Source organism: Lissotriton vulgaris, chromosome 1_2, assembly GCF_964263255.1.
Source record: "Lissotriton vulgaris chromosome 1_2, aLisVul1.2, whole genome shotgun sequence".
Classification (NCBI taxonomy): Eukaryota; Metazoa; Chordata; class Amphibia; order Caudata; family Salamandridae; genus Lissotriton; species Lissotriton vulgaris.
Window position 1 is genome coordinate 153,120,969 of NC_141686.1, and position 144,179 is coordinate 153,265,147.

Genomic DNA, 144,179 nt, shown 5'->3' on the forward strand with positions numbered 1-144,179 from the left:
ACAATGAAGGGCTACGAGCAAGATATTCCATGTTTTTGCTGGAGTCACAAATAAAGCTTTTGTCTCCATAACTGGTTGTATATAATTTGAGGGAATGTAGAAGGTGTTGCTCGTTTCATCTGTGACTCTTCGGGGATTTGTGCCAACAAAATGTTTTTAGATTGTTGAATACACTATGGTCATAGCCTTGAAAATAGTTCTGGCGTGAACTTGAGGCTAGTGGAGGGCTTTCCGGCTCCTGATACTTGATCAGAGTATTACATACTGCTGGTAAGAAGCAGTTTGTACCAACACTAGAGTTTAGTAGTTGCCAAGAGGATTGTGTTACCTTAGTCTATTCTTGTTTGATTAGTGACAATAGCAACTTGAATTTTGAAGTGAGGTTCAATAAATGGATATATCTGCGGTAAAATTTTCTAATGCTAGAAGCATAATTGCAAACTTTATTCAGAGGTATGGGAAGCAGAGAAGGGCAGGTGGCATGCATGGGACATCAACAGGGTTCAAACACATTAATTTTAGGGGAGGTCAGGAGAACACCACTTTGTCTGGATTGAGTTTCTGAGAGGCATATTGGGCCCGATTCACAGAATGAACTTAAGACTCAATCCTAAACTTACTACTATTTTGGTATTCACAGAATGCACTTACTACTTTTGGCATTCACAGAATGAACTTACTACTTTTGGTATTCACAAAAGTTAGGATTTTTTCTTAAGTCTGTCTTAAGTCTGTCTGAAGTTTGTCTTAAGACAAACTTAATACAAAATCCTAACTTCTGTGAATAACAAAAGTAGTAAGTTCATTCTGTGAATGCCAAAAGTAGTAAGTGCATTCTGTGAATGTCAAAATAGTAGTAAGTTTAGGATTGAGTCTTTAGTTCATTCTGTGAATCGGGCCGTTATCAAGGGCAGTATTGCCGCTTTAACAGCACTTTTTGCTGCTAAAGCGGCAATATTTTTATTTGTTTGCATGTTCTAGAAACAAGTCTATTATTTTTTGGGGTTTGTGTATATCAGTTATTGGTAATTGTTTGACATTTGAAATATATAAAGATAGACATTGTTATTTTTACATGTTTTAGAATTGTACAATTATTAATTTTTAGTTTTGAGACGTGGCAATTATTGGGGGATTGAGTGAATTTAAAAAAAAATCAAATTATATTTTACTTTACATTAATTGACATCTATTAATTAGTTTTATTGTTTGAATATAAATTATCTAATGAATAATTTCTTTTTAAATTTATGAAATTAAGTAAATATGGGTGATTTGAAGGAAACCATCTTACATTTTTATTATGGACTTTGTAGTATATTGGGGAAATTGATGGCTTGTTTGTACTTAATGAATTATTAAATTATAACATAGTTAATTAAACAGCAAACAAAGTAATATTTCAAAATTGTAAGCAAAGTTTTTGGCTTAGAAAAAATAGAATAATATTTTTTTAGGTTTGCATTATTGGCCTTTGGTAGTATGAAGTAGCAAAAGGAAAACTAAAACCATCTTGCCCTCAACCCCTTGAAAACATTAAAAAGTAGACACGCAGTGCACAAAGTAATAAATGATTGAGGTTCTCTTATATAACCAATAGAGAAAACGTATCAAAAACACCAAAAATGTAAATAATTGATTTAGGTACATATAGAAACAGTGGTTGTAAAATCCTGATATAACTATTGATGTGCATAGTAGCACTCATAGAAGCGACAATTAGGGTGCAGAGATTATGGGTATTCTGCAATGGAAGGACGCTGGTCATTTGCATCCATGCTTCAACCAGGGTGAATGTGGAATGAACACTGTGGATGTGCTGCAGCATTTCTAATGCAGAGGGGAAATAACCAATTTTCTAAACTACAGAGTCCCACTGTCTCTGACACAGCACCTAGGCTAGATGTGGTCAGCCTCGACTTCTGCACCAATAACATTTATAAGGTGGTGTATCTGAACTGAAGCCATTCATTCTGAACCACAGAAGCTAGTTTAACCATAAAAGTAGGTTAAATTCGTAATACCAGAAATATTATGAAGGACATAAACATGTTTTACTGAATCTTGAACTACATCAGAGTGTTAGCTATTGCCAAGATGTTGTGTTTTTGTATTTTCTTTGTTTGTTGAGCGACATCCATGTGTTTATAATGGCCACGATTAAGCGATCCACCGATGAGGCTGAAGGCAGTGCAAGTTTTGGGTGGTCCAAAAGGTGTTCAGAAAACATGGCCATCCAATCCTTGGCCTCTCTCTAGAGCACACACACACATCCATTGACGAAGCCAATGGTCCTGGCTTGTTTAAGATGTATGTCATGTATTATGTTGTCTGGATGCAATAACAGAAAGCTCAAATACCGGTCAGGTAACACACTATGGTAATCACAAATGTAGGTTATGTGGTTAAGCCACGCCTATAACTACATAGGCTATGTCCCTTTAAGAGATTCACCCACCCCCCTTTTTTCATCCCACTTGAAGCCCTGGTTGCACTTGTTATTGTAGAGCAGGACATTAGAAGTATGAGCCTCCTTCACAGTGTGCAGGTGATCATGCACCCACCTCAGCATTCATCTATTATTATTATTATTATTATTTTTATTATTATTATTATTATTATTATTATTATTATTATTATTATTATTATTATTATTATTATTAACAGATTTATACAGCGCATAGCTGCCCCAGCAACGGGCATACACTAGTGTGCAGGGCCTCAGACCTTTCACAACTTTTTCATGAAATATTTAAAAAGCCAGATAATCAAGAACAGCCAAATCTCTCAGACAAAATGTGTGTTCGCTTTTATGTGCAGTTTATATAATTCCTTGAACCCATTCCTTACATACAGAGGATGTGGACACCGTCCTTCACCCCTCCAGCTGCTGGTCAGGATGGAGGCTTACCACAGTGGAACCCATACTCCCTGGGTCTGATGGTGGCTGAGAGGAGACCATATGTGTTGCAATCTGTATTGGAAATTCAGCATCCAGACACAAATGTAGTCAGGTCATGATGGGTGCCATCTTTGCACCGCCACTCGAGGACAGAGTTGGAGGTTTGCCATGACCTCTGATGGATGAGAATCCATTTCTAGGTCAGGTTCTCCCCTGTACATGGTAGGAATAAATGTTGTTTTAGATTTGGTGCATAAATCACCTTCAACTTTCTTCTAGACTAGCCCAATGAACTACTAGAACAACCAGTACATACATTTGTTTAGGATTGTACTAGGCTCACAAAGAAATTGCACAAATGCACTGTAACTAACCTCCCAAAAATATTAAGAGCCATGGATACTGATTTTTGTCTCCCACCTAACCCGATTTCCTCCTCTCCATATTGGAATAAAGTTCCAGCACTGAAGACAGTGCGACAAGAGGACTACAGTGCAGCCCACCCACCATGACTCTTTAGAGCACTTGTACTGATCTGTCTCAACAGGATGAAATGCTGACGTGGCATATCCTGATTTTAGACTGGCAAATCTTCTTAAATGTATGCAGATCTCTGCACCTAGTATGTTGACAATAATTAAACTAATTATGGGCCCGATAAGGATGGCAGACGGACCAGCGTCTGTCCGCCACCCCTGAGGTGGAAGGACCGTCCACAGGGGCTGCGGCGTTCTCTCCCTCGGAATTAGGATGTCACATCCCCTATATTTAACATTGAGGCGGATGCTGCTTCAAGCAGCACCCACCGCAAGGTTAAATGTGCATGTTTTCCTTTGCATGCACGAAGCGGCAGGCACCGCGTGGTGCCTGCCGCTTCGTGCATGCAAAGGAAGGGGGGTACCACAGGTTCCCCCCCATGTGCACCCCCACCCCCCAACACCCCTGGGGGCCCGCAACGGGCCCCCATACTCAAAATCCACATGCTTTTCTACTGCGGAAAACCCGCCGTGGAAGAGCATGTCTCCGCCGGCATCCTAATATGGCTGGCGGTGTCTCATATTAGAGCTTTTCCGCCGCGGTCGGAAGGCGACCGCGGTGGAAAAGCGGCGGACGGTAAAATGACCCCCCAGCCATCCTAATCTGGCGGGGGGGGGCTTTTCTGTGTCTGCCGCAGTGAATCCGCATCCTCCGGGCCGGCGGTGGCATAATCGGGCCCTATGTTTTGCTGTCATTGTGTCGGTGTTCATTGTAGACTGGAGAGGAAATAAAGGTGAGAAAGGAGGACAAGGAAATCAAGGAAGATGCAAGAGGAAATTATGAATGAACAAAAAAGGAGAGAGGTGACAAAAAGGAAGGCAGTGAAGAAATGTGAGGTACTTTGGAAGACATGGAAGGTAGGAAAACATAAGAGGAACAAACGAGGTAGGAAGGTGATTATTAGACCTGGAATCCTATGCATGGCTTTCCCCAGTATTTTTGCCTCTGCCTCCTGTATTTGTGCTGTGTGCTAAATTTGGTTTATGCTGGTCTAGCTGCTTTGGGCACGTTGCCTCTGTTGATCAGTGCCAAAGTGCAAGTGCTCCCTCCATAAATTGGGAATATGAGTTGGTGTTTCCATGATTGGCTTGTTTGACTTACTACTAAGTCCTAGTACAGTGTGCTGAGTGTGCTGAGTGTGCCCAGGGCCTGTAGTTCAAATGCTGACAGTGGGCCTGTAGCACTGATTGTGCCACCCAAACAAGCAGCCTTGCAAACGGTTATCAGACCTGTGGTTGCAGTGTTTGCGTGCAATCTCTACTGCCATGTCGACCTAGCAAGTGCACCCACTTGCCAGGCCCTAACCTTTCCTTTTCTTACATGTGAGTCACCCCTAAGGTAGCCTTAAGGTACCCCTGTGGGCAGGGTGTAGGGTATGTGAAAGGTAGGACATGTCCTGATGTGCGTAACATGTCCTGTAGTGAACTACAGCGAATTTAGTTCTTCACTATTGAAAGGCTATCTGTCGCATAGGATAGAATGGGAGTTTCTATCTAACATCTTATAAATATAACTTCCCATTGGGACCAGATAGGATGGTAAAGTTTAGTATGCCTGAACTCAGAATATAAAGATGCATCTTTTTTTTAGGATGATTTTTATATTCTGCATTTGAAAATGCCACTTTTAGAAAGTAGGTATTTTCTTGCTTAGCCATGCTGTGTGCCTCTGCTGGTTTGTGGATTGACTGTCTTGCTTTGGAATGACATTGGCTGGGGATGTGCATTCACTGTAGACTGCCATTGGGGGTGGTTTAGGTGTGTTCTGCCTTTCCTGGATGAATCAGGGCTGGGTTGAATTGACCTGGGAAGCATTTAGAGTAGGGGAAGGAGATTTCCTTTCACCTGAATGGGCCTGGTCTACCTTACGCAATGCAGTGTCCTCCTCCTGACGGGAAGCTGAACCAGAAGGTACCGGGACACAACGAGCTCCAAATACCTGCAGCATCTGGAACTGCCTGGACCTACAGCTGGACCTGCCTGGCCCCTGCCTGACCCTTTCTTGAGTCCTGCTGGCCTCTTTACAGTGAGTTCCTGATCCCCAAGACGTACGCCCAAAGTCATACCCCCAAAGTTGTAGACCCTTGGCTGGCATCAGTTTGAGCTCCTCCAAAGAAGAACAGGTGAAACCCTGAAGTCAGGCTCTTCACTACTGCAAACGTGTCCATTTGCAATGATCTGGTGAGACCTGCTCGTTGCACTACAGCGACCACCAGCAATGTCTGGCAATCCAAGAACTACACTATCCACTATAGCACAGCCTATGGTGATTGTCAATGCCAAGATGTAGCAACAATTGTCCATGAAGCTCAGCTAGCTCTATGTGCTACAGTGTTGACAGCCTGTGATGCTCGGCCTGTTCTTTGCACTACATCGATGACCATCAAAGGTGCTCTTAATGCTCCGCTTAGCCTCCTCCACTGCTAACGGAACTCTTCGCATCGGACTCAGAAGGTAGGTCTTCAATTTTACTATCCTGGTCCCTGTAATGCAGGGCTGGGTTTGACGGATGAGGTTTCCAACATGGCTGCCGCAACATGCCACAAAACAAGGGGCAACATGCGTTAATGGAAACCCCATCCACGTAATGACAGAGAGGCCAGAACTTAAAGGGTGGCCCAGAGGTGAGGGTGGCAAGATGGAGTCGGAAAGGAAGAGGCACGAGAAAGTGAAGAGCTACCAGAAAACAGAGAAAGCCTGGGGAAGATGTGGGGCAGTGCGGCAAGAGGATCAATGAAACAATATCGATGTAAAAAATATCGAGTTACAAAAATATCGAGGTAAAAATATAGAATACCAAAATATCGACCTCCTATCTCCAAACAGGTAAGTACAAAAATATTGAATCAAAAATATCGATGTAGAAAATATAGTTAGTCAAAATATCGAATTTTTTTAAAAATGCTTCAAATTAATTAAAAATAATTAAATAATAAATATAATTAACTTAAACATACTTAAACTACTTAAATCACCTTAAAATTAATAATTAATTAATAATAATGTAAAAAAATGTTTTACAAATTAATTTGTAAATGCATATATATATATATATATATATATATATATAAACATATTATTAATACAATATTTACAATATTTTTACTGTAGGATAGCGGAAAGTGTAAAATTTACTATAACCACTCCATTAAATGCAACAGTAGAGAAAGCGTTGGATAGCGTAGGAGTTAAAATTACCATTCCCACTCCAGGGAGTGCAACAGTAGGGAAAGTGTTGGATAGCGGAGGGGTAAAAATTACTATTCCCACTCGACAGAGTGCAACAGTAGGGAAAGCATTGGATAGCGTAGGGGTAAAAATTACTATTCCCACTCCAAAGAGTGCAACAGTAGGGAAAGCATTGGATAGCGTAGCAGTAAAAATTACTATTCCCACTCCAGAAAGTGCAACAGTAGGGAAAGCGATGGATAGCGGGAGGGTTAAAATTACTATTCCCACTCCAGAGAGTGCAACAGTAGGAAAATAGTTGGATAGCGTAGGGGTAAAAATTTACTATTCCCACTCCAGAGAGCGCAACAGTATAAAAAGCGTTGGATAGCGTAGGGGTAAAAATTACTATTCCCACTCCAAGGGGTGCAACAGTAGGCAAAGCGTTGGATAGCGGGAGTGTTAAAATTACTATTCCCACTCCAGAGAGTGCAACAGTAGGGAAAGCATTGGATAGCGTAGGGGTAAAAATTACTATTCCCACTCCAAAGAGTACAACAGTAGGGAAAGCATTGGATTGCGTAGGGGTAGAAATTACTATTCCCACTCCAGAGAGTGCAACAGTAGGGAAAGCGTTGGATAGCGTAGGGGTAAAACATTACTATTCCCACTCCAGTGAGTGCAACAGTAGGGAAAGTGTTGGATAGTGTAGGGGTAAAAATTACTATTCCCACTCCAAAGAGTGCAACAGTAGGGAAAGTTTTGGATAGCGTAGGGGTAAAAATTACTATTCCTACTCCAGAAAGTGCAACAGTAGGGAAAGTGTTGGATAGCGGGAGGGTTAAAATTACTATTCCCACTCCAGAGAGTGCAACAGTATGGAAAGTGTTGGATAGCGTAGGAGTAAAAATTACTATTCCCACTCCAGTGAGTGCAACTTTAGAGAAAGCATTGGATAGCGTAGGGGTAAAAACAACTATTCCCACTCCAAAGAGTGCAACAGTAGGGAAAGCGTTGGATAGCATAGGGGTAAAAATTACTATTTCCACTCCAATGAGTGCAACAGTAGAGAAAGCATTGGATAGCGGGAGATTTCAAATTACTATTCCAACTCCAGAGAGTGCAACAGTAGGGAAAACGTTGGATAGCGTAGGGGTAACAATTACTATCCCACTCCAAAGAGCCCAACAGTATAGAAAGCGTTCGGTAGCGTATGGGTAAAAATTACTATTCCCACTCCAGAGATTGCAACAGTAGGGAAAGTGTTGGATAGCGTAGGGGTAAAAATTACTATTCCCACTCCAATGAGTGCAACAGTAGGGAAAGCGTTGGATAGCGTAGGGGTAAAAATTACTATTGCCACTCCAAGACGTGCAACAGTAGGCAAAGCGTTGGATAGCGGGAGTGTTAAAATTACTATTCCCACTCCAGAGAGTACAACAGTAGGGAAAGCATTGGATAGCGTGGGGGTAAAAATTACTATTCCCACTCCAGAAAGTGCAACATTAGGGAAAGCGTTGGATAGCGGGAGGGTTACAATTACTATTCCCACTCCAGAGAGTGTAACAGCAGGGAAAGCGTTGGATAGCTTAGGGGTAAAAATTACTATTCCCACTCCAATGAGTGCAACAGTAGGGAAAGCATTGGATAGCGGGAGATTTAAAATTACTATTCCCACTCCAAAGAGTCCAACAGTAGGGAAACCGTTGGACAGCGTAGGGGTAAACATTACTATTCACACTCCAGAGAGTGCAACAGTAGAGAAAGCACATACTTCATATATGAATAAAAATAAATTAAATATTAATAGCAAATACAAATTAATTAACAATAATTAACAATTTTATATAACAAAATAATTAATCAATTAAAAATACCCAAAACATAATTACAAATAATTACCTATTAATACTAATTATTTACCAATTAACAATTAATTAATTAACAATTCAAAATGTATTAATAATTACAACAAAACAAAACCAAAAAATATATAAGAATATTTATGTATTCACAATTAAATTACTTCCCACCATATTCCCCTATAAACCCACAACCCACTACAGAAAATACATTTATAAAATTAATATATTAACAATTAAACTATTAATTAAAAATAATTATCAATTATGTTTTAATGAATTACCAATTAAAAATGTATATATCAATTAATTCCAAATAAATGCCAAAGAATAAATTTAAAAATGTAATTAATTATAATTAATTTACTTCCCACCCTACTCCCCTATAAACCCACAACCCGCTACAAAAAATACATTAATACAATTTACATAATTATCAATTAATCAATTAATTAAAATGAATTATCAATCATATTTTAATTAATTACCAATTAAAAATTTAAATATCAATTAATTCAAAATAAATACCAATAAATACATTAAAACATTTAAATAATTAAATGTAAATTACTTCCCACCCTATTCCCCTATAAACCCACAACCCACTACAGAAAATACATTAATAAAATTAACATAATTATCAATTAATCAATTATTTAAAATAATTAACAATTACATTTTAATTAATTACCAATTAATAATCAATTAACTAGTAATTCTAAACAAATACCAATAAATAAATTAACATATTTAATTAATTATAATTAAATTACTTCCCACCCTATTCCCCTAAAAACCCACAACGAGCTACAGAAAATACATTAATAAAATTAACACAATTATCAATTAATCAATTAATTAAAATAATTACCAATTATATTTTAATTAATTACCAATTAATCATCAATTAACTATTAATTCTAAATAAATAAAAATAAATTCATTAACATATTTAATTTATTATAATTAAATTACTTCCCACACTATTCCCCTATAAACCCACAACCCGCTACAGAATTATATTACGCAAAACTTAAATACCATAAAATTAATTAATTATAATAATTTATAAAACAAATATACACTTTCACACATATACTAAAATAAAATATACTTAAAAAAATGTATATTAACTTACTTACCTCAAATTCAATATTTTTGTTGTCTATATTCTGTCATTCTATATTTTTGTTGTCTATATTCTGTCATTCTATATTTTTGTTTTCTATATTCTGTCATTTCTTTATTTTTGCTGTCTATATTCTGTCCATTTGATATTTTGTCTATTCTATATTTTTTTATTCGATATTTATCTATTCTATTCGATATTTTTGTAGTCTACATTCTGTCCATTCGATATTGTGTCCATTCTATATTTTAAACTCGATATTTTTGTAAATCGATATTAAAAACTCGATATTTTGCCTGTATACCGCGGCAAGACTGTAGGCCCGGACAACATAAACGGAGGAAGCGAGCCAAGGAGGGCTGGCCTGCTAAGCAAGTGAGGGAGAAGGCAGAGAGCCAACCGAAGGCTCCACAGGTTCAGAACGTCCGCGGGTGGAAGGCGATGTGTTGGTTCCACTTGCTATGGCTCAAGAGCAGAGCCATGGCCCAAGGCAAGTTTAAGGGTTTTCACTGAGAAAGAGTGCAGGGGTGTTGTGTTAGCACCTAACTAGCCTTTACAAACCGGCACAACCACTGGCACAGGGATTAGGTTTTCATAACAGCACAAATACCTGGACAGATTGTGACAGTAAAATTCACTGGGTAAAGGGTTGTAATTGTACGGTTATTGGACTGACTCTCAGAACCTATTTTTTTTTTCTCCAGAGGATGACTACAAATTCAAAGAAAGGGACCACCTGAGAGACAATACCACAAGAAGAGTGTGAATACCTCCGCCATCAGCTAATTGAATGGACACACCGGATAAAAAAAACTGTACTACATAATGCCTACAATAAAAAAACCTTGGGCCTGATTCACAGAATGAACTTGAGACTCAATCGTAAACTTACTACTATTTTGGTATTCACAGAATGCACTTACTACTTTTGGCATTCACAGAATGAACTTACTACTTTTGGTATTCACAGAAGTTAGGATTTTGTCTTGTCTGTCTTAAATCTGTCTTAAGTCTGTCTTAAGTTTGTCTTAAGTTTGTCTTAGGACAAACTTAAGACAAAATCCTAACTTCTGTGAATACCAAAAGTAGTACATTCATTCTGTGAATGCCAAAAGTAGTAAGTGCATTCTGTGAATACCCAAATAGTAGTAAGTTTAGGATTGAGTCTTAAGTTCATTCTGTGAATTGGGCCCCTTCTTCCTACCCTTGGCTGTGTGCGTGTCTGACACCCTTTATCTGATCTGCACTCCATTGAGGTCAGTCTGAACTTATGATGTTCCCCTAGTCTTGAGTGACTAGATGACTAGCAATGACACATTGTTGTTTTAGGTTAGATTTGTTATCAAAACTTTGAAATTCCCTTTCTCTGGTTCTACTGATTTTATTATTTTGGTGTAATATTATTTACCATCTATGCTATTTTTCTAAATTGATTTATTATTTTTCTTTGTGTGCCAAGCTGCCGGAGGGCTGAGCACAGGTTAATTCTGTGACTTTTGTCATTCACCCTGACAGAGATTGTGGTTTTTGCTTGGGTGGGGGTACCAATAGCCCATTACACCATGAGTTGTTTAATGACTGTTCAAATTGGAGACTACACCATCATTACACCATGAGTTGTTTAATGACTGTTCAAATTGGAGACCTGAAAAATCATGATGGAATTCCTTTGTTGCTTTCTGTGTGACCACCCGTGGTTTATTTGTAAATACATTTTTTATTGTACATATTTATGTCTTTTGAGCACTGCACCATCTGCACTATTGTTCAGTTACTGTTGCTATATTGTGATTTATGATTACATAACTTTTTTCCATAAAGAGAGGCTCTTGCATACATTTGGTTGTTTTGTGGTGCTGTATGGCGGCAAAACTTTGGAACTCGCTCCCGGCTCTTATTAGAGCTACCCTGAATCATCTGGCATTTCGAAAAGCCTTAAAGACCTGGCTCTTCCCTACTTCTGCTCTCTATCACTCTGTTGCACTTTTGGGCTCTTGTCTCAGGTCTCTGGTTGCGCTGGGACGCCTCGTCACTGAGGCAGCCATGCGCATTACAAATCCGAAATAAATAATTAGTAAGTAAGTAATATTTATTGCATATGGTTAATTAAAAACTTTACAAAATTGATACAGAATAGTATACGAACTAGCCTTGGTTAAAATGCATTTGCGCTCTTTAAAAAACAAGTTCCTTTTTTTTTTTTTTTTTAAACAGTGTTACGTCATCTGCGGCCTAAGCCTCTCCTGACATGTCAGTCCTTCGTATTTTCTGGATTAGGATACTCGCCTTCTGTAAGAATTTGGAGGCCCTACAGGCCGTTTGCAACTGGAAACTGTTCAGTGCTAACATAACGGCAGGCCTGCATGTTCTGATTTGATGGAAACGGAATATGTGTAATAGATAGTAACGTCTCAGACTAGCCAATGATGGACAAATGCACAGGATGTGAATCAGTGTTTCTTCAAAACGGCCACATAGTCTGCATAGCGATGTTGGCCATGTTTGCTTCCATGCTGGGGTCTGATCCTTTGTGATGTAAGTGCCCAGACGTATGCTTAGAAGCATTTGTTGTGTGGACGGTGTTATATAATTGACTAGGTATGGTTGTGGGGCACTTCTCTCATACGTGGCTAGCACCGTCCAGCCATGTTTTTTCTTTGCGAGGGCAGCTTTGTCGACAGTCCTGGATTTTTGTTTTGCTATACTGTTGACTTTTTTTTGAAGGCCGTGAAGAGGAGGTTTGTGTTCCATGCCTCTCGCATATTGAGTTGAGTTAGTGAGTCTTCCAAGGATGTTCTCCATACGTTTTTTGCATTTGTTCTGTTATTAATTTCGCCCCAGCAATGGCCCATCAGCGTGTCCTCATTTGCTGCCCTTAATTTCCAGCACATTTTTAGTATCCCGGCTTGCCTAACTTGATGCTGGTTTGAAAGCCCAAATTCCAGGCGTATTTGCGCTTGTTATACAAACCTTGGTATGTAAAAGATGTATTTGAACAGATTTGACTGTTGTAAGTTCAAGAAGTTTGCATCTTTGCCTCTGAATAGCTCCGAACTGTACGTAAGGGAAGGTAGAAACTTTGCCTCAATCACTTTCAAAAGGTACAGGTTGGATGGGCATTTCAGTTTTGTTTTCAGTAACTTTAGAGCAAACCGTAGTTTATTTGACTGCGCTGTTCTATGCAGTTGGTGAGTTTTAAGTGACCAACTTGAATCGACCACTACCCCCAGATACTTGTACGAGTTACTTGACTCTATGGTATTGCCCGTGATGTGCCATTTAAAGGGTTGTCGCCCTTGCTGAGATGAAAAGCACACGATCTTTGTTTTATTGTAGTTAATTTGCAACCCATTCGCTGAGATGTGATCATGCACTCTTGTGATGGAGCGTTGAAGACCCAATGGGGTCTGGCTGCAGAGAACAATGTCGTCGGCATACTGTAGGCTCCTTATTTTGTATTGAGCTAGCTTTGGCGGGTCACTTTGTGTCTCCGCGATGCACTTGTCAAGGTCGGCGGTAAAGATGTTGAAAAGAGTTGGGGCTAATACGCATCCCTGCTTCAGGCCAATTAGGGTTGGGATTTTTTTTGTTGTTCTATCTCCATTGCCTAATTTGATCTTGACCCAGGTAGATGTGTATAATTCTATTATTGCTCGTAGCAGGTTCGGAGGAATGCCTCAATTGACCATCTTTTGCCATAGAATCTCCCTTGGGACAGTGTCGAACGCCGCCTTCAGGTCTATGAAACAGCTGTACAATTTTGTAGACCTTTCCTTTGCTCTTTCGACAAGGAGATTTAATGCTAGAAGATTACACGTGGTGTTGGTTCCGGGCCTAAACCCAGTCTGGGTAATAGGGAGGATATGTTTGGAACTAACCCACTCTTCCAGTTCTCTCAGAATATTAGATGCATACATTTTTGCCTCAACGTCAATTAGGACGATCAGCCTATAGTTTTCTGGGTCTGTTCTTGCACCTGCTTTAAATATAGGGTGCAAGATGCTCCCTCTCCATATTGTAGGAATATTTCTTGTTTGGAAGACATTGTTGAACAAGGGAGTAAGATATTCTGCCCAGAAGGATTGGTCAAATTTAAAGATGCCATTTGGCAAACCGTTTGGGCCTGGCGCACCTTTTGACCTACGTTTTTTGATGACCAAATGGACTTGGGATGGCGTAATCCGATGTTCTTCACAGTTTCGGGCCGCTTCATTATTTTCATATTGTTGGAGCGTAAAATGATTTGAGTCCCATGATTGAGGTTTGGTCTGTTGTGTTTGCTCCAAATGCTGGATCCAATCTTCCTGTAGAATATTTGAGTTGATGGTCTGGGCGGCTCCGTTTGCTACTTTGTTGATGTCTGCCCAAAATTTCCTGTTGTTATTTGATTTACTAGATTCTAATAGTTGTTGCCAAATTTCTATTTGTTGATTTGACTTTTCAAACCACACATCTTTTTTATATTTTTGCCGTAGATTGTGGATTTGACGTTTGGGGTCGTCACCCTTTATCGTGTCTTTTCTTGATAACTTTCCTATTTCTTGATTTAGAATCCTTTTTTTGCTCAGTATTGAGCGCGAGGGCGCCTGGAATGCCTTACATGGTTTCCTTTTGATTATGTGTATTTGGTGGCCAAATCTTTCCATTAGGGAGATGATGGTCTTTTCCCAGTTGTCCTGAAGAGACTGTTTCCGGTAGCCTCCCTATGCACTTTTTTCACGTGTGCCGTGGTTTCTTCAGCGTTCTTTCCGTTCCATACTAATCGCTTAAGATTGTATAGACACGAAGGTTCGGTCAGATCATTGCCTGCTGATGCCCTAATGTATTGGAGACTGAGCTCGATTGAATGTGGGCTGTGGTCGCTCTCCAACCGATGAGTTATGCTGAAGGAAACTATTGTTTGCAAAACCTCTGAGTCCACTATGGTATAATCCAAAGCCGCTTGAGCCTGTTTGGTTATTCTGGTTAGGGACGCCGGTTGATCTTGGGGAAAGCGACCATTCAGAACGATAAGTCCAACGTCGGTGAGCATTTGCGCGCACTGCTGGCCTTGCTTATCCTTTTTATGATGGTTTGATACCATTGGAGGGATGGATTTGTCTTTCCGTTTGTTTTGGATGCTGTTGAGGGCGTAGTCCCTAAATAGAAGGAACATATTCAGATCTCCTGACACCACCAGCCACGCCTGTGGGTAAGTGGATTGAAATGATTTAATTAGCGCCTTTAAGGTCAGGATTTTCTCTGGTTTCTTATTTACATCCGGATGTATGTAGGTGTTACAAATTACCAATTGCCGAGTCTCTTGAGGGCCAGAAGTGCTTGAAAACGGATCGGGAGGTAACTTGATGTTAATATACTGGATACATGTTTGTCCTTTGTCAATGGTAGCATGGGACCAGGGAATGCTAGTGTTCAGGTAAATTGATAGGCCTCCTGCGGCCCTGCCTATATTGCCTCTTCTGGTGGCATGTAGTTTAATTTCTTTAAAGCCATCAATTTGTTCCGCAGTGGTTGACCAAGTCGCCTGGAGTAGGATGATGGCAAATTTATTTAGAAATGCTAGTAAATCAGCGTCTTTTGTTTTGCCTCCCAATCCGTTTATATTCCATGAGCATAATTTCAAATTTTGTGTTCACGCTTTATTCATCATATGGGCTGCTGGACTAGCTGCTGGGGGCAAGATTTTGCGTCTCTCAGTTGGTCCGCCTGTCGTGCCGTGGTGGATGATTCAGAGGTTGGACCATTCTCCCTTGGTGCTCCCTGAGTAGCCGACTGCTCCCCGAAGTACTCCACAGCCTGGACGTGCACGTTCCTCGACCTGCGAGGATAACAGACCCGGATATCTCTTCAGTGGAACCGGTCTGATTTCTATTCCCCATTTTGTGAATATGTCTCTGTTTTGCCAAAATTCCTTGGCTATCCTTGGGTCATTTCTCTCCCGTTGGTGTTTGCAATTGGATGAAATTCGATGCTTTCGATATGGTTGGTGTTCAGATGGCTCAGAGGTTCTATCAAATTGGTTAGTTTTAGGATGGCGCTCCGATTAAGAATATCGTGCTTCCCCCTTGAGCTATAATGCGGAATAATTTCATGTATAACTGAGCCAGCTGGGTACATTGAGTCTGGATCTTCTTCTTGCTCCTTGTTCCGTGTTTCAGTGGTTGTTTTGGCTGTCATAACTGAGTTACCCTGGAATGGAATAATGGACTGGGCTGCTGGTTCAGGGGCCGGAGCATACTGAAGGGATCTAAGATGGTCGCGGCTTACGGTGGAGGATCTTTGATGCTGCACGTTAGGGCGAGGATTTTCATTTTGTGCTTTTGTTATTTTTGGGAAGTAGTGCATGATGCATTTTGGGTCTGCCTCGGGATTCTGCACTGAAGGGCTGCACTCCGGTTTCGTTTTTAAAAGATCTTGTGTGGAAGTGTGTACGCTTTGACACCTGGACGATTTTGTTGATGTGACTGTGTGGGGCACACTAGGAGGTAAGGATCCCTGCCAGGTTTCCCCTTGCTCCATCTCGACCTTAGGGTTTTCATCTTTGGACTTTATTTCTTGCGGAATTTTTTCTGTGGTCAAATTCGTTGTTTGATTGCGGGCCCCCAGGGAATATTGGCCCTGGGACCTGTTGGGCTGTGGTGATCTTTGTTTTCTTTGCGACTTCTTTTGCCTAGATTTCCTTAATCGCTTGCGTTCTCGTTTAGTCAAGGAGGGGAATTGTTTTTGTTGCCCATGGGGTATGGGACCAAGATCCTCACTCCCTAGATTAGTTGGATCCAGAGTGCGGTTGTCTTGGAGAGTAGGGTCTTCTAGAAGTGCAATATGTGCTGTTGATAAATGATTTGTCGTTGGGGGTCCTTCCGTTGCGTCTGGTCCATAGTCCTCACCAGTTGAAATGTCAGCGCTGGTTATACTTGTCAGGTTGGTGGAGAGAGTATCAGTAGGGTGAGTTTCCATGGTGTGTTGGTGCTCTTTTGGTTTGTTTTGGACTTCCCATAGAATGTCTGTTAGGATGGTCGGTAAGACTTTTAGTTGGTTCATTGTTTCCGAACACTGGCATTCGTGATACATTGTGTGGGTCTTTCTGTACCCGCTCTATGAGCGAATTGAGCTCTAGTATCTTGCTGTCTATACCAACTACGTGAGATGGCAAAATTTGTAGGAGGTCTATCTGTAGCTCTCATTTTTCAGAGTGTCGGAGTAGTGCTGAGGAAATGGTTTCCATAATACTAATGAATGTCGGCCACAGCGGTGCCTGCGCTAATGGCTGATTGTCAGATTGATTTCTGGTGGATTGTGAACTGGTCCTAACTTTGACCCCTGGCTTATTCTGAACCAGCACTCGGGGATCTCCTCCCTGACCTGTGCCTGGGGTAAGTGTTCCTTGTTCCCTTATTTTTCTGGGCTCAGGTCCTTTGGGAGGAGTTGTTTTGGTTGGTGAGCAGATCGAGTAATGAAGGGGGAATAATCCCGACGGACCGTTCGGTGTTTGACAGTTTGCCTCTTGGTGAATTATTAAACTCCCAGAACGAGTGGAATTGTTGGCTTCCCGAGTTTCTGGACGTGGGGGGGATTGGGATTCATGTCATTTTTGTTCCTTCGGTTGGCCATCGAGGCCAACTGTGCTTTGTTGTCCCTGCCGTACAGTCACTCCTTCCAGTTTAGGGGGCGCATTGCCTTTTCTGTGTTCGTCCCGATAGTCATGGTCGTCTTGAATCCTTTCGACCATTCCTGTGCCGGTTGCGTCCTTGTCTAGTATGTTACTAATATCTGTACTTAAAACTGGGTTTGCGGTCCCAGGGTCAGACTCTGTCGTGCAGAAGTAGGAGCCCAGACTTGTTGAGCGACGCTTCATTGGCAAATTTTGTGTTTTTACCGTTGATACCGCAGCGTGAACATTTGTGTGGGTTGCTGTTTCCGTTAGGTTTATTTGTATGTTGACTGTGAGTATGTTAGATGTTTTCCAAGGGTTGTAGCTGACCTTTCGTGGGGTGTTGCTCAGAGGCTGCGAGACTAACGGCATCGAACCCACTGACTGAGATGTTCTCTTTTTGCTGTTTGTGGGTGAGGGCTTCTGCAGCACGGATGGCGACAAGGAAAGGATTAAGAAGTCTGTGATCTTGGAATTTTTTAGATGTGAGGTTGGTTGTGGTATGTTTTCTATGAGGGTGTTGGCTATTGTGTGTTGTGCTTCTACTGTGTCTTCTAATTTCTAATTTAAAATATTTCTAAAGTGCAGCGTACACCTTGCGGTTTCTTGGCGCTAGGGGGATCAGCAACTGAGGGAGAGAGACCGGAAGAAAGGATGAGAGGAGACATTGAGAGAGTTTTAGGAGGGGAAGGCCTGGCTGAAGAGGAGCGTTTTCAGATCTCTACGAAAGGGGAGGTACTGGGTGGCAGAGCGGAGATGATCGGGGAGAGAGTTCCAGAATGTTGGAGCCAGGGTAGAAAAGTTGGCCCCGCCCCACTTTTTGCGTGTGAAGCGGGGGATCTGAAGAAGGGACTTGGAGGAAGACCGGAGTTCTCTTGCAGGTAGATATCTGAGAATTCATGGGTTCCTTCGCTCTTTTTCCTGGAATGTGCTTGATTTCTTTTCTTGTTTGTGGGATCTGTTCTAATTTTCCCAGATCTCATGATGGTGAGGAGGTACGGATGTTTCTTTGAGAGAGCCCGCTTCCTTCCCTTTTCTTTACTTCCTTCGGCCACTCCGCCTTCCATACTTCCGCCTTCCATACCGCACCCTTGAACTGACTGGTGCGGGTGGCACTTGAGCTCGTGAATAAAGGTGATAGGTAGCGGAAGTATGTATTTGGTTGGTGGTTGATAGTTGTGAAGTGGTAACGGCTTGGGGAAGCCAGCCCAGCCTTGGAGGTGGATGGATTGTGCTCTCTCCGGCAGAGATTGAAGTGTGGATAACTCCTGCTGCCCTGGTAAGCCACTGTATCTTCCCCTTTCTCCTTTGACCTGTGGATTATTCCGTAATGTGGATTAACGGGATGGGGTGAGACAAATGGGGGGCTATTACTGCACCTTGAGCTATTAGGTGCGCAGCCCTGAAGCCCGGATGTCCTGCAATCCGATGATGTTGTTTGGTTCCCTTGCTCTAGCAGTCTGTTGCCGGATGTCCTAGTATGCCGGAGCCAGTGCTGCTGGTGCTGCTGATGCTACTGATGCTCTCTGTAAAAACATTCTGTATTCGCTTTCTTAATTCCCAGGGCTCGGGGGGCTCTTCCCTCTACTTCAGGCCGTTGGGCGTGCGACTGAGGTTTTTGCTGGAGTTGGTGCTGTTCCCTGTTCCCTCCTTCGGTTTGGAGACCCCCCTCCGCCGCACTGCGCCGTCCCCCGCAACTTTTACGGAGGGGGGGGGGTTAGGAGCAGAAATCTGAACGCGGCTACAAGAGGTTGTGGGATCACAGGAGCACAGGTGAAGGGGCGGGCGCAGGTCCTGTGTCTTCGGTGGCACTCCGCTCTCTGTGCTCTGTACGCACTGAGATCCTGGACAACGATCAGCGCTGGGCTAGGCTGGGCTGGACTGGCTCTATTCGCGCAGTGTTGGTACAATGTCTGCAATGTCAGCCCCGCCCAGGATCACACGCCCTGCGCGCCTGGCTACCGGTGCTCTGCCGACGGTGAGCGCTGCTGCCCACCCGGGTCACCGACTCACTGAATATCGGCTGCTGCTGCCGCTGCTCCCGCTGCGGTTACAGGCTTCCCCGGCGGCTTTGGCGGCTTTTTTCCGCGGCTTTTCCTGGCGTGTTAAAGTTCCTCCCAGCGGCCGGAGGCTAGCTGCGAAGTTGCTCTCGCCGCGCGTGACTCGGCGCTCACACCTGCACTCTGACTCCTCTGACGGACTGCTAAGCGAGCTGCAAAACCTGGAACCTGGCGAGCATAGCATATGAAATAGCATGAAATAAATAAATAAATATGTTCATTAGTTCTAATGGGCCATATGAATTTATGGAATGTGTTCAAATTAATCTCACTGAACCGTTGTATCATGTTCCTAAAATTTACCTTTGTGCTGATTTGGGCACATGGTTTAGCCCTGTCTTTTATTCAGTTTGTGAGAAGACACCCATTTGAGAACTGGAAAACGACTTAGGATTTCGCCTCTGCTGCTTTAAATTTGACTGCAAGAGGCCAGACATAAACATTCATGACAGCCCTGACAGAACAATTTTAGAAGATATGCTGAACTGGCTGGTGCATGCACAGTATGACTGCTAATAATATGGATTCTGCCTGTGTAAGGGGACAAGAGCTGAATAAAACCACCACGCATGCAGAATCCAGACATTCACCTGCAGAGTTCTTAATTGGCACTCTGCAGATGGATTGAGATCCAGCCCCCTACAGCCCTCCTGTCATTATCGGCCGAAGATGATGTTCTGAGGGAGAGCCTGTGGGTTTGACATGAAAATTGCAGTGTTCATGAAAACAGTGTGTTTTCATGAACTTTGCTAATGGAAATGCAGAGCAAATACAGACAGAAGCCTGGGGAAATATACTGTGGCTCACAGGGTGCATAATACAGCCATAATACTCCTGCTGACAAGCCACCACTGGTAGGGATGTACTATGGGTCTTCAGTTCCTTTCTAAAACAATTAGATTGCAACAGCAGTTGTGACAGTGATTGAGATGTTGTTCTAAACACTGAAAGCCTTGAGGGAAAAGCCCTGTCATACATTTTCATCTTTTTTTGCAGTCTCATTTCCAGTCTGGGAATGTAGTCACTTCTAGTGGGGCATTGTCTATTGGAGGGATAGGGGTACCATTTCTGATGGCTCTGTGTATCATACAGCTCGCCATGAAAACAGTGTGGTTTATGAGTGGGGGCAGTGTAGTTTCTTCAAGGTTGGGTTGATATGTGGTGAGTTTAACACTCTCTAAAGAATTGTTATTGACACATCACAGGAACTAAACTCCTCGTCTTCCTCCTTAGCTTACACAAGGAGCACACTAAACAACCTTGACTGGAAATGGGCTTAGGAGATTTACATGAAGCCACACTTTAACGGCATTGGTGTGATCAAGACTGTCAAATAATTGAGATTAATTATTTTCCTGATAATGTTTATTACCATCTGTTAATAGGACCTTCAGGTTGAAGGCCATCCATTAACAGCTGCACACCTTGCCCTCGGGTATGATGTCAAAGTTTGGGGATTCCAGGATTTGTTTTCCAATCCCTCCATCACAACGCCAAGTCACATCATCATTGGAAGTTAGGGCTGAGCAATGTTCTGAGGATTGTTGTGGAAAACAGAGCCTCAGATACTCAGAACTTTTTCCCTGCATCAACTTGGCATATTTTCAGGTGGCTGCTTACTTCCTAATTGTCTAGTACATCTAGACACAAGTTCTGGATCCCACCTCTAGGCACCAATGTGAGGATTGTGTTGTATTTCATAGTACAGTTGAGCGACTTTACCATGTAATACACTAACGAAACCATCTTGAGTCCAATGAGGTTCTTTGTAAAACCTTTAGCTCAACCCTGGTAGCTGTGGCTTCGAGCAATAAGGCTGAAACTAAAGAAGTAGTGGAAAGCATTTAGAAGCACCAAACAACATAATAAGAAAGTCACACCACGCTAAAGAAATCTGAAACCAATTACATCCCAAGATGACAAAAACGCCCACCGCAACACCCATTGCCCTCCCCTTTCACGCTAAGCAAAGCATGGAAGGTGCCATATTTACAAGGCAGCGTTAAGCCAGGTTAAGTGGCGAAATGATGTTGTAGTGGTAATAGGGGCTTTTAAATATACCCCTTAGTTTTTATGGCTCTGTTGCTGAATCAGGGACTCATCAGGCTGACTCTTGGAGTCACTGCTTTGTTCTGTGACTCAGGATTAACCTCTCTTCACTAGCCCAAGGTTCAGCAGATGTAGTCCAGCAGCTGGTGCAACCTCTTTTGCAAGATTCTGGGGTCATCGGGGAAGTCTTTCTTTGGTCCCTTCTCTAGTCCAGATCTGATCTGAGGGTAAGACAAACCAGGGTACTATATGTATGCTGAGAAAGTGCCCTGAGGGCAGGGTGCGGCCACTAGCCAACACCCTGCTAGAATCTCTCCCACCCTCTGATGAGTTCTGGCTATGTGTAGCATCCAGAAATCCCCGAGTGCACTATTCCTCTGAGTTAGAGCCTGTTTTACGATTACAGCTTTATGAAACAAAAGAGTTGCATTTATAAAACAAAATTCTTTTTTTGCGATTTTTTATATCTCTAAATCGAAATGCGTCCTGAATTATTTTTGTATTTTATGCAAAACACTTTGTGGGTATCTAGAGTGAACACCGAATTATAGGGCAAATCTGGCACTCATAAGTCACTGAAAAAAACTGATAAGGGGCCTGGTTCCCAGACGGTGTTTCTTGTAAAACATTTCTGCTCAAACCTGTCTCTTGCAGGGTACTTTTGCTTGAACCAGTGACCTGTAATTAAAAAAAGTATGTAAAAATAATTCTGGCACAAATGCTTAGCCGACTTAACACAAGTTATGCACGCGTAATGGAAATGTTTGCACAGCCTAAAAAAGTAGTCAAGCGCTACAAAATATATTGTCCAAACCTCTGCCATCTTTTGTGCATCAGTGGAGAGTCTGTGTGGTTCCACTGTGCGCATGTTTTAAGGAATTATGGGATTGGCAGGGAACATAATATCTCATTCTTAGCCTGATTTCAAAGTTGCCTGCAGGCCAGTTGCCTCGTCTTGTGTTGCTGTCTCATAGTTTTTTTCTATACAGAAAGCGCTGCTCTGCTCCTCTTGACCGTAAACTCCCCAGGTATGAGAATGAAGAGGAATTCACGTTTAAACTTGCACTTGCAGTTTCCTTTTCTCTTCTATTGTCTGGAAATAATCACCAGACCGGTGAATTTCTATTGCTTCTTGGGTTAGGGCCTGAAAAGCTACCTGACGGCATACCCAGCGCTGGACTGGGAACCAAAAACGATCCTGGCAAATTACTTGGCTGGTCCCCCATGGTATTGAGGATACGGCCAAGCTGTTTGCCAGGGCTGGTGTCGTCCGATTTTCTTACAGGTGCCGATATCGCTGCTATGCTGCAAAAACAGCACTGTAACAAAAACGGACCCCAAGGGGCCCAAAACCGGCCCCCACTCTGGCGGCCCACCGGTGAAATGCCCATTGCCTGCTACTGCCAGTCCAGCCCTGGGCATAACGTCGTTCTTGCAGCGTGCTCAAAGGCTAACTCAATGTGGTTTTTCATTGTTAGCTAAAAAGAGGCATGGCATGAACGCAACCCTACTCAAGCTGCAATCACAATACTTGTCAGGGTGAAAGAAAAGAAAAACCCAATTAAACTGTGCTTAACTCTCTCGTAGCTCGGTGGAAAACAGTCAGGATTAACTTAGAGGAAATGTGTAAAGTATTTATACAGCACTTCGCACATTATTAAGGTAAAAACACCAGACAAGAAAAATCCCACACCAATTTAGAAAACTAGAGTTACATTTAACAAATTATTTCATATAAAAACAACAAAAATCCAATCAGTAGAACAGCAGATATGCAATTTCAGTTTCATGTAAAAACGGTGCCTAGAACCACAAAGCACCAACTGTGGGTATTTAGTCGTGCAGGAGCAGGGCAAGATCACAAGTTCAGGCTGACCATGATGGAGCGTGGGCCGGATACAGGGACCAAGTTAGAACCGCTGAACTAAGTATCTAAGTAATGGGGCTCTGAGAAAAATAGAAAAGACCAAATAGAATAAAAAAACATTGTGGGCGAGGTTTAAGCTATTCCTACTGTGAGCACAAATTATATTATATGGGTAAGGGAAAACGAATAACCCAAGGATGAGCCACTATATCTTGATGTAACAACCCAAATCACCCTAGTAAACCTCGCCCACAATTTTTTTTATTCTATTTGGTCTTTTCTAATTTTCTCAGAGCCCAGTTAAATATACCTAAAAACGATATTGATAGTTCTGTGAATACTGGAAGCCATTTGAAACAAGTGGAGGACTTATCAGTCTCCATTTTGACAATATTTTCTATCTAGAGGTAGGTGACTCTGTTCACACAATGGAGATTTTTCACGATATATAGTTGAAAAGATACATATAGTAGATCTAATATGGGAGTGTGATCCCTGTGGTTAATTTCTAGGTGTTCTTGTTTCTGTGGGGTTATAGTCTATATCGGTCCCCCGAACCACTTGGTGAATCCCTGGAGCACATCCGTCTGGAGCATAAAGCCCTGACTCTTGGAGAATTATTGATTGACTGTTTCCAAGTTGGGTGTCACATAATGACAAAAAATACTATTCTGTTGGGAGAGTATTTATTAGTACTGTCTCCCGGATTTCTCATCTTCTTCCATCTGGCTTGTATTAATAGTGTCAGGATGTGAGAGAGGGTCACACACTACAGAGGGAAACATATTTGATACCTCTACTACCAGATGGAACAGTGTTATTATAAGGTACATCTTACTTCATTATCATTAGACAGACTGATAGGAGGTAGTTATAATTGAAGGGAGATATATATGTTCCCTGGAAAGGATTGTGATATAGTCAACAATACCGAGCAATAAATAATGATAGAATATCATTATTGTCTGGATGTGACATGTGGATTATTTCTCTAAAGCAGTAATGCTTGAGTAAGGGATGAGAATGAGTGCCTACTCCCTAGTGTCACTACATCCTACTTTGACATCATACACGTAGGATTCTGTAGGATATATCGTGTTTCAATTGATGGCTGGTTTGAATGAGGATGAGTGATAGTTTTGCTGTACCTTCAGGAGGGGCACTTGAAACAATTTTAAATTACATGTATAGACTATTTATCTCACGCATAAAGGATACTGAATGACTTTTTAGCAATGTTTAGGCTATCATGAGAGTAATATATATCTGCCTATTTTTAATTTAATTTAATTTAAAGGAGCTTGTAGAGCGCCTGGTGACGCCTCCCGGCGTGTCCCCGCGCTGTGGAGAGAGTGTGAGAAGGAGTAGAGGAAACCCATCACCAAGTGAAGAGGCAGGTTTTTAGTTTCTTCCTAAACAGGATTTCATTATTCTCCATCCTGATATCCGCAGGATGACTATCTTGACAAGACAACATGACAGTGTGAAACTGCACACACAGGATGCTACAGCAGGCCTAAGACATGTTTGAAGGGCTACTCAAGTGGATGGCATGATAAGCACTGCAGGCCTCTAGTAGCATTTATTTTACCGACCCTGGGCACATATTGCACCATTTTAATAGGGACTTACAAATGAATTAAATATGCCAACTGGGTGTAGCCAATTTCACCATGTTTAAAGGAGAGAGTACAAGCACTTTAGCAGTGGTTAACAGTGGTAAAGTGCACTGAGCCCTAAGGCCAGCAAAAACGAAGTCAGCAACAACAGGACGATGGAAGGCAAAACGATGTGAGAAAACCAAGCTAAAAATGTTAGATCCACCAAGACACTTTTATTAATGAATGCATTTCAATGTGAAATGAGGGTGTAAAAGTAACTTTGTGTGGTACTTCTTATGGACACAGACCTCTGAAAATATTAATAAACAAATTAAAAAAAACAGTATATATATAAATAACCTTTGTGCCATATGTCATGCAGGCATAACGGTGGTTCAGCTGTCATAGATAACCTCTTGCTATAATTGTACTCATCATATTTTATTAATAAAAATGGTATTTAACAATCATACCTCACACCTTTACTCAGTTATATTACTGCCAACCACCATCCTGTCAACACTTTCTCCACTTTCATCCGTTTAAATCTACATTTTCATTATCATTGACCCATCCTCCTGCTTTCATCTTTTACCTTTAAGTTTTCTTACCACTAGTGCCAGGATTAGCTCAAATGCAGGTGCCCTTCTGCTGGAAACACTGATCACCTCATTCTTATTAACACTGCAGGGTTTCTTACTCCCATTCTCTCCACTGCCTCCAGTCATTACCTTGTGAACTCTCCTCTTCACTTTCACCTTCTGTAGTCTGTGTTTTACTTATTGTCTGCCTCACCTTCTATTCTCACATTGTCCCATCAAACTCTTTAACTCATCTCTCTTCCCTAGTTATCTCAAAACTCCAATGTCCCCACACTATTTAGAGTCTATTTGGTAAAGGTATCAAATAGATGCAGAGAACACTATAAACGTCCCACCAGGTCTGGCTTTAGGGTGGTGGGACCGATGCAGCTACACCGGGCGCAGATGTAGAGGGCGCTGTGTTGAAAAAACTTCTTAGTTTAAAAGCCCCAGTTGCATACAGCCTTATTCATGAAGGCTAAATCGGCTCGCAAAGGGCCGGATTCTGAGAATCCGGCCCTTTGCGAGTGCGATTTTTGCATTTGGGATTCAGCATCCCAAATGCAAAAATCGCTAATTGCGATGTCGCAAATGTGCGAGGAACTACATTTAAGGAATCTCTATTAGAGATTCCTTAAATGCAATTCAACATCCAATTTAAATTTGCGAATTCGCAATTTCTTGCCGCAATTTACCGCGAGGTCAGACCTCGCGGTAAATTGCGAAAACTCAGAAAAATGCATTTAAATGCATTTTTCTGAGTTGCATGTTACACACACACATGTCCTTTGGACATGTGTGTGTGCAACACCTGTGTGAAATGTCATTTGAGGGGTGCTACAGGGTGTCCTGTGGACACCCCTGGCACCCTTCAAATCGCAATCTTATTTGCGATTAGCTAATTGCTAATCGCAAATAAGGAATACTCCCCATTCATTCCTATGGGCCTTTTGGCCCATAGGAATGAATGGCGAGTTATTCCTTATTTGCGATTAGCAATTTGCTAATCGCAAATAAGGAATCAGTAGGAATCGCATTTTATTATGCGATTCCTACATGATTACCGTTTTGCGAGTCCTTAATAGCGAATCGCTATGATTCGCTATTAGGGGCTCGCAAAACGGCCCCTTCATGAATAAGGCTGATAGTTTCTTGTGTGTCCAGCATTTTTCAAGCAACATTAAAAATGTCTGGATATTTCTGTCTGGAGAGAGGTGGAGTTTTGTCTCGTGGTAGTTTAACTCATCATAAAATTACACCGAAGGCTAATATGCTTGCTGCAAGAACGTGTACTATGCAGATCAGAGAACTGTATTTTCTGTGGATACCTCAGTGAGTTACTGCTCTTGTTGCAGTGACTCTTTGGTTACTTCAGTTCATAAGTTACAATTATAATATAGAACAGTGATTAATAAAGCTGCATCAAAGAGCAGAAAGCATACTGCATAGAATAGGTTGGGACATTATGTTTTTTTCCCCACAGTCTTTCATTGTGTATTCCTAATGTTGCCAGAAAAAGTTCATATGGGTAGATATACATTCTTATTAGAAAAGCCAACACCAGCCAGCGCTTTAAATCAAATGAAATGTATGTGAGATAGGTGTTATAGAAACATAAGGGGCACTGTTGGAGGGTGGTAGTAAGGGAATCTGTGGAAGAAATCATTGTTGTGGGTTGCGGTGGGCCAAAAATGATTGTCGCACCAGGCACCACCAGCACTAAAGCCGGCCCTGCTTCCCACTCTGGTATTCAAGGCTTTCCACTGCATTTTCCACCCGTTAAAAAAGGTTAACACGGTACTCCCTTCTCAGAACGCTGTGCTCTTCATCATGCCACTTCCTATTTGTGATAAACTCCCTTGAGTAAATGGCCCAAGTGGAGTGTGCCCAGTGCTAGATGATCAAAACGCATTGGGGAAAGGGAATACATTATTGACTAATCCAGGGATGGGTGAGAGCAGGTTGGGAACACAGGTTAAAACAGCGGTCACAGCCAAGGGACCGAACAGGCACCCCCTAAGCAAGGACATAGTGAGGGCCCATTTAAATTCAAATGCTGCACCAAAACCCCATAGCAAGAACAAATCTTTGGGTGTGCGAATTGACCTAGCCCCAGAATGCAGCCCCTTTGTAGTGGTTCTCGCTGGGGTACCATCACTGACAAATGGGCAAGAAGAAACACACACCACCCTCAAAAATACAGTCACTGATTGGCTAAATAAACTTAGACCATTACCACAAGATGTTACTAGCAAAATTTTGATGGTCCGGAGAGTAGCATGGATAGGCCAAAGAACTAAGGATCTTGTGGGAGACTGTGTCCTAATTAATTTTTGGGACACACGGACTGTGTCCCATGTATGTCAGTGGCCCTATGCCACATCAGCGTCAGCCATTTAATCCCTTCCCCTCTCGTATTTTTACCCACCTGTTCCACCACACCATACCAGTAATAGGGATGCAGGATGGAATTGGGTAACCTCTTCAACAAGAACAGGTACAAGACAGGGTAGACGCAGAGAATCCCTGGCAGATGAGGATACGTGTCTATATAACAGATTCCGTCCCTTAGACTTGGTGGATTGACTAATCCCCAGCGAATTGGACACCAACGCCAGGGGCACACAGGGGGTAAATAGTGAACTGGAGGGGATGGAAACGGGAGGAAGCATACAGGAGGAAAAATTGACAGGAAATGATACACGGGATGTGGTAGCCTCACCAAGTCCAGCAGACCCATCCAATTCTCAACTAGTTGGGTGGGCTGTATTGGATATCAGTGGGGTGGGCAAGTCGATGACTGGCAATAGGCATGGAACTGGCTTTTTAGACGTGAAGAATGAGGCACAAATTGAGAGAAGAGCCCCGGCCACGAGCCTAGAATCTGTAAAAAATTTTTAACGGAATCTTGCTGTACTATCTAATAAAATCATATGTCCAGAATGGGGATCATTAATGGGTAAAAATGACATGTGCCTCTTTCAAGAGGCCTGGGCACGCACGGAGGAATTCAGAGTGGGTTTTGCATCCTTTCACGTCCCAGCAGTATGGAATGGGAGGGGGCGCCTCTCTGGCGGCCTTGCAACCTGGGTCGGAACACACCTGGGCTGCAAGGCTAGTATTCTTACCACCCACTCCAGAGACATACAATGCGTGGTAGTAGTCTGGCCAAATCGACACAAGCTAGCACTGATCAATGTTTACTAACGCCCAGTCAGAGCAGGCAGTGAGTCCAGTACTATTGATGATCTTTCCACTTTTATTTCAACTATTCCGAAAGATTGCGGTAGGGGGCGACCTTAACTGTCACTTTGAGCCCCTAGAGGGGCTAAATGAAGATGCCCTTACAGCAGAAGATGACCACTGGTCAATCCCTATGACCCAGGCACCGTTTGCCAGGGCATGGTCCCCACTAGCTGTCCAAATTAATGCTCTAACCATCACCCACTCTCTATGAGCATGTAATGGTCGCACTAAATCGGACATCCCAGCCAAATTTACATACAATAAACCCGGTCGAACATCACATCTAGATTACATTATTGTGGAATCCAGGTTATGGCCAAATATTATCGAATTTTTTGTAACACCAAGAGGGACAGTGACCACAACGCCCTAATCTTAGAAATGGCTTTCCCAAAGATAGGCAGGCCTGGGGATCCAGCGAGAGGTGAAGGTAGTAACAACCTGACCCTGACAAATAACAGGCGCAGAATTAGATGGTCGCGATTAAAGGACAAACCAGAAAGGATTACAAAACTATACAACTTGGCAGTTCCTCTGTTGGCAGAAGCCGCTGTTCTAAATGATTTACCACCTTCCTCCGATTCGCTCGTACAGATAGAGGCTCTACATGGGAGTCTAGTATGCAGCCTGGCTGAAATATTAAATCCTAGCATGCCTAAGGAAAAAAATAGTACCACCGGTTCCTTGTGATATAATAAGACATGTAGGAAAGCAAAGTCAGAGCTAGTGGCAGCCGTAAAAGACAATAACAGAGCCCTAATAAAAGACAAAAGGGCTAATTACAAGGAAAACAATTAAGTGCGCAAAGGAAGAATGGGAACAGGAAAAGTGGTCCAGTTTATCCTCCGCCCTAAACTGTAAAGACTTTAAAACATTCTGGTCAATAATTAGTGTAGGCTCAGGACAATCAAAACAAGCAGTAGAACCTAACCTGGCGCCTGAGGTATGGGAAGATCATTTTCGGAATCTGTACTCCTGTGAGGCTACTTCTGAAGACACGCACGCAGATCTATTTCCCTATGGTTTGAGTACTCCCTGCCCTGAGGAGTGTATGGTTACGGTGGCCGAGGTATGCACTGCCATTGATAGATTTGCATTAAATAAAGCTCCCGGCCTGGATAAACTCCCGGGCGATCACTTCAAGCACCAACCAAAAGTGTGGGGCCCCTACCTCTGTCTGGTATTTAATGCAATTCTGAGAGGGATGGTGCTCCCCAGTACTTGGCTGGGAGCAGAGATAGTACCTATCTCTAAAAAGGGCTCGCTTCTGCTCCCATCCAACTACAGACCCATAAGTCTCATCGACGTCTCACAGAAGATCTTCGTGATACTTATTTTAGACCAATTGCAGATTGGATGGAGCACTTCGAAATACTGAGCCCCTATCAGGCAGGGTTCAGGAAGAACACCTCCACCATAGATCAACTCTTCCGCCTAGTAGTATTACACTGGAAAATGGTGCATATAGAGGGTGGCAGCCTCTATATGGTGTTCGTAGACCTGCGGTCTGCAATTTGATCTTGTACCAAGAGGCAAACTGTGAAAAGTTCTTTTAGATCTGGGCATCCCCGATCATCTTCTCTCAGTCCAGATTAGGTTACATGAGGCAAACTTTGCACAAGTCAGATGTGGAAAGAGTGGTACGCATACATCCAGATTCCCAGTTGGCATGGGGGTAAGGCAGGGCTGTGTGCTTGAGCCAACCCTGTTTTGCCTCTATGTCAACGGGGTAATCACACATCTGAATGGGGTGCTGAATAATGATGCGCTGAAGATAGCCAGGAATAGGGTACCGGTGGTAATGTTCGCCAATGACACCCTACTGCTTTCCAAATCCCTGATGGAATCCAAACAAACAGCAAATAGCAGTAGGAGTCAATAGTTGCAATACCATAGTATATACACAAACAGTCATAGCAAAACCTTATTTGCCATAGTTGCCCACCTCTTAGGTCCACTGCTAAAGAACCCTAATTATACAGACAGAAATAGAAAACAGAGAGGCAACAATATGTGTTCACAAAAGGAGTAGCGGTCCTTCAGATTGTTCTTCAAATATATTTTTATCACAGTCTTCAAATAATATCTTGATAGAAATGACAGCCAACGCGTTTCACCCAGATTGGGCTTCCTCAGGGCTGTAAGTATAACAGTACAATAACCAGGATATTTGTAGACATAGTTATAAACACATTTCATTAATACAACATGATGAAACTGATACAGTTTTCTAACACAATTATCCTTTATATACAAATGTCCAAATACAATTGGTGTTGAGAATATTTGAAGGACCCTACGGTATCAAAGAAAACCTTCATATTTGAAAATAGAAGGGAGATTTATTACTTTGTACCGAGCAGGTGGTATAGCATCACGTTGTATGCAAAGCAAAATTGTCACCCTGGTTCCCTTTAATGTACGGTTTACAATCAATATTTTGAAGAAAAAAATCCAGTTCCTTGATCTTGAGGTGTATGTAGAAAACAACAGACTTCTAACATCACTATACAGAAAAGAGACAGCAGTAAATAGCACCCTCCACAGTAACAGTGCACACTCACAGAGCACTAAAAGTGCAATCATCCTTGGAGAGTTAATCCGGGTTTGTCGCAACTGTAGTGAGTATCCGAACTTTGAGAAACATGGATTTGAAACCATGCAGCGTTTCAAACAGAGAGGTTATCGGAATCAGGTGCTTAATTCTGCGTACGAGAAAGCTAAGAAGGTAAATAGGAAAGATTTGTTAAGACCCAAAAAAACACAAGCACAAAAAGACATCAGATAACTTACGTTCATCACCACGTTCTCACAACTTAACCAGGATGTGTACAAAATAATACACAGACACTGGAAAATTCTGTTGGGAACCCCAGGGGTGGGACCACTCCTGGGTGAAAAACCAGGAATAACTTACAGGAGATTAGGTACATTGCGAGAAGCCTTGGGTCCCAGTTACACAGCTACCAAAAATGTGAACACAGGGTGCTGGCTGAATCGATCTAGAGGCTTCTATGTCTGTGGAGATTGCAGTATATGCTATATGGGCATTAACAAAATCCTCAAGGTTTTCTTTCTCTCTGTTCTCAAATTCAAATCCCCAATGGGTTTACAGAATTTTGCACCAAACATGGTTTGGAGATTAATTCATCGAGAACAAAATTCAGTATCTTCAACCCACCCAGAACCACAAGACCCAATCCCACCCTGGGCAAAATAATACTGGAAAGGGTTAGTACCATTTGTCTACCTTGGGGTCACGATCAATGAGAGCATGACGTGGGGTCCCCAGGCAACTAAATCCCAGCTAAAGCTTGCCCAATTAGCGAGTGAGGCTATCTAACTCCTCAACAATAAAGCTGCTGGGTCCTCCACTGGAGGTCTACAAATCACAGGCCAGGGGTGCAAGTATGTATCGTGCTGAGCAGTGGGGTTATTGTGATAAATTCAAAATTTCCAGGGTTGAGAACAAGTTCTTAAGGAACTTAGTAGCTCTTCCGCCCAGTACCCCGCTCCTCCCACTGAGACTGGATTTGGGGATTACCCCAATCGAGGAGGAGCTAGCTTTAAGACCGCTAAGGTACTGGCGCCATCTCTGGGTCACACCTGAGCTGGTCAATTATAGGCAAGAGCTCAAAGAAGTACTAACTAGTAGCTCTGCACGCAAAATACAATGGTTTGCCTTCATCAGGAAGGAACTTACTATATTGGGACTTCCTAACCTATGGACTGACCCCGAGAGGGGATGTAATCAGATTTTGGCTACCATGCTATCAAAAGGATATCGTGCTGAGAGCTTGGATATGGCCATGCGCAATCCTAAGCATGGCTCCAGAACGGTATCCTTCCTTATGGTAAAAGATATATACCATTTTGAAGGCTTCCTGGATGTCATCTATCCCGTTATAGCAAGAAAGCTCTATGTGCAATGGCGGCATGGTGTTTTACCTATACGGGCCTTTACATGCAATTGGAGCATGTCAGCACCGAAAAACTGCCCATTATGTCAATGCAACAGTGAAACAGAGCAACATTTCTTCTTCTTTTGCCTGGCGTACCTCAAACCAAGGAAATACTGGCAGATTCCACTTTGCAAAAATCTTGGCTTCCGGCAGTGCTTGCAAGAGTATTGCAAACTGACACCTCAGGACCCATTGTTTTTGCAGTCTCGCATTTTCTAGCAGCCATGTGGCGTATTAGGAGATCTTCAATTGCAAAGGGCTAAACTGTATATTTTCCTATGAAGATTCTTCCTGGTTCTTCAGCCTCCTAGAATAGTGCATAACATGCCCCTACCTCAAAAGACAACTCTAATTTTAATGTGTTTTTATTGCGACTGTAACAATTAATCGTGTGATCTTACAACAACTTTTTTACTATTCGATGCTGTATGTTTTTTTTAAACGTGTGCTTTTAAGGTATTTTCTGTACCGAAATAAAGATTTTATGAATGAATGATAAACTCCCTTTTCTGCATTTCAGTACTGGGCAATGTGCCTTCTACAGTTGATTCCTGACCCCTTTCATGCTTGCCACTTAGTCACTTTCAGTATTCAAAACTGTTCTCAACCTCATACCTCAACACCAAGCATATAATCTCTGCATTTTTTGGGCTTTTTCCTCTAGAAATCCCTACCTCTGCACCCAAGGCTGGGAAATTAAAATCAAAAACATCTCTAAAGACTTATTTCTTCACCCTGGTACAAGGATAAGCCTAACCTCTCCATGACAACGCCTTCCAGTTGGGCTCACAAGTCTTTCCAGTCAGATACCAAAGTCTGGATTCACTGTTCTTGGGTAGGCTCTTAGAAAAAGGTTTTCAAGGCTTGTTATCACTGATTGGATGATAGGTATCCAAGCATTGTCCATCACTGCGAGAGGATCAACTTCTTCCCATTCACCGTGTTCTGTCAATTGTCCTGCATCGCAACTCACTACTCAGCTCACTGTTTATGTATCCAAGCACCATAGCACACTGAGGACACCGCATGGTAAGTAATAGTGCATAATTAGAAACTCAAATAAAGAAAAAAGTAAATAAATCAATTTGTTCTTTTGAGGTGTCAAACAGGCCAAAATTCACTTCCCTCTTAGGGAAGCCATAATGGTTAAATCAACCAAAGTGGTTTATATCGCAAATACATTGATGTATGTATGAAACATATTGACTGTGCATTTTTGCATACTGCAGTAGTACACACAAGGTATGTTGGTTTGCAGTCACTATGCCGGGTTGTACTCAATAACTTTAGTTTGTGGTGCCAAGTTGGTTATTGCATAGGGGAACTAATACAACACATATCAAGCACACTTGTTTGTGTGAGAAAACATGTGGCTTATGGCCTGATTTCAAAAACATCATATTGGTATATGTTACCAATATACTTTTTTATATCAGCAGCACACCATTGTGTCCATTGTGTGCATTAATAAATGTATACTGAATACTGGTGTGAATACATAATACAATGGTATGTGCACAATGTTTTAGTTTGTGAATACTAAATATTGGTGTGTTCACATAACACAATGGTGTGTGCACAATGTTTTAGTTTGTAGTCAGTAATCTATTGGTTTGCCCTTTATATAGACTTGGATCATATGCTTGACATTGTGGTTAGCAAGCACACCTTACAGCTGAGCATGGATAACACTCTGGTTCACCGATGTAACCTATGATTTTGATGCATAATAATTTGGTTTGTACTCATAATGTAAAGCTTGTATACAATGCACACGGTTTGCATGTATATCATAATTATCTACGTCAGTAACACACAATTGCATATGTTTAGTGTTCTAGTTTGCAAACTTAATATCTTGGTTCTAAGGTACAACTCATTTGTTTGAAAGCACGATGTATGGGATAAAGTACCTCTGCCATTCATAATAAGGATATTACACATCATCAAGGAGTTTAATGACTCCATAACAGGACGAGGCTGAAGGCCAAATTCCTTTATATGGTCATAGAACTCCGAGGTGACATGCATTATCCTTTTAACATACAACAGAGTGTATTTTATTCCTTATAATACATGGTCCCCTCATCACTCTTCCCTGAAACCACTTACATCTTTGGTGGTTTGTCATTTCTCATCATTACAGTCAAGAAGAATAAAAGCAGAATCTGTAGTGCCAGCATACAATAAGCAGTTATTAATTTTTGCAAAAGGATACTAGGATAAGTTTAATGTAAGTCAGATACAAACCTGCTGTATCTCATATAGCCGAGATACCCGCCACCCCCTCTCAACACAATCCCCAAAAGGAGTGAAACCGGAAACAGTTCTTGAAGTTTTTGGAAGTGGGATGGAGTGACCATCCCGGCCGTATTTATTAAAACAAAATTAAAACATTAAACGTTTCATGTTATGTACAATTTCATTACCATATCGCGATGTTTGGCTAACCTTAACAGATTCTCTAATACAGAGGTTCTCCTAGCCGAACTAGCAACCTACAAAACATTTCTTGACATATTGAAATTGTACAACCTAACGTTTAAGGGCCAACGGCAAGGTCATAACCGGTGTCAAGATCCCTAACCGGACTTACCCCTCCCACTTGGGATGGGCGACAGCACGGAGGCGTACCTCAAGTGCAACTACTACCAATTTCCCTTGACTTGACGGGGGCACCTAAAACTCGACGCCAGTTAAAGGTCGTTCGAATACTCGTGTGAGGTATCTAGAAGGTATCGTGGCCCTTATCCCAACCCCACACAACTTACCGCATCTGCCGTCGCAGATGTCACTGGCCCCGGGAAATTCCCCAGGAGGGGGCTGTAACCCCTCCTACAAAGGAAGGGGCCTTGACCGCCTTTCCTTTACTTCCGGCGACCCATCCTTAGAAGGGACCGCCTCCCCATTGAGGGGCCAATGGCCACCTCTCCCGAGCGCTCCCATCCGTGTTGGGTGACGCCCACTCATAGGGATCTACTAATTAGTGCTCACCGATCATGACCTTACCGCCTACCAAAATAAATACGACAGTGCAAATTAACCTAAGAATACATTGGTCACTATGACCGAAAGAGCATACATCAAAATTCGACACTAACTGAATATCTTTAATGGCAAACATACTCAAAACGAACATTCTTTATTAACTCAAAATCAGCGTGGCACTACAACCTGGAAACGAAAACAAAACAAAATTAATCAACTTTATTATACACAACTGGCTGTCTTCAGGGGCTGGTGGGTGGGTCAAAATTGGCTCTTCGTTCTGTCCCGAGCTCACGTGCAGCGAGGAGGTGCAGCTTCAGAGCACAAGAACAAGAGGATGTCTTCTGGTCTTGCGTCCCTTTTTATCCGTCTTCAGGGCGGGCGTATACCCGCCCCTGCCTGCCCCTGAGGGCGTGGCTGGCTGCGTCGGTGTCTAGGCCAGCCCACTCTAGGGCGGGAACGAGCGCGCCCCAGCTACGCCGCTTCGGGCATACCAGCTGAGACGCGCCTCCCGCCCAAAATGGCTTCCCGGGGGGATCGAGGCACTCGGCCATAAGTTCGGGGGGACCGATTCGGTCGCCCCTTTCCATATAGCCGAGATACCCGCCACCCCCTCTCAACACAATCCCCAAAAGGAGTGAAACCGGAAACAGTTCTTGAAGTTTTTGGAAGTGGGATGGAGTGACCATCCCGGCCGTATTTATTAAAACAAAATTAAAACATTAAACGTTTTATGTTATGTACAATTTCATTACCATATTGCGATGTTTGGCTAACCTTAACAGATTCTCTAATACAGAGGTTCTCCTAGCCGAACTAGCAACCTACAAAACATTTCTTGACATATTGAAATTGTACAACCTAACGTTTAAGGGCCAACGGCAAGGTCATAACCGGTGTCAAGATCCCTAACCGGACTTACCCCTCCCACTTGGGATGGGCGACAGCACGGAGGCGTACCTCAAGTGCAACTACTACCAATTTCCCTTGACTTGACGGGGGCACCTAAAACTCGACGCCAGTTAAAGGTCGTTCGAATACTCGTGTGAGGTATCTAGAAGGTATCGTGGCCCTTATCCCAACCCCACACAACTTACCGCATCTGCCGTCGCAGATGTCACTGGCCCCGGGAAATTCCCCAGGAGGGGGCTGTAACCCCTCCTACAAAGGAAGGGGCCTTGACCGCCTTTCCTTTACTTCCGGCGACCCATCCTTAGAAGGGACCGCCTCCCCATTGAGGGGCCAATGGCCACCTCTCCCGAGCGCTCCCATCCGTGTTGGGTGACGCCCACTCATAGGGATCTACTAATTAGTGCTCACCGATCATGACCTTACCGCCACAGGCCCGGATAGTTGACCGGCTATCCGGGCCCCCCACCAAAACTCCTAGCTAAAGGTCATGTTCCAACGTTTTCAACCATGCTAAGAAGTCTCCTATGAGTAACTCATTTCCCACCCGAGACAAATGCACACCATCCCCCATATACATACTGTCATCATTAATACAACCGTGCGGGATAGAATGCAATGTCCTGGAACGGAACAACCTACTCATTTTGTTATTAATTTTCCTAACAGAATGGTTCAAAGCAGGGATCGAAATAGCCCCCCGCCACACTTTTCGTGGGATCATATGAGACCACGCAATTATGCACCCCGGAACTTTCCTCGCCAACCAACTTACGGTGGAAAGCATTTCCTCCAGGAGAAGTCGTCTACCGGTGGTGACCAAATCATTGGCCCCTAAATGTACTATGACTATAGACGGCGGTGACCTCATCCGCCCTAACAAACCCTCAAGGAATGGTTGAAACTGGTCAATACAGAGACCGCCCCTTCCGTAGAAGGACATCCTGTACCCGTATTCCCCAGCTACGTGAATCATGTCACCTGCTTTGAATACGTCTGCGGCACGCCTCACGTATGAGTGGCCCACGACCCACACCTCCTTTCTCACAGCCGGTGATGTCTGACCGCTGGCCCGGTGTTGGGTCGACTGCATAGTCCGCCCCGCCTCGAAGGCTTGCGTAACTGAAAACCAAACAAAAGACAAGAAGCGTGAGTACATTGTTACAGCTTCACAACATGTGCAACCGCACATACCTCTTATAACAATTGGAGGACCAACGCCCCACTCGTTTTACTTGTTCCACATTAAGACCCCTGGCTGCAGCTTCAGTGGCAGCCCCTATCCGAAAGGAGTGGGTCCCAAACTCACCCGGGTCCAAGCCTGCTGCGGTAATTGACATCGCGAGCACCCGCTGAAACTGAAACTTTGTCAGTGGGGTGGCGTCCGCGTGTCTCAACATTGTCCCCCCCCATGATGCCACCCTTTGTGCTAGGTAATCCTCTAAACACCTCACCGGACACATGGAGGACCCTGGAATCCTGCGAATGACTATGCAGTCTCCCACCCCACTTTGATCGGTTTTCGACTTGACAAAGGATACCGTCATAGTCTCACCCCTGATCTGAACGTGTTCCCGGCACAAACCCCCCGCCACATCCCGCTTGCTCCTTGCCACCAGCTCACTTATCCTCATAGCCCCGTGAAATGCAAGCGTAAAAGCGGCTCGGAACAAACAGGCCTCGAACTGAGACGAGCATATGTCGGGGAGTGTGGCCAGCAACTGGGACAACCTATCCAGACCTATCGGGCGCCTCTCATCTACTCTGCGACCCTCAAGGCGTTGCCAGCCACGCAGCGCTTTCTGTACAGCAAAAGACGCTGTCGGGTCCTGGATATTATGAGCCCTGGCGACAAAGGAGATGGCAGCACGATGCCTCTGGGCTGTAGCCACCGACTTCCCAGCCTTACGCAAGGACATCAGAAAATGTACCACCCAATCCTCATGGCCCCAAAGTCCCCCTCTCTCAGTCCCCAAAAAGGCCAAATAAGCCCGAAACGCCCCTTCGTATGCCTTCCTCGTCCTTGGTGCTAGACTCTCTCCCACGAGGTAACGAAGTTCGGGGCACCGAGAGACCAGAGAGCTTCGGGAAAGGGTGCTGGCTCGGGGTCCGCTGAGGGAAGGAAACCCGAGAAAGCCTGCATTTGAAAACGAGACAGTGCATCAGCAGCCTGATTCATCACCCCCGGGACATGTTTTGCTCTGAATACCACGTTCAGTTGCATACACAGTAAGATAATTTCTTTAAGCAGCCTCAAAATCATTTTACAACGTGCCGCCTGACTATTAATGCATTCTACAACGGTCATATTGTCAGACCAGAATATGACAGAATGATTTTTGAATCCATCGGGCCAGGATCTGAGGGCCACCAAAATAGGAAACAGCTCAAGGAAAGCAATATTACTCGTCAGCCCCTCATCGTGCCACCATGTTGGCCACTTTTGTGCTGACCATTTTGTGCCGAAGATGGCGCCGAAACCCATGCTTCCCGCTGAATCCGTCCATAGACCAAGCTCTTCAGAGGTCAAGGCCGGTTTGTTCCAGACGACTCGACCATTGAAATCCGCCAAAAATGCTAACCAAATACGCATGTCTTGGCGGACCTCGGCCGATAACCTTGTGCGATGGTGACCCTCCTTTAGGCCGACCATCGCCTGTGCAATTGAACGGGAGAAGGGGCGGGCCATCGGGATCACCCTTAAGGCAAAATTCAACTTCCCCACCAATTGCTGCAATTGATGCAGCGTAACTTTAGATGCAGTGATACACATTTGCAGGGCTGTCTTGAATTTCGATACTTTGGAAGCTGGTAAACGAAAACAACCCTCACTAGAGTCCAACTCGATCCCGAGGAACTCGAGGCAAGTCGTGGGACCCACAGTTTTACCTGGTGCCAACGGCACGCCAAATTGTTTCATTAAAACACAAAATCCAGTCAAGGCCCGGGCACATTCATCATCCCCAGCGGCCCCAAGGAACAGAAAGTCATCGAGGTAATGCATCACATTCCGAAAACCTGTTTTCTTCGTGTAAACCCATTGCAGAAAACTACTGAATTTCTCGAAATAAGCACAAGATATCGAGCACCCCTTTGGCATACACCTGTCCATGTAATACAAACCTTGAAACATGAATCCCAATAAACGTTGGTCATCCGGGTATACCGGGAGCAAACGGAACGCTGACTCGATATCTGATTTCGCCATCAGCGTCCCGGGCCCCAGGCGATTCAAAATGGCTACGGCCTCATCGAATGATGCGTACCGCACCGAACACATTTCTGGATTAATTGCATCGTTTACAGAAAGGCCATGAGGGGCTGATAAATTGTGAATCAATCGAAACTCACCCGGGTCCTTCTTGGGGACCACCCCTAAAGGAGAACAAACAAAGTTCGGTACCGGGGGGACAGGAAACGGGCCGGCAACCCGACCTCGGGTAACCTCCTTCCGGATCTTATCCTGTACTACAGTAGTATGCTGCAAGACGGAAAGTTGATTTTTGCACGTCCCGACACCCTGAAAGCTACCCACCGGGATGCGGAAACCATATGAAAAACCGTTTCGTAGCACCCCAGCAGAAGTACGATCTGGGTATTCGCTGAGCCAGGGAATCATCGCCAGGGTATCAATCGGGGTTGGTAAAGGCGCCCCTCGGACTATATTAGACCTGTTTAGCGCCTCCTCTACCCCCATTTTCACCCGATTTGGCTCTGCACGAGGACTCAGGATGGGGTGCCCCACAACCACTACATTCGTGTTTGAACTTACAAGATCCCGGGGGCCTAGTACATTTGCTTCTGTTAAAATTGAAACAGAACCCCCTCTTCCCTGTATTGCCGGCGGGTCTCGGGTAATCGTCTGTACCCGTACCCGACCGAAAGGGCGTCCCCCCATTTTGGCGGGAGGACTCACTAACAGCACTCCCCACCAATGGCACTTTCAACATTCCCGACTCTTTCATCTTATTCCATGTTAAAGAATCGTAACAGTCCCAGGTTAAACTTTTGTTATGCTCCATCGCTTTCCTGAAAAGGTTGTCATAACAGAACCATTGGTTACCTTGGTGTGATGTCGAGTACCCCATAATTCGTGACTGATATACTGGAAATTCAGGCAGCAAATCAGGCCTACGTTCCCCCAAAATTGCCGTGAAAATTCCCCAAGCATTACCCCAGTTACCAATATTTTCATTCACTTTAAAGGCGGCCATTTTTGCGCGCCAAACACTCGGATGCATCAGATCCTTTTGACCCTTAACAGTTTCGACCTCATAGTGATCAACGAGCAGGGAGAAAATGTTAACGTATTCCCCCGCCCAAATCTTTTCCTTTATTGGCAAAGGAACATGTTGCCCCAATCTTTCTCTACGAGAGGGTGTTGACTCATCCCTTGCAATCGGCAATGGCCGCTTACCTGCACCGGACGCTGCTTCCGTCCTTCGTGGCTTGTCTATCGCCGCATCCGGCGCGGGCACCTTGGCTGTATCACGTTTCTCGCGCAACTGCTTTATGAGAGCTTGCGCTTCGGTAGCCATGGCGCCCCCATTACTGTCCCCCAACCATGCTGCTAATTGTGCCGCCAACTCGGGAGGCATATCTCCGGCAGGCGTCGGGGTGACTATCACGGGAATCGGATTCCCCTCATCCGGTACCGGGGCCGGTACCGGGGCTGGCGCCTCGAGCGGAGAACAGGGAACCGGGACGTCTCCCCCGACCGGCCCCCTTCTCGGCCTCTTTGGCTTCCCTCCGGCCGGTGGACGCCCCGATCCCTCCTCGCCGTCTCGCTCCGCCAACCGCTTCTTAATTTCGGACATGTCCTTCATGAGTGCCCGAACCAACTGGTCAGTCGACATTCTCTTTGCTCCTTTCTTGGGCATCCTTTCGACGAAGTATCTAAAAGACAAAGAGAGAGATTAAAACGCTCAAAATTGGCTCTTCGTTCTGTCCCGAGCTCACGTGCAGCGAGGAGGTGCAGCTTCAGAGCACAAGAACAAGAGGATGTCTTCTGGTCTTGCGTCCCTTTTTATCCGTCTTCAGGGCGGGCGTATACCCGCCCCTGCCTGCCCCTGAGGGCGTGGCTGGCTGCGTCGGTGTCTAGGCCAGCCCACTCTAGGGCGGGAACGAGCGCGCCCCAGCTACGCCGCTTCGGGCATACCAGCTGAGACGCGCCTCCCGCCCAAAATGGCTTCCCGGGGGGATCGAGGCACTCGGCCATAAGTTCGGGGGGACCGATTCGGTCGCCCCTTTCCAGAATGTGTGGAAACATGCAGAGATTCTATTTTTCCTGTAATAACCTACAGCATGGAAATATAAACATATTCCTCTAACTATTTCCTTTTTACTGGTGAGGTTTTCTTTTTATACAAAAATAACAGTAGAAAGAATAGCCAGTTCCTGTTCTCTTTGTTTAAACTCTAGCTTCAAGTATGCTTCTTGAACTGCCATTCACCCAGGCGGCTGGCAGTGGCTGCAGAAATGGTAATATTGAAATAACGTAATTTCTTTATTACAGATGACTAAAGAGTCACAAGTCGACTGTAATAAGGAAATTAGAGACAGGCTTTTTTACAGTTGTTGCATTATCCCATGTATTATACACTGATTTGCATGCAAGTTGTACTGATTTTGCGCTTAACCTGCTGGTTTGCAAATGTTCCATGCTGATTTGTATGCAGAATGTACTGCTAAACCTGTGATAATGGATGGATTTCATGCAATTTTAAATTGTTTTACAAGTTCAATATTCTTGGTTGCATGAACATTGTAGTATTTTCTAAGAATTACCTACCGATCTGTGTGCACAATATAAAGCTACATATGTTCTGTATGCCCATTTCATACCTATCGTTTTTTTTTTTACCAACAGCGCTGGTTAATCAAAAGAAAACACATTTCTTTAAATTGAGTTTATTATTAAACTTGTGAGAGATAAACTGGTTTGGTTGTGTTACACTTTGGTTCGACTCAGCTGATTTAGAGGGTCCGAGACACAGAGAGGTATCACAAGATCTCCGACAGACGGAGACTCGTTTTACTCCTGCCTTGGAAGAAGCTACTGCCTGTGAAGCTGTGGTGCGCCCAGAGTTAAATGCCTTGAATCTCTTACTTGTGTTTAAGTTGACAATTGCACAATTTTGCTATTAAAAGTAAGGTGATGCATTTTAAACTGTGTTAGTTTTCCTATGTGAAGTGAGCTTCAGCAGATGGCAAATAGCATTTATGATTTAAACATTTTATTGAGGGTAAACAGTTGACGAGTAGAACAATACTTATATGGAGTATCAAAACGTTACTCCGATATGCCTTTTCAGCCATCTTGACACTCAAAGTAAGAGCAACAAACGCTCTTTTGTGAATAAGTTAAAAAAAAGGTGGTGATAGACCAAGAATGGGGGGAAATTTTCCAACATCACTGGATCTCTCAGGGCAAGCTTAATACCTAAAGTCTGTCCCTCCAATAAATGCAAAAGGATTTAAATTTTCTTGCCAATTGATTTTGTACAACTTTGAATTTTGAATTACCTATAAGGCCAGGTCATTCTGAAGGTGTTTTTAAGAATGTTTTTGTACACTTAGGTGTACAAATGAAAGCTAAAAATAGAGACATTTATAATAGGTTATAGCAAATGTCCTATCATTCGGCATTACAGCATGTCGGTGGGCCTGTTGATTTAGACAGAAAACAGTCAATACTGAGACCGTTTAAAGTCAATTCAGTGTCAATATGGTTTGCACATTAGTATGGTTATGCTACGTTCCTATTATATGTGTTAGACCGTATTACACATGTGGGGCACCATTTTTCTCTGGAGAAAGGAGGAAATGCAAAATGACAAAGCTTTGACTGGAAATTCCAGAGATTTGGGTCACATAGATTCAGGGAATTTGTTGGTTTTCTAAGTTTATAGGGAATTATCAGCAAGAAACGTGCTGGAATCCTGGAGAGCCATAGTAACCTGGCTTCCTCTTGCCCTGTAGTTATTGGAAATTTCCATTGTTGATAGAGTGTCCAAAGTGCCAGTCGACTCTTAAGTCAAGAACTGCAGCCATTCCCCATTTAAAGAGAGAGGAAATTTGTTGTTTTTAGACATACTTGTTGAAGTTTGCAAGTCAATTCAATTCAATTCAATTCATTCTTTATTCGGATAATAGGACATCCATAAAAGTACAAAATAAAATACCAGCATGAATATTCATTAAAACCAATCGATACATACATAAATAAATGGTTGAAACGATAAACGCATGACTTAAAGCAGTATGCACACAAAAATAAATACATAGTGCAAGAGTCAGCGCGGCGAAGTCATCATAGACATATAATTTAGTTAGAGCCAATAACAAAGACGTTCCTAAAATGAAGCAGCATAAGGTGATAATGATCAGATGATATAACTAATAACATCAAAGTAATATAAAAATACACGTTAGATCAGAAATAATAACAGTGTGATTCATAAAATGTATCAGCATGATATAATAAAGTGCAGACAATTTAACAGGTAACATAGTGCAATAAAATGCATGTAATTACGTTAAGCGACCCACATAGGGGTCAAAGAGTGCAATCGGAACTACTTATAAAGTGCTCATAGAGGCGCGGGAGCTAACAGCCAGTCTCAGAAAAGTGCTAACACAAAGGGCTAGATTTTTCCCATTAAGCATGACAATATCCCTATAGGCCACCTTAAAAGAAGTAATAGCTAAAGCCTTAAAAAAGGGAATCAGCAGCTGTTTGCTATATATTTGGTAGAAGTTACAGAAAAACAAAAAGTGTACAATGGATTGACTACCACGATATCTGCAGGGACAAGGCATTTGCTCAAGATTGGTGTTAAAGCCTAAGGGGAAGCACAGTAGGTATTTTAAAGTGCCAGCCCTAAGGCGAAAGAGCAAGCTTTGTTCCAAGCAGTTTGTGGGGGCCATCAGCAACCACCATAGTTATGTACCGGGCGACTGAATATTTCAAAATTTCTCGCTTATATCTGAAGTCGCTGTAATACTCATACAAGATCTCCTGAATAACCTTTTCATTAATGTCTGCCATGTTGCTTGGGTTTGTAAAAATATGCGACAAATTTACAGTAGTCAGTTTAGCCTTGACGGTCTCCAACCATGGTAAGTCACTTCCCTTATCACATTTAAGACAGTCAACTATGATTTCTCTAGTTACCGTGGCTGCTGGATTTTGACACACTTTTATCCAAAAGATGGCTGGGTGGGTCCTGATGTAGTCTTCTTTATAGGACAATTTTAACTCATGGTATCAGACAAAGGATGAGAAACAGATCGCTGCCCCCAAAACTCTCCAACAGAATCTATTTTTCTACCTGAGTGCTGTTGCAATTCACAGGGCCCCAAACATCCGCTCCATATGTTACGGTAGGTATACACTGAGCTTTATATATTTTCAGTAGAGATAACACTACCTCAGTTCTTCTGGATTGGGGAAAGCGCAAGACCGAATTGGCTGTCTTTAGAAATTTGCTCTGGCTCTGTGCCAAATGAGCAGCCCAAGAGCCATTATCTGAGAAAACCAAGCCTAGATATAGGAAAGTGCGTGTGCATAACAATTTTTCAGAGCCAGAGGTAATTACATTAACAGAGTGGTTTTTGGGGCCACAATTAATTAAAAATGATTTTTAAAAATGTGTGCAAAGGTCCAGTTCATAAAATCAACAAAGCCCCCAACTAAAAAGCACACTGCATTAGGTGTGCGGCCCATTAGGACCCCATCATCCGCATATAATAAGGCGGGTAGTTTGTTGCCGTGTTGCCGTTGATCATAGGACATCCATAGTCAGCTTAGACAACTCATTTTGCAGCTCAATAATATATAAAATAAAAAGCAGAGGGGCCAGCACGCATCCCTGACTGACCCCTCTGCCAATGATGATGTTCCCTGAGACTGCCCCATCCCTTTTTCCCAGACCCCCATGTAAATAAGCCAAAAAATTTACCAAGGCCTCATCCAGTCCTTATTTTAAAAGACATAACCATAGTTGTGATCTGTTTACAAAATTAAAGGCTGAGGTGAGGTCCATGAAAGCTAGGTAGATGGGAGGCTGCTGAGCTATTGTGTATTTATCAATGATCACATTTAAATTGAGGCATTGCTCTACCGTTCCCAATTAGCTTCTGAAGCCTAACTTACATGTGTTTAAAATACTTTCATCCTCAGCCAAACTCCTGATTTTATTAAATAACACCCGGCCAAGTATCTTAAGTGTGTTATTGATCAAAGAGATCAGTCTATAACAGCTAGGGTTGGACCTGTCCCCTTTTTTAAAAATCGGGACTATGATACTAGTCGACCATGTACTGGGGATTTGGGAGTTTGTTAGGTTGTTAAAAACATTGAGTAAAAGGGGTGCCCAGATCGCAGGTTTATGCTTGCTAAGGTTGATAGGAAGCTTGTCAGGGCCAGGGGCCTTGTTACCTAGACTTTGCTCAATAGCATCCTCAACTTCAGATAACAATATCTGGACTCATGTAGCAACATGAAGGTCTTTGTGGACCTCATTCTGAGAAGAGGATGTATATATGTTTGAAAAATGGGCTACCCAAGCTTCACTAGTTATAATACAGCTTAGGGGGGCTAGCGTCTGGCCCATAGATCTCATATTTTTAACTGCTGTCCAAATGCCGTTTCTATTGTTAAATCTTGCGGTACAAGCCAAGTTATCCCATTGTTCTTTCAGGATCTCCTCTTTCCTCCGCTTGACCACTTTGTTATATTGGTTCCTCGTTAGTCTAATAAGGTTTGCATCCCTTGGTACGGCTGACAAAGCAGCACGAAGCTCTCTATTTGCCTGTGAGCAAACGCTATTGAACCACTTGGGATTGTGGTTATTATTAGACGCAGGTTTTGAGATCATTTGTTTAATGCCTGCGCATAAGTGGGCGAAAGCAGCAACTGCCTCAGGGTTGGGGTCAGTAGGCAACAGACAGGTTTCAACAAGTGATTGATAAGATGTTAACATGTTCGAGAAAACATTACTATTGTCAATGCCTTTCCAGATAATTCTTAGGTTGTCAGTTGAGGATGAAAATGTATAGGCCCCTGGTTATACAATAAAATTATTTCTAAGGGCAATCCTAAGCATAACCGAGGTTGGGTTGTGGTCCCCAAACACACCAGGTATAACCTCGGATCTGACTAAAATATCTTCAAGCGTGGCTGATATCAAAACATAATCAATTACTGAAGCACAACCGCGACCTCTGTAAATAGGTATTGGGTTACTGTCATGATGGTTTATGGCTGCGATGTTCATCACATTTAATAGTTCATGGTTCTACAAATAGTCCAGTAATTCAGTCCCCCTTTTACACAGATTTGCGTATGGTTCATGGACAGTGTCCAATTTATTTGCCCTAGAGATCCTAACATTAAAATCGCCGCCTAGGCAAATTCGAGCAAAATTGAGATTTCCTGTTTCAGTTTATATGTCTAAAACAAAATGAAAAAGATTTGCAAAAATCATGTTAGGTGCACTTAAGAAGACATTAATATAAAAATTAATAAAACAAATAGAAGCCCCCGTGTATATGTCAGGGCTGTGAAGTTGGAACTATTTGTAGGGATAATTTTGACACTACCACTAGACGAGATGTTAACCCAAATAGAAAGGCCGCCATAAGGTCGCCCGTGTTTGGGAGCAGGTGCACATACATTAAAACATTGAAAACCCTCAATATATAACTCCCTTGTATCCCATGTCTATTGAAACATTAAAATGTCATATTTATTTACCAGCTTGACCCAGTCCTCTATTTCTACTTTGGAGGCTAAGCCGGCAATGTTCCAGCTTAACACCTGCAGATGTTGGTCAAGTGGGCCAGAGACCTATTCTACCAAGGGCACTGGTACCATTGTAATAGGGGTCGGTTCGGTGAGCATTGGTGTGGGAGGCAGTCAATCTAAACCAGAAAGGGAAGAAAACCTATTGTGTGACAAAAATGGGGAAATGACAGGTATATTATGGCTGACGTTGAGTTTGTAAAAATAGCTAAGAGGCAATGACCAGATGTCAGTGGGTGAGGAGCTATTGTGCTCTCCTATCATTAATATTGATTTTGCAAGAGCCGGTCAATGACAATTAATGACAACACAGTCTCCCTCTATGGTCTTGTCTGAGGGCCCGACCCAGCCAACCCTACGCACTATCAGATGTCATTGATTAGTGGAGAAGTGTGGCTCAATGATTAAAGTGGCAGACCCTGATGCAGAGGTCTAACCCGGGACCAGGGTTCAATTCCCTGCCTCGGTGGTACTTGGGCTCAAAAATTCCACGGTCCTGATAATTCTCGCCTCGGTGCCTATTCCAATCATGGAGTCCCACTCTGCAACTCTGGGCAATAGCTTGCTTAATCTCCACAACGCTAAGATTGCCTGGCCTCCACCTTGGGGGTGCCCAGGAGTGGACGCCTCACAGGGAATGCCAGGATGGGTTCCACAGTGGTATTCGTACATGCACCTTGAGACCCTTGCGGGTGAGTAGTGCGCTATACAATTTACATTACATGTTAGACACCCTAAAACCTTTATGTTTAGCAAGCCAGTTAGTGCTCCATTTGCATAATTGGTCCCATGTCTCCAACTGACTTTTCCCTATAGGGGGCACCCCTGCTAAAACCTAGGAGCAGGGCTCAGGTGGTAAGCTTAGAAAGAACATCTTTTCTAGGGCCCGCTAGCAATGTTCCTGGTGGCAGGGGCAGTACTCTGGGAATTATATGCAAGGCTAGCATTATTTGCAAGGGCTGTACTAGGTGCGTGATCAGCTGGTTGGCTAGGTAAATCTGATGTGTTGGAATTACCTAGATTTTACATTTTTTCCGAGCTAATAGGAAGCTCAGAAAAAATGCATTCTTTGACTATGCGACAGGTATCAAAAGAGCCAGTTAGCGGAGGCTGTGTAACAGTTAAAGTTTACTGTGGCATGCTGGAGACTGGTCCGCTCCTGGCCTACGGTTTGTGTGGTCCCCCCTGTTGTGATGATGTCTTGGGTATGTTACAGTGCTAGCTAAATTTATTAATTAGTGATTCTACATGATCCGAGCGCTCCCAAATTATAGCATAATGCTTCTCAACATGTTCCTTAACGCGCTCAAACATGGTATCAACAATAATGTCAATTGCAGTGTCTGCCAATTTAAGATTATTAAAAAGTGTTGGTGTGGATTTAGTATGAGTCTGGGCATGAATTGAATGATTAGACATATCAATAGTCATTAAACAGCAGGGGGGTAAACTGCTACTGTGTCAGCTGAAACCGCTGGACCTTGAATCCATGTGCTTAAAGCAGTACGCTGTGGTTTTAGACATGGTGGTTGTTTCCTCTTTGGGCAGAAAGGCTTGGTTGCTTTCCTTTTTCCTTTCGCCCCTGTGATTTCTGGGTTTTGGGAGACGTTCACATTAGTGGTGCCAATATCCTTACAGCACGTCAATGACAAAAGATCAACAGCCTCGGACCCCAAAAGCCATGTTGCCGTCATTGCCTAGTCCACCTCCCAAGGCTGTCAAGTGCATATTTGGTTCGTTTGACAAATTCAGCGTCAAGGGGGGGCTAGTATGATCACTGTTCGTGTTTGAGAGGGTGAGTTGAGGAGTTATTATTCCCAGGGACATACGCCTCACAGTTAACGGAATTTCAGTACTGACAATGTTAACAACTCTCTCCAGCACACTGTCTATAGAGGCGGAGGCACGTGAACTGGGCATAGCAGACCTTTTAACCATAACAAATGATATCCACAGGAGTACGACTTGCTTCACTCACCACGCAGATGTCAAGGATGATGGTGGATGTCAGAGAGATGGCCCAGCTCGGCCTCTTCCGGTCTCTTCCGGGTGCAGATGGGCTGGTTCAGCGCCGGGTCAGCAGAGCGGCAAATTCACATTTACCCAGGGCACGCTGCGGGAACCCTGGCCTCTTTTTGAGCTCCTCCCGGCACACCTGATGGCGCAAGCGACGTGTGCACCACTCGTTCTGCTGGGTGATGTAGTGCCCTCCCCTCGCGGCACGGGGATACCAGCTAAGGCAAACTGCTGCAAACTGCGGCTGAGCGGGGAAGCCATGAAAACACAGCGCCCTTCCTAGCATCGAGGTCCTGCTCTCCAGTGGCATGAGCACAAAGTGTCAGGCAAGTGTATTTGAGTTTGCAAGTCATTCTGGATCAGAAGTTGTGCTGGGATCCATTCAAGGCACAACCCCCAGGGTTTCCTGGTTCTCTAGTGTCAGAAAAGCTGAGGCCTGGCAAAGTACTTTGATTGCCTTCCAACCTTAGGTCCAGATATTGCAGCCATCACCTATGGGATTGTTGGTTGAGGGGTTGAGACCCTAATCATGCAACAGCCATGAACCTTGTCAGGTGGAACCACGAAAAGTCACAAAATTAACCTGTGATTAATCCTCTGGTATCTTGGCACAAACACAATCAGGCTTAACTTATAGGAAATGTGTAAAGAATGAATACAGCATTATAGAGCAATAACGTGAAAACACAACACCAGAAAGATCCCACAACAATTAAGAAAAATAGTTATGAACTTTTAAAGTTTAAAAAATATCATCTAAATGATCGAAGCACCAACCGCGGAAATCTAGTGCTTTGAAAATAGGACAAAGTTGAGAATGATGACTAACCACAATGGAGGGTGGTTCAAATGCACAGGTGGATTGGGCCTAATCTCTGCTTTTCAAGAAAAATGTCTAAGAAAGCAAATTTCAGTAGGGTAAGGCCACTGGCGGAGTTTGAGGAGGAGATGTCATCTTTAAGTGGGATTAAAATAGCGGGGCACTCTAAAAGGGAACATGTAAAATACATTTCTGTGATTCCTATTTTGTGCCAGCCAAGCAGTATTTTGGTTTCTCTCTGAGATGTGATTGCATCCAGATATATAACATAACAACGGGCATACACCTAAAATCTGTCTGCCAAATTAGCTTTCTCAATGTCTAGCTGTTTCAAATAAATAAGTAACTACAATGATTTGTTAGAAAATAATTATCATTAGACATATTTCGATTCCGAAATTGTAAGACTGTGAATTAAATTACATTGAGGCCTGTGGAAGGAATGTATTGGCCCTTGGGTATTTGTGCTTTATGTTAGATATGTATGCCTTTTTCGTTGCAGATCTCATCCATCAGGATATATTTTCAACCACCTCTCTTTCCTTTTGAACACCTACATTTCACTCCCCCCTTAATGAAATTCCTCGCATCTCCCTCATTTCTGCACCCTCAAACATACTCTGGACTCACTCACATTTAAGCACTTTATTTCCTTTTGCCTTGTAAAGATTTTGACATCTGTGTACCCCCTTCAAACACATGTATACAGAATTCCAATTGCAACTGGAATACATGACCATTGTTCTGTTTGATCTGCAAAGACACCAATCCACTGACAGACACTTTGCTGTGCCTTCATCCTCAGCGCCAGCACTCTCAAGCAAAGCCCTTCATAAACACCTGTTACAGCTCAAAGGATGCACTGTGCAAGAGTAATAGGATGCAGGAAAGAAATACAGAAACACAGCAATTAAAAAGCTAACTAAATAGCTAAGATTAAGTAAAACATGTGAAATAGGAGAGAAACTAGATTGCTCACATGTATTGCTTTAACTTTTTTAGCATTCATTGTTCATAAATCAATCCATGTTTAGGGCATTAATGTTGAGGGCATGAAGACAGGGCCCATTTTAATGCCTTACACAAGATAACTGTTTTCACAATGAGCACATAGTTCTTGCTTTGAGCTTTACTTGGATATTTGTATCAACTTTGCAAGGGAACAAGAACCCTACTCGTCTTTGGATCAATTTTGCAAGCGAACAAGAACCCTACTCGCCTTTGGATCAATTTTGCAAGGGTATAAATACAGCAGCTCCACTTCTAAAGGGGCTACCAACCTACAGCCAGGGCCTGGGGTGACACAGTGGGGGAGGTTAATGTGGTGAGGGATCTCAGCATAATATACATTAAAAAATATTTGCATTATGACACTTACTATTAACAAGGACAGAGCACCAAATCACATGTGCTTGCATCCATTCCTGTATGTGATGAATGGGGAATAGTGGGTTCTATGTCGATGAATGATGGACGTATGGCATCACGCAGGTATAAACACTCCGACACCTGAAAACCATGACACTGATAGCATCACTTACCTACAGTGGATGACACCATAGACCACAATGGCAAGGAAGGGCTTTAGAAACATAAGCCCTGTGTTGTGCATCACAGTGCAGAAAGTTGCTGTGCTCCCTGGCTTCTGTTTCAGAGCGAGGCCTGGGACAGACAGCCCAGCCTTAAATACATCGCTTTGTTTAGAGATATGACTGTGTCTTAAATAAATTGATCTATTTATTATTTTATGAAGGAAATGTGTATTTCCTTCATAATTTATGAGGGGCGCAGTCTGAGAGCCCTAATGTAGAAGCTACCCCTGGGTAATAGGTAGCAACGTGGCATTGACTAGCAAGTAGGTGCTGGTCTCCTCTTGGTTCTCAGACCACTTTTTGGCAGAAACATTTCCCAAGTTTTTTATTTGAACTATCAGGGCACCTTTAGCACCACTTCCAATGGTTCAGGACTGGAGGGGCACCACTTGGGGGGGGAGGGTCAGGACTCATTCAGGTTGGGTCCAGGGGTGGCTTCAAGATGGTTAGAGCCTTTTCTGTCCCTAAGGCTCTGATCAGGAAGCTAGCCAAGTAGGCCTTAGAGTTAATCTGGAAGTCTTGGGCTCAAGCAGGGAAGCAGGTCTCAAGCAGCAGGCAGTCATCTGAAGGCACAGGGCATGCTACAGGCACAGTCTACTGAGTGTCCTTCCACAGGTCCGGAAGTGACCTGAAAGGTTGGTCTGAGAGTCCATTTTTATACCCGATGCCAGCTTTCAAGTGGAAGAAACTTCTTAGGTTTTCCCACCACAGAAGTGTCTGGAATTTTTTGACTCCCTGCCCTGATCCCATTCTGTCTGCAGTCACAATAGGCTAGTATGAAGTTCTTTGTGTGTGAGCTAAGACAGTGGCTTTGAAGTACAAGTAGGTCTGTGCACAGCTTCATCCCATCCTACCTTGGATGGCCCATCCTACCAACACCCAGTCCCTCTATTGTGTGGCTATATGGGAGGAATACACAAAGTCCAACTGTCTACTACATATAGTTATGTGGCCTAGAAAACAGGCTGCAGTCACCAAATTGTTAGTTCAATAAAATGGCAACTTTCTAAAAGTGGCATTTTTAGAATTGCGGCTTTGAGAGAGCGCAATTTGAATGAAAAGTATATCTGTACCATATTTACAAGCCTATAACGCAAACGTAGAACTTGTAATATGAAGTTAGCACTTGTAGCGTAAAGTTAGCATATGTAACTTGAATAATAGGAAATGTACTTGTATTTACACTAGAATACATTAGTATTAGAAAGGCCCGTATACATATAGGATGGGCTAAAGTAGAAATGTGTAAATGTTTACGAACAGTAGAACGTGCTAAACAGAGAATATACGTATGTAATTATTAAACAGAGAAGAAGGCGAAATGCAAAGCAAAGAAATGTGCAGACTATATAGCACTGTGTAAGAAACGAGAGTATAACGTTGTATTTTATGTAATATGGATTCGCTTATAATCAATGATTTGCTAATTCGAATATATGTGTGTTAAAAGTTATACTGTGTAGAAGAGTTTGTAGAAATGTTAGAATAGTGTGGTCATGTGTGATTTTAACCTAACTGACCAAGGGTTTGCAAGAGTGTAGTTCACTGCATGTAATTTAGTGGACTCACAGGAATAGGGATAGCTTTGATCTGAACGTGCGAGCCAAGAGTCAAAGGTCTTGTTAAATTTAGAGTGACAATGCTGGACGAAGTTTATGGCCTAATGAGATAAGAGACGCTTGGAATTTGGGGTCTTGTTTAGAAGTGACTGTTCACAGGACCAAAAGAGGTTATAATCACAACTGTAATGAATAGAGTTCTTTTGAGGTGATAGACTTTGGACTGAAAGTGTCAACTGGAATGTCATGAGGTTACCAGCACGAAGATGAAGATGGCGCCTAAGAAGCAAGGTCAACTTAACGGACGACGCGAAGAGACGAAGCTATGGAAAGAACTAGAATGAGATCATGTGAAATGTGTATGTGGTGGGCGTCAAAGGGGCGTTCCACCTATACTGTGATTGTGTATTTAGGGACAGCACCCAGGGGAGAGGTTAGCTCAGAGCAGATGGCCTGAAGACAAAGCGCAGAGCAGAGGGAAGAGAGCAGTAGGCCGAGGACCCTTAGAGAGCGGATGGGTAGGCAGAGAGGGTACTGCTTCTCGACATAGGTTACCATTAGAGGTTAAGAAAGTTTGAACTTCTTTTGGAAGTCAAACTGCTGACACCTTTTTAGGTAAAAGGACTTGCTAGTAGGGATGTCATCTAGCATAGAGTAGGGACAGATTTAACTGGTTTATTCTCTTTTTGTAGATGACGCAACAGATCCACTTTGTGTCTATGCTTTTCAATTTGCTGATTCTGGAATTGATTTTGATTGTATTCTTTTGTAGACTAAGATTCTTTAGGGAATTTATGTTCCTTTTAGTTCCTGTATATTTGTTGAATCTTATCCTGAGAGGATTGTATATGCAATTGATTCTGATTTTATATTAAACTTTTAAACTTTACCAGTCGTAAGTGGTTCTTCAGAGTTGCGTCAGTCTATGGGGTTGATTTAACTCATGCGGGGTTTGCCTTTTACTCAATGACAGAAAATAATCGATCCAAAATTGGAAGAATGAGATAAGTATCTAGGTGATCAGAAAAGGTATCAAAATCTCATTCCCCGCAGTTGGTAGCAGAGAAAGATGGTTTTCTTCTTGAGGAAGGCAACCTAGGTCAGGTCTAGATTACCCCAAGGTCCCTAGTCATCGACGACCAGAAGAAGAATCCCTGCCGAAGAAGGTGCTGACGGTGCGAGAGAAAAGCAGCAGAGTCGGTCGAGAGTGAGTATAAGGGTCATGCGTTGCCAGATTGCGGTGTTTTATGTTGTACCTGTGTTGTAATGTCAAGCGGAGTTGAATGCCTGTAGTGTGATTGAGGGAAGGTTGTGAGCGCGCGCAACCGGATAAAATCTTAAGTCCAGAGAAGGGCTTAAGTGGTTCGGGTGTATCGAACACCCAGAGTAATTGTAAAGGGGGTCATGAGGTACCATTGATCGCCCGCAGGACCGATGATAGGGGGAGTGTAAGAGTGAGTGTATGAGTAACGGACGCTGGTCGTACGTTTACTGTGTGTAAGTAACCTATCAGTTAAGGCGAGCGTCTGAAGTGAGAGGAAGACGTCTCGCCAGTTGAGGTGACAATTACAGTTAGACTGTGGACGTACAGTCAAGAAAAGTGATCGCTTGGACGGAAGTAGTCATTTTTCGGTGTCAATCAATCAATCAGTGACACTTATTAAGCGCGCTACATACCCGTAGGGTCTCAAGGCGCTGGGGGGAGGGGGGGGGGTGCCGCTACTGCTCGAACAGCCAGGTCTTCAGCTTCTTCCTGAAGGAGAGGTGGTCTTGGGTCAGGCGCAGGTCGGACGGGAGGGAGTTCCATGTCTTGGCGGCCAGGTAGGAGAAGGACCTTCCTCCTGTGGTCGCTCTTCGGATGCGGGGGACGGCGGCGAGGGCGTGGTTGGCTGATCGGAGGTGGCGTTTGGGAGCGTAGAAGTTGACTCGGCTGTTGAGGTAGCTCGGGCCTTGGTCGTGTAGGGCTTTGTGTGCGTGGGTGAGGAGGCGGAAGGTGATTCTCTTGTTGACGGGGAGCCAGTGAAGGTCTCTTAGGTGTCCGGAGATGTGGCTGGATCGTGGGATGTCGAGGATTAGTCTGGCTGAGGCGTTTTGGATCCGCTGGAGTCTCTTCTGGAGCTTGACGGTGGTCCCGGCGTAGAGGGCGTTGCCGTAGTCCAGTCGGCTGGTGACGAGGGCCTGGGTGACGGTCTTCCTGGTCTCTGTGGGGATCCACCAGAAGATCTTCCGTAGCATGCGTAGGATGTTGAAGCACGCCGAGGAGACGCTGTTGACTTGCCTGGTCATGGCGAGGGAGGAGTCCAGGATGAAGCCCAGGTTTCGTGCATGGTCTGTCGGTTTGGGTGCGGTGCCCAGGGCGGGAGGCCACCAGGAGTCGTCCCAGGCGGAGGGTGAGGAGCCCAGGATGAGGACCTCCGTCTTGTCCGAGTTCAGTTTCAGGCGGCTGGTCGTCATCCACTCGGCTACCTCTCTCATCCCTTCGTGCAGGTTGGCTCTGGCGGCGGCGGGGTCGTTGGTCAGGGAGAGGATCAGCTGGGTGTCGTCGGCGTAGGAGATTATGCTGAGGTGGTGTTTGCGTACGATGGCCGCGAGGGGGCTCATGTAGACGTTGAAGAGGGTGGGGCTCAGTGATGATCCTTGGGGGACGCCGCAGATGACTTCGGAGGCCTCTGACTTGTACGGTGGTAGGCGGACTCTCTGTGTTCTTCCGTCGAGGAAGGAGATGATCCATTCCAGCGGTGTGTGAATGAGACGCATGCAAGACCGCGAGACGAGCTGAGAAAGGAGGGGAACTGCTGCAGAGGGGACGAGTGACGTCAGCGTAGAGCCGCGCTGGGATTGGCCGGCTGGTGTAGAACCGCGCTGGGATAGGCTGGTTAGCGAGAGCCGCGCAGGGATTGGTAGTTTGTCATCGGGAAGTAAATAAGGAAGAGTAATTAAGGAAAATCATAGATTCTTGAAAATGAAGTGTTTTAAACGTTTAAGGGCGATCTTTAAGAGAGATAGAGGAAACTCGTATGCAGGGGAAGAAGCCCCACCGGAAGGCACACCAGCTTATTATATGGCTGTGAATGTAGGGTTACACTCAATACTATGGATCTCCGAGTGGAGTAAGCTAACAGAAGGAAATGAGGAACTGACGTTCCCGAGATACGGGACGTTTAGGGTAGAAGCATTGAACCAACTGAAAGCGGTAATGCTCGCAACGAGACCTCTACCGAGGCCAACACAGTTCGAAGCCCTCAATGCATGGTTCAGGGCGGCACACGACAAGAGCTTGAATAGGCGCCAAGAAAGAGTGAGACGATCGGTAAGAGCAGTGCAGGATGCTAAATGGGACGATGAAGCTAAAAAATGGAGGGTGCAAAAGATAGAAGCAGACAAATTGTACCCAATGCTAGAGGCTACGGGAGAAAAGAAGCCTCTAGAAGAAGATGAGGACAGCGAGTCGGATGATGGTCTGATAGAGAGGCTATTGATGGACAGACCACCTCCGTACAACAGAGAAGTCGAAAGTCCCGAATTACAGCAGGGGGACGGGGCTAGGCAGGGGGAATATAAACCGCTCCCCACATCAGAGTGGGACCCCAAGAAAGGTGAGGAAGTACCTCAATCTAGTCCCATACAGAGAGTAGTAGGAAGGTTTGTGGTCCAGAAGGTGCCAGAAACGGAGCGTGCAAAATCGTATCAACTGCCGGATGCTCTACAAGTACCTGTTACCATAGGTCCTATAGTGTCAATCTACAACCCGGAGGGAGCCCAGCAGGAGGAACAGGCACGGTGGGACAGGGAAAGGGCAGAGATGGAAAGTAGGAATAATACGATCAATTCCCAAAGGCAGTTGCTAGGACCAAGGAGTCGGAGTACCCCATTGGATCCAGTAACGGATCCCTGGATAGAACAGGGGGGTCAGAGAGGACAGATGGATCTGAGGGGACCGAAACCGAAATCCTTTAAGGAATTAAGGGAGTACTTGAAAGAATGGGATGCTGCAGTAGAGACTCAGAATAAAAGAATAGAAACAGAAGCAGAATGGAGAGATCAGGATAACAGGATCCTCTCTCACTGCGGAGCTGGCGAAAGCAGTCCGGAGTGGGAGGGAGGGAGTCAAGGAAGCAAAGGAGATATTTGCCATACCATCAGTGGCAATAGACAAATGTGTGAAGACAAGAGTACAGGGTGTGGGGGAGTGCCTCGCCTCATCCTTAGTGAGGGAGAACGAAAGACGCAGGAGTACCGAGATAGTTTCAGGTGCACTCACCATGCCCGGGCGAAAATGTGCGACATTGGAATCACGAGAGTATAGGGAGTCGCGAAGGGTCTCGCCATGCATCCGGTGATCACGGACGAGATCGCGGAAACATGGAGGGCCGTGAAGGATCTTATTGTTTATTGAGCGACACCAGACAGCAAGGGAGTTGCAGTGATATAGAACAGAACGGAGGATCCTATCTCGCATCTAAAGAGACGGGACCGAAAAGACAGGATGCAGTGATGGGGAATAGATCATTGTTCCACCATACCCCAAGGGAAGATGGGAAAGCTTGGGATCTAGAGAGGTGGGAACAAAGAGAAGCAAGAAGGACGCCTCATAACTCACCTGTACCTAGACGTAGGACTCGTAGTGGGGGTGAGAGAGATGTAAAAGAACCACCTAGGAGTGAGGTACTGAGAGCTGAGATAAAAGCAAAACGGCTTGATGTAATGAGTTTAAAATCAGACTTAGAGGAAATAATAGACGGCACATTGCCAATGGAAAGGATAGAGCTGTACGAACCGGATGAAATACTGTTTATGTCTAAGGACGTTACTCGGAAAGCGAGGTCAGTTCATGAAAAATTATCTGAGTTGGCAGACAGGTATATGATAGACCTTTCACGAACTAAAGCTTTACAGGGTAACCATAGGTTAAATTGCACGGATCAGGATCTAGATGAGCGTAGGACGATTGGGCTGAAAATACACATAAAGGAACTGATCCTGAGTATCAGATTGTGGAGGAATTTGGATAAATGGGAGGAAAGATGGTCCAAGAGGGGATCCGTCAGAAGGAGTACACTTACGAGGTCCCCGGACGGAGAGCTAATGCGAATGGAAGCTTTCCCTTTGCGAGAAATCGCGAACGGAAGCTACGTGCATGTGCCCTGGAGTAGGGGGGATTTAGCGGCATTTACCAATTCCTTTCCAAAGCTAAGGGAGAATCCTGTCGAGTGGTACAAACAGGTAGAGAGGTTCGTGAAGATCTCTAAGGTGCTGTGGGTCGACTTGAACACCCTGTTTGACATTGTAGTACCCGGAGATTTGTGGACAGCATGTAAGCTTAATGTCGAATGGCCCATTTGTGAACCCGAGAGGGATCCCCGGACAAATGGACCATCAGAGAGGGTCATGGAAAAGTACGAGAGGGTAATGGCATGGTTAAAAGAGAAGGTGCCGTTGCAGGACATAGACTGGGTTAAAATAGATCGAACAACTCAGGAACCTAAAGAGACCGTTCACCAGTTCTATGAGAGATTGCTGAAAGCATTCAAACAGTACAGTGGATTGGACGTGATGGATCCTAAGGACATAGGACAGTTTGTGTCGAAGTTTGTCCTAGGTTTGAGACCGGACATAAGCTTAATGATTCAACAGCATTTGATCTGTTGGCAAAACAAACCTTTAGATGAGATTCTGAGGTATGCGAGGTACTGTAGCGATGAAATAGATTCGAAAGCTAAGAAACTTAAGGAGAAGCTGATGCTGGTGCAGATGCAATCAGCTGGAAAGGGTGGACAGCGACAACAGGGAGCAGGAACACTAGGAAAGAAACAGAATAATCAAAGCAGAGATGAGGAGGAAAGACCGAGACCGAGTATAGATATCGCGACACTGAAAAAGACAACGAGGTGCCATCAGTGTAACGAGGTAGGACATTGGAGACGTGAGTGTCCTTATAATATCGAGACGGGGGAATTAGAACAGGAGGAGGATGAGGTTCAGAATAGCCTGGTAAAGGGAACAGCAGTCCCGAAGGGAAAGTTTATCAAACGGGGGACTCAGACTCCTCGAGCTCAGTTCCCTCAACCGCCTCGCATTGCAAATGGAGGAAAAACCTATAGACAACTGCCACTGTTCGTAGGAGGAGAAGAATGCTACTACGTTGATCCTCTTACGGGACAACGAGTGAATAGAGAAGAAGACTGCACTCTAGGAGCAGCCCTGGAGGTAGACCAGAGAGGACCATACGTGGAAGCTGAAGTAGCTGGATGTCCTACAACCTTTTTGGTGGATACGGGGGCCACTCGATCCACTTTGAGATCAGCGGTAGTCCCAGGTCTGCCAATGTCGGGAGAGACGATTCAGGTGGTAGGAGTCGCAAATAGGAGAATGACGAATCCTCTGACAGAATCAGTGTCAGTGAAGATAGGGAATTACAGTGATGAACATCAGTTTGTGATTTGTGATTCTAGCCCTGTGTGTCTGCTAGGAAGAGATCTGTTGTGTAAACTAAATTGCACAATATATTGCACACCTGAAGGAGTAGAAGTGCAGACTAACGATGATGATGCCGACTTTAAGGTTGTAAACTCGCAGGGATGCGTGGAACTATACCCTACCTTAACGGTGGAGGAGCTTCCACAGGATTTGAAGGAGACTGTGTCAGCTGAGGTGTGGGATTTTACTGGAGAAGAAATAGGACTGATCAAAGGAGTAGAACCGGTAAAGATCATGGTAAAGCCCAATGCCGAGTACCCAAGAACACCACAATATAAGTTGACACCGGAGACGATTGCAGGAATAAAGCCTGTGATCGAATCCATGATTAAACAGGGAATACTGAAGGAGATCGTGGGAAGTCCATGTAACTCCCCGATTATGGGTTTGCAGAAGCCTAGTGGAAAATACAGAATAGTGCAGGATCTTCGAAATATAAATAATATTGTTGTTTCATGTTGCCCAGTGGTACCGAATCCATCAGTGATATTGTTTCAGATACCGTTCCAAGCTGAATGGTTCACAGTGATAGACTTGTGCCAGGCTTTCTTTTCAATCCCTTTAGATGAGGAGAGCCAGTATCTGTTCGCTTTTAAGCTGGAAAATCGCGTTTTAACATGGTGTCGTATTCCCCAGGGGTATACAGAAAGCCCATTGATTTTTAAGCAGCTGTTGAAGAAAAATTTTGAAAGTCTAGTACTGCCTATGAACTCGGTTCTGGTCCAGTACATAGACGACCTACTTGTGGCGTCAGAAACTGAGGAAGCTTGCAAAACAGACACCATCGCCTTACTAAATCACTTGGCCGAGAACGGACACAAGGTGTCTCCAAGTAAATTGCAGTATTGTCTGACCGAAGTGCAATACTTGGGCCACAGGATTGAAAAGGGAAAACGGAAGGTGTCTCCAGACAGAATAGAGGCGATCATGAAAATGAATGCGCCTAAAACACAAAGAGAAGTCAGAATGTTCCTAGGCATGGTTGGTTATTGTCGGCAGTGGATAGCTAATTTTTCACTGAAGGCAAAACCTTTACAAAAACTGACGCACAAGGGGGTGAGTGATCCGGTACCATGGGACAAAGATTGTTTGATGGCATTTTTGCAGCTGAGGGAGGACTTGTGTCGTGCCCCGGCTTTGGGAATGCCTGACTACGAGAAACCATTTTTGCTTTACTGCTGTGAAAGGGAAGGTTGCGCTTTAGCAGTTTTGGCCCAGATACACGGAAATGCCCGTAGACCAGTTGCATATTTTTCGGCTACCTTAGATCCAGTAGCCGCAGCGTTGCCCGGATGTCTCAAATCCGTTGCTGCAACGGGTGTCAGCATTGAAAGGAGTGAAAATGTGGTTATGGGACATCAGTTAGTGGTGTACGTGCCGCATTCTGTGGAATTGTTAATGACCAGGACCAAGACTCAGCATCTGACGAATAGCAGGCTCACACGCTACGAGCAAGTCATATTGGCTGCTGAGAATGTGACCCTAAAGAGATGCTCTGTTTTGAATCCTGCTACTTTGATGCCACTTCCAAATGATATTGATGATGAAATTTGTACAGATCATGACTGCCTTGATGTGACTGAACTATGCACCAAACCGAGACCAGATATCGTAGATGAACCATTGACTGACCCCGATGAAATATTCTTTGTTGATGGTTCATGCGTAAGAGACGATATCGGTCAGCTGAGAGCAGCATATGCAGTTTGTACAATTACCGGGGTAGTGGAAGCCGCCTGCCTGGAAGGAGTACATTCCGCTCAGGTAGCTGAAATCATTGCTTTGACCCGTGCCTGTTTGGCAGGCAACAAAATTCGAGTCACCATATACACCGATAGCCAGTATGGTTTCGGGGTAGTTCATGACTATGGGCAGTTGTGGTCTCAAAGAGGTTACATGACCTCCTCGGGTTCTCCTATTAGGAATGGAGAATTCGTGAGATTATTGTTAGACGCATTGCAAGGTCCAACAGCCATAGCGGTTGTTAAATGCGCCGCGCACACAAAGAATACAGATTTTGTGTCGCAAGGAAACCGATATGCAGATGAAGTTGCACGTTATTGTGCGGAACAGGGGTATTCTCACACCAAGGTAGAAGTGGGGGGAATACAAGAAAGAACTGATTTGACTATGTTGTTAGACACTGTAGACACGTGGGATGAACTGAAGTGTGTCCAGGAGAATGCGCCTGATTTTGAGAAAAAAGCATGGGAAACAGCAGGTTGTACCAAAAGTGAGATGAATTTTTGGATTTCTGCAGATGGGGGAGCAGTTTTACCAAACAAAGTTGTTAGTCCAATGGCAAGGAGATTGCATGGACCAGCACACATAGGTAGAGATGCCATGGTGAGAGTCTTCAGACAAACGTGGTATAATCCGAAGTTTAGAGTAGCGGCAGAAGCAGTATGTCAGCGTTGTGCGATCTGTCAGCAACTAAACGTAGGAAAAAGAACACCAGTCACATTAAGTCACATAGGGAGATCTGGGGGGCCTTTCAATAGAATGCAGCTGGATTTTATTGAAATGCCCAAGTGCAATCGACTCAGATACGTCTTAGTGATTGTCTGTATATTTTCCAGATGGGTTGAAGCTTATCCTACACGTAGGTGCGATACACTTACAGTAGCGAAATTGTTGCTTAGAGAGTTGATACCGAGGTTTGGGGTGCCAGCCTCTTTGGAATCAGACAGAGGAACTCATTTCAACAGCGAAATAGTGAAGATGCTATGTTCAGCCTTGAGCATAGACCAGAAGCTCCATTGTAGTTATCGACCAGAAGCTTCGGGATTGTAGAACAAATCAACAGCACAATAAAATCCAGACTCGCCAAAGTTTGTTCATCGACATCCCTGAGTTGTCCTGATGCACTTCCATTGGTCCTTATGAGCATACGTAGCACACCAGATAGAAGAACAGGTCTCTCTCCACACGAGGTGCTAATGGGGAGAGCTATGAGACTGCCATCGGTTCCGACTGCAGCATTGTTGAACATCACAGACGATTTGATCTTGGACTACTGCAAGGGACTATCTGATGCCATTCAATCTGTGTCCCTCCAGGTCCAGGCTGCAGAGGTTCCATCAGCTCAAGATCTGTGCCATGACCTGTGTCCAGGGGACTGGGTCCTTGTGAAGAAGCATGTCAGGAAGAACGGTCTAGACGTGCGCTGGCGTGGACCATTTCAAGTCATACTAGTTACGAACACTGCAGTAAAGTGTGGAGGCTTGCCCAACTGGATACACGCCTCACACACCCGAAGAGTTCCAGCACCTCTGGAAGAAACAGCTCCTCTCTCGGATGAAAATCCAGCAGAAAGCGGAGAAGCCACAGAGAGGGAAAGTCAAGCTGTAGAGGTGATTGAAGAGGCTGAGCCTGTGTCGGAACAGGCTGATGACGGTCAGGACACCAGTGAGACCGAAGCTGTCTCAGAAGAGGAAAGTAGTTGGGAATTCGAGTCAGACACCGAACAACCTACAAGTGATCAAGAGACGAGTCCAAGAACAAGGAGCAGGAGGGCAAGAAATGGAGAAGCTAGTTGGCCGGAAAGAAGGAGAAGGTCAACCTTGAGAGCAGATCCAGAGAGAACTCTTGTCCCGAACTCTGAAGATTCAGATCTAGACGAAGGAACCACGGACTCAGGTTCTGAGAGTCCGAGAAGATCCAGGAGGGTACGTGTGCCCTGCAGAAGATACGCCACCCCAGAGTGGACTTATCTAGCAGATGTCTTGGGGACAGAGATCTGGGAGAGTGAGAGAAGTGCAGGTGATCAATCTCGATCCGATTGTGGCAGTGGAGATATGGATGTTGACGCCTGGAATCGAGACTGAGGGGTTACTGACCTTCACACTTCCCATTCCCCTTTACCTAAGTCGGATCAAAGACCTAGTGCTAAATCGATTAGAGTTTCCGACTTTTGGTCATCCAATACCAGCACAAGAAGAAAAAGTCATTCGTTTAGAACTATTGGAATATGTTATTAGAGCTGCAAGTACGAGAATCATTGTAGATGCATAAAGACATTTGTGTTTAAGCTATAAAGAAGAAGATAACCTAGCGCCGAGTGGAAAGAAGAATAAAATTAGGGATTACATTTAGAGGACGGAGAAGGGTTAAGGTTGTCTGTTGCTAAAGATAAAGGACATTGGTGTGAAAAAGAGACTTTTTGTTGGTTAAAAGAGCTTCACAGGCTGAGAAAGCAAATAAAGCAAATAAAGACTTGAAAAAGAAAACTTTTCTTCGAAAAAGAAAGAGCTACATTGTTTGATAACATGGAGAATGGCAACCCAAACCGAAAAGCCAAATGCATAATAGGTACACTAATAGCAGTAGTAATTTTTCTTATTATCACAGTAGTTACCATATCATACATAGTAGGACATGCAAGCGTGAAGGAGACAACAGATGTAAAGCCTGTAACGACTTTGAAACCTGCTCTTGTAGGGAAGAAGGAGGAGAGCAATGTAATCTGTGAAAAGGCGTTACTGGCAGATGAAGCTCGTAGGTTACTCATAGACGAGTCGCAGGGAAATTTTAAATCAAATGCATATGCCAAGCTATTGTACGAGTATATCGATGCCATGGAGGCCAAAGATTGTTATGTTTGTATGCAATTGCCGGCTTCTGTAGATGAAGGCATCAGATATCATCACCTCCCACTGACATATGGGATAGCATGTAGTTTATTGCTCAGTATATTTTATGATAGAGAAGGGTTTGAGTACTACTTTTCAAATTATGATTCGGTACTGCCTGAAGTCCCGAATTATAAACAAATGAATAAGTGGGACTACTACAAAAAGGAAGATAGATTGGCAAAATTCTTTCTTCCTTGGGATACATTAGATACTTCATATGCACGCCGAAATAATCTGACTTGCAAAGTGTCAGAGGTAGAGAAGAAATTCATTGGACAAGTAGATGACAGATACAGGAGGCAGAAGATTCTAAAAATGTCAGGACAGTGGAAAACAGATTGGACCGAAGAAGAAAAGGCACATAAAAAGAAAGGTAGTAATGGTCCAATAGCTTTGGATAGAACGCAGAAAGGAAAGTTATGTTTAACTCGAAGCAAGACATATTATGAGAGTGTATTTGTAGGTGAAGTTAATTGTGAACATGCTTTCAGGTTAGAGTATTATACGAAAGATTTTATGAAAGATATGCAAGCGATTCCTAATGTATATTTTGTATGTGGAAGAAATGCCTATGTATAACTGCCTGACAATTGGTATGGTTCGTGTTATTTGGCAATTGTCTTCCCCAAAATATATCATGCAAAAGATTTAGAGATCATAGAAGGAAAGGCTTCGACAAGAGCGAAAAGAGAAGTAGGAGATGCTGAGGTAGTTGGAGACATATTTGGAGCAATGTTTCCTCTTTTAGGTTTGGTACTTAACGATGTTAAGATCAGGAGACTAGCTACAGTTGTGGATAGATTATCTGCAAGTACTGCAAGGTCATTGATGCTAGTGGAAGGAGAGATGCAGTCGATTAGAGCAATGGTTCTTCAGAACCGTCTTGCTTTAGATGTTCTGCTAGCAAAAGAGGGCGGAGTCTGCAAGGCTCTGAAGGTCCAGGAATGTTGTACTTATATTCCAGACAATTCAAAACCACTTGAGAAAGTTATACAGAACATTACAGAGATACATCAAGAAATCGAAGATTTAACAAAAGTAAATGTTTGGGAAAAAGTAGGACATGGAATGGGAAAGGTTGGAGATTGGTTTGCCAATCTTGGTAAAAGTGTTGTTTGGTACATCTTGAAACCTGTCTTAATAATATTGATTTGCATAATCATATTGTTGGGTTTAGTGAGACTGTACAAATGGTATAGGACGAACCGGTTACAAAGGTCCATGAGAGAGCAAGAAAGGAGATTAGCTGCTTTACAAGATCAACAGTATAAAAGTTTGAGAGCTCTCGAGACGATGAAAAGAGGGAATCTTGTAACTAGTTCTGTGTAAAGAGTCATTCAAATTGAGGTGTTAGTGATGACCCCTAGAGGTCATCAAAGGGGGGAACTGAGAGAGCGCAATTTGAATGAAAAGTATATCTGTACCATATTTACAAGCCTATAACGCAAACGTAGAACTTGTAATATGAAGTTAGCACTTGTAGCGTAAAGTTAGCATATGTAACTTGAATAATAGGAAATGTACTTGTATTTACACTAGAATACATTAGTATTAGAAAGGCCCGTATACATATAGGATGGGCTAAAGTAGAAATGTGTAAATGTTTACGAACAGTAGAACGTGCTAAACAGAGAATATACGTATGTAATTATTAAACAGAGAAGAAGGCGAAATGCAAAGCAAAGAAATGTGCAGACTATATAGCACTGTGTAAGAAACGAGAGTATAACGTTGTATTTTATGTAATATGGATTCGCTTATAATCAATGATTTGCTAATTCAAATATATGTGTGTTAAAAGTTATACTGTGTAGAAGAGTTTGTAGAAATGTTAGAATAGTGTGGTCATGTGTGATTTTAACCTAACTGACCAAGGGTTTGCAAGAGTGTAGTTCACTGCATGTAATTTAGTGGACTCACAGGAATAGGGATAGCTTTGATCTGAACGTGCGAGCCAAGAGTCAAAGGTCTTGTTAAATTTAGAGTGACAATGCTGGACGAAGTTTATGGCCTAATGAGATAAGAGACGCTTGGAATTTGGGGTCTTGTTTAGAAGTGACTGTTCACAGGACCAAAAGAGGTTATAATCACAACTGTAATGAATAGAGTTCTTTTGAGGTGATAGACTTTGGACTGAAAGTGTCAACTGGAATGTCATGAGGTTACCAGCACGAAGATGAAGATGGCGCCTAAGAAGCAAGGTCAACTTAACGGACGACGCGAAGAGACAAAGCTATGGAAAGAACTAGAATGAGATCATGTGAAATGTGTATGTGGTGGGCGTCAAAGGGGCGTTCCACCTATACTGTGATTGTGTATTTAGGGACAGCACCCAGGGGAGAGGTTAGCTCAGAGCAGATGGCCTGAAGACAAAGCGCAGAGCAGAGGGAAGAGAGCAGTAGGCCGAGGACCCTTAGAGAGCGGATGGGTAGGCAGAGAGGGTACTGCTTCTCGACATAGGTTACCATTAGAGGTTAAGAAAGTTTGAACTTCTTTTGGAAGTCAAACTGCTGACACCTTTTTAGGTAAAAGGACTTGCTAGTAGGGATGTCATCTAGCATAGAGTAGGGACAGATTTAACTTGTTTATTCTCTTTTTGTAGATGACGCAACAGATCCACTTTGTGTCTATGCTTTTCAATTTGCTGATTCTGGAATTGATTTTGATTGTATTCTTTTGTAGACTAAGATTCTTTAGGGAATTTATGTTCCTTTTAGTTCCTGTATATTTGTTGAATCTTATCCTGAGAGGATTGTATATGCAATTGATTCTGATTTTATATTAAACTTTTAAACTTTACCAGTCGTAAGTGGTTCTTCAGAGTTGCGTCAGTCTATGGGGTTGATTTAACTCATGCGGGGTTTGCCTTTTACTCAATGACAGATAATAATCGATCCAAAATTGGAAGAATGAGATAGGTATCTAGGTGATCAGAAAAGGTATCAAAATCTCATTCCCCGCACTTAAAACACAAATTTACAGTTATGAAGGATTATGAATTACAAATCTTTAGACATCAAACATTACATTTCTGGATGCTCCCAAACAAAAGATATAATTTATTAAAGGTAATAACGTAACCCAATGTTATGTTATGGAACAAATATGCTATACAGTAGTGAAAACAAAATGTACGAGTTTTTTACTTCCAGGACATCTAAAACTGAAAAGTACATGTCCAACTTTTTCAATAAAATGCACCCTGCCCCAGGGACTTTGTAGATCATACGCTAAGGGTGACTTATTTGTATTGCAGAGTGAGTTTTAGGATTGCAAATGACTTATTTTGTTATTGGCAGTTTAAAACTGCACATATGCTGCAATTACAGACCTGAGACATGTTTAAACAGGCTACCTAAGTGGGTGGCACAATAGGTGCTCCAGGCCCACTGATAGCATTTAAATTACAGGTCCTGTGTATATGTAGCACCACTTTTCTTGGAACTTATATGTAAATGAAATGTGGTAATTCGGTGGAAGCCAATTTTACCATATTTTACGGAGTGAGTACAAGCACGTTAGCACTGGTTAGCTGTGGTAAGTTCACAAAGTCCTAAGTCCCAACAAAATCGAATTCATCAAAATGGGAGGGGGAAACCAAATGTTTGGGGATAGAGGGACAAGTGCAGTACAAGTGTCTCTCCCCTTTCCAAAGGTACCTCTTCCATGGTGATTGGAGCTCGGAGGTGACATGGTACTCTGGGAATCATGCTATATCATTAGCCAAGAATCGCACAGAATAAAAGCAGACTAAGCTGATAGGCTACATTTACTTTCACTTTCAGTTATGATGACATCAGTGCACCGTGCACATTGATAATTTATTCAAAATACTTTTAGGGCAACAGTCGAATCCCTTTCTAGCAGTGCTGGGTGGGGCCTTTATTGGAATACTCTATAGTGCAACCAGAGGATTTCCCTGATCTAGGTGTGATGATTTTACCTCAATATCCTCAGCCCTGTGAAGCTTATGTGGAACAAATAATGGTCATGTCCTCGACACTACCACTAAAGTAGAAAACATAGAGTAGCTGCATATGTATGATCAAATAAAAGTTCAAGTCAGTATCAGACTATGAGAATAAAATACTATCTTCGGTATTTGAAAGCTTAATAGTAAGGGAAAGTGTTTTTTAATAAATCATGTGGTTGGACTACAGACAGACATGTTATTCAGTTTGGTAATACCAACAACAGACTGTTAACATGTGCAAATACATATATTTAGGCAATGAAAGGTATTTAAGACTTAAAAATGCATTCTGCGAAATCCTGTATGCTAGCATCAACATTTTGCCATATGTGTCCCATGTCCCAAAATCACCCCTGTGTATCAGCAGCAGCATTTTCCCACGGTTGCCTCTTATGATTAAAGTTACCTCGAATATGCCAGTGTCAGCATTAGGCCACATATGCTTCTTATGCCAAGAATTGCTTCCAGTATGTCAATATGCAGGATTAACATAATTACAGAAGAACTCAAACTCACTCTTGTCCACATTCACTCATTTACACTCCTTCTGACTCACACTCATTCACATTAAAATCGCACTCACACAAACTCCTCTGACTCACTCCCAATGCTCCATCACACCTAAATCGTTCACTCATACTCTCTCTGCTACTCTCACTCCCAGTCACTTGAACTTTACTCTTACTTACAAACAACTCACACTTATTCTCTCTCACCTTGACTCACAAATTCTCACTCACAGTTACACTTACTGTCATTCGTTGTCACATATACTTTTGCTCTTACACAAACAAACAGACACATAGAGAGGGCTTATTTCCAAGCCCATTGCGCCGCCTCTGCATCACTTTTATTGAGGCACCGACTGCGCAATGGACTTTCCCATATTTACAAGGACATATAATGTCACCCTGCCTGACTTTTCATGGCCTTGAAAAAATGTTTCCCTTTCACACATCTCGGTGAAAGGGGCGTGCGATGGATGTTGCTGTGCGTGTTCACGCAACATCCATGTACCTTAACAGATTCATAGATTTACAACATTTTGTAAACCTGGGAATGCGTCAGAATCCTAACGAGGAGAAATACTTTAATTCTCCTCGACTTTTTCCATTTTCTACGTGTGCTGAATTTTGCAGCACGGATAGAAAGAGAAAAAATGCCTTTAATGATTACTTTTGTGCAGGAAGGCAAACTTTCCTGCACAATACCAATCATCCCCTCAACGCTACCACCCCTGCAAAATGAGGCATGCGTGCCTGCGCTGGCGCACGGCTGCTGTTTGTGCACTGGCGCTGGGGAGAAGGAGAGGAAAGCACTGTATCTTGTAGTTACAGCACATTCCTGCCTGGCAGGAAGGCTTGCTGTGCTGCTGTGCATCAAAATATTTAAAATGGAATCCTAAATCTCTATCGCTAATCTACATGCACACACATGACATTTGACTTTTTTTTTTTTACGAAGGGTCTGGTGCTGGATGGAGATGTGGTGTATAAAGAAAGGGTCCCTGTAGAACAGTATACCTTAATTTGAATTTATTTAAAGAAAGTAAAGTCAAAAACATACAAAAACACTGTAAATTAATCACAATGAATAAACCAAAATACTTGGTAAATAACAGTGCCCCAAGGAAAGGAAGTGGGAGTGGGATAGCGTGATGCTGTGAGGGAAAAGGACAGTGAAAGGATAAAGTTTGTGACAACTTTTAAATATCGAATTTCATTCGAAATACAGTCAAATTTCAAAGGCTTCAGATCCCTGAGCCAAAATGGGGGATCATAACATATCCCGTTGTACTTAAAGCAATCTATGTTGACACAGGTATATCTAAATTAATGCAGGCGTGTCAACTGAAAAGAGGGTGGATGGAGATGTGGGTCAGGATCCCAGCTCCAGTAAACTGCAAGCTGGAACTTGAGCAGCCAAGTGCTGGTGCCAGCTGTGAGCTTCTTGCTTTTTCACCTCAGTCTCTCCTAACTCGTCACAGGATGGGAGTGTGGTCAGTGAGACTCCTGATGAGATGGAAAAGGATAAAGTTACAGAATGATTAATGGATGGCTCGGCCACAGCTGTACTTAAATATAAAGCACGCCAGTCTACCTGCAATGGTGACACTGCAGTGCATCGCAGAGTGCCAGTTAGGCAGGTCAGACCCTGAGGACAGGGTTGAGACTTCACCAGTTCTAATTAAGTGGTATTACAGCTAGCACAGGCACTTCTATGCTCTAACATTAACCATAAGACAGATTTACTGCCCCAGGGAAGCTGCAGCTGGACCTGAGAGTCAGCTTTTATATTATACCAATATAATTAATGGGGATTTTTTACTATTGGAAATAAAGAGGGCAGAGCCCTAACGTACATAAACGTACATAAAGCCGAACCACCACGGTCAGTAGGTGACCCCAAAGATACAAAAGATTGTTTATGCAAACAAGAATATTGTACTTGCAACATATTTGCTATTCATGGAGTGCATGCTCTTTTGAATGTCTACCAGAACATTATGGAGAAGTGTGGCTCAATGGTTAGAGGCGGCAGACCCGAAAGCTGAGATCGGCCCGGGACCAGGGTTCGATTCCCAACGCGGCAGGGTCTTGGGTCAAAATGTCCGCGGGCCTGATAATTCTCGCCTCGGTGCCAACTCCAACCTTGAGTTCCACTCTGCAACTCTGGGCAATAGCTTGCTTAATCTTCACAACGGCCCCTTCAACGCAGGGGATGCCTGGTCTCCCCTTGGAGGTGCCCAGCAGGGACCATCTCACTGGGATAGCCAGGACGGGTTCCCCAGCGGTATACAGCGCCGGGACGCCTGCGGTGTGGGCAGCTGTGCGCTTTACAAGTATACAACATTTACATTTACATACACATGCAAACCAGAAAGCTATGCATACAACCAGTAATTGGATGCAAATTAGCATATAATGATTTAAACAATGGATTGCACAACTAAACCCATGTATTATGTGCACAAACCAGTATGAGCTAATGTATTGTGTCTATGAACCAGAATATTATACAGGTGCACTGTGTGTTACTCATGCAGTTCACTGTGATATACATAGTATGCTTTGCATAGAGCCAGTACATTATGAGAAAAGAGCTAAATCTTAACTGTAGTGTGTGTATGCAAGCCATATTATTAGAAACATAATCCAGTAAATCATAATCGCAAACAAGGACAGCCTCACCACAAATCAAAATATTACACACAAACTATTGTATTACACCTACACACCAGTATTTAGTTTACATACACCAATACACTAAACAGACACAGCAAGCAATATAAGGTGTTTAAAACCACATTTTTTAAACAATATGCTTTGGAACGCAAAGCAACTTGCTTGATATATGTACCAATAATTAGCCTACGTATTAACCAATGGATTAAAGTCACAAATCACTATTCCTGTATACAAACAAGCATAGTGAAGTTGCGCCTATTTATCTTGTATGATATGCTTCCGTATGTACAAAGAAACAAAATGATGTTTCATAAATCAATCATTCACTATGGTTGATATATAGCAATATGTGTTTCATCAATCAATCAGTGGATTTATAGAGTACAGCTTGTCACCTGTGAGGGTATCCAGGCACTGGCAGGGTCCGGTTGATTACCTCAATAGCAAGGTCTTTGGGGACTTTTGGAACTCGGGAAGAGAGTGGGAGGTTTGGAGAAGAAAAGGCAGCTTGTTCAATGTCTTTGCTGCTCGATAGGAGAAAGAACAACTTCAGCATCAGATGCTACGTTAGATGCAGGGGGTGATCGTTAGAGAAAGGGAAGCAGAGCAGATGTGTCTGGTGGGCTGATGAAAGTTCAGGTGGTGATTCAAGTAGGTAGGTCTGCAATTGTGCAAAGCATTGTATGTGTGGGCCAGGAGCTTGTACTGGCATCTTTTCTGTACAGGGATCCAGTAGAGTTCCCTGAGGTAGGGGGTGATGTGGGTTCATCTAGGGAGATCCAGTACAAGTCTGGCTGTAGCGTTCTGTATGGTCTCTAGTTGAAGGAGGAGGTGAGCTGTGATTCCTGTGTAGAGAGCATTGCCATAGTCCACAGAATTGACTGAAGACATCATGTTTATAGCTTGTTGTCCACAATGATGCCTAGGTTCCTAGAATGGTCAACAGGGGTAGGAGTAGGTCCAAATTCAGAGGGCTCCCAGGATGCGTCCATTAGGGGGCTTTTGTTTCCGAGGATGAGTACCTCGGTATTGTCTGTGTTGAGCTTCAGACAGTTGTCCATCATCCAGTTGGCGATGTCTGTCATGCAGTTGCGGAAGTTGGTCTTGGTGTTGGTGGTGTTTTTGGAGAAGGAGTGGATGGGTTGTATGTCATCGGCATGGGATATGATGTTGAGTCCGTGGGTCTTGACAGTGCAGGTCAGAGGTGTCATATAAGCATTGAAGAGAGTAGGGCTTAGCAAGGATCCTTGGGGTACTCCGCAGATGATTTCCTTGGGTTCGGAGATGAAGGTAGACTTTTTGCATACTTCCGGGAAGGAACTAGGTGATCCATCTGAGAGTGGCTTCTTGGATGCCTATGTAGTGCAGCCTTTTGATGAGCATGTGGTGGGAGACAGTATCAAAGGCTGTTGAGAGGTCTAGAAGGATCAAAGCCACACAGTCTCCAGTAGGGCTCAGATGTTGTCGGTAGAGACCATGAGGGCATTCGTGGTGCTGTGGTTGCTGCAGAATCTGGATTGGGATGAGTTGCATAGAAGGCTCTGTTCCAGATGTGAGGAGAGCTGTTGGTTAACAGTTTCTTCTAATACTTTAGCCGGAAACAGGAGCAAGGAGATTGGTCAGTATTTGTTAAGTTCTCTGTGGTCTACCATTGGTCTATTTAGTAGGGCATTGACTTCTGCTTGTGTCCACTTCTCAGGGAAGATGACCTTGGCAACTGAGGTATTGAACAAGGTGATGAGTACTTGGCTGATCCTGGCTTTTCCTAGGTTGAAGATGTGGTGAGGCCATGGGTCGGTGGACTGCGTTCATGATGGAGGTGGTGTCCTGTGGAGCGAGCTGGCTCTATTCCATTAGTCAGATATCTGTGGTAATTGTGTTGTTTGAAGAAGTTAGTGGGATGGGCTGGGGTTTAAAGTTTTGGTAACAGTTGGGCAATCTTGTCTAGCAAGGTTGTCGCCAATTTCCTGTGAGGGGGTAATGTTGTTTTTTGAAGATGAGGGTTTGGAGAATTCTTTGATTATGTTGAAGAGTTCTTTACTGTTATTGGAGCTTGATTCGATGCTTGAGGTTGAGGCCTTTTTGTTTGATTGTCTCAACTGCCTGTGGTAGAAAGTGAGGGCTGTCGTGAAGGCGATCTTGTTGGTTGTGTCTTTGCTGGTGCACCATCTCCTTTCTAGTTGTTTCCATTGTCGTTTAGGGGTTCTGAGGTCTTCATTGTACCAGTTAACCTGCTTGGTGGCCCTTCTTTGGGTGTTGGTGCCAATGGGAGTGACGCTGTTGGCGCAGTTGGTAATACAATTGTTGAAGTTTCTGATGTTCTAGTGTAGGTTGTTGGAGGATATGGGTGGGTGGTGTTGAGGGCATTGATTCATGTGTTCTTTGAGACTTTGCTCCAGCTTCTGTGTGTGGTGTTGGGCAGACTTGGGGCAGAGGTCCGTGACTTGGTGATGTTGAAGCGGACAATGGAATTGTCGGTCAAGGTGAGTTCCGTGTTGTGGCTGTACCTGATACGGTCGCTGGAGATGGAGATAAGGTCTAGTGGGTGGCCTGTGGTGTGTGTGGGGTTGTGGATGATTTGGGTCAGTCCGATGTTCATTCTCTTGAAGAGGTTGGTAGTGTTGATATGATTGTGGTTGTCAAGATGAAAGTTGCTGTCACAAAGGAAAATGTAGTTGTTGGATTATAGTGCAAGGGGGGCCGATAATGTCAGTGAAGAAGTTGCAGAAGGCTGGACATGGTCCTGGAGGACTTTAGGCATGGGTATCAATGATGGAGGTTTTGCTGTTTGGTTGAAGTTGGAAGTTGAGGTGTTCCATGGCTGAGGTGATGTTGTCATTTGTGATGATGAACTGGATGGATTTCTTGTGCATGATGAGGATCCCTTTGCCAGGCTTGTTGATGCGGTCACAGTGGGTGAGCTTGTATCCTACGGGTATTGCAGTGACGATGTTGGGTGCGAAAGTGGGGTTGAGCCAGATCTCAGTGAGGAAGAGGATGTCGGGGTGATGGTGAAGTGAGGGTGAAGTGAGGTCCCAAATCTCAGTGGTGTGTTTGAATAGTGAACGTGCAAATGTGAGTTGGTGTTTTTGTTCAGGAGGTGTCTGCGGTGAGTTCGGGCTGGGGCTTGTCGGTTGACTTGTGTATGTGCTGTTGCAGGTGACGTGGCAGTGGGTGCAGTTGAAAGGTCTTGCATTGGAGCATGGGTCAGCACAGATGCAGCATTTGTTGTGGCGTACAGGGACGAGGAATAAGAGTTCGACAATGGTGTACCTGCTGGAGACAGTAAGACAAGATGTGGTGGTGCACAGAGTGATCCAGATGCGAATACGCGCAGATGAATTCCCCTTTAGTGCACCAGCAGCCCCTCCACTGAGCGGGTCGCACTGTGGTCTGCAATAAGTAGGCAATGGGGTGGGGGGCTTTTGTTGGCAGGAAGAACGGTGAGCAGGAAAACCTAAAAATAAGTTGCGTTACTTGGTCAAACGCCTGTAACTAGATCAGAATGCAAGAAGCATGAACTGGAGGCCACTGGCAAGTGGCAGGCTAGGTGTCCAGGTGCCTATCTGGCACTTGGAAAAGTAATTTTGCCCTGTTGGTACCTCATATCCCCCTACAATTCCCCTGCTACCCCATCTGTTCTTTGAAACCCTAATGATGTACCTATTCTCTACACCCAAATGAAAATTAGTCATAAATAAATATACCACTTTCAACAAAATGACTGTCATAAAAGCTCCTAAATGTATGTATTTTCATGGGCCAGTCTCATCTAACAGGCTATAAACTCCTCATAAGTATAATGTACATAAACAGTTTTTAATGGCAAGTTGCTACATATAGTGATTCTTGTTAAAAAACTAACTACTTGCGTGCCCACAAATAAGAAAAAAGTTAAACACCTCCCCTCTCCCTTCTGCAGAAAATATAAAAACTCTTCCCAAACCCTTTCAGCTACTTGCAATCCCTCCTGATGTTTGTCTATTCCACACCTCTTCCCCTTAATATCACTTCTAAAAACCCATCCTTTCTTGCAATCCTGCCCGCTCTTTCCATAACTATTTCTGCATCTTTATGTGACATTACCTCTGCGTGCTCTGCAGACTGTCTTATGTGCTCTTGATCCTGCTTTCAATCTTTTAACTCTTCCTTTTTCTTCTCTAATGTAAGCGTACTTATAGGATTTGCTGTTCATTGTGAAGCACTCCAATATCTCTGGGTACAATAGGGCTATATAAAGTGTTAAAATGAATAACGACATGCCGGACAGTTAAAGGAGATCACCAAGAAGACGGGGGCCCCTCCATGTGCCTTGCAGGGAGGCCCCCTCAAGTTTCGTTACGCCAGTGGTTTCACCCCATTCGGGTTATCTCTTGTAGTTGACGCAAGAACCTCTCTATAGTTCTGCCTGCTTACAATGCCAACATTACTCCTTGGACATGCCTGCCTGCAAATAGCTACTCCTAGATTTGCATTTGTCTCCCTCTATTTCAATCCTGGCATAGTGAGTCCAAACTTTGGTTTTAAACTGGGACTAAACTTCCTTAGGAAGTTTTCTCCCTTGGAAACTCCCAGTCCCAACCTCATTGTCAGAGTCTGTACTTTCCAAATGCCATCACTGGTACTCATGAAAACAAACATCTTAACGTAGATAATGCCATCTTCCTAGATTCTAAGTAAATGGAAACAAGTGACTTTTAGTGTGGGTCATTTAATTTCCAAAGGGACAACATTCACAGGTTCTAAGAGCTGTAAAGTTCGCCACTTGGTTTAAACTGCGCTTGTGGATAAAACGTCCTACATTTGTTCTACTCAGGAAAACGTCCAGCAACATTTTTGTGAGAAAGTATATCTATGAAATTGTTTTCTTTTTTCAAGAGTTTTTCACTCAGAAGCCTACTTTCAGAGGATTCATATTCTTGCACGTTTTGAGACCTTTGAGAAGGTTTTACAAATGTTCACACAGTTTGTATACGGAATCTGAAAGATCATTACCTCGGACTTGTGCCCTACTTAAATGAACTAATCAATGAACGGAAATATTTAAATTTTCTCCCATTTCCGCTCCTCTCTAGAAGTTACAACACCATGGCCATAATGTCCCCTAATGTTGGTAATCTCAGTTGCAGCCTTCCAGGATCATTTATGATATTGCTAATAGGACACATGAAACTTCCAAATTACATCCAGTCTTTTCTTTGCATTCATACACTGAAGGGATAGTCATGTATACATTCCTGCACTTAATGGATAGTTCTAAAGAGGTCTACATTCCCACGGGTCACATTTGATAAATTACCTCTTCAAAGAGCAAAAACAGATGATCTACGTTGATTCCAAAGGTCAACTTAAAATAATATGTGTAATGGTAGTGGTCACTACATTGGTTATCTCTCAGTACTGGAGTGAAGGTGATTACCATTTGGGAAAGAGAACGTGTCTTAGTGCCCATCAGGGGTTCCAAGTCAGAATAACATCTACAAAAATATCAGCTGACATAAATATTGTGTCCAACTATTACTTACAAAATATCATTCCATTGCTTGTAGATTTTCTTGAAATCATTTTTTAAACGATATCTGGACAGAGTATTAATGTCAGACCTTGTCAGAAGGTAAATTGGCCCTTGGTCTATTTCCTTCTCAGAGGGATTGTATACCGAAGTTCTGCTGCCTGAACTGAGAAGCATCATCCTCTTCCTGTGAGTCACTTCTTGAACTTTGGGATCATGCGTTGCATTAGTGATTTTGACTGCAGAGCTCTCACAGTCTGCTGGTAAGCACATGTGTTTACTAGCAAAGAAAGGCTTGATTTGGGTATAGCCCGGTGCACTGTGTACTCAGATTTGATGTTTACGCCTCTCAGAAAGGACAAGCACCAGTGGGATCACCGTACGAGTGTCATGGCACCTGAGATTTAGCACTACCTGCAAAACCTTCTAAAGGAGAAGTACATTGTGCTATAGATACATCAACATACACTATTCCTGACAGCCTGAGCCTTGTAGTGGACAGACAGAACAGCAAAGTTATTTCTTTTGCCCCTAAAGGGAAAGAAGGACACTTTGGTGACCTTCTAAATACACATCCTAGGGAATCACATAGGAATGATGCTGGTTGCGAGTCAACCCTCTGTTTTCAGTAGGTGTGCTAACTGAAAAATGAGGACTGTGTTCTCTGGGATCTTTTGGAATTTTGTTTTTCACAGGTCATTCTTTGTCTTTGAAGGTCCCCTTATTCTTCCAAGCCAACAAACCTGGCTACCAAACGGTTGTATGGCGTTTTAGGATCCGAGTGAATTTTTTCGATTCCTACCCATATATAGGTGCAATTCACATTGCCCTAATATAGGCATAGAAATCATTCCCTTACTTAGACATGGCCCATACAGGCCAAATACAGGCATGGCTACTTCCACCCGTACCAAAACGTCACAACGATTTCTTGGAAAATCGGCTTAAGCAGTCAGGGACCTTCCCATGCTTGAATATTGATTTGTCCAAGGACTCATGTACTTACAAAGAACTACTATTCACTTGGGGTTCTTTCCTGACGTTATTATGCCCGACTTTACATCAAACTAGACACCTTCAAGGTATAAATATGCCTTCACTTGCTCTAGCAAGAGACGGTGGTTCAGAGCTGTTCGATATCTACTTGCCCGACGCAGCTCCCTACAGCAAGTGCTGAACGAAGCCAACCCTCCAGCTGACGCACTGATCGAGTGGCTGCATTTCTCTCGGCGAGAATCCAGCTCCAGTGTTTCCATTGGGAAATCGAGTCCCGAGACTGAGATACCAGACCCCTTCATTCTAAACTAAAGGTATGGAGCTGATTAGAAACTAGAGAAACCTTGGATAGATTCTTGGCAAAGAAAAACTAAACCTATGCTACACCACACTTACTCCTTCCCACATACTAGACTTAGGTTAGGTACATTGGGATAGGTGTATTTTAGAAGCACCAGTTGAGTACTTTTAGCCATTGTTATTTATGTATATATTTATATATTGTTTAGAAACCATACAATGCTCTTACAGTATTATTTTATAATATTGTTCTCGCTGTATGCATTATACTTTGCGGTCCGCATCACGATTGTAGCAGTTCACTTTACGTGCATGAGAAAGAATACTGTTCAATAAAACCTTTTATTGAAAACGCCCGTCTATTTCTCTGCACCTCGGTAGAAACGAGGCATGCACAAGTGGCTAAGTGAAATACTTATCTATTTTTTCCGCGAATCTAGAGCCACATTTCTTATTCTTGGGAAACAAAGTTGTCATGTTTATGCGGTTGTCAGAAACTAATCCCTTCTTGTGAATTCGAGAAAGTTTCTAGTTACCTCTGAGCTAGCTGGCATTCACTATTAAGTTTAATATATTCGATAGAGACCTAGTCGACCTCAGTCCTACGTCTAATCTATAGGATATATTATTCCAATGTGCAGAGTCTATTGGGAATATAGGAACTACACTACTAAACAACATTTTTCTACGTTTCAGTTAAGATGGGAAGGCCATTCTCCGATACAAGGACACTTTTTATTGTAATGAATTTGTATCTTTACTTTCATGGGGCGATCAGATAAGGGCATAGAGTGGAATTTACAAATACCAGAACACACCTATAGTCTCATGCATGTTTATAAATGCAAAATATGCAGTTTGACCTTGGTACTCTCGAAACTACAAGAAACAGTGAAACCTATGGGGAAGACATCCCTTAAGGATAAGAACCCTCACTCACCCGAAGATGACATGCTTCATCATATGGGTCCTCCTTACCAGTGTTGAAAACCTAGTCAACACTGGGAGCTACTACTTCAGAAGTTAAGGAAGGAGCTCAGAGATGTTTTTGCGTAAGGAGCAGGATACTAATCCCATATGTGAGACGATGAGTGTAGTGATGTTTGCAGCGCTGTGTGAGAAGATAGTGAGTGAATTAAAAATGCCTCGATAGAATCACTGACATTTGTTTTATTACTGTGTTCTCCCTGACAGGATTAAAAATGAAACAGCAAAGTGGTATGAATGTAGAACCACTGTCACTTTGTGGTCAACATGTTTCAGCCTATTGATCAAACCTGTGTATCATTGGCTTTCTTCAGGACCAGATATCAATGTGCTATTGCTGCTGCAAATATGTGATGAAAATAATAAAGGTTATAGAACACAGGTATTCCTGTATTTCTTTCTTTTGTCAGGATTATACCCAGGTATCTATGAATAAAACACAAAGAAAGGTAGATAGTTGCGAGAGGGGAAGAAAGGCAGTAAATCACATGAAAACTTGAGCACTATGCTTTGTCATTGTATCACAAGTACATTGTGTGCTTATACTGAGTCATAAGCCAAAAAGGACCTCCCGGGGCGAGCTCTTGTACGAGCAGAGGTACCGACGGATAGGTAAGCCAAGCTATGGGGATACGTTTTTTGTTGAGTTTTTTGTTGGGTACTGTTAAAGAATGTTTTTAAACTGTATTCATAGGCTTTTGTCCCCCACCTGCGCTGCTCTGTCTCACCTGTGTGCCTCGTATGCTTCCCAGACTGCCCTGTGGCAACTCCCATCCCGCCATTGTTGCATCTCCCCAGTTACAGCAACTCTGCCCTCCTTGCCTCCATGGTTCTCCCCAGGCCCATTCCTCCATTTAAAGATATAAGAATAAACACTTCAAGATTTTTTCCATCTCATAACAGTTAAAAAGAAAAAAGGACCCTGCATCACTTTGTAGGTGAGTGCATGTTGATGCTTACAAAATGACATGACTGCAGAACCTTTTTCTTTTTAGGTCTCGTCTTCAATGGCACATGCACTGCTTAAGCTTTATCTTGGGGGAGATATTGTATATAACAAGGGGCTTGGAGCTCACCCATTACTTAACATTTGTTGGCTTCATTGCCACTCTTATTTCCTGACTTCTAATTGGGCAGCATGTGCTTGCTTCACATCCTCTTCTTTCGGTTGGATCATGGACCAAGTACTTGTTATTCCACTGATCACCCTGTGATTAAGGTATCACTTTTATGTGTTCTTCTTCTCTGTCATCCTTGTTGGACCTCTTGCCATTTGTCACTATGTTTTACTGTGCACACATACTTCAAAAATCCCTTTTATCCTGTGAATGGATCATTATTCTGCTTTTATTGTGACAAGAGATCGAATTGTATTTTCACTAAGACAAGGAAATGGGCATATGATAGGATTTCTTGCCAAATATATATTTTTTTCTTTTTTCACACATGGGGAGATTTACTTGTTTGCTCAGAAATCAGGCTTGTTGTGCTGAGACGTAACAAGCATTGGCAAAGACAGTATATTTTGCCTGTGATACTATTGACTCCACCATTGCCTTTTGTTCATGCTGTACACCATGAGCATTGTTGACTTTGACAATGATTTGTAGCCATGCTGTATAATAGCACGGCTACTGTACAGCATTGCGAAAAATATTAATAAAAAAATACTATGATACATATAGCGCTCATGCAAACAAAAGTGCATTAGCCCTAGTTGCAGCATAGCATAACTTATTTTTTTTGCCACACTGAAAAGCATCTGTGCTGCTTCAGAACATGGGTTCAAAACATTGCCAATGCCAATAGCACTCCTAGGCAAGACCTATTGGCTTTGCCAATGCTAACTACACCAATATTCATTGGCAAAGCCAAAAAGTCCCAAAGGCGAGACCTATTAGCTTTGCCAATTGTTGTTGTATAAGAATTCTGGCTTATTTCTTCTTCTTTCCTGCATGTTCTGAAGCACAGCCTTGCACTATTAGTTTGTTCTAGTGGCTTTCCTGGTTCCTGAGGAGCAGGACACGTGTCTAGACCTGAAAAGACAGACACTGAATGCCCCAGACATTGAGGGTGACTTGAAATGTGAGGCAAACAGAGGCATGTGTGAATTGGAAGCCGGAAACGCCGGCTTTAGTAATGGCCAGACGCTAGAGCGCTAGCGATGTGCTTTGTTCCCGATAGAGTAAAGCCTGTTATTAAGAGCCCAGGCGACCAATAGGCCCTACTGTGATAAAGACTGCTTGTTAAAGCCCTGCTCCTTACTTTGCGTGGGCTGTCCTGCTCAAGGCACTTGTTTATTCCACGCTGCGCCAATTTGTAAACCCACAACATGCTTAAGCTCCACTGTGAAAATGCTCCTGCACTGAGAACTTTAAAACTTTGTTTACTCTCACGCTACGTAGTCATTTTTAAACGTATAGCTCTTTATGCTCGGCTTATAGCTTTCTTGTGAGCCTGTAATTCTTCTCGTGAAAGTCCAGTATACAACAACCTAATTTTATAAAATGTGTGATATCCTAAACAGTGCTTGAAAAGGAAAAATAGAAGTGCAGGTACTCTATAGCAGAGAACCTGCTTGGTACTCTCCAATTAAAAGTATAGCATTTCTCTTGAGTAGTGCTGGTACTCTCCCTCCCAAAATAAAAAAGTGCTGGTACTCCGTACCGGACAATACCGGCCCATTTAAAGCACTGATCCTAAAACACCTATACAACAATGGACCTGATGTAGAACTTGACCGATGGTATTACGCTTGTCCGGCTGGTGGAGGACATTGCCTGTGCCATTGTAATGGCTACTGTCCATCAGATTTGGAGATGACTTCCAGCACAGAAGTTATCATCTCTGTGCATTGAAAGGAATCACTGCCACAGCCATTCCTCTCAATGCACAAACTGGCTGAGAAGCTTTGTCCATCTTTTTTTTAATCCATAAGAATACATTGTTAACCTGTCACTATTTCCCTTTTACGTGTTTCCCTAAAGTCAAAACCCAAAAATGTGTGTTTGATATAAGATCGATTTATTTGACTACTACCAGTGGTGCTTGTTGAGTGCAGGGCCGGCTTTAGCGCTGGTGACGCCCGGTGCCACAATGCTGGTTGGCGCTCCCGAATGACCACCTCCCCCACGGATTCCCTCATACCACCCTTTAAGAGTGCCCCTCAAGTTTCCTTAAACACTCTCTCTCAGATGCACTTAATGTTATAGCGCCACTAATAGGGTGTCAGAGCACTTAACATCATGCAGATTACACTGGGACAATCAATTATATGTGTGTAAATCAGTGTATGTATGAATCAATCAATTAGTGAATTGTAAGCGTGCTACTCACCCATGAGGGTCTGAAGGCGCGGGGGGTTGGGGGTCTGCAGATCTTCAGGCCGAAAAGCCAGGTCTTGAGGGTCTTCCTGAAGGTGTTCAGTGAGGAGGCGCGTCTGATTTTTGCCGGGAGCTCGTTCCAGGATTTGGCCACGATGTGGGAGAAGGATCTTCCTCCTGCCCTGTATAGGACATGTTGCATAAGACAGAGGTCAACAAGGTTAGTAGTCACAGGCCATCCATACTGGTAGGAAGTATAATTTAAGAGCGCTTAGTCTGGAGAAGCACAAACACAAATGTTAAATGTAACACCATATAGTCTAGGGGTTCTCTTTAAGAACCAGTATTACTTTCTACTCAATTTAACCCATTTCGCAACATTAGGACAATGAAAGCATGGGGGAAAGTCATAACACTAATCTATACGTTGAAGTTTTTACGCAGCTCTATGATGACAGCTAAGAGCTCACTGTTCTATATTAGGATGTTTACTTATAAACTACAAGTAACTAAAGGATCTCTCTGACAAAACCAGTAACCCTCTGACCTATTTGTATTATATGCACTTTGTGATCTGCGTGGTACACGTTCTTTGCAACAGGTGTATTAACCCTCTTTGCTACCTTACAATGAGTAAAAACTTCTACTAGACAAAACTTAGGTCTGTCTCGAAGAAGAACATTAATCACTGAAGTAATTTAAAAATGTTATTGTTGGCTGAACATTGCTGGAGACAAAGAACAAGCAGTAGCAGGTGCTTTTAAAAACAGAATATACTGTGCCCCCACCCGAAGTCAGCACCCAGTGCGGTGACACCGGTGGCACCACCTTAGAACCAGCTCTGGCTGTGTGCTTCAACCAGTGCTTAATTTGATTCAGTGGCTTCCAGTGCTAGGCACCTGCACTTAATTGTCTAAACGGTACTTATGAAAGTCACATGGTGGCGCTGTCTGTCTAAATTTAAGATGAGCATACAGCAGTCATTTAAAATGACTAATGCCTGCTGCCCAAGCCATTCTCATAGCTCTAGGGACCTGGAACAGTCTGAATTATCACGCGTGTATGAGTGCAATGGTTAGTAGTTTTGTTGGTACTGTCAGTGGCAGCGCTGGCTGGGGCATTGGGAGTTGCAAGCTCCAGTATCCCCCCACCCCCAGGCCAACCCTGGCACTTCTCTTGTTACAAATTAAGCACTGGCTTTAAGTCAAGGACAGTCCCCTATATCTCAGCTGTTCACCACCTTAAACATCGGAATATACATCCACCAATGAGAATCCCAAAATCTGGTCGAGCAGGACCTGCCGCTCAATAGACTTCGCCATCATCTAAAGGGATGTATTTGAAGACTTTGTCTATTCAACTGTGTGTAATATAACAGTGGGGCCTCGGGTCAAGCAATGCTAGGTCTTCTCTGAAGGCTCCTATGTGTACAGGATCTAGTTATAGAACATCCTTGTCTTATCATCAAAGGCCGCATTTCAGCCACGCCAACTGAGTGGAATCACACAATCAATAACAAATGATTAGCATTTTCCAATAAATACCACCCTTTGGTGACTTACGATTTAATTTCATCCTTTGGCCCTATACATTTTCCCTTTATTGATGAACTGATCTAAATGAAATCTCATCAAGTTAGGAAAATGCTAACACCCCATGGTAATTTTATTTGGATTTACGAACTACAAGTCAAGATTTCTCAAGTTAAGAAGTGCTGTCAAAAGACTCCATCAGACTGCTTTGCTAGTTTTTGTAGCTTCTCAGACCTAGTCACAACTAAATTAATGATATAGAAACTACTGCTCACTTAGCATTGTTTCAAGCATTCATTATGGTTTTTTAAGGTTTTGGTAAAAGGTTTTGTGGAGGAGCCGGGCTCACCAATCTAAATAAATGAACATTAGCTAAAAGCAAACCAAAAAAATTGTCTCAAAAGCACACATTCACATAGAAGTCCCTGATACTTTGGGGCCCATTACGATGTCGGGCGGATCGCCACCGCCATGGTGGCGGTGGCGATCCACCCGACATAAATGCCCGCCCGCCGCCCTTTTCCCCTCCGCCACATTACAATGGCGGCGGGGACCGCAGCGGAGGCAAACACCACCCGCCACTTTTCCGCCCAGGTCGCCTTGTGGCTAGGGCGGAAAAAGGGTTCATATAGTGGCGGTGTCTATCAGACACCGCCAGCCATATTTGGATGGGTATCTGCAGATGCTTTCCTGTGGCAGCAAGGCAGACGGACTTCACTCTGGGGGCCCCGTGAAGGGCCCCCAGAGTGAAGGAGAGTAAAGGAGTGAACACGGGGGGTACCTGTGGTACCGCCCTTCATTTGCATTTACAAAGCAGTAGGCACCGCGCGGTGCTTGCCGCTTTGTAAATGCAAATGCTGAAATGCATTTTTAGCATTGGGGCGGGCGGTGCAGAGAGCACCACCCGCCACATCCTAATACCCCCCACGGGACCCCCGCCCTTATGGCGGCCGGTCCCCATTACCACGAGGATGGCGAGCGGGCAAAGTCCGCCTGCCATCCTAATGACCCTCTTTGTGTGGATGTGCTCTGTGTGATTGACCATAATGCCATCACTCACCAGGAAGTTTTCCAGTGACTGAAGTGGGCTGTCCCTTTGATCCATGTTGTACGCTGGACTGGCCCAAATGTAAATAATACAACAACAATCCAATTAATCAAGAGATCTGGCTGAAGGCACCTATAAGTAAATATATTACATTCATAATTTTATATATTTTAGTAAAATCAAAAGGTCTTGACTAATGGAAACCTACAAATTATACATTCTGCCGCTCATCAACATATAAACTTATTTCATACAATCAAACATTTACTCTCTCTCCTTCCTCCCATTTTCAACTATAATTCAGTTTAAAATTTCCTTTTTTAGTTGATGATAATGTGTATAAAATACAAACTGATATTACATGACCTCTTTGGGTCGCCTTTTAGGGTAGAACATCCTGGTCTTCTGATTGCACTTTTCCCCTCCTCTTACTGTGTCTTTCCATCACTTGGCTCATATTGAGGAACTTACTCTTCTTCTGTTTTCCCAGCATCATTTAACACAGTACGCATATCGCCTTTAGTAAAGAAACCTTCTTTGAACTATTCCGAGTTTCACAATTTTGATCCTATGCCTTCGCTTCCCTATTTTGGCACATTTCTGAAGGTCATTATCTTGCTTTAGCTAAAACATCACCTAGAGGCAAATAATATGATGATGTCTTATCAATCAAGGGGTTAATTTACAAGCCTCTTGCCCCACTTTTGTGTCGTGTTTAACATGGGAAGAGTGACGTAGGGGTGGTGCAAAGGGTTTGTAAATAAGCCCCTTGATTGATAAGACATTAGCATATTATTTGTCTCTGGGTGATTGCAATCCTTCTCAGTACCAAGCCAGCCAAACTCCAAACTTTCTGCATTCTGGGTGTTAGAGGTGGCTGCCTGCTTGACTTTCTACAACTCTAGCAGCAATTGTGGGGCAGTACCATTTATTAGGCTCTTTGAACAAGCAAGAGGCTTATTAATGAGCCATTGCACCGCCGGTGCATCACTTTTTGTGATATACAGGCAACGTAAAAAATGCTCCATGTTGGGCCCTATTTACAAAGTGATTCATCTAGGCAGGTGCATCACTTTGTAAACCCCTGTGCTACATTGTGGCGCATTGAAATCTATAAGATTTCAGTGTGCCACTTCTATGATGCAACAGCGTCAAAACCTTTTGCCTGCCTCATAACAGGCGTAAGGGATATGCAGTGGTATAATCATAGCCCTCCCCATGCAGTGCTCGAGTTGGGTCAAACCTCCAACGCAACTCTAACAATGCATCAGTTTTGCGCCGACTGGTATGTCAATACTACTGACGTATCTGTCATTCCTTGCGACATGATGTGTCATACAGTAAATATGACGCATCCATCATGTCGCAAGGAGGGCGCACTGAGAAGTGTTGCATTGTTGCTTTGTCGCAGCGATGCAAGGCACCCAAGGTTTTAGCTAAACCACCAGAGATCTAGTGTGGACCCCTTGAAGAATATGACGGGCAATTAAAGACTTTCTCTTGGTTGACAAATGCTTAAGAAGGTCCAGAAATGTGCCCACCCTGGGAAGACAGTGGTCCAGAACATCACGTATTTTGGGAAATCTGTTCTAAGTAATCACTGAGCAAATGCAATGATTTTACTTTCAATTCAGCAACAACATCAATCATCTAAAGAGAATGTGTTATAAAGCTGAGATCTGGGTCTGCTCCCCACATCTCGTAGAAATTTGGCAAACCGGAGCAAAGGTTGAGCACAGAAATATTGACTCCCAGACAGCACTCGCACAACTGGATATAACCAGTGCAAGCTTTGAAAGTAAGGCAAGACTCTATACCGTATGAAATTTACATCAATAGAACAAAATCCTCCATACATCACTATTATTGAGTTATGAATAATTCTCATAATTACTTCGTTCTTTGAATTACACTGTGGGGGGATTTTTTATTCATGAGACACTTGTTCTGGGCAGAAAATGTCTTGTGAATGAATGTGAAACTGATGTGTACCATGGCTGAACCAGTAAAAGGGTAACCATCTATGTCCAAGTCTATACATGCCCTGTTCACAGTCCAGGATCTGAATGTGATAACCTATTGCATTCTGGGTGTTATAGTCTTGTTTTACATCTATTGAACTATTTAGGCCAACCCATCTAAAATCAATGATTTGTAGGTGAAAAGTTCAGAACTGAAAACAGCAACTGAAATGACCTGGAGTGAGATAGTCACCCTAGCTAGCAGCATTGACTGTATCACTTTCAAAACTGTGTGGACAATACATCTTGAATTCTTTTTGTATTTGAGGGGATATCTCACATATAGTTTCCATGCAGATTGAACCTATGATTAATAGGCGTAAATGATGAACATTGTGTAAATTACATTCAGGAAAAATAGTGCAATTTCTGTCCTATTACAGTCATGTATGCATAGAAAAGAACATTTACCAAGGTCCAAAATAAGATCAGCATCTGTGGGGTAATTGTGAAATAATATTACCATGCCATAGGTAAAAATGTATGTATTTAGCCTGGCACTGAGTCTGATGGCTATCTAAACCAAACCGACTCAGCTAACAAAAGTTCATAGTAGCAGAACCATCAATGTGATCAATAGAGGTAAAGATACACAGTCACATCATCCACAACCAGAGGTAGGGTTCCACAATACACTTTGCCCTCTTCAGATCTTATAAGCATGCCATTTCTACAACCTGCTCAGAAAATTCATTATAGTGAGTCATATTTATACAGCTGAACCCTTTGCTTCAGCCACTTTATAACCTACAAAGAAAAATATTTCAAAACTTCTGACTGTTGTTAAAAATGGATCAAAGCCTGATACAATCACATAAGCATGCCAAAAACAAATTTCCTCACAATAGGCTCCAAATCAGCATGCAATGAATTCAAAGCATCCCACACCAACACTCAAATCCTTGGCTTGAACTCTGGCAAGCATATGGAAGCAAAAAGCCTGCAAATAATAATCGCCAATCATCCTTCCATGGAGCTGCAAATTAACTCAGTGGTGCCATCAGGTTTCTGAAAACTACATTTTGTATGAAGGATTAAACATTACACGTCCCAATAAGACCTTAAAACCATGATTAAAAAAGTCTTTGTTGCAGCCAAAGTAAATCACTCCAACGCAATTGAAGAACTTATAGGCAACACGCTGGGGCAGTGGTGGCCAGGCGGGGAGGGGTTGTGGATAGTTAAATAAAGTTAGTCAACAAAGAAGGAGTAATTCCGTATACGGATTACTGCTTGATGTGGGAAAAAAAGGAAAAACTTACCTTTTTAGGAAGAACCCTCACCCACCAACCTAGTTGGTGGCATGCTTCATCTTTGGGTTCCCTCCTGGGTGTGCTTTGACGCCTGTTACAGCGGAGCAGATTTTTTGGACAGTGCAAAGTGAGTGACAAGTGACAGTGATTTAAAATAAAGCAAGGGGATGCTCTCTGTGACTTAATTGGGCATAAACATATGTGGTAAGGTCGTGGTTAGGTCTACATGTTTCAGCCTTTCATTGCTTAATAGCAAGGCTTTCTTCAGGACCTGTCGAAAGATAAGTGCACTCGCTAAGCTGCAATATTTCAGTGGAAGCTGAATCGCAAACGTACTGTTCTGCTACCAATGACTTGTTCTGGAAGAAAAAACACATAAGGTTAAAGATCCTACAATCAGGAAAATCATGCATTCAAGAGCAGTAATATGATCATTAGGTTCGTCAGGTGTAATAAATCAAGATCCACATGCCTGGATCTGTACTCGTTGTGTGCACCTGTGCCGCTTAATGTGCGTTGTGGACACCCAGGGCCAGAAGCACACCTTGGAGGCACTCGGCCCCTTGGGTGGGAACCCAATGATGAAGCATGCAGCAACTAGGTTGGTGGGTGAGGATTCTTCTTAAAAAGGATTTTTCCCCCTTTTTCCCCACATTAAGCAGTAATAATTCCTATCCGGAATTACTCCTCCTTTGTTGACTGTGTTAATCTTAAAGGGACTAGGAGTCGTTCCGTCATATCCTTTCTCTCTTTGTGTTTTTTAATAGTTATCTATACTACTATAATAAAGGAAGAACTTTCAGGCTTTGAGGCGGGTAAACTCGGGAACCACAGCGCCAATCCACACACCCGATACACCGTTAGAATCGTCAGGGTGTGTAGATGGTAATAGGCTCTATAAATAAAAAAAAAACGTTATTTAAAAAAGTGACAGTAAAAAAAACAGTAGTCCCTCCGAAGAAGCGCCGGCCGCGACGTGCGTGCTCACGCCAGGAGCGCGACGAGGAGCGGCGGACAAGGCGCGGGGGAGGAGCGATGACGTGAGGAGCAGCGGACATGCCAGCGGCGGTGCGAGCAGCGGACAGGCTGGAGGAGCGGCAGCTGAGGTAAGGGAGCGGCGGACGTGGCGCGGGGGAGGAGCAGTGACGTGGGGAGCAGCGGACAGGCCAGAGGCGGTGCGAGCAGTGGACAGGCGGGAGGAACGGCGCATGAGGTAAGGGGACCCATTTCAGGGCAGGCGGGGGTCGGGGCAGGCGGGGGTCGGGGCAGGCCGGGGATGGGCCGGGCGGGGGCCCGGGCTGCGGGACAATGTCGGGGCGGGCGGGGGTCGGGGAAACCTGTTGCTCCCGGACAAGGTCGGGACGGGCTGCTAGTACTAATATAATAAAGAGAGAGCCCAAACCTTTGAGGCGGGTAATCTCAGGAACCTCAGCACCAATCACAACGCCCAATACAGCTTTGTAAAGGGCAGTTGGAGCAGAAGGACATAGGCTATGCAGACGCCCACCATATACAATTAAAAGGTAAAGGAACCGTACCAGCAAAGTAGTCCTTTGTTGGCGTGTCTGCATTGTACTGTGGGCGTGTGCTGGGGGCGTGACAAATGCTGGGGGGCGTGTTGTACGTTCCGCCCTTTATGCCATGTCTCATATCTTGTGCTGTGGGCGTGTGCTGGGGGAGTGGGCGTGTGCGGGCCGCGGGATTACGGAAAAAAAAGCGAGCGTTGTGCCCAATATTTCATTGTTTTTTCTTCCCAGGTTCTGTAGATTCCAGCTCCGGGTGTCCACCCTGCTCCGTTTAAATACCCCTGCACCCCATAATCATAACCCACCCTTACTCCTTAAAATACTCCAACACCCTTAAACGCTAACCCATCTTAACCCTATAAATATACCCTGTACCCCAAAACCCAAACCTATCCCTAAACCCTAAAAATACCCCTGTACCCCAAAACCCAAACCTAGCCCTGAACCCTATAAATACCCCTGTACCTCAAACCCCAAACCTACCACTGAACCCTAAAAATACCCCTGGACCCCAAAACCCAAACCTAGCCCTGAACCCTAAAAATATCCCTGTACCCCAAAACCCAAACCTACCCCTGAACCCTAAAATACCCCTGTACCCCAAAACCCAAACCTAGCCCTGAACCCTTAAAATACCCCTGTACCCCAAAACCCAAACCTACCCCTGAACCATAAAAATGCCCCTGTACCCCAAAACCCAAACCTAGCCCTTAACCATAAAAATAACCCTGTGCCCCTAAACCCAAACCTACCCCTGAACCCTACAATACCCCTGTACCCCAAAACCCAAACCTAGCCCTGAACTCTTAAAATACCCCTGTACCCCAAAACCCAAACCTACCCCTGAACCCCAAAAATACCCCTATAACCCAAACTCTAAACCTAGCCATGACCCATAAAAATACCCCTGTACCCCAAAACCCATACCTATCCCTAAACCCTAAAACTACCCCTGTACCCCATAACCCAAAACTATATATGAACCCTTAAAATACCCAAACAGCCCAAAACATATACCTCAGTACCCCAATACATATACCCCTATACCCATGCTTACCTTATCCAAACATAAAAAAACATGCTTTTACCATTCATGCATTTACAACGAATTTCGTTATAAATGTATGCGTAGTAAAAACATATAAAATGTAATGCCATGCGTTATAATGGCATTGCGGAGTCATGGTACTTTTATAATGAAAGTATGTGGAGTGATAGTATGCGGAAAGAAAGTTGCAGAATAATGGGTGTTTACCCTACCCCGGTAAGTACATTGGTGGCACGGCGGCCCACATCTTCAGCAACATACTCATATTTTTTCACCACCGATTTGAAAAATGCACAGGTCTCACTCATTGATGGCCAGCACCGACATACACTTTTAGACACACCTCCCGCCACAAGTTCTAGAATTGCGAACTTTAGAGCTGGGGAGCTACGTTCGAATCTCGACATCAGCTTAATATCCTGTGATTCCAGGCAAATCGCTTTGTCTCCCTGTGCCTACCACAAATTAATGGGTTCTTCTGTAATGTGAATTGTGCTCATGCAATGTTTTCGAGTTCGGCCTATATAATATTGCAAGGAAAAATAAAGTAGGGAAACTCGAGTTCACACACTACTGAACGCGCACTCTTAAGTGCATCAGCAGTGCACTGTGAATCGGAGAGTTTCACAGGCCTGTCACAGATAAGAAATGCTATCAAAACAATATACTCGGACAACGTCGGAACGGGCTGCTAGTATATATATATATATATATATATATATATATATATATATATGCCACTTTATTTAACTTCCCTCTCTCTCTCTATATATATATATATATATATATATATAGAGAGAGAGATAGATAGATAGATAGATAGATAGATAGATAGATAGATAGATAGATAGATAGATAGATAGATAGATAGATAGATAGATAGATAGATAGATAGATAGATAGATAGATAGATAGATAGATAGATAGATAGATAGATAGATAGATAGATAGATAGATAGATAGATAGATAGATAGATAGATAGATAAATATTCCGCTGTGGAAACGCCAAAGACCCACCTGCCAGACCAGGAGAAACCTCCTAATCTGGTGGGTGGCCGGTGGTGGACTTTGGTCATGTTGGACCTGGTCGGTGGTGTGCAGGCCCTTTCCTGCACTCCCAAAGTCATAATCATCCATTTAGTGTTTACTCTCACTTAGCAGGAGCTTTGAAATTTGATTCCACCAAGCGAGAGTAAACACAGGTTTACCTGTCTGCGCCAATTCAGCAGGGAAACTGCTGCCCCGGGAGTAGGCACCCTAGGACATAGTAGGAGCCTGCCCTGGGGACCCCAAGGCCATTAATGTCATCAGGAGGGGGGCTTAGCGGCCCCCTCACCATTCAATGAATGGCTGTACACCTGGGGATGAGGTACCTGGGGCTGAAACGTCCCGAGGGGGGCTGTGTGCGACTTCCCTTTTTTTGTTATGGTTGGGTTCCAGCTGGATGGGATACTTGGGGCCGAAATAGGCTGGGGGTGTCGTGTCATGCAACCCACCTCGCCAGCATCAGCCAGGCCCCGTGGGGATGGAGTCCCCAGAGGCAAAATCAGCATGGGGAGAGGGGCCACATGTGCCCCCTCTCTATATTAGTATAAAAAAAAATTCCAACTGAGGGGGCACAAAAAGCAAGCACAGGTTAATTTTTTTTAACTTTTTCCCTTGGATCCACTGATTTTCCACAAATTCATGTGATTCCACCAGGCCCAGAAGGTCAGGGTGTTCCTACCCTGCCGCCTTGATTAATTTTCAATGTTTCTCTTGGGACTTGGGCCGAGTCCCAAGTCCCCAAGTGGCTGCCAACACATGGTTGAAATGCTGGAAGCCTGTCAGATCTCACCATGAGATCTGTCTGATCCACGGAGGATTCATGTCCCTAGATATAAATAAATATTCTTTCTTCAATAATTCCAAAACTACTGAATGCATTGACACCAAATTGCAAAAAGCACTCTTTCTGGACCAAGATCTAGCTTTCTGTCAAATTTGGGGTAATTCCGAACAGTGGTTCTGACTGTAATTGTGTTCAAAATTTTCCTCGGAAGTTGTATAGAGAAAATGGAACTTGGGACCACCCCTTTTTCCTGGCCCCTGTTTGTCGAATCACACAGAAAATTTCAAAAAGACACTGTTTTCTGCCTGCATTTAAGGTTAGAGGGACCTACTTTTCCGTGTTTAATGTGGACAATAAGCCACTAGACTTCTAGCAGAACCTTTTATTGAGGTCTCTAATTCACATGGTGTTGGGATATAAGGTTTACAAAACCACTATATTCACGTATTGTTCAAATGTCACACATCATCTCTCTTTTATGTGTTACATGGAATTGGTGGCTCTATTATGCTGGTATATTGGCTTGATTTATAAATTCCAGACTGTTGTATTTTTTTCGATCACCTTTTATTTTCTGAGAGTAGAGGTATATGACCCGAGTCTTGGTCTGTATTTATTTTTCACTGCAATTCTCTCTGCAATTTCTGTTTTCATTTTTATCCTCTTTGGGAAGAGATTCCTTGGACCAGTACTTTAGTCCTGTCTCGTACACTGTTTTATATAGCACAGTACACTTTTTCAAAGTAGTGATATTTGTCTTATGCTATAGGTTTTCTAGGCGACCTGTGCCCGAGTTGCCTCTCCCTCAATTGGATTCTGTTCCAAGCATTTCGTTTGTCGCCCTGAAGAAGGTTGACCTCAGACCGAGCTCTTTAGAGAAACATGCATCAGTGCTTTGGTCAAGGTCAGTTAGACCAGGAACAGAACTGCAATTGAGACCTATTGGATGTAGGAAGAATGGGATACTCTTCAGTTTTAAACTACAAATGATATGGAGACATCTATATAATATGAAGCTACATCTATTTTTTATTCTTTGGTCTACTGACAATGATTCCGTTGATGATTTTATTGAATAATGTTATTTTTGCCTGAATGATGGAAGTCTGGGTTTGTTTGGGTATGCTTGGTTTGAGTATATGCAAGTCTGCTTGAGATTCGTTTTTGGGGGATGCGCACTGACTCTCTACGAATTCTGGCATCTGGGACGTGTATTTAAAATTATTTTCCTATTTTTCTCTGTATTTATGCTTTGTGTTGTGCTGTACTATTGATATAAAAGTTATGACAGTATTTATGTAAAAATAAGAAAAAGAGAATAAACTTTGTAAAAATTTTTTGGGTGCTACAAGAATTACTCTAAGGGATTGTTCCCTAGGGTGGTGTGGTGGGCTATGATGCAACATGTTGTGCTCTTTATTGTATGATTTTTCATTATAACTTTATTTATTCACCAGGCAGGAATTGCTTTTGTTTTTTTATCATTCCTTTCCCCTGGTCCTGCTGGTATATCTTTCCCTCTGCTTTTTGTTCCTTTGTCAAGAAGGTACAAGACTTATACCATACTGGCTGCTGGACAAGAGGGAGAACATATTAATACATTTTCACTTGTATTCCCTTAGCCACATGTGTGTAGAGCACAAATTGGCCTGGCTTATACAGATCAATAAGCCTCAATAGACGTCTTGGAGCACAACTGAGCATCGTACCTGTTAAGTGGCAACTGTACTACATATGCTCAAATCCATGACTGTAAGTCAGCAAAAGTGTCACATACTCTTTAATTGCTATATCCCCTGGCACCAGGCTCTATTTGACTTGTAGGGGAAACACAAGAAATCAAGGTGAAATGTGAACCTTTATTTTGTTTAAGATGAGACCATGAGGTACTTTGGTGGCTGTAGCAGTCTGTCCAAAATTCCAAATTCCAAATTCTCCCTAGAGGAACCAATGGGAGGGTAATGCCCATCAAAGGTCTGAGAAGATCTTTTCTAATAGCCACAGTGCTTCTACTAAAACTCTCATTACTGACCATTTTCATACATGGTTCATACTGACCTACTGCCTAGAAACACTGTCACTAAACTGAAGCATTCTCACAAATGGGGTTCCAACAGTTAGAGGCACATGCCACCTTGAACCAGCTTCCACATTTTCAAACCCTAACTATCTCACATCCTGTTTTATCACCCCCTTCTCACTCATAATCCTTTTATATTGTCTATTTACTCATGCTCCTGCCACTATCAGTTGCTGCTACCTAAGCATCCCCATTTAAGAGTAACTTTGCCAGTCCCTAAATCCTGCCTGTTCTACATGAATAACAAACAAATATTTCTCAACAGGTAGTACTCAAAGTCAGGGAGGCATTAATTGTTGTAGCAACAAATGGAATGAGCGGTCTGTCTTTAAACAGAGTAGAGTAAAGACGCTATATTACATTGAATGTACATGTAACCTGTGCAAACTTGTGCACATTTATGCTCGTGAAAAACAAGGTGAACGGCGCAAGTGCCAAGTGAAAACAGTGAAAATATGATGGGAGGGAAATAGAGATGCCAATATATGCAATGAACCTTTTTGCAGTTCAAATTCATTTGCAAGGATTTAGAGGAGGTAGGTAATTTTGATGAACCGCAAAACTTGTGTCCAAAATTACTCTGGGTGGTCAATGCCGTTTCGACCTGTGTTCAGTTCAGGTTATCTTCAGGACCAGGTTATAAATTAATGAGTGCTGCGTGAATAGAGGTGGGCATCCTCCTGTGGACTAGTTTCGTGTTCAACTTGAAAGCATGGATTGTAAGGAAGCAAAACTCAACTGCAGCTTCCCAATGCCAAATGAGGCACCAGCCTCCTATCTATTATTTTTTCCAACCAATTATAGAATAATAGATAGGTTACAGTGAATGCTGGTGATGTTTTCCCTCAGGGGTTCCAGTGCCATCAAATAGATAACTGTTATATCCTAGCTATATTGTAGTTTATGTCATCTATTGCTCCACCAGTGGAACACTGTAAGAATGATGTAATATAGAATGTTGGTCTCCAGAAACCACAGTTGGAGAAGGGCTGAGCACCATGCTGGCTGCTCCTGGTGGAGCTTTATTACTATGGTAGTATTGATCTACAATATTTACTCCTGAAACATTTCAAACAGCTTGGAGTGATTACTACAATTTTATGGCGACAAGGAACCTCAAAGAACCTGGGTGTGCACCTTTAAAGACCTCCATCTTCAAGTGTGGAGCATCTGGTAACCTTCTCCCAAGCTGAAGCAATTCCTGTAACTACAGCTGCGCTTTCTCAACTAGCTGGCACACCTCAGCCCCAACAGTGACCTCTACAATGGTCGCCCTCTATGCTACAGTGCCAGCTCCTGTTTCAACTGCAGTTCAGGTCTCTGTATGCTGTGCCTTCAGCATCTCTTCAACTACAGCTCTAATCTATTCCTGCTGTCTCTACAGCATCTGTTTCAGCTGCAGCACAAGCCAGTTCCTGGTTTGTCTACACAACCTCGACACGGAATGAAATCAGCTGCTGCCTGTGTTTGCATCTACATGTTTTCTACTTGCAGCCAGATGTGGGCGCTGCTTTGGAGGTACCTGAAGAATAACTTTACGTGCAACATGTTCGTACAACGGGCGTGGACATCTCTACACATGGCACTGCTCTAAAATGGACTTGTAGTCATGCCTAACGATGAAAATCTCCCATGTAACAGGGCTCTGGACTTTCACAACTAAGTTGCTACAAGTGAGGCAAGTCTGGTATGGTGACCGTTTGTGTTACATTGGCAGTATTGGTCGCATGGGGGTAAGTTCATTATTATTCAGTTATGGGCCCGACCGTCTCTTTTACGTTTGGCAGTTCAACTGCATGGCCATGGCGCGCTCACCTTGTGTGAGCAGTTTTCAAAAGATGCATCATGTAAGCTATTGCATGAGCAATCTTACCGTCTACAGTGTCCAGCGAACTATTTGTGGATCCCCTGTGACGTCCTTCAGTCTTCCCGACTGGCGGCTTCTGCTTGACACTGTGATGTATGTATGCACCGTGAGCCATCCGGCGCAACGTACACAGCGTACCGCCATTTTCAGGTTGGCTGCTATTTCCTCAGTTTACTATGCCAACCGCTTTTCCTTGCCAACAACGCTTCCACGGATCTGAGATGTCAGGCGCGTAAGTACGTTTTGCACTCTCAACTTGTGTCTGTCAAGGTGCCCTGCCAGCACTAGCCTCCACGATGCTTCCTCGAAATTGGATGGCTCAAAGTACGGTGGACTGTGGTAAAAAAATGTCATGTTCAGGTGGTGGCAGTTTGTACTTTTGTCAGGTCTTAATGAAGTTCTACACACTGGACCTTGGCGTTGGCTTTTAGCTGTTCTGCGATCCCAGTGACAAGCACACCACAATCTTTTGACTAGTATTTGGGGGGGGAGTCAGCCTGCGTAGCAGGCTCACTTCGACGGACATGTGTTGAGAAATGTCATATGTGTGGTGATGTGGGTCAGGGCCTAATCACTGGAGGGGCAGATAGTAAATGACGTGACACACACTCTAGTACTGGGTAGGCGGGAAGACCACGAGCGGTCCTCCCCGGGGTTTATTATACCCTCGGGCGTGCCCACCCTGAGGGGTGGAGTGGATGCGTAAATGTAGATACATTGTCCAGTAGAGCCCGCCTGGCTCTCTACATCCCTCCTTTATTTCAGTCCGCTTCATTCTCCGTGGGTGGCCTTCAGGGAGATGTGCACACAAAGTCCCTTAGCCGGTGGCTCGGGCCAGGGTTTGGCCGGAGATGGTACCTTTGGCTTCGGCCCTTCGGTGACTGGGTGACCCCAGCCGGGGACACCTCTTCTTCCTCTCTGCAGGCCGGGGAGTTGGCGATGGATGAGCTCGGCAGCGGACTTGGGACTCTCGTTGGGTCTTCGATTGGCATGTGAACGTCTGCGTTTCTCACCGGTGATGATGCCGTCGGAGATTGTCTGACGTCCCATGGTCTGTCCTCTTCTTCCTCTTCCCGGACATCCGCTCTTCCTCTCACCGGTTTGAAACATGACACGTTCCAGGTTACTCTTTGATCACCTTTCCTGACTGTCACCATGGTTCCTTGGATTTTCTCTATGGTCCACAAGTCCGGTTCGTAAGGGGTCCTATACTTCCATCCTGGGTGTCAATCATGGACCACCACAGCGTCCCCTTCCTGAAGGTTTGACTCTCTCGCGTGCCTGGCTGCACTTGCTTTTCGGTTGGTTGATTCTCTTCGGGATTGAATGGTGTCTTCGTCCCTCACTGGCGGGGCCCATGTGCGCGCAGCTGGGATGGTGTCTCTGGGAGCTCTTTTGAACAGTAGATGTGCCGGGGCACATTTGGTGGTGCTGTGGGGCGTCTGCCTGTAAGCTCCTAGAAATTGATCCAAAGCTGCTTCCGGATCATCTCCGTTGTCTACGGCGATCCGCAGGGCTCTGTTAAGGGTCCTCATGAGTCTCTCTACCTCTCCGTTTGCCTGGGGTCACAAGGGGGTGATTTTCCAATGCTTGATTTGGAGGGCTTCCAGGTAGGCGTGAAACTCCCTGCCTTGGAATGGAGGGCCGTTATCGGATTTGATTTCCTCCGGTAGTCCCATTGTTGCGAAGATCTTACTCAGAGTCCTTTTGACCTGTGGGAATGCTGTGGAGGGGATCACTTCCACCATCGGGAATTTGGAGAAGGAGTCGATTAGGACCAGGGTATGTCGGCCATCCGGGAAACTCCCGAAGTCCAGTCTCAGGTGAGTCCACGGTAGTGTCGGGGGTGGTTCTGTTATGACAGGTGCTGGCGCCGGATCCCCTCCGGTGATGAGACATGCGTGGCAGGCTCTCACCATCTCTTCTACTTTGATGTCCATCGCCGGGAACCAGACCCGACATCGTAGTCTGGCTTTCGTCTTGGCCATCCCCTGATGTCCGACGTGGGCGAGGGTCAGAATCTTGGCCTGGAGGCTTTCCAGCACTACTATGAGGTGCCCTCGCAAGATCACCCCTTCATCTCCAACGCTGAGCTTGCTTTTGATCTGCCAAAACTGCTGGCGGGCATGACTGACCCCAGGTCTGAGCCCATGTACCCCATCCAGAAAGTGCGCCCATTGGTTTTCACGGAGCGCGTGTTTGACTCTGCACAGCGTCTCGTCCTCTTCTGTGGCTTTCCCGATTTCCAGCAGTGTCATGGTCTCCAGGCAGGCGCTTTCTGAAATCATGTGCACAAAGGCGTCCGCCTCGTGACTGTCCTCTAGTGATGTGCCCGGTTTAGTGCTGTCCGGATGTCTTGACAGGTAGTCTGCTGGATTGTTGGCCCCGGGGCGGAAGATGACCTTGAAGTTGTACCGTTGTAATTGGACGGCCCATCTTTCGATTCGTGGAGGTGCTAGCCGCGATGACCCTGCAAACAGGGGCACAAGGGGTTTGTGGTCCGTTACTACCTGGAACTCTTGACCGCACAGATACAAGTGAAAATGTTGGCACGCCCATTTGATGGCCAGAGCTTCTCTCTCGATCTGGGCGTAGCGGGTCTCCGTATCCGTGAGAGCTTTACTCGCATAGGCCACCGGTTTCCATACATCGGCTCCATATTCTTGTAGGAGTACCGCTCCCAGGCCCACCGGGCTTGCATCAACCACCAACTCTGTCTTTCTCTTCGGTTGGAAGTACGCCATCACAGTGGTGTCCAGGAGGCTGTTCTTTATCGCCTGGAACGCTGTGTTGGCGGCCACCGTCCAGTCCCACTTGTGATCATTACGGGTGAGCAGCCTCAGTGGCTCTGCCAGGTCTGCAAGGTTGGGGATGAACCTCCCGCAGTACGTCGCCATTCCGAGGAAGCTCCTGAACTCTGTTGGGTTCTGCGGGGTGCTAGCTGTTCTGATGGCCTCCGCCTTCTTGGGGTCAACTTTCAGGCCTTCCCTGGTGAACGTATATCCGAAAAAGTCCATCGACTCCTGGTAGAACGAGCATTTTGATTTGTGAAGCGTCAGACCCTGTTCTGCCAGTCTTCTTAAGGTTGCTCTCAGGTGTGCGTGATGCTCTTCGAGTGATCCAGAATACACCAGAATGTCATCGCTCAAGTTTATGACTCCACTCAGTCCGGATAGCACCTCCCTGATTGCATTCTGGAATGCTTCGGCTGCCGACGAAACCCCAAAGCTCAGCCTTTTGTACCTCCTTAGACCTATGTGGGTTGAGAAAGTGGTGATGTAGCGGCTGTCTGGCTCTGGCTTCAGTTGGTGGTACCCCGCGTTTAAATCCAGCTTAGAGAACCACTTTGCGCCGTTGAGGTCCGCTATGATGTCCTCCATGGTAGGGGTGATATGCCTTTCTCTTTTCACTGCTAAGTTGGGCAGGCGCATATCCACACACAGCCGTATCGCCCCTGGCTGCTTGGGTTTGGGTGCCACTACGAGAGGGGAAACCCACGGTGTGGGCCCAGTCACTTTCTCGATAACTCCAAGATCTTCGAGCTTCTTTAGCTCTTCCTCCACCTGCGGCCGCAGGTTGAATGGGACTCGCCTGTGTCTTAGGGCCGTCGGGCGTATCGACGTGTCTATGTGTAGCTTGAATTTCTTGTTCTTTAGCTTTCCGAGTCCTCGGAACAGTTCTGGAAACTCCTCCATCAGGAACTCCGCATGTGACTGGTGCACCTGGTTCGCAAAGAACACTAGTCCCAGGTCTTCGGCGGTGTGGCAGCTTAGTAGCGTGCCTTTCTTCCCTTCCGTGACGTGGAATTTTGCTTCTGTTGAGTACCCCCCGTGCACGATCGTTGTCTTGATCACTCCACGTAAAGGCATAGGTTCGACTCCCCCGTATGTGTAGATTCTCGCCTGGGAGGGGACCAGTTCAGGTTTTGGTGTCATCTTCTCGTACTGGTCGGAGTCCATGACGTTCACGGATGCCCCAGTGTCTATGAGTGCTTGGACCGCCGTGCCATCTACCTTGACTGAGCACATCGGTGGGGGCCTCCTTCGCGTGGATGCCGTGGATGCTCTACCCACATGTGAGACGACATAGACTTCGTCGTCTTCATCGTCTTCGTATCGTGGGGGTCGTTCCTGAGCATGGCTGTCTGGTGGTGGGTCGACATCCTCTTCTAGCGACAGCTGGTGTACTCTCCTTTGCAGATTTCTCAGCCTGGTTGTCGCCGGTCGGTACTTTCCGCTCGACACACCTTGGCGAAGTGGTTCAGTCTGTCGCATTTTGAGCATGTGCGTCCCTTTGCTGCGCACGCTGCTGTGGCGGAGTGGGTCTCTCCACAGTACCCGCACAAACTCCCTGGCGGTGTCGTTTGTTGCGGCCGACTTGCTGCGGGCTTTCGGTGGATCGCCTCCACTCTTTCCATCTTGACTTGCACGGGTTTTGTCGGCGCTGGGGTGGCTACTGGGGTGTATAGCGCAGTTTCCATCTCTTCCGCCCTTACGTCTGATAGCTCGTGCGACCTCGCGAGTATCAGGATCTCATCGAGCGATATCCCTGGTTGGCGCAGGATCAGTTTCCTTAGCAGCTTTGAGCGGCACCCCACGATGATTTGGTCGCGTATTTCCTCACGCGGGTCCACGAAGGGGCATGTGTTCGCCAGCCGACGTAGCCGTGCGTAGAACATGTTGACTGACTCGGATCCCGTTTGCCATGCTCTTTTAAACTTGAACTTTTCAAAGTCGTTGTTCAATTGGGGGTCAAAGTGCTTGTTCAGCGCGGCCACAGCTGCCTCGTAATCATTGCCTCTCCCGGTGTTAGGAAGAGTCTCAAAGAGCTCATCAATCTCCGCGCCTCCATACAGGATCAGTAGGGACCTCTTGACCTCACCATCCGTCTCTCTAGTGCCCTTGAAGTAATGGTTGAGTCGACGTACCCATGCCTTCCATCTCACAGCCTCAGTAGCCGGATCCGATGCTTCGCTGAAAGGCGGGAGCGGCGCAGCACCCGAATGTGAATGGAGGCCGGTTAGCAGGCCGGGGGCCGCGGTTTGGGCCTGCACCTGATTGTTTCCCGCCTGAGCTGGTGGTGGCGGCTGAACGACTGGGGCTGGTACGTCTACTTGCTGCGCTGGGGCCCCGTCCACGAGGGACATGGTTGTCCGTGGAAGTTATGCTCGGGTCGTGGATTGCCCCTTTTACGCCCTGCGTAGGACCTTGCCAGGCCTGCTGCTCTCCCTGCCCCTTCCTCGGCTAGATAACTTGGGGCAGTGGTCGTGTGTAGACCCCTGGCGTGCCCTTTTCTTCCCTCACCGTGGTAGTGCAGCCGTTTGGTTGTGCCAATGCTTGTTTCCTCTCTGCTCCGCACACGCGGCCACGTGGAGGCAGGGATGCCCGCAGTACCCCGAGCAGCCACTGGGGGCGAGTCATGAATTTCGCACTCCTCGCGCAGCGTGCACACGGGGCCTGGAGCAGCAACCGGCAGGGGAGGCCGTGGCCGGAAGGCGTCGCACGACGCACCGCTGTGTGCGCGGCGAAGGTGGGGTGGGCGGAGGCGCGGCACGGTGCTTTTCTTCTGTAATATAGAGAAGGGAAGATGGTTATTGGATTATCATTTCGATAATTTCATTACATACGTCTTTATTTCGAAATATTTCATCATAAAAGACATCATTAAAATAACACACTCTACACGATTTTACACCAGTTTTCAAAGGGTATGAAAAACAGTAAGCCCTAACATAAGGTACTAGACATAAAAATTAGATTAAATCCTACAACACAATTTACATCTGTAAAACTACATAATGTATCATACATATTAGATTAAGATACAACAAAAACGTCATCAATAAAATTAAAGACGTATTAAAATGTTTCTAAAACAGATTTCAAACAGTTAACAGCTATGACCACCAGTTCTGTGCTGTCTACCCTCAAAATACGCAAGCCCACTGTTAGACCTGGCACCTTGGCGTGAGTCTCCCTTCCACTTTTTGCTGATGTGCCTCCGATGTTTTGCTGGTTTTCCGATACTCAGGGCACTGCGCCACGGCTGATCCGTGCCGCAGTGCAAGTGCTCCCTACTGTAAACTGTACATACGATTGGTATCCATGATTGGTGCATTGGATTTACTGTTAGTCCCCAGTAAAGCGCACGAGAGAGTGCCGGGGCGTGTAGATGCCGATACTGCTGGTGGGCTTGCAGCGCTGGTTGCGCCACCCACCCGAGCAGCCGTAAACTTGTGTCTGGGAACTGCGACCGCAGAACCCGCGTGCAGTCTCGTACTGTCACGCTAGCTGGGCAAGTGTCCCCACTTGCCAGCCCCGACCCTTCCCTTGACTACATATTAGTCACCCCTATGGTAGGCCTGCGGGCAGGGTGCATTGTAGGTGCGAGGTAGGACAAGCCCTGATGTGCGTGGCATGTCCTGGTAGTGACTTACAACGAAGACCGTATTTCACTACTGAAGGCTACCTGCTCCATTAGGCCAGACTGAGCTGCGAGGATTATTATACCCTATAATCCCCGCAGGCTCAAGGAGCATGGTAGTGAGTCATGTTTAGTATGCCTGAACTCAGGATGAGGAGATATTTCTTGTAGTCAAGTTTATTTCAGTATCCTGGGTTTGCAACTGCTACTTTTAGAAAGTTAGCATTTGCTTGCTTAACCATTTCAGTTGCCTCTGCCCGTATGTGTATCCGACTGTCTGGGATGTGTGAGTGACAGGGCTGGAGGGACGACAGGTGGTGAATGCGCAGATTACACCTTAGTGGGAGGTAGGAGTGCCTCTTGACTCGAACTGTCACTGTGCTCGGCCACCACAATGCTGGCTCCACCCTCCTGGGGAGCGGCGGATGACTCTGCCGGCACCTGGCCCAGGAAGGGCGAAGCCCCCATCAACAAGGTACTCTGGCCACTCCTGTCCGGACAATGCTGGCTCCACCTCCTGTGGGGCGTCTGATGCGCCTGCCCCTCACACTGAAAGCAGAAGCCGGAGTACACCCGCCGGGGTACTCCAGAACTGAGAGTGGCTATGCAAAGGCCCCCCTGGCCTGCGAGAACAAAAGAATTGGCCTATAAAAGATGGAGCCCTGCTCCTTGAAAGTTAGATCCAGTTTGGGCCACAGAACGACTCTGCCCTACGAGAAGGACCGCGAGAAGACAAAGAAGGGTGCTGACTCTTGCTTGTGTCTGGTGCCTTGCTGCTGAAGGAGAGGAAGACAAAACGACGACACGACTTTTGTGCTACTTTGTGCCAAACTCTGCAAAGAGATCTCCGAGGGCTTGGAAACTGAACTTGCCCCCTGACCAGCGTCCCAGGACCAGTGGACGCTAAAACCCCCCTTGGAAGAACGCGACTGCGGGTGCTGACCATCGCCGCAGTACCGACAAAGAGGAAGCTCCTCTAAGGCATCCACTCCCTCCCGACCACCGTGACCGGGGCCCAAAGCTACAGCGGAAGCACAGTGAGGACCAGCCGCCGCTGGCCCGAACATCGTGACCACACCTGCGCTGGGAGCCCGAGAGCAAAGCGAAGGAGGACCCGTCGGGTCCGAGCTATCGAGGCGACTGCATAGCGAGCCGTCCCTCACCTGCAAGGACAGACTATTGCCCTACGAGAATCCACAAGGTCGGTAACCTGCCCGACAGCCCAGCTGTGAGCCCACAGCTGCACCGACATTTGGCTGGGTACGTCCTGCACTTGGGGACCGTACTGCCACTTGTCACCGCCACACAGCCGCCGACTCCAAGGTCGGAGCAGACGACAAAGAGAGGACCGTGCCGCCACAGAGCACCGCTGCCCCGGACGACCAGTGACCTGCTCGGCCGAAGAGCCGCAACGATCAGCGACACCGGGAAGGCAACGCGACGTGGGACAGATCCCCTGGAAGCCGCTGGCTCCACAAAGAACTTTGTTTAACATCGGCCTACGGGCCTCACAAGAACTACGATAAGAACTGTGGTAACCTAAAGCTAATAACCTGCAACCGTATCCGTAAAGTTATTGACTGTACTCCCAAGCCTGCGTAAAGTTTATATAAAGAGATATATTTTTACAAGAATACAGTCTGGTCTCGTTGTGTGGTGGGTTGGTGGTGAAGGTGTACTGTGGCAAGTGTTTAACCCTATGTGCCCCCAAGATTAGCCTACGACTGCTTAAGCCACACTACCTAGAGGGTAAGCAGAGGTTGTCTGGAAGGTAACCCTCAGCCCTGACGAGGAAGAGAGAGTCCCTGCTTGTCGCTAGTGCTTGCACTGCGCCAACTAGAGTCTCCCCCTTCCTACATTGGTGGCAGCGGTGGGATTTTCGAATTTACACTTGCGATAGTTATACCTGAGCTTCTGACCGCTACACAAGGATTACGGTACGGTTACTAAACCACAGACTTTGCTTTTTGAAAAGAAGATTCCGAGTGCAGAAACCATGCCGGGCACAAAGAGCCTGGATGGAGCAGAGTCCACGACCTCCGAGGTTTTGGAGATAGAATGGGACGCCGCAAAGCTAGACAAGTACTCAAAGCTGGAGCTGAAGTTTTTTTGTAGGAAACTAAAGGTTCCGCACGCTGGTTGCAAAAACAAACCGGAGCTCTACAAGGCCCTGAAAGCCTGGGTGGAATCAAGAAAGACCCCGGAAGAGCAAGACGACCTCGCCGAGCAGAATGCAACGGAGGAGCAGAATGCCCTTGGGGATCTGATCGATCTCGAGCGACAAGACAGCGAGCACAGCTTGGGTAAAGGCCTGTCGCCAGAGGAGCTGGCGGACAGGAAGGAAACCCGGAATCACGAAAGAAAGTTGGCAGAATTGAAAATCCAGCTGGAGCTTGAAACGAAAAGAATGGCGCTGGAAGAGCGAAAGCACCAGATGGATTATGAGGTGAAAATGAGGGAGATAAGTCTCAAGGAAAGAGGCTTGGATCGTCCTCCCTCTGGTGGCAGCACATCGCCAGTGCAGGTAGAGTCAAGAGTGCATATCCCGAAGGACGTAGTCAAGGAGTTCTTTAAGGGGGATGACATAGGACAATGGTTTAGGGCATATGAGGTAGCCATGTCCTCCCACCGGGTCCCTGAGAAGGATTGGGGAGCGGGGTTGTGGGGAAGGTTCCTTAGCGAAGGGAGAGATACCTTGCTAGATTTGCCCGTCGAGAATCAGAGGTCCTATACCCACATGAAAGAAGCTTTGTTGAGCAGGTACGGGCTTACCCCTGAAATGTATAGACAGAAGTTTAGGGGATGTACTAAGCGGCCTGGGAATACGTATGTGGAATATGTGACTTACTTTTGCAGAGCACTGGATGGTTGGGTGAAAGGTAACAAAGTGAATGATTTTCAAGGTCTCTTTGATTTAATTGCATGGGAGCACTTGTCTGATCACTGTTTTCCTGAGTTACGCCAACATCTGATCGATAGCAAGCTGTCCAACCCGAGGAAGCTTGCTGAGGAGGCGGACCGCTGGCTCAGCACCAGGGTCCACAAGGGTCCCGTGGGAGATTCCGCCAAGAGTGGGCAGGGTCCCCAGCAGAAGAGTGGGGGGGACAAGGGGGGAAAACAGAAAGGGTTCCAAAAAGGCCCCCAAAGTAGTTCCCAAGGGAATCCGCAGCAGGGTTCTCAGCCTCCCCCACCCCCGAAGCAGAATGGGGCCCCGACAGGTAAACCTGTTCCAAAGGGGCCCTTCAATTGTTTCAAATGTGGCGAGCCTGGGCACATATCGAGTGACCCCAAGTGTCGCCTATTTGGAAAACCCGCACCCACTGGTGCTCCGCCCCGACAAGTGACTAGCGTTCACCTGGGAGAAGAAATGATGGTCCCGGGGGGTGGAGATCCCGTTCACATGACCCTGGTCTCGTTAGGAGACAGCGAGATGATCCCTACGAACTACCTGCCCTCTAACACTAAAAAATATGGGCAGGTGGTGATCATCAATGGTAAGGAAGCCGAGGCTCTTAGAGACACAGGAGCCAGTGTGACTGCAGTGAGGCAGCACCTGGTGTCTCAAGAGCAGGTTGTACCCCATGCCTACTGTAGGGTTATCAACGCTGATAATTCTGAGAGTCAGTGTCCGATGGCTCAAGTTCCCTTCGAGTGGGGGGGGGTCTCTGGTACTCTGCAGGTCTGTGTGAGAAAAACCATGCCTGTTGACTGTTTGCTAGGGAACGACTTGGAGCACTCCCCTTGGGAAAAGGTGGAGAAAACGACTCACCTGCGGATGGTGGGTCTGCCTGACTGGGCGTGCGTGACCACACGGTCGATGGCAGCCAGTAAGGGTGATCGAGAGGTCCTGGGGCCTGATGGAGAGGCCCCGGAACCGGCCTTAGGGAGAAGGTGCAGGGGGCGCGGGAAACCGGCCCCTGAAGTTCCTACGGTCCAGGAGGAGGCAGACCTTGAGGGGGATGCCCTGGAGCCTACAGGGGAACAGATCGCCGAACTGGGGGACCTGCCTGAGCTGACCCATTGGCAGCAAGAAGGAGGACCCTCCAGGGAGGAATTCTGCAGGGAGCAGAAAGAATGCCCTTCTCTCGTGGGTATGCGGCAGCAGGCTGCAGACCAGGCCAATGGTGTTCAGGCCAAAACACATTACGTGTACTGGGAGAACGACCTCCTGTATTCGGAGCCTAAGGCTGCTGAACCTGGGTCAGCCCGTGTGCTGGTGGTACCCCAGAAGTTCAGAGCCTTCCTACTGGGTCTGGCTCATGATGTGCCTTTAGCAGGACATTTGGGGATGGACAAGACCTATGACAGGCTTGTCACCCACTTTTACTGGCCCCAAATGCATAAGAGTTCCGATACTTATTGCAGAACCTGTCCGACTTGCCAGGCAAGTGGGAAGACGGGAGGGAAGAACAAGGCTCCCCTCCAACCCTTCCCTGTCGTCGGTACGCCATTCCAGCGAGTGGGTATTGACATCGTCGGGCCTCTGGACCCCAAGACAGCCATGGGCAACAGGTTCATCCTGGTCTTGGTGGACCATGCCACCCGGTACCCTGAAGCCATCCCTCTGAGGACAGTGACGGCTCCCGTGGTGGGGCGTGCACTGATGGGAATTTTCTCACGAGTAGGATTCCCTCTAGAGGTAGTGAGCGACAGGGGGACCAATTTCATATCGAAATATATGAAATCCCTTTGGCAAGAGTGTGGCGTAACGTACAAGTTCACCACACCTTACCATCCCCAAGGTAACGGGTTGGTTGAAAGATTCAACCGAACCCTCAAAGGCATGATCATGGGCCTGGAAGGTCCGATGAGGCGTAAGTGGGACGTCCTCTTACCATGCCTACTATTTGCATATCGCGAGGTGCCACAGAAGTCCCTAGGGTTCAGTCCCTTTGAACTGCTGTACGGCCACCCCGTGAGAGGACCGCTGAGTTTGGTAAAGGAAGGCTGGGAGCAATCTCCCAGGAAACCTCCCCAGAGTGTATATAGCTACATGCTGGCCTTCAGAAACCAGACCAGGCGCTTCAGACAACTTGCCGAGGCAAATCTGGAAGCGAGCCAGGAAGAGATGAAGCGGTGGTACGATCAGAATGCCACTCTGGTCGAACTTCAGCCTGGACAAGAGGTGTATGTCTTCGCCCCGGTGGAGCCCTGTGCCCTTCAAGATAAGTGGACAGGACCATTCGAGGTTGTGGAGCGGAAAAGCCCCGTGACATACTTGGTGGACATGAAGACGGCCAGGAACCCTTTGCGGGTCCTACATGTCAACCGCCTCAAGCCCCACTTGCGAAGGTCCGAAGTGGGCATGTTGTTGGCAACCGATGACGGAATGGAGGAGGAGTCAGAGCCTCTACCGGACCTCTTGGTGGCCCATGAGAAGGATGGGTCAGTGGATGGAGTTAACCTCTCACCCTCCCTGACCGCCGAACAACAGGAGGATTGCCGCCAGTTGCTGGGGCAGTTTCCAGACCTGTTTTCCCTGGTTCCGAGTGTCACAGATTGGTGCGTCCATGATGTGGACACTGGAGACAGCTTGCCGGTGAAGCATAAGGCTTACCGGGTGACTGACAGGGTACGGGCCTGCATCAAGGAGGAGGTCTCCAAGATGCTTGCCCTCGGGGTGGTTGAGTCTTCCAGCAGTCCTTGGTCCAGCCCCGTGGTCTTGGTTCCGAAGGCTGCTGCGCCGGGAGCCACACCCGAACTCCGGTTCTGTGTGGACTACAGAGGACTCAATTCAGTCACGAAGACTGACGCGCACCCCATCCCCAGAGCTGACGAGCTCATTGATCGGCTAGGGGCTGCCCGGTTTCTCAGCACGTTTGATCTGACGTCTGGGTACTGGCAGATCGCCTTGACCGATGGGGCAAAGGAGAGGTCAGCATTCTCTACACCAGATGGGCATTTCCAGTTCCGGGTCATGCCATTTGGAATGAAGAATGCCCCTGCCACCTTTCAGAGATTGGTCAACCAGGTGTTGGCTGGGCTGGACGAGTTCAGTGCCGCCTACCTGGATGACATCGCGGTGTTCAGCGGCAGCTGGCCCGAACACCTGCGACACCTCTGGGACGTGTTGATGGCCCTGCGCAGAGCAGGCCTCACAATCAAGGCAAGCAAGTGCCAGATTGGGCAGGGTTCCGTGGTGTACTTGGGACACCAAGTTGGGAGTGGCAAGGTAGCCCCCTTGCAGCCCAAAATCGAAACCATCCTGGCTTGGGAACCCCCCAAGACCCAGACTGCAGTGAGAGCCTTCCTGGGGCTCACTGGGTATTACAGGAGGTTTGTCAAGGGCTATGGCACGATCGTGACCCCCTTGACAGAGCTGACTTCGAAAAAGCAGCCCAGGAATGTGACTTGGACTGACACCTGTCAGAAAGCTTTCGACACCCTGAAGACTGCCATGTGCACGGCGCCCGTGCTCCTGGCCCCTGATTTCTCCAAAGAGTTCATTGTGCAAACAGACGCTTCAGAGCATGGTGTAGGGGCTGTTCTTTCACAGATGACTGAGGAGGGCTTTGACCAACCCGTAGCCTTCATAAGTCGGAGGTTACTTCCACGGGAAAGTAGGTGGAGTGCAATAGAGCGTGAAGCATTTGCTGTGGTCTGGGCACTGAAGAAGCTAAGACCCTACCTGTTTGGGTCTCACTTCCGAGTTCAGACGGACCACAGGCCCCTCAGATGGTTGATGCAAATGAGGGGTGAGAACCCGAAACTGTTGAGGTGGTCCATTTCTCTACAGAGTATGGACTTTACGGTGGAACACCGCCCTGGCACCGATCACGCCAACGCTGACGGTCTGTCCAGATTTTTCCGCCTTAGTGATGTGGAACTCCCTGGGGAAGGGTAGTTCCCCCCACATTTCAGCTGGAGGGGACACGTGTTAGACCTGGCACCTTGGCGTGAGTCTCCCTTCCACTTTTTGCTGATGTGCCTCCGATGTTTTGCTGGTTTTCCGATACTCAGGGCACTGCGCCACGGCTGATCCGTGCCGCAGTGCAAGTGCTCCCTACTGTAAACTGTACATACGATTGGTATCCATGATTGGTGCATTGGATTTACTGTTAGTCCCCAGTAAAGCGCACGAGAGAGTGCCGGGGCGTGTAGATGCCGATACTGCTGGTGGGCTTGCAGCGCTGGTTGCGCCACCCACCCGAGCAGCCGTAAACTTGTGTCTGGGAACTGCGACCGCAGAACCCGCGTGCAGTCTCGTACTGTCACGCTAGCTGGGCAAGTGTCCCCACTTGCCAGCCCCGACCCTTCCCTTGACTACATATTAGTCACCCCTATGGTAGGCCTGCGGGCAGGGTGCATTGTAGGTGCGAGGTAGGACAAGCCCTGATGTGCGTGGCATGTCCTGGTAGTGACTTACAACGAAGACCGTATTTCACTACTGAAGGCTACCTGCTCCATTAGGCCAGACTGAGCTGCGAGGATTATTATACCCTATAATCCCCGCAGGCTCAAGGAGCATGGTAGTGAGTCATGTTTAGTATGCCTGAACTCAGGATGAGGAGATATTTCTTGTAGTCAAGTTTATTTCAGTATCCTGGGTTTGCAACTGCTACTTTTAGAAAGTTAGCATTTGCTTGCTTAACCATTTCAGTTGCCTCTGCCCGTATGTGTATCCGACTGTCTGGGATGTGTGAGTGACAGGGCTGGAGGGACGACAGGTGGTGAATGCGCAGATTACACCTTAGTGGGAGGTAGGAGTGCCTCTTGACTCGAACTGTCACTGTGCTCGGCCACCACAATGCTGGCTCCACCCTCCTGGGGAGCGGCGGATGACTCTGCCGGCACCTGGCCCAGGAAGGGCGAAGCCCCCATCAACAAGGTACTCTGGCCACTCCTGTCCGGACAATGCTGGCTCCACCTCCTGTGGGGCGTCTGATGCGCCTGCCCCTCACACTGAAAGCAGAAGCCGGAGTACACCCGCCGGGGTACTCCAGAACTGAGAGTGGCTATGCAAAGGCCCCCCTGGCCTGCGAGAACAAAAGAATTGGCCTATAAAAGATGGAGCCCTGCTCCTTGAAAGTTAGATCCAGTTTGGGCCACAGAACGACTCTGCCCTACGAGAAGGACCGCGAGAAGACAAAGAAGGGTGCTGACTCTTGCTTGTGTCTGGTGCCTTGCTGCTGAAGGAGAGGAAGACAAAACGACGACACGACTTTTGTGCTACTTTGTGCCAAACTCTGCAAAGAGATCTCCGAGGGCTTGGAAACTGAACTTGCCCCCTGACCAGCGTCCCAGGACCAGTGGACGCTAAAACCCCCCTTGGAAGAACGCGACTGCGGGTGCTGACCATCGCCGCAGTACCGACAAAGAGGAAGCTCCTCTAAGGCATCCACTCCCTCCCGACCACCGTGACCGGGGCCCAAAGCTACAGCGGAAGCACAGTGAGGACCAGCCGCCGCTGGCCCGAACATCGTGACCACACCTGCGCTGGGAGCCCGAGAGCAAAGCGAAGGAGGACCCGTCGGGTCCGAGCTATCGAGGCGACTGCATAGCGAGCCGTCCCTCACCTGCAAGGACAGACTATTGCCCTACGAGAATCCACAAGGTCGGTAACCTGCCCGACAGCCCAGCTGTGAGCCCACAGCTGCACCGACATTTGGCTGGGTACGTCCTGCACTTGGGGACCGTACTGCCACTTGTCACCGCCACACAGCCGCCGACTCCAAGGTCGGAGCAGACGACAAAGAGAGGACCGTGCCGCCACAGAGCACCGCTGCCCCGGACGACCAGTGACCTGCTCGGCCGAAGAGCCGCAACGATCAGCGACACCGGGAAGGCAACGCGACGTGGGACAGATCCCCTGGAAGCCGCTGGCTCCACAAAGAACTTTGTTTAACATCGGCCTACGGGCCTCACAAGAACTACGATAAGAACTGTGGTAACCTAAAGCTAATAACCTGCAACCGTATCCGTAAAGTTATTGACTGTACTCCCAAGCCTGCGTAAAGTTTATATAAAGAGATATATTTTTACAAGAATACAGTCTGGTCTCGTTGTGTGGTGGGTTGGTGGTGAAGGTGTACTGTGGCAAGTGTTTAACCCTATGTGCCCCCAAGATTAGCCTACGACTGCTTAAGCCACACTACCTAGAGGGTAAGCAGAGGTTGTCTGGAAGGTAACCCTCAGCCCTGACGAGGAAGAGAGAGTCCCTGCTTGTCGCTAGTGCTTGCACTGCGCCAACTAGAGTCTCCCCCTTCCTACACCCACCAACCCAACCCCTCCCGTGTTCTCATTTGTTACAAATAGGTTTTAACCATTTGCTCCGGGGGGCTGAATAGGCGGGGCATACAAAAATATATGGCCTGGTGACTCTTTTTGGTCAATGCACCATGGGCAAAACTCATTTGACTGTCCTCGCCATTTGATGGTAAATGATCTCAGTGGAAGCGATCCGACCCTAAACTGGTGATATAACTTTCTGTTGCCACTCTTCGTGATGATATCCCAGTAATCCTCTAAAAAGGGGTCAAGTTTATGTTCCAAGAACCTACCAGACAGAGAGGTGGTATCGGTCTGGACAATGAGTTGTTGTCTTACAGTGGCCCAATAAAGATCGTTTAAAATCCTTTTTAGATGGGAAAACATTAATATTTGGTGCTGACCACAAGTGACTTAGACCCATATTTTCCAATAATAATCTTACTTTCCTGAACCAGGGAAAATTCCCCGAGCCCACTACAGATCTTAGGTCCAATATTTCATTGGCAAAAAAGTGTCAGTTCAGGGGTTGTCCATATTCTCCTCCATAAGGCTACTGTTCTAAAACGTGCTACATCGTCAATAGAATGACATTCCAGGTCGAGAAACAGGGGCTTCATGGGGCTGGATTGGGGAAGGCGTACAAGGGATCGGAGAAATTTGTTTTGGACTCTGACTAACGATGATAGGTCCGAGAAAGCCCATAAGTCCGCGCCATACAGAATCGCTGAACATATTTTTGCATTTTAGATTTTTAAAGCAGGGCCTATCCTTTTTGTCAGAGCAGATCTCTGCTCCTTGAATAAACACCCTGTTAGCTGAGCAAACTTCAGGGAGAGCTGGGGTTTCCAGCTGAGCCTATTTTCCAACACTACCCCCAGGTAAGGCATGACTTTTACCTGCTCAGTCTCACATCCATTCATACTAACATGACTCTGCAGTGGCCTGTTTTTGGTTAACACCATAAATTTCGTCTTTGTTACGTTAACCTGTAGATCATTATTTTGACAAAATTCCTCGAATTTAAAGCGGACTGAAGACCCTTCTTAGTTTTAGATAAAATGTGGGTGTCATCCGCGAAAAAAGAAGCGGGAACCTGGTACCTCCTAAAACTGGGGCATCAGTTGGGAATGCTGTGAAGTACTGCACGACCCTATTGATGAACAACAGAAACAGGGTCGGTGCAAGTACACACCTTTGACGTACACCACAGGAGACAGGAAATCTCTCTGTAACCTGCCCCTGTTTACCCCATCTAACCTGTGCAAACTTTTCCTCATGTAGTCTAATCACTATTTCAAGAAGATCACGTGGCATCCCCAAATTTCCCAATGCGACCCATAGCTTGGCTTTAGGAACCAAGTCAAAGAAAGACTTTAGATCTATGAATGCTGCGTAGATAGTTCCACCACCCAAATGACAACCTTCCAGTAAATTAATATAAATCTAAACACCCGATCGATTGTGCTGACACAAGATCTAAAGCCTGCTTGTAGTGGGGACAGAACATTTGCATGATCCATCCAGGCCTGGATCTTGGCCAGCACCATCCTGGCTATTATTTTCTGGATGGCATCTATTAAGCTGATAGGGCGGTAGTTCCCCGGGGCAGAACAATCACCTTTTTTATATATGGGCAGTATTTCAGCGAATCGGGGATTGGAGCCTCCTTCACTATAGCATTAGCTAGAAAAGTAATATAAGGCACCCAATTATTAGAGTCATATTTAAATAGGTCGGCCGGGATGCAATCCATACCTGGGGCTTTTCCACCTATAACCAACCTAAGTGCATTCTCAGAATCCTTACTGTCAAACAGAAGGGGATGGCACAAGGTCGGTGACTTTAGAATAAGATCAACTGGGGCCGGAACTATTTCTGTTTCCAGACCCTGAAACTGTGACCCGAAGTGATCAACCCATTTTTAGGCAGACACATGGTTTACCGGAACATGCGAATCCACAGTGCTTCCCCATTTAACTACCTGCCAGAACCTGGTCTGGTTTCTCGACCTACTGGCCTCAAGTAAAGCCTGCCAATGTTGGTCATCCCAATCCTTTTCAGCCTGTTTGAGGGGTTTCTTATACTCTAGCCTTGCTATCCTAATGTTCTCAGTGGTTCGTGATTTTATAGCTTTAGCCAGAGAACCATATGTCAGTCGGCACGATTTGTTAAACCATGAGTTCCCTGGATTTTTTAGAAGCAGGTTTGCTAGGATTACCACTTTTGGAGAAGAAAGATTTTAAAACCCCAAAAAGCTGCTCATGAAGTACACTGGTGGTCGCAATTTGTTCTTATTGGATTATCTTAATATGTTTTTCATATTACCATTGTTTCCCTTATTGCTCTTCTTTTCTCTCTCTGGTTCTCTCTACTCTTTTCTGCTCATCTAGCTTCTGTTTTCTTTCTAGTCTACTATGGTGTTCGTTTCTGTTTTCCCTTTGGAAGAAAAGAGGATATGTTATATCCTAGCTATATTGTAGTTTATGTCATCTATTGCTCCACCAGTGAAACACTGTAAGAAGGATGTAATGTAGAATGGTGGTCTCTGGAAACCACAGTTAGAGAAGGGCTGAGCACCAGCCTGGCTGCTCCTGGTGGGGCTGTATTACTATTTTACTATTGATCTACAATAAATACTCCTGAAACATCTCAAACAGCTTGGAGTGATTACTACAATAATACGAGCTATTCTAGTGCCAGTGCTGGTGATTTATTTTGAAAAAAGTAAAAATTAACTGTCTGAGATTATCTGTCTCAATATCACTCTTATATTACAGCTAATCATGGATGCTGTATGGGTTGACTTTAATTTCCAGTCCTGATGAAGACCCTCCACTGGCTATGTAAGACTGAAATGCCAATAATTTTCTTGCTTGGAACTTGTCGACTGATTTACCTAATGGAATAGCGTATATATGAGCTGTTTACTTACATCTTGTGTCTGCCAAATGTTTCTTCACATTTCAAAGTATTGGTGAATCATTTGTTTGAAAACATTTACTTCTATGTTTTCCATATTTTTTGTGGCATTTCATGCCCTGTAAATATGGAGTACAGCAATGTATTTGTGCGGAAGGGGAATTCCGTGGGTGTGGCTGTGGGTATTTCCACGCAACACCCATGTTTTTTGACATTGCCCCAGATTTAAAACATAGCATAAAAATCTGGGGCAGCACCCAAACTAAATGCTTACATTTCTCCTTGTTTTGCCGCTTTCCACGTTTGCTGCATTCTGAGGCACACATAGAACAAGGAAAAAGCTTCCTTTGGTTGTTTTTGTGCAGAATGGTGTCCCTTCCTGTAGGGCTGCAGTTTGTGCACCGGCAGAAAGGACAAGAATGTGACATATCCAGGCGTGGCCGGTACAGGTAAGAGCGGTGTGGGAGACATGGTGGGCGAGGCAGGGTGGGGGGATGTCAACATATGACGGGATAGGGAAAATACAATAAATAAATGAATAACTGCCGGAAACTGCCACATTTCCCTTGACCTTCATGCCCTCAACTGGCTACCTTTTGAGTCCAGAATATATTTGAAAATCACCTGCAAGACACATAAGGCATTGCATCACAAAACCTAGAGATAACTAGCGGAAAAACTAGTACTATCGGGCGGTAATAGCTCTACTAGAAGTACTAGCAGTACGCGAATTCGCAAGAAATCATAACCGTGATTCACAAATTTTGCAAACTCCGCGAACCCGCAGAATTTTTTTTCTGCCAGCTCGCAATGGTTTTTTACAAGTTTGGGAACGCGAACTTACTTGTGGGTCTCAACGGTCATGACCATGTTGTTTCCACATGTCCGGCCTGTTCGCGACCCTGTGGTTCATCACAGCCACCCTACGGTTCATCACTGCCACCCTCTGGTTCATCACTGCCACCCTCTTGTTCACCACTGTCACTCTCTGGTTCATCACTGCCACCCTCTGGTTCATTACAGCACCCTCTGGTTCACCATTGCCACACTCTGGTCCATCACTGCCACCCTCTGGTTCATCACTGCCACCCTCTGGTTCATCACTGCCACCCTCTGGTTCATCACCGCCACCCTCTGGTTCATTACAGCACCCTCTGGTTCACCACTGCCACCCTCGGGTTCACCACTGCCACCCTCTGGTACACCACTGCCACCCTCGGGTTCACCACTGCCACCCTCTGGTACACCACTGCCACCCTGTGGTACACCACTGCCACCCTCTGGTTCATCACAGCACCCTCTGGTTCACCACTGCCACCCTCTGTTTCACCACTGCACCTTCTGGTTCATCACAGCACCCTCTGGTTCACCACTGCACCCTCTGGTTCATCACCACCACCCTCTGGTTCATCGCTGCCACCCTCTGGCTCATCACTGCCACCCTCTGGTTCATCACTGCCACCCTCTGGTTCACCACTGCCACCCTCTGGTTCATCACAGCACCCTCTGGTTCACCCCTGCCACCCTCTGGTTCACCACTGCCACCCTCTGGTTCACCACTGCCACCCTCTGGTTCATCACTGCCACCCTCTGGTTCACCACTGCCACCCTCTGGTTTATCCCTGCCACCCTCTGGTTCATCCCTGCCACCCTCTGGTTCATCACTGTCACCCTCTGGTTAATCACAGCACCCTCTGGTTCAAAACTGCCACCCTCTGATTCCCCACTGCACCTTCTGGTTCATCACAGCACCCTGTGGTTCCCCACTGCTCCTTCTGGTTCATCACTGCCACTCTCTGGTTCATCACTGCCATCCTCTGGTTCACCACTGCCATCCTCTGGTTCATCACAGCACCCTCTGGTTCACCACTGCCACCCTCTGGTTCACCACTGCACCTTCTGGTTCATCACAGCACCCTCTGGTTCACCACTGCACCTTCTTGTTAATCACAGCACCCTCTGGTTCACCACTGTAGATTAAGGGGAGAAAGCATACCTGCCCAGCCTCAACCAAGACAAATCAATTTGGGGCTGGTTAGTGTGTTACGGAATCTGAGCTTCAAGTCCGCCACCTGCTTCCTTATCTGTAAGTGCTTCCTGTTGCAGTTTAATTTTTGTGACAGGAGCATTGTGCCACACTTGCAACTATTCTCTGACCCTGCTTCGAGGGTCAGAGCAGGGTCAGAGAATAGTTGCAAGTGCAACGAACTCTGGAGGCGCCTCAGGAAGCACTTGCAGGGTTACAGCAGGTGCCCAAGTTGAAGTTAATTTCTTTGTAACCATTTTGTAAATGGTTACAAAGAAATTAGCTTCAACTTGGGCACCTGCTTCAACCCTGTAAGTGATTCATGTACTTCAGTTTTGGAAAATCCGTTCTGCTCGCGGATAAGCAGATTTTTCTGCAATTTCGCGAGATTTGTGGATCGCGAAATTGCAGAAAATCCGCAAATTCCGCGAGCGGAACGAATTTTCCGCCCATACTTACTGCTGATAAAAGACTGCAGAGCTGTCCTACACAAAAAATATTGTAAATATGCCCCTATGGTCTTTAATCTAAGTTTTAATGTTTTGCAACCAAAATCAAGTTACAAAACATCAATATCTTACCACCTCCTTTCAGGAGGTGGTAAGCCATTGGCAAATGGGAGGAGGTCCACATTCTATAAATGTTTATTGAAATATAATTTAGAGATTGATTGTGACCTTGGCGGTCGGAGTACCAGGCCGCAACATCGGTGGTCGGGAGAATTCCGCCAAGCCGGAAGCATCCGGAAGGTTGTATTTGGATTTTACTGCTGGTCTGGTGGTGTGCCGGTGGCAGTCTTGCAGCAGCGGCATGCTTTGCCTCACAAGGAAAGCCTGGAGGCAATGCTGCTGCAATGCAACAACTGAACTGTCATGCACCATTTTATGCATCACACAGTGACCATACAACAGGGCTGGCATGTGGGGTACAACATGTACCTCTAGTCACAATGTCCAGTGAGCTAAAAAAAACATGGGCCCTGTTTCGGGACCCTTACCTGCCTTTCTGCTGATCTTTTCATGGCAGGATCCAACATCGGTACTGCCTCCATTCCCTGCCGCTTTCCCTGCTGCCACGGGATTGAGGATCTTAGCAGTGGTGGCAGTCTTGTGGTGGTCAGACAGCCATGGTCATAATCAAGCGTTCAGACCACTGAGGAGGCAGCGGTCAGACCGCCACAGTGGATACAGTGGTCTTAGTACCGCCATACTCGTAATCAGGCCCTGAGTTATTTCTAATAAATTCTATAAATCACTTTTAATAATTTTTAACACATAATTAAAAACTTTCTTTTTTTTACCTTAGGTGTATTAAAATTAAGTTATTCATGCTGTAGCATTTTCATTTTGTATTACATTTAATTTAAATTAATTTACATTAACATTTAACACAGAATATTTTAAATATTTTTTATCAATTTAATAAACTTGCTTTTCCATGGGGAGAACTCAATTAACTGGTCAGAGATCTTGTTATGGCAAAGTTTAGTGGAAATGTAAACTTTTATTAATTTATGAAACTTAATTTTTGTTATGTTATATATTAATAAAGTCAATATTTATTTTGAATGTAGCACACAATAGCAATGGCACAGCACTATTAACTTAATTCTTAAATATATATGCAATTATTTGACATATCTTAAATTAAATAAAATTGAGTTTTGAAAATGTATTTAAACAAAGTCCCACCTAAAGTAAAATGTTACTTATTATGTGTTAAGCATTACAAAACGTTATGTAGAAAATCAATTGAAATTGATTTATTACCACATATAAAAATGTGATTTAAATATTTTAACTTTAAATGTTATTCATTTTAAAAATCTTTATTTTTAACTTTCAATTTAATTAAATAATAGTTTTAAAAAGTCAAAATATATTATTTTATTATAAGATATTATCTATAGTGTTCCATTTTTGGTCTCGCCCTTCATTGTTTTGTGTTAGAGGGTCTTACAGTACCATTGGTTGGGAATGAGTGATGCTAGCCTTGCCACTGCTCCTTTAGGCTGTAGTAACTTTACACTTGAAAATGTGGTTTTGCCCTCTTTTTCGGGTAGGTGGACATGTAAGTATAAGCCTTTGAGAAACTTTACACTCATTAATGGTGAATAGCTAAAAGTAGTAATGTTATTCGAAAGCATAGAGTTACTTATTTGTAACAGTAAAGTTGCACATGTAAATTTGTTTACTTTGAGCCTGATTCATATACTACACTTGTTTTACAACAAAGCATACTACAAAGTGTGTTGCCTATACTTATATGTCTACCAGACTTCACAAAGGAAGTATATGTTTTAGTATGTGTGGGAGGTAAACAAGGGAGTGAATAGGAAAAGGCCACACATTCTATTAAAGGGGGAAACAGCCATTACAACGCAGCTGTTTCCCCGCAATGCCATTACATCGCAAGCGTAACAACGCATGCTATGTAACAACACGTAGCCATTATTACGCGTGTTTTTACATCGCATTCCCTGTTGCAATGAATGCGATGTAATGCCATCCACCTCGTTGTGAGGGAACAGGGGCTCTTCCGTTTCCTCACAACGACGTGCACCGTGAAGCAGGAAGCAGGAACCAGGAGCAAAGACTGCAACGCTGGAGAGGAACCACAAGGAAAGAGAGGTAATGGTGATTGTGCTTGGGGTGGGAGTAGTGTGGGTAGTAGTTTAGGGTAGTGTTGTAGTGTTTTAGGGTTTAGAGTAGTGTAGGAGTAGTGTGGGTAGTGGTTTAGGGTAGTGTTGTAGTGTCATAGTATTTTAGGGTTTTTGATAGTGTAGGGGTGGGAGTGGTGTGGGTAGAGGTTTAGGGTAGTGTTGTAGTGTCGTAGTGTTTTAGGGTTTAGGGTATTGTAGGGGTGGGAGTATTGTGGGTAGTGGTTTTGGGTAGTGTTGTAGTGCTTAGGGTTTAGGGTTTAGGGTAGTGTAGTGGTGTTTGGGTAGTGTAGTGTTTTAGGGTTTAGGGTAGTGTTGTAGAGTTGGTATAGTGTTTTAGGTTTTAGGGTAGTGTTCTAGTGTTTGTGTAGTGTAGTGTTTTAGGGTTTAGGGTAGTGTTGTAGTGTTTGTGTAGTGTTTTAGTTTTTAGGGTAGTGTTGTAGTGTTTGTGTAGTGTAGTGTTTTTGTGTTTAGGGTAGTGTTGTAGTGTGTGTTTAGTGTTTTGTTTTAGGGTTTAGGGTAGTGTTGTAGTGTTTGTGTAGTGTAGTGTTTTAGGGTTTAGGGTAGTGTTGTAGTTTTTGTGTAGTGTAATGTTTTAGGGTTTAGGGTAGTGTTGTAGTGTTTGTGTAGTGTTTTAGGGTTTAGGGTAGTCAGTGAGGGGTCAATAGAGAGACGTCACCCACCCACACAAGAGTAAGCCCATTGCATTACTCTAGTAATGGAGTTATGCAACTTACATTTTTTAGTAATTTTACACTTGGCGGGACTGATTTACGAAGGTAAAATACACTTTTGAGTAAGTTTACACTTGCTGTTGTAACTTTACTAGTTTTTGGTATTCACAACATACGAGGGCAAATTTTACTAGTAGTAAAATGCTTGTAGCTTGTGAATACAAAAAGAGTGTTCAAAAATGTAAACTAGCAGGTGTAACTTATACCAAACTGTATGTTTACTTTTGTGAATTAGGCCCTGTGACTCAGGCCAACAGGGCCTGTTTCAAAGAGATAAACTTGCATTTTGTAGTAAGACTTCTACAGTTTTGGCATTCGCAAACTAAAAGTGTAATTTTACTACTATCAATTTTATTAGTAATAAAATTACACTCTTAGTTTGTGAATATCAAATCAGTAGTAAAGCTACTACAGCAAGTGTAAACTTACACTAAAGTGTAAGTTTACCTTCGTGAAACAGGTCTCAAGTTTCTGAATACCGAAAGTAGTAAACCTACTACAAAGTGCAAACTTACTCATAATTGTGGCTTACCTTTGTTAATCAGGCCCTTTGTGAATTGGCCCCCTTGACTGCTGAAATGAGCTGAAATCTCCATGCAAGAGTACGAGTGGAAAATCAGGAATTACGAGGGAGTTGGGTCTGGATTTACTGATTCTCCCAGTAATTCCTTATTTATTTGTGCTCCAACTTGTAATGGGTCCCATTTCCCTCCACATGCTCCACCCAGGGAGGTACCTGTATACTGCAGACGGGTAACTCATGGTATGGGGAAAATTCAGCCAATTTACTCACCCCTCACTAAAGAGCCTGAGGGTACATCTAAGAATCACCGGCTGCTGCCGATAACAGGCTACTGACATAGATACACTGCACAGGCACATTGATGCGTGTACCTTCTCAAATAAAGGACACTGGGGCATATTACCAAGCAATAGGGATAATTATCGCTATTGCTTGGTTAGAGACAAAAATTTACCGCTGAGCTGCGGCAAAGAAACCTTGGTATTACCAAGGTTTACCGCAAATTCGATAAAAATCACTGCAATGCATGAATATCGCTGAAAAGTCAGCTATATTCATGCATTACCGAGCTAATGCTCTTAGCCATGTTATCCACCTCCCATTGGATAACATGGCTAAGAACTGCTCAGGGCAGGTGTTAGCTTTTGGAGATATTCGCGCTTAGTGCGAATATCTCCAAAAGTTGGTAATAGGAGATATCGATTGGAAACAGTCGCTAACATCGCTAACATCTTGGCACGCCCACTTTGCATGTCATTAGTGATAAATATCACTGACATGCAAAGTGGGGCCCAAGACGGTCGCTATCTCCTACTAGCTGTCGCTAACTGGTGTTAGCGACAGCTAGGTAATAGGGAGATAATTTTATCTCCGCTTTCTTGGCTTTTAAAGCCAAAAAAGCGGAGATAAACCCCCTTGATAATATGTCCCACTGTTCTTTCACGTGGGCCTCTTTTTCTCATACTGCAGTCAAAGGGAAGCAGTTATGCATGTTTTGCCATAACATTATTAAGCTGTTTGGCAAAATTGCAAGCCTAACCCTCGAAAGCCTCCCTCTGAGTTGTGTTGAAGTATTGTTGTTTCTGTAAGCGCACCTGAAACAAATTATTCATAACATCAATATTTGTGATGTGGCAAAGAAGAGGCATATCTCCCCACGGGGAACAAGCAGGCAACGTTCACTGTCTCGAGTCTTCTTGCGGTGAACATTCTGCAGACACCATCTGTTCTTCCAGATGTCCAGACATTTTATTGCCTCTAAATTATAACTTATGAGCAGAAAAGCAAGCTCATGTCGGAGGCTCTTATTAGGAAGACATATAAATGTCACTACAGTTTCTACCATGGATTCAAGATCAGTTTTTACTGTTGTTAAAAAACAGTCTCTATGCTTTAGAAAGGGAAATATATATGGTGGCTGTTTGTGACTAAAGAAAACATACCTAAGGAATTGTTCTCCGCAAGAGATGACATGTCCTGGTGACTGCCTTCCATGCTGAAATATTTCAAACAGTCCTTTTTCAAGAATCTCCTAGGTCATGCATATAAGGTAGAAACATAAATATATCAGAAATTAAATATCAATAGCAAAAATATTGATTTCCTATACTTACTTAACTAGTAAAACCACAAATCCGCAACGGTGGCAGGCTGATGTAAGTCCACCTGGCATCGTAATAAGCCCCATAGTTGCACATTTTTATATGTTAAATTACAAACGTGTTGTGTCCCCATTCTAGCACGGCGGGCCATGCATGACATGGTGCATGCCACACCATGCAGGAACGTGCTGCAGGTGCTGTCATGGTGGCGGTCTGCTGTAAAGGCCCTCCCATGAGCCTAAAACAGCCACCATGAGACCACCGCACCACCACCTGCCGGAACTGGATTCAACTCAGAATCCAGCAGGCGGGTGCATCACAGGCTTGACGGACCTCCTGCAAGCGCTGCGCTAGCCGTGCCGCAGGAGGACCACCAAACTTGTAATAGGGCCTTAAATGTGATTCGAATGGGTGCTACAGAAGGGCAACTACAAAGTATAATGTTGTAATTCATGAAGGAGAGCACAACCATCATCCAAATGTTATAGAAACAGAAGTAAGGAAGATATTGCAGGACAGGCAAGCACTAGCTCCCAGGGAACCCACAATCAAAATTCTTAAAGATATATTAACTAAAGTCCCCAAACACATAACAGGCCAACTACCACCTATACCCCATTTAAAACGTTTAATTACATTAACTAAAAAAAACACCCATGATACCTCACCTGCCCCTAGAAGATACCCAGACATACACAAACTTGAACATTAAACAGTTACACATAAGGAGCGTTTCCTTTTACGTGACAACCAAAATAATGAGAAATGAATCCTAAACTTCTTTACAGCAAATAACTAACTAAAACGTAGCCAATGCCAAAAGTGGATGATGAACCGACCTTCGAAATGAGTAGAAAACCATTCACTAAAATATACACCATACATGGTAAATATGAAAACACAAAAATCGCTTTTATATATGCCCTACTACCAAATAAACAAGGCAGCACTTACTAAGACCTCTTAAACCATATAAAATATAAAACAAATAAATAATACCTCCCAAAAATAAATATATATGTTTATCGAGTAATGATTAAAACAATTAAAAAATATACTCCCCACAGTAATACAAATCTGTTATTATCATTTCAAATCAAAGTATATGGAGACACCTCCAACAATCTGTACTAAGGGCCTGATTTTGAGTTTGCCAGGCTTTGGACAGCCATTGTGGCGGCATTGGAATCATGGCCACTGACCAGAAGGTCTACCCGCTGTATTACAAGCTAGGCGGTTCGCTGAACAAAAGACAGCCTGAGCACCACTGACAACAACAGCCATTCGCCGACCACCTCATAGTTGGTCGGGGAAAAGCAGCAGTCATACGGTTGTACAGAGAAGTTCACCGCCGTCTAAATTACGAGTTGGCTTTCCAACGAGCCGAACATGGCAGTGGGACCACCTGCTTTGAGTGAGCTGAATTGAAGGATTTGGGGAAATACTCACCTATTTCCATTTCCTCCCTTTAGTCACTGACATGGATACCTTCCTCCAGGGATCCCCTTCACAGCATCTTGACCCCAGCGATAGCGACCCTGATGATGCCGAAATCCAGGTATGTCCCCTTTGTTCTATTTACCCATTGACTGAACTGCGCAATTACGGTTCAAACTCCAGCAATGTGAAAGTACTGGTAGTAGTTTTTTTTTAGCATGTGTCATGCATATGTGTACACTGCAGATAAAATACACACCTGCATCAACACATATGAAAAAATAGACACTGCCGTCAGAAACACTGCCGCCGGCCAACCAGGACATCGGGTGGGAGACTGCTGCTGCAGTGGATTTCTTGGGGCCGCCATGCAGCGGTTGTGTGTACGGATCTTCGAACTCGTAATCAGGCCCTAATTGTAGAATATTCTACAAACAGCCAATTTGCCTTTGCAATACAAAAATGATATAAATAGGCTATGCCTTTTTCACTAATATAGCCGACCCCTACATTTTACTAATGGAAAGCCTCTCGCTACCAACAAAATGAAGACAACTTTAGCCTACAAATGGACTATTTTGTAGACACTTGGATTGGCAGACTGCATTGCTTCGGACACAGGTGCCAACCCTAATTCCAAATACCATGGTGAAATGTCTATGACAGCACCTTGGCACAGAAAGCCACATGGTCAGTGACCGCTACCGCCCCTCTCCCTGTATACCCACATCAACCCAGAACACATTGACACGGAACATGATTTGTCTTTGGAGTGCGGGGTATTGCAAGACCCCCCGGCCGTATTTATTAAGATACAAAATAATAACATTTGTTAAACAAAATATACAAATTTTTATGCAAAAATATTCAGGAACCTTAAGATACATTCATATCAACAAGTGTGATCGGCTAACCTTAACAAGATTCTAATACAGCTTGTTTCCTAGCCGAATCTAACATCCTCATCTGAAAATTTCTGCATACTAACATTTATGGCCATATGGCAAGGTCGCTATCCGGTGTCAGGTCTTCCAAGCTGCGCCCTTACCGCAGGTGCGCATGGGCAGCCGTGCCCGTTAATTACCCGGTCCACCCGTGCAGCCGAGCTCCTTAATTACTCAGTCCACCCCGTGAACTCCATTTAACCACTGAAGTAGGGCCCTAACTTGCGTCACCAGCTGCCCCTGAAGTTCTAGGAGGGGCCAGTGACCCCTCCTCCCCCTGGGCGGACACCTCCAAAGGATGATGCCGCCCCCTCAGACCTTAAAATAGCTGCTCACCGGTCATGACCTTACCGCCACAGGCCAGCATTGTTACCCGACGATCTGGCCTCCCCCCTTCCTACTCTTAAGAAAGGTCATGTTCACCTCGCAAATCCCTCTAGCCATGCTAATATGTTGTTCGACCACAGGACATTCCCAGCCTCAGTCAAGTGCACCCCGTCCCGCAGGTAGAAATACTCCCTCCAAATACACCCGTGAGGAATCGTCTGCAACTGGGGGGCTCGAAATAATTTGTCCAACTGTGTGTTGATCCTCTTTACCGAGTGATTCAACACATTGACCGAGTCCCCTCCTCGCCACTGCCAACGAGGAATAAGTTGCGACCAAACTACTGTGCAACCCGCGCATGTTCTGGACACCCACCCCGCAGTGGAGATGATTTCTTCTATCTGGATGCGCCTCCCTAGTTTGGTCAAATTGTTCTCCCCCAGGTGAAGTATCACCACCGATGGGGGAGCGGGTTGCTGAGACAATAGTTCCAGAAAGTAGTCCTTGAACTGCCTAATGCCTAGGCCTCCCCTCCCGAAGAAGGAAACGGAGAACCCCTTTTCCTCAGCTCTTCTTCTCCTTTCACCTGAAAGAAACACATTTTTTGCACGCCGAACATACGAGTGGCCCACAATCCAAGTCACCAATGCCCGTCAAACTTCTTGTTGCTTGTGTTGCGAAGCTGATGTTTCTTGCCGCCATTCAGCGAGTTCCTCCCCCGCGTGACAGGTTCGAAAAACTGCAAAACCAAAAGACACCAAGTGTGAGTCATCTGATCATGTCACAACATGTCAATACGTACATAACGTTTGTAACACTCAGACAACCATCTCCCAATCCTTTTAACCTTTTCGACTGGGAGTCCCCTTACAACTGCCTCGGTTGCTGCCCCAATTCTGAAAGAATGTGTGCCAAATTCCGCGGGATCCAGGCCCGCTTTTGCGACCGCCAGCTCCAGGACTCTCCTAAACTGATACATGGTCAATGGTGTACCATCCGTGTGACACAATAATGCCCCCCCCAGCGTACCCACCCGCTGCCTTCTAAAAGCCTCTACATGCGAGACTGGGCAACAAGGGTTGGTCCGAGCCTGGTGAAGCAATATGGTATCCCCCCATCCCTCCTGGTCGGTTTTCGATCTCTGAATTGTCACCCACATTGTATCATCCTGGATCACCACACAGGCCACTTGAAGGCCGCCCCATTTGTCACCCTTTGACGCTGCTACCAGCTCGCCTATCCTTAGAGCTCCATAGAACGCTAGTGTGAACGCCGCTTTGAAAAGCAGCACCTCCCATGTTGAGCTACAGACGCCCTGGAGTGCTAACAATAGGGCTGTGAGCCTTACCAGCCCAATCGGCTTTCTCGAATCTGTCGAGTGTCCCTGTATGCGACACCAGCCCTCAATGCCTTGCGCACTACAAACGTGTTCGTAGGGTCCCTCATGCCCTTGGCTTGTGCGAAGAAGGAAACTACCGCCCTGTGCCTGTTTGCAGCTGCCACAGAGCGCCCTTCCTTGTGCATCAATTCTAAGTATGCTACACAACTGTCCTCCTGTGCCCAGCTAGCCTCCCAATTGTGCCCTAAGAAAGTACGGTAAGACAAGAACGCCCCTTCGTATGCCGTCTTGGTCCTGGGAGCTAAGCTAAATGCCACGAGGTACGGTAGTCTGGGGCACCAATCCGCCAGAGAGCAACCGGAAAAGGTGCTGGCGATGGGTCTGCTGCTGGAAGCTGCTCCCTGAATACCTGCATTTTAATGCGAGAAAGGGCGTCAGCTGCATTATTGAGAACGCCGGGCACATGTTTGGCTCTGAAAATCACATTCCATTTCAAACATTGTAGCACAATCTCCTTTACCAAGCGCAGGATGAATGGACATCTTGCCACTTGTTGGTTAATGCATTTTACCACGCTCATGTTATCCGACCAGAACACCACTGACTGATTGCTAAGGTGCTCCGGTCAGACCATCAGTGCTACCCATATCGGGAATAGTTCCAGGAATCCGATGTTGGTGGTCAAACCCATGACCCCCATTCTTCAGGCCATCTTTGGGTGACCTATTTGGTCCCCAGGATGGCGCCAAAGCCCACGCTACCAGCAGCGTCTGTCCATAAACCCAACTCTACTGATGTCGTGGGGGGGCCAGGCCACACTATCCTGTCATTGAAGTCCTCCAGGAATGCCGTCCATATCCGCATATCCTGGCGAACCTCGGATGACAACCTAGCGCGATGATGTTTCTCTCTCAAACCCTTCATGGGTTGGGCAATCGACGGAGAGAAGGGGCGTGCCATTTTGATGACTCGCAATGCAAATTTCAATTGACCCACCGTCTTCTGTAGCTGCTGCAAGGTAACCTTGTCCTTGAGTAGGCACTGGCGCAGGGCCGCCTTGAACTTAAACACTTTGTCTTTGGGTAACCTGAAGCACCCTTCAAATGAATCAATTTCGATACCCAAAAATTCCAAACAGGTGGACGGGCCAACCGTCTTCCCAGGCGCTAGCGGAACACCGAAAGCCCGCATGAGCACGCAAAATTCCTGCAATGCCCAGGCACACTCCCGAGTCCCCGCCGCTCCCAGGGAAAGGAAGTCGTCCAAATAATGCATGACCTGTTCATGGCCCGTGGACTGTCTCATGACCCACTCTAAAAAGGAGCTAAAAGTCTCAAAGTATGCACATGAAATCGAGCAACCCATAGGCATGCATTTGTCCATGTAAAATTTGCCGTCAAAGGCGAAACCAAGGAGGTGGTGGTCCAAAGGGTGCACCGGCAACAGACGGAAGGTAGATTCAATGTCCAATTTAGCCATGAGAGTGCCCCGCCCCAACCCCCGCAATAGCTCTACTGCTTGGTCAAACGAAGCGTACTTCACACTGCAAATACCCTTGTTTATCGCATCTTTCAAGGACGCCCCTCTTGATGCCGATAAGTTGTGAATCAGTCTAAACTCGCCCTTCTCCTTCTTGGGGACTACACCCAATGGTGAACACACAAAGGTGTGCACTGGCACCTCCAGGAATGGCCCAGCTATCCTGTCCATGGACAGCTCCTTTTGAATCTTAGCAATAACTACTGCAGGATTATGCTGTACTGATAACTGATTCCTACAATGAGCGCTGCCTGTGTATCCCCCCGCCGGGATCCGGAAACCTTGGGAGAAACCTTCCTGTAACAGGGCAGCCGCAGCGTGGTCTGGGTATCTGTTCAACCATGGGATCATTGCCAGGACATTAATGGGGGAGGGGCCAACCGTGCTTGCTACGTTATTCTGGTTTCTTCCCCCTTCTCTGACTCTGATTACCACTTCTCGATCTGCATGTTGTCTCAGGATTGGAAATGTGACCGCAGATTGTGCAGGCATGTCTGAATCTACATGTGCCAGCCGGCCTCGTACAGGAGCGCTTATTAAAGTCCCAACACACACCCTTACTTTCCCCGCTGCCCCCCCTATTCTTCCCCGGGAACTCACTCCCCTGTGCTGCACGAAAGGGCTGCTGGGGTTTAGCGGGGAACACACTGGCTACACTAGTAGGCTGGGCAGGGGGCGTGTTCCCTGAGAACTGCTTATGCCACGACAGCGAGTCAACCTTGTCCCATGTCAATGACAAGTCAAATTCCTTAGATTTCCTGAAATTCACATCATATTCCTTCCATGCCTCCCCAGGGTACTGCTCGCTCCACCCTACAATCCTGCTCTGGTAGCAAGCCATTGCTGCCTGTACATTAGGAGGGCGTTCAACAGTGATAGCCGTAAGGATGAAGAAGGCCCTGATCCAATTAACCAGAGTTTCCTCCACCCTAAACTTCGTACACTGTACTCTCCATTCACTAGGGTGCATCCATTCCTTAAGGATTTTGGCATTCTCCATTTCCCTATTGTCCAATAACAGAGAGAAAATATAAATATACTTTCCCACCCAAATCATTTCTTTTACCGCCCGAGAAACATGTTGCGCTAAATCTTCGCTCCTAGACGGAATCGTGCCGTCCCCTAAGATAGGCAGAGCCACCTCCTTACCATTACCGGACACTGGGGCCGGTCCCGCGTTACTTCCATTCGGTTGAGCGGCATCCATACCTGCAGAAGAAGGAGAAACCGTTGCCGCCCTAATCTTATCCACCATCTTGGCCGCCTCAGCGGTATGGTCTAGCGTTGAGGGCATCATACCCCCCTTCTGCAGCCAAGGAAGTATAGCCGATATCTGCGTAGTTAGATCGGGTGGGATCGGAGCTTCAGAATCCGACACTGCTGCCGGTACCACCGGCGGGGCAGGCCCTATGGGTGCCAACACGGGAGGCAACGGAAGTGGACAAACAGGGGCAGGCGGGGCCAGCCCGACAGGAGGGGCCCATGATGGCAAGGCAGGAGCCGGTGCCACGGGAGCCGGGACTACCGGCTCGGGGGTAGTGGGAACAACCACAGGTGCAGGAACGGGTGCGCAGCTCCTCGATCTCTTGGTCTTGTTCCTTTTGGGCGAGGAGTCGGAATCCCCATCTGGCAAAGGCGCAGCAATCTGCCGTTTGGGTCTACCTCCTGGGCCTGCAATATCATCAATACTCTCCATCACGCGAGCCTCTAGGCTATCAACCTTATCCAATCTCTTATCCATGGCATTCATCTTACGCATCATGCCCTGCAACATCATCTCCATTTTTGTCCCCTTAGCACCCTTAGCTCCCGGCATTTTGTCTACTGACCGACTCAATTACTGCTCGGATTTGCAAACCCGTGCACCCTGTACCTTCACCAGACGGAGGATACGCAGGGGGCTATAAGCACCACGCAACTGCGACTGCAATACACCGGCTATTCCGATTGTTAGGGGTGGCCAAACTCTAACGTAGACCCACCCGGCGGCCACATGAAGCAGTGAAATGCGAGCCCCCCGCTCTCCTCTTACCGTCGATGTCCTGCGTGTTCTACGTCCCGTACTCCACACATCCACTGTACACCGCTCCGGCACGTACGATCCATGCTCCGTCTGTCTGCTTCTAATGTCGTGCTTCCACACACTCCAGCAGCAATCCTCGACCTGAAAGATAAGAACAGAAAATTAGGAGGCCCCGAGCGCGGGGCACGACCAGTGTGGCCAACTGAGCGCTCCCCCTCCTTTATTCCCGGGGACGCAGGGAGAGGGCGGGCCGCCCCCGCCCCTCGTCGCCTGCCCCTCTGAACCGGAAGACTGCACCACGCCTTCCTGTTCAGGGATTGGGCGCCGGCCGACCCGGTGGTGTGGCGCACACCTCCCGCGTAATAATTGGACCCTGGGAGATTACTCCCCCACACCACCGGGAGGCAAGGGGAGAGGGGATCGCCGCAACGCCATGCGGGCGGGGGGGCCAAGGGCCCCCCCTTTTTAAAACTAATAGCGCTGTGGAAGGATGGCAAAAGTACTCACTAGGCAAAACCCATTCTACACAAATTATAGAAAGATGTTTGGCTGACAACATATCCGGGGGGCAGCAAATGGGTCGTCAAGTTCCCTGATCTCTTCAAGGACAGATTAGGTTGTGTGCAAAGATTTAGACACAACCTAATTTTGAAGGACAATGCAGTGCTAAAGGTGCATAATGTGCCAAATGTTCCATTTGCTTTGAGAAATAAGTTAAAAGGAGAATTACAAAGATTATGTGTGGAAGGGGTAATTGAGCCTGTTAAGGCATCTGACTGGTTGAGCCAAATGGAAATATTCGGATGTACATTGACTTGAATGATTTGAATGACAACATCTGGATAGATCGGCTTTCCCTTCCCCACATTAGTGAGATTTTGCCAAGTGTGAAAGGGGGTATGTGTTTCACCACATTGGATTTGCCCAGTGCGTATCACCAGGTGTTATTGCTTGAAGAGTCATACATTCTTGACTTCATTTATCAACCCTAAAGGGGCATTCCAATTTATCCGTATGCCATGTGATTTGGCGTAGGCATCTGTCATTTTCCATAGGGTCTTGCAGCGTGTATTGAGGGATTTGAGGAATGTGTTGTTATTCCAAGAAGAAGTGTTAGTGTGGGGTTGAGACAAGAGTAAAGGTGTTGGAGAATGTGAATGTGTGACAGAGTTTATTGGAAGCAAGTATCACGATAGACCTTGAAAAGTGCAAGTTTCATTTGAGAGAAGTGGAGTATTTAGGATACACCCTCACCAGCGAAGGAATTAAACTCAAGTGAAGCTTAGTTGAGCCACAGAGAAAGCACCTTTGCTGAGCCAAGGGACAAGGATCAACTTAGGGCGTCCCTTTGTCACGCGGAATATTATTCAAAATGTGTTCACCATTTTACTGGTAAAGTACAGGTGTTGTGGGGGTTAATGAACAAGCGTGTCAATTTTCAGTGTTCTAAAGATTGTCGACATGCATTTCAAAATGTGAAAAGGGATATAGCCAATGCATTCACGTTGAAATCATTTGACCCGATGGACAAAATGGTAATAGTAGCTGATGCTAGCAATCAAGGTTTAGGAGCCGTCCTGATGCAAGTACATGAAGGTAAAGAAAGGGTGGTAGCTTTTGCATCTCACAAGTTAGAGGAGGCAGAGAATACTTGTTCCACAGTGGAGAAGGAAGCGTTGGTATGCTGGTGGGTACATTTCCAGATTTATGTGTGGGGTGAGAAATCTGAATTACGCACAAATCACAAATAATTGGTAGATCTTTTACAACAACAGGTGTCGGGAAGGTCACCCCCCTAGAGCGAAATGGCTTTGTTGTCTTCAGGAATACACATTTGAGATGAGGTATGTGTGTTAGGTGCTAAAAATGTAAATGCTTATTGTTTATCAAGGTTGCGGTTGGAGTGCGGCAAACAAGTGAGGCGGATGAATTGATGGTGGTGGAAGTGAAGGATGTTCATGGCGCTATTAGTGAGGAAGAATGGAGATTGGCTGTGGCTGAGGATTCTATATTTGTGAAATTGATTGGAGCATTGGAGAAAAAACCAGGGTGGAAATTGGATCAGGATTTGGAATCACTTAAATTTATTTGGTCGGAATTGGCGGTGGTTGACAGTATTTTGAGAAAAGGAGAGCGGCTTGTGGTTTCCACCACGTTGAGGGAAAGGTTATTGATTCTTCTGCATGAAGGTTATGATGGCATGTCCGCTATGAAAAGAAAAACTAGAGAGGATTTCTTGCACCAGGCATTCATACACAGATTGAGAGATATGTGTGTGATTGTATCGCTTGTGCATGCAGCGACAAGTCACATGTAACTCAGGAAATCACTGTAAGTCCTGTAGCTTTGCTGAAATGTCTGTGGGAGAGGGCAAGTATTGACACTTTCGGACCTATTGATAGTTTGATTGTGTGTGAGAAATATGCCATTGTCCTGATGGATTATTTTTCAAAGTGGCCTGAAATTGTATTTGTGAGAGAGGTGATGTCAGCGTGATTACATTTTGCAAACACATTTTTCGCAGAGAGGGATGTCCTGCAGAAATTGTAATGGACAATGGCCCTCAATTTGTATCAGAGGTGTTTAAGATTTTTATGAGGAATTGGAGAATGAAACATAGTAGAACCCTTGTATATCATCCAAGGGGTAATGGCCTAGTTGATCGGTTTAAACATGTGTTGGTGGAGTGCTTTCAATTGGCTATTGCAAGCAATGTGTGCTGGAAGCATCAAGTCAAAAATATGTTGTGAAATTACAGGCCCACTCCTCCTCACTCTGTAACCAAGGAGACACCATTTAACTTGCTCCAAGGAAGGGTACCGTGTACCGTAGAAGTTCCAGCATGGATGGCCAGGGCAAGCAAGCTGTGCAATAACTATAGACTATTGCGATAGAAAGTGGAGATGTAGCAGGAGATTAATGGCTGGAGTCCCAATCAGAGGATAAGGAAAGCTGGCAAAAAGTTTGTGTGGGGAATGTTGATGAGGGTATTCCAGGGCAACAGAGTAAGGAAAGGTTGCTCAAAGTGTTTTTTCCAAAGGAAGTAGTGAAGTAAGGGGAAACAACCTGTGGTTGTCTGACAGCAAGTAGTCGAATGTCAGAAGGGTATATGCTTGCTGTGATTCAGAACAACTTATGTGAATGAAGTCTGAAGTTTGTTTCGGGATGACAAAAAATGAGAAGGTGGAAAAAAAATTGCAGTGAAAAGAGAGCGTAGCACATGCATAAAGGCAAGACCTAAGATGTTGGAACACTATGTTTGTGCACAGTAGATTTTTGCATTGTGATATTTTATTTTTATTTTTAAGGAAGGGAAATGTGTTATGTTCATATATTGTAAATGTGTTTAAAATGTGTTTCTGTTTCCTGGCAATGTATACTTCCAATTCTGGAACAGGCTAGGGAATCTTGAGGAGGAGAGGTAGACAGTTGCCAGTGATCAGGAGAAGACCAAGGGTCGTTTTATCTTGCTTTACAAATCTCAGTTATATCTATTTCTACCGAGGCTTGTCTTTCAAAATTTAGGGAGCTGTGCCTAATGTCATAGTGCTGGAGATACATTGTAAATGGATGTATGACGTTACCACGCATACTATTACCACGCATACCATTACAACGCGGTATTTACAACGCATACAGTTACAACGCATAGCGCTTTGAGGTGCTGGATAGTGGTAAGTATAATTTTATATTCCAACTCCAGTCCCCGTGGACACTAGGGAAGGTGTTGGATATAAAATTAAACTTATTCCCTATCCTAGAGCGCCCCCCAGCGCAATGCGTTGTAATGGTATGCGTGGTAATGCCTGCGTTGTAAGTGTAGTGCGTGGTAAAAAATGCGTGCTAAACGTTGAATACCATTGTAAATATGTGTCTGAGTGCATGCAAAAAAAAAAATCTAATGTCCCAACAAATCAGAAGGATGAACAATATTAACATCTTACTGAGGTTCGGTGGTGTACTGGTCCATTCGATTTTGGGAGGTCGCTGGACGGACAAGTTTGTCTGAGGAAACAGCATAGGAGAATCATGCAGGGCTTCCACCAGGACGAGGCAAGATCAGAGGAGGGGAGGAGGCCGGGCCCAGCCCCAGCCACCAGGTCAAAGTCAACTGACCAGAGGGTGAGATGCTGTAAAGCAGCAGCGGGGTGTAAGGGAGAGTTAATGAGGTCAACAGAGTCATGGGGGGACAACCCCAGGGGGAAACACCCCAGATTACTCAAAGTTGAATCCAGGGGGGGAGGATCCACAATCTCAGGACCCCAGAGCTGCCAAATAAGCAGTTCCCACCTTCTCTATATCAAGGTGTAGGAGGGCTATGGATAATTAGAGGAGAGCAAGTGCTTTATCCAAGAGCCTCAGAGATGATGTGTCCTTGGGCTCCGTGCCAGGCATTGACAGAATTGTGCATGTCTGTACATATGAAGGAAGTCTTTTAGTATGACAGTCTCCTGAGCGCCTGATCGTCATCTTTGTGGTGCACACAATTCTCCGGGGCAGTGATGGTGTAGGCTTATACAGGGCAGGAGGCCAAATCAGGGCTGCAGCAGATGTGTGGTTAGGTTGAAATTCTCTGCAGGGGCTCGGGCCGTGTTCTGCCCCTGCAGGACAAAAGCCACGGCCTGGGACTTGCAGGTCTCCAATGTGACACTGGAACCTGTGCCCAAGCCCAGGGGTAAGTCTAGGTGCTCCCAGAATCAGGCCCACGCTTGCAGTATGTGGGTTGGATGGCGGTCCCTAAGGTTGCAGTTATCAGGGAGCTTGTGCGTGCAGACCCTTGAGGTAGTGTCCACTTATGCCCCACAGGAGAAAAGGACTGTTTCAGGGTTATTGGATGTCGCGGAGGCCTTATCAGGATGCCCTGCAGGAGCCCCAAGGAGTCCCAAGGAGACACCTCAGACCTGAACAGGCCAGTCTTCAGTGTGGGCAGGGCACTCATATCTGGGCTCAGGCAGGCCCGACGGGAGCCCTAGGTCCCTCCAGAGCAGGAAACCACAACTCTGCAAGAGGCCGGTCAGGTCACAGGCTCCAACCAGGACACGCTCCGGGCCCATGCTCCAGGGCACAGGAGGGCGTGGGGGGTACACTGGTCTGACATGTAGCTACCTTCAGAGTCAGCCCAAACGAGGGGCCTCATTTATGAGGCTGTGCGTCACTTTTACGCTGCTGGTGCGTCACTTTGTGACGCACCAGTGGCGTAAAAAATGCGCCTTATTGCGCCATATTTACAAAGTGACGCATCTAGGTAGATGCGTCACTTTGTAAACCCCTGCGCCACATTATACCTGTGAAGGTATAATGTATGTAAGCGGGCGTATTGACACAAGGAAGGGTCGTAGAAGTGACGCAGTGAAATCTATGAGATTTCACTGCGTCACTTTTAGGACGCCGTTGCGTCACAATCTTGCGTCTGACTTACAGCAGGCATAAGACTGACGCAGGCCCTTTCACATGGGGCTTCCCCCATGTGGAAGGACGCATTGCTGGGTTGCGTCACTTTTGTGACACACTCCAGCAATGCGTCACTTTTGTGCTAACAGATACGTCAGAAATACTGACGTATCTGTAACTCCTTGCGACATGATGCGTCATACTGTAAATATGATGGAATGTCGCAAGGAGTGCGCACTGAGAAGTGACGCATTGCTGCTTTCATGCAGAGATGCGTAATTTCTCATAAATGAGGGCCCAGGCTCCCACAGCCCTGCAAGAGGCCGGGCAGGCAACAAGGCCATGACCACGGCATGGGCAGGCCCACGTTTAGGTCGTGGGAAGGTGCAGGTGGGCAGTGAGCAGCCCCCCAGGGTTGGTAACAGTCGGAATGACTCCAGGGTCTGCTCCAACGGGGTCACATGAAGTGCATCTAGGACACCCTTTAGTGTCCAGTGACAGGGCGACTTCTAGTCGACCTAGGCCACCATGTTAGAGGAGCTGTGGACCCCTCTGGAAAAGTGAGAAACTGGACAATTGCACTTCGGTGCGACCAGGTCCCATTGTGGATAAGTCTGAGGAGACATAAAAAGGCAGCTCTAGATGCAGGTGGGGTGTCTTGATGGCTATAGATTGGAGCAGATGATGGAGGGGTCCAGAGCACTCTTAGAGTACGACTGCCATCTTGACACCCCAACTCTCACTGTACTCTTATTACTATTGTGTACTTGCCTTATACTTGCCTTATACTTTGATTTTCTACATACCTCCTACTTGCACCTTAACCAGAGTTTTCCCTTATACAGTAGGGTATAGAAGAAAAGATAAATGAGTAGGTGCTTCCTGTATAAATGTGGGGGCATATTAGCAACAACTTGCGAAAAATATCACAAACCGCTTTTAGCGTGATTTTTTTTATCTCCTCCTAACGCTGGATTTTATCGCAGAGATAACGCAGTATTACCTACGTTTATCTCCACAGAGATAAAAAATCCAGCGATAGCGGCGAATCCCATCAATAACGTGAGATTTCGCTAGTAGGCAGGTGGTGACTTATCCATAGAATCCACCTCCCATTGACTATAATGGCTAAGTCAGGTTTTTACCAGGTGTTAAATCCTAGCGCTAATCGCGGTTAGCGTGCATTTTTTTATCACATCGCGGGTATTGCTAATAGGCGATAGCTGTGTTAGCGACTGCTTTCAGTTGCTACCAGTTTGGGTACGCCCACTTTGCATGTCATTAGCGATAAATATCTCTGACATGCAAAGAGTGCCTCAAACCGGTCGCTATCGCCTGGAAGCTGTCGCTAACTGCTGTTAGCGACAGCTTGGTAATAGGGCGATAAAAAAATTGCCGCTTTAGCAGGAAAAAGTCCTGTTAATGCGACAATATGGCTCTTGATAATATGCCCTGTGATGCCTTGCTTTTGTATCTCGCCTCTGCTCTAATTAACACTTCTTTTGATAAATCTGAATAAAATAAGATTATAGCGACTTCTTTTCCAAATTTGCTCCCTACACAGCCCACCTGCTCTATATAATTAGAAGAAAGCATTTCAAGCTGAGGCACTTAGAAAAAGCAGAGAGCTGGTCCGATCAATGTAATGGATTTATCTTCCTCTGTCTTTTACAGTTTTTTTCATTATGTATGGGGTTTATATAGAAAGAAAGAAGAGGGCTCCTGATAATGAAGATGGGGTGCAGTTATTTATTTATTATTATCATAACCAGGGGAATAACACACTACACAGATTTCATAAATGCTATTAGACTAAATAATTATTGTCATATATCAAACATTTCACTCCAGACCCCAAATCGTATCCAAAATCACAATTTGTTATTTAGTTATAAAAAAAGTTGTTTATGTATTTGCACATTTAATAAATTAATTGATTGACACTAATACAATAATATCCTAGCCAATTCATGAGCCCAGACTGCCCTTTTCAAACCCTTCCGTTCTTTCTGGGGTCTTTCAAGTCCTAAATGGGCTTTCCTTGTACCCTGCAACCAGTCTAACTGTGCTAATGTAGCTCCTGTGGCTGCAAAACATAGGTATCGATCATTGAGCATAAAGGTCCCCATGAGTACTTTGAGGCAGCTCCCTGGCCAGGGTGACTGACTCCGGAATCTGGGGATCACGGTTCGATCCCCAGGGCCGGCGGCAGATTAGCCCAGCACCATGTGACTCTGGGCAATAGCTTGCTTAATCTTCCCGACGGCCCGAGCGCCTAGAGACCCTTACGGGTGATTGTGCGCTTTACAAATGTGGATTATTATTATTATTATTATTTTATTACAGTGCTAGCAGGGCACAATACTGGCAGGGTACCCTAAGCAGCCCCACTGTACACTCACAGGGGAGTAAGGCATATTGCTGGTATAGGAGTCCCAAACTGAATGCAACTCCAATCCCGAAAGCAGTATATAAGAATATACTTGGCAGCAAGACATTACAGCAGCAACACATCCCAAGCTGCACCCATAAAAAGTGCTAAAACCACTCACCAAATTTATAATCTAAGTTTAATATGCTTTATTTAGAGTAAAGCATATTGGAAAATTGCAAAATTGTAAACAGTACAGCAGACAGATATATACTCAAATATGAATTCCATTAACAGAGAGAAAGAGAAAAAGAGAAGAAATATTACAATAAATATTGCAATAAATAAATATATACACTAAGAACATACTATGAAATGCGTATTTTGCATTATAAAGCAAATAGGATTTTTTGTATTATAAAATTCTAAATAAAGGAGGGGAGAGGAGTGGAGGACAATCTGGACCATATGTTAAATGGCAAAAGGATGATGAATCTAATAAAAAAAGAAGGATACATGCAATTAAGTGCACAATGAGATGAAAGAGAATTTGAAGAATTAAAAATTAGGGTTTCAAGGAGGTTTAGAAACCTCTACTTCTCTAATATTAATGGCATTGCGATTTGAAAGATAGGATGTCAAAGGGAGCCATAACAAATCTCTCTGAGTAGCTACTTGCAATGAGGGTGAATGAGCAGTGTCTAATTTATGATTATGACTAGTCAGGTTCCACGAAGGAAGGAAGGAAGGAAATATTGTTAGTGTTTTTCCAATTGGAAGTTGTAGGACTTGACGCTTTTTGCAGGGTCATCCTAGAACTTTTTGCCTTCCTCCTGTAATTTTTTCTGTCCTGTTGTTGGTGGTTTTATGCATCTGGGCACTTTACCACTGCTGATTAGTGCTAAAGTGCATGTGCTCTTGCTTGTAAACATGGTAAGGTTGGTTTAGATCTGTTTGGCATATTTAATTTACCTGTAAGTCCCTTGTACAGTGCTATCCCATAAACCCAGAGACTTGTAATTAAATGAAACTAGTGGGCTTGCAGCGCTGCTTGTGCCACCCACCATAGCAGCCTTTCAAACCTGTCTCAGGCCTCTGCCACTTGCGGGCCAGTGCCCGCAGTTTACTGCCACTGTAGCACGGCATGTAAAGTGGTTGCCATGTCTGCAAATTCCCTTTTTTTACATATAAGTCACTCCTAAGGTAGGCCCTAGCTAGCCCTATGGACAGGGTGCTGTGTAGGTAAAAGGTAGGACATGTGCCTTCACTTTGTGGCATGTCCTGGTAGTGACAAACATGCTATTTGGTTCCTTACTGCTGTGAGGATGCCCTCTCATACGTTTGAACTCGGGATTCCCTGAAATGTGCTTTAGTGGTAATTTCTGATATGAGAGGGGTAGCATGACCAGGTTTTGTATGTTTGGAATAGTAGTGATAAACCCTGCTTATTGGTGAAAGCAGATATATTATTCCTATTTTAGAAATGCCACTTCTGAAAGTTGGCATTTCTGTGTGCTTATGTGTCTTTGTGCCCTGCCTGGATGTGTGCTGACCATCTGGTTTTGACTTTAAGGAGAGAGGGGATGTACATTCACTCCAGGCAGTCCCAAGAGGGGTTGAGGTGTGTCCTGCCTTTCATGGGTTACTCAGCGCTAGGCTGAACAGACCTCAGCTGAATTTACATTAGTGGCAGGAGTTTCCCTTGCACCTGAATAGGCCTAGTTTGCATTTGGAGTGGTGGGAGGAGTTGCACCCGCACCTTAACAGGGCTGTGTCTGTCTTCCACAACACTGGCTCCACCCCACTGTGGTGTGTATGGAACCTGGGCTTACAAGGTGAATGGAGGTATTGTGCACTTCAATATAGTGTTTGAAGTGCCCCTAGAACAAAGACATTGTGACTATAAGTATAAGGGCTGTGACCCCATTTGATGGGAAGACAATGCATGGGATGTGGAAACAGGGGCTGCTGGCCCTACAGACTGCACCTTGCCAGGAGGACCGTTTTGGACTGGTCTTCACAGAGTGCTGGCCTGATGCCTGCTGGGAGGTAAGGACAGCCACTGAGGTTAATTTGACTCTTGTGTTGGCCTGCAGTTGTACTATTGTGGTACCCCCAGTGATCTCCCAGTGCTGTGTGGTTTGCCCTAGGTGAGTTGAAACAGCGCACAGTGGGCGCTCTACTTTTCACTCTGTTTACCGGCACGTGTGGAGCACTGAAGGGTGCCCACCTCAACAGTCTCAGAGCCTGGAATTGAAGTGCTGAAACTTTTGGTTAGGAAATCTCCCGGTGTATTCTGAAACTGAAAAGGGCACAACAGTCCGGACAGCCCATGCATTGAAATTGCCATCTCGGGGGGTCAGCCTCCACCCAAGGCACCAGCACCGCAACGAAGCCGTAGCCTCACATACTTCCGCTGCAGCAGTGACCTCAACGCCCATGTCATAGAGGGGCAAGGCCAGCCACTTTGGAGGGCCAGAAACAGGAGAACAAAGCAAGAGGAGACTTTTCTCCGGGTCCTGCTCCTGGCCTGCAGGGAGCTGAGGTGGCAGACCAAGGCTGCATGAGGACTGTGCTAGAAGGAGCCATGCTGCCCAGGCTGGTGGGTCAGTGACCCACCACACGTGGCTTCCTGGCCAGAGGAGGCCAGCTCAGAGCCATTCGTGTCGCCGCATTTGTTGGCAACCGCACCATGAGCTCACAGGCAGCTGCCTTAGGGTGATTCTTTTCCCCTGAATTCATCACTACAGGGTGGATCCTCCACGGAGGCCCTGGTGCTGGGAATTAGCGCATTTGCCCGGGTAGGCGCGCCTGACATTCGGCGACCTACGAGCTGGATGTAAACACGGACCATAACCCTGCTATTGGAAGGGCTGGTGTGGCGAGGATCCAATGCCCCTGAAGGGGCAGAGGTGCTTAGAGAAGTACTGTTAGATTAGAACGCCGGCCAAAGGCATTCCAACCCTAAGCTTACCGCATAGTACCTAATAGATGTAACAAAAACAACAGTTCCAGCGGTAAGTTAGGCTAGTCTATATTAATAATAATATGCACAATCACAAAGCGGGTTAAGGTGATGTCAGGAAGAAAGGAGGCCTTGCAGACTTTGTATTCGGTAAACAGACAAAATTTTGACTACAAAATATCGAATGGACATAATATCGAGTACAAAATATAGGCTGGACAGAATATCGAATGGACATAATATAGACATCAAAAATATCGTTTTGAAGGTAAGTAATGTAATATCGAATTTTAAAATATAGATAGTCAAAATATCGAAGTACATAATATAGGTTAATAAAAATATTGAACATTTAATAATATCGAATTTTTTTAGTGTATTTTATGTGTTAAAAGTGTTTATTTATGTTATAATGTAATTTAATTAATGAATTTAATGTTATTTAAATTCTGCGTAATTTAATTCTGTAGCGGGTTGTGGGTTTATAGGGGAGTAGGGTGGGAAGTAATTTAATTATAATTAATTAAACATGTAAATGTATTTATTGGTATTTGTTTATAATTAATTGGTAATTAATTTATATTTTGTAATTAATGACATTTTAATTGACATTTAATTTTATTTAATTGATTAATTGATAATTATGTTAATTTAACTAATTTATTTCCTGTAGTGGGTTGTGGGTTTATAGGGGAATAGGGTGGGAAGTAATTTAATTATAACTAATTACATATGTTAATTTTTTGGGGTATTTATTAGATTTTAATTGTTAAGTAAGTTTTTAATTACAAATTAATAATTGTTAATTTGTAATTAATTAGTATTACTAGATAACTAATTGTAATGATTAAATTAAATTATTATTTGTAATTAATAAATTTTTATATTATATTAAATTTGTAATTACTTTTAATACTTTTTTTATAGATATTAATATATATATATTTTTAAATAATATATGAAGTATCTACTTTCCCTACTGATGCACTCTTTGGAGTGGGAATAGTAATTTTTACCCCTACGCTATCCAACGCTTTCCCTACTGTTGCCCTCTTTGGAGTGGGAACAGTAATTTTTACCTCTACGCTATCCATTGCTTTCCCTACTGTTGCACTCTCTGGAGTGGGAATAGTAATTTTTACCCCTACGCTATCCAGCGCTTTCCCTAGTGTTGCACTCTCTGGAGTGGGAATAGTAATTTTTACCCCTATGCTATCCAACCCTTTCCCTACTGTTGCACTCTCTGGAGTGGGAATAGTACTTTTTACCTCTACGCTATCCAACGCCTTACCTACTGTTGCACTCTCTGGAGTGGGAATAGTAATTTTACACTTCCGCTATCCTACGGTAATAATATTGGATATTTTTTAATTATTTTATGTTACTATATATATGTTTTAACAAATATGATTGTAAAACATTTTTTTTATAACTTTAGTTAATTATTTAATAATTATAAGGTAATTTAATTGTTTTTAAGTATATTTTAGTAAATAATTTTTAATATTAATATAATTTACCATTGTTTTTAATAAAGTCGATATTTTTTCCAAACGATATTTTTTACTGGATATTTTTGTACTTACCTGTTTGTAGATACAAAGTCGATATTCTGTCTGTCGATATTTTGTCGCCGATATTTTTGGTAGTCGATATTATGTCCCTCGATATTATGTCAGTGATCCTTGTATTCACCTTGATTCTTTTTTTCAGAATTGAAAAATTCAAACTGATATATACACAAACCAAGAAAAACAATGGTGCTTTTGTGTCCCCAAGTGAAAAGGAACCATAAAATAAACTGAAAAACATGTAACGTGTAGAACTTGCTTCCACAACTTTCAAAGACGACCAAAGAGTGACTTGGTAATGATTCCAGCTGCTGTGTACAATAGTCAGAGCTGTTGAACTGATTCGCTTTAAAATACAGTCGACGACGTTTTGACCCTTTTACAGTACAGGGTCTCTTCACGACCAAGGGATGTGGGGACAATCTAATGATCAGAACCTAATAGAGGCAGAGGAGTGAGGTTCCCTATTGCCGATGAGGAGGCTGTGGTAAATAATATGCTATCCTGGTAAATTGTGACTACCGCATTTTTACATGCCCTTGGTGGTGATGTGGGCCATTTCATGCCCTGCGGTATAAATGTATATAGTGGTATGCCCAGTGGGGGAATATTCAGTACTATGATAGCAGGAACTGCTGATTATGTTCAGTGATGGTGTTTATGCATAAGGTTTTTATGCTATTTAGGAACATGTGCGCCCTAGGATCACTACTTCAGTGTACTACATATGTTATCACAATGGCCCGATTGGCCAAGTGATTTATGTGGTTCTGTGTGATGTCATGACAAATGCCTAGTGGCATAATGATTTATGTGATTATGGTCTAATGTGTTTTGATGAACAATGCAAAGGATGTTTTTCTTTAACCTTGTGTGGAGTCTCTTTTGTGGTGTGCCTGGTGTGTCACTGTTGTGTGAGTGTGTTGTGCAAATGCTTTACACATTGCCTCTTGGATAAGCGTGACTGTTTTCCCTAGCTACCAAAGGGGTGAACAGGAGTTATCTTCAGTGTGTAACTCCCTTGTTTTGACTAGAGTGGGTGGTTCTGTCTGGCTTAGGTGTATACCCTAGCCAACCAGAAAACCCCTTTCTAATAAAATTGATCATTTGAAAGTCCAGCACTAAAAGAAAATCTACCAGCATTCATTCAGCCTTGCAACCTGACCATGTATTTGAACATTTACCAAGAAAAAGATGTAGAATGCTGTAATTAAGAAATGTTGAGACAATTTGAGCCATACCTGCTTCCATAAAGAGGAAACTTTTGGACAAAGA

At 45.0% G+C, this 144,179-nt stretch overlaps 1 protein-coding gene across 2 annotated transcripts; it reads right to left on the bottom strand.

Moving 5' to 3' along the window:
* Nucleotides 1-31,141: 31,141 nt before the first annotated feature.
* On the bottom strand, nucleotides 31,142-88,340 carry LOC147734720 (uncharacterized). Of its 2 annotated transcripts, none has more exons than XM_086953618.1 (3): nucleotides 85,288-85,409; nucleotides 82,709-82,877; nucleotides 31,142-31,372 (listed from the first exon to the last, which is right to left on the bottom strand). In XM_086953618.1, the coding sequence occupies exons 1-3, from the start codon at nucleotides 85,330-85,332 to the stop codon at nucleotides 31,344-31,346; spliced, it is 243 nt and encodes an 80-aa protein (XP_086809744.1). In that variant the 5' UTR covers nucleotides 85,333-85,409; the 3' UTR covers nucleotides 31,142-31,343. The 2 variants fall into 2 exon arrangements, with proteins under 2 accessions (XP_086809744.1, XP_086809743.1); XM_086953617.1 differs by lacking the exon at nucleotides 31,142-31,372 and adding an exon at nucleotides 69,903-70,401 and having other exon boundaries at nucleotides 85,288-88,340.
* Nucleotides 88,341-144,179: the final 55,839 nt, after the last annotated feature.

Excerpts from the sequence above, each read along its gene's own strand:
- LOC147734720 (XM_086953617.1), bottom strand. The coding sequence starts at position 85,332 with ATGGATCAAAGGGACAGCCCACTTCAGTCACTGGAAAACTTCCTG. Across the intron at positions 82,878-85,287 it reads AGTCACTGGAAAACTTCCTG|GGCAGGAGGAAGATCCTTCT; the intron begins GTGAGTGATGGC and ends TGTCCTATACAG. Across the intron at positions 70,402-82,708 it reads GCGCCTTCAGACCCTCATGG|GAGTCTCACTGACCACACTC; the intron begins GTGAGTAGCACG and ends CCATCTCATCAG.